Raw genomic sequence first — 135,279 nt, forward strand, 5'->3', positions numbered from 1 at the left:
CATACATACAGAAAGGTGCATATACTGTGAGTATCCAGCATTGACTTCTCAAAGACCCACGTGACCTGAACACATGTCAAGAAGCAGAACATCCACAGCCCTCTCCGGATGTTTCTTTTTCTCTTCAGCCCCGGTCCAATGTAAAGAAAAAGATTCTGACTCAGTTGGCAGTTATTGAGGGCTTGCTCTGTGCTGCCACTATAATAGCTATGGTTTTATTGGATAATTCCAGCAACGCTGAGGGGCAGATGATTATCCCTGTTTTACAATCAGGGAAATTCAGGGTTGAAAGAGTAAATGAGTTGTCAGGGTCAAGTGGTCAACAAATGGTGAGGACTGGTCTCCCAAGTCAATCCATATCACACATCAGTGTCATATTTTTTTAAACTTTTTATTTTGTATTGGAGTATAATGGCACCCCACTCCAGTACTGTTGCCTGGAAAATCCCATGGACGGAGGAGCCTGGTAGGCTGCAGTCCATGGGGTCGCTAAGAGTCAGACACGACTGAGTGACTTCACTTTCACTTTCCACTTTCATGCATTGGAGAAGGAAATGGCAACCCACTCCAGTGTTCTTGCCTGGAGAATCCCAGGGACGGGGGAGCCTGGTGGGCTGCAGTCCATGGGGTCGCACAGAGTTGGACACGACTGAAGCGACTTAGTAGTAGTGGTAGTAGTATAGTCTATTAACAATCCTGTGATAAGCTCAGGGGTTCAGCAGAGGGATTAAGCTGTACATATACATGTATCCATTCTCCCCCAAACTTCCCTCCCATCCAGGTTGCCACATAACATTGAGCAGAGTTCCCTATGCTGTATAGTAGGACCTTGTTGGTTATCCATTTTAAATATAGCACATTCTTAAAAGTGTGCAAAGAGATGAGAGTGAAGAGTTCAAAGCAGGGTCCACAGATCATAAGAAATAATCTGCATGGACATCTGTCTGCCCAGAAACATCCCTTACTTATTCTGGGGACTATTTTTTACACTCTTTAAAAGGCTTCCTGAGGGAGCCACCAAGTTCTTTTACGGCTCTGCCTGCTGACCACAATTGGTTGCTCCAAGAGTAGATATGTGACCCAAGATAGGCTAATCAGAGAGCTTCCCTGGGAATTTTGGTTTCATTCTTTCTCTGGAAATGAAAAACTCATGTGCTGGTGCTCAGTTATTTGGAGAAAGGCAGCCTATAGTGAGAGAGGGAGGGAAAGAGAACGGGGAAAGCAGGAATGAAAAGCAAATATCCTGATAGCATTTGAATCCCAGATTTCAGTTAACCCCAAGGCTCTGCCCCATCCTTCCTCTTCCTGCAGCTGTGTTGCAATATATATGCCTCACCATCCATCCAGTGCATTCCCGTTTCCACCTAAGCCAGATGAGCTAGCTGTTGTCTCTGAGCAAGGGTACATTAATCAATGGACCAGAGAAAAAACAGCCAGTCTATTTCCCATTTCCAGTTGTTTGAGATACAGATGGATAAAATGGACTCCATTATTGAATGGGGATAAGGTAACCTACCTTATGGTGTTGTTGTGAGGTTGCTTGATTAAACAAAATATAAAGTATCATGCCTGGCACAACTTCAATGATGGGATATTTTTGTAGGGGAGGAAGAATCCATTTTAAAATCTTGAACCTAGCTCTTCCTTATGTTAGAGTTCTAATTAATAAACACAGAAGGGATGATGGACATAAAAAAGTACCACCATAATGACTGTTGCAGGTAAGGACCAAAAATGGATGTTAAAATTGGTGGGCAGTGTGATATATATGTGTGTGTGTATATATAGTCACACGATGGAATATAGCTCAACTATAAAAAAGAATGAAATAATGCCATTTGAAGCAAGGCAAGTGGACCTAGAGAGTATCACACTAAGTGAAGTAAGTCAGATAGAGAAAGACAAATATTACATGATATCACTTATATGTGGAATCTAAAAAAGTAATACAAATTCACTTATTTACAAAATAGAAACAGACAGAGAAAATAAATTTATGGTTACCAAAGGGGAAAGGGAGTGGAGGGATAAATTTGGAGTTTGGGATTAAGAGAAACAAACTTCTATATACAGTATAGATAATCAACACAGAAATTACTGTAGAGCATATCGAGCAATATTCAATATTTTATAATCTTTAATGGAAAATAATCTGAATATATATATATATAACTGAATCACTTTGCTGTATACCTGAAATTAACACAACATTGTAAATCAACTATACCCCAATAAAAATTTTTAAAATTAAATTAAAATTTAAAAAAAATTGATGGGCAGAAGAATGATGAAAAACAGAAGGCTTACATAGCCTCAAAGTGTCTCCCCAGAAGATACTTATTAATTTTCAAGGGAAAGATAGTTACTGTTCACTAGAGACATCTGGTACACCTCACCTTAACCAAGTTACTAAGGTTAAACCACCAGTAATGAGACCTTTCCATATCAGGTACCTCCTGATATCATCCACTGAGAAGGGTATATCACCTCTGTGGTTTCTGCAGCCAAATGCATGCCTTCAGTTTCATGAGAAAACATCAGAATAACCCAAACTGAGCGACACTCTTTGAAATAACTGCTCAGCACTTTTTAGAAGTAGCAAGGTCACGAAAGACAAAAACCAAGGAACTTTCATAGATTGGAGAAGACTAAGACATGAAAAACTAAATGTGATGTGGGAACCTAGACTGGAATGCAAATCAGAAAAAGGGCAACAGTGGGAAAACTGGTGAAATTCAACTAAGGCCTATAAATCAGTTAATAGTATTAGGTCAGGGCTAATTTCCTGGCTTTAATCATTGTACTGTGGTTATGATGTCAGATGTTAACTTTAAGAGATTCTGGATGAAAGGTATACGGGTACTCTCTGTACTATGTAACTTTTCTTTACTTCAAAAATTATATTAAAAGGAAAAGGAGGAAAAAAACATGAATCCTTGAACTTGAAAAAAGAAGCCCTCTTTTCCAGTTTGCCCCCAATAAGTTTTATTAAATCAATATAATGGTGTAAATATAAAATGCACAAAACTTAAGGAAAAAACTATAAAAACAAGGTCAACAGCCAAAGCTGTAACTAAAATTCATGTAGACTGCTGCCAAAGATGTCAGGTTTATATAGTAGCTGTCCCTGGACTTGAGGTGAGGTATCTTAGCTCTGTGAGCTTATTTCAGGAGTAAGAACCACACAGAGACAGATTCCCTGGTGCAGTCTCACACCCACTGCAAGAGACCTCTCTTCCAGGATTCCTCAAAAGGTGCTCCTTTAGCCTCTGTGTGGGTGACTCTGGGAAGCCAGTTAGGAACTGGTTAGTTGCTCAGGCCAGAGGTGATGAAGGCTTGGATGAGGCAAAGTTGGTGAAGATGGAAAAACACAAACAGACCACGAATGCCTTTGGGAGGTAGAACCTATGGGATCCACTCAGAATGTGTACTGAGAGTCAGTGATATACCACGCCTGGTTCTAGGCCCTTTGTGTATTCACTCAACAAATGTTAGCCCTGCCTGCTCTCACACGTTCGATCCCTGGGAGGGAAAGACCCTCTGGAGGAGGAAATGGCAACCCACTCCGGTATCTTTGCCTGGAAAATCCCATGGACAGAGGAGCCTGGTGGGCTACAGTCCATGGGGTCGCAAAGAGTCGGACACGACTGAAGCGACTGAGCATGAGCACGTGGGTGACTCTGATAATGAGAAGCTCACAACTCTCCTCCTTTGGTTGGTGTTCGGTTTGTGCCCAAGTGCTATTGATGGGAATGAGAAATTAGAATCAACCCAAATCATAGGGCTAAGTAGTGCCAGCTCCCAAAATGACAGGGCACTGCGTAGCCACCAAGAGTGATAAGAATGTGGCTTATCTCAGTTCACGGAAGTGTGCATATAACAATCTTCAGGAACAAGAACAGAACAGAAATAGCATTCACACTCTGATTACAGCTATGTTAAAATCTCGCTGTGTACATTAAGAGTTAGAGAGAATTTAATAATTTAGAATGGTACAAATCATTGCTGTTCCACGTTGCTTTGATTTTTTTTAAAAAGTGGTTTATGTATAGAATTTAAATTTAGTACACAGAATTTTTTCTTAAATCCTCCATTAAAGGACTTGGGGGTTGTTGTTTCAAAATTGGGAATGGCTGTATGAACACTGGATTGGGAAGGATTCTGAGGTCATGTCTCAGTTCCATGAAAGGGTGTGATCTGTTTGATTAGTGATGTCTGCCATGGGTGAGGATTAGCAGTGGCAGTATGCAGGCTAGTACCTATTCTCTCTTCTTGAGACACTCCCAGCAACCAGTTTCACTTGTGGTCACTCTGAAAGGTGAATGAGCTATTTAAGGAGCCAGGTGAGAGAAATAACCTCTGCTTTTCGTTGAGGATTTGGGGCAAGTCACTGGGATGGATACAAGTTGATATGCAATAGGGACTTCCCTGGTGGTTCAGTGGTTAATATTCTGCACTCCCAATGTAGGTGGCCTGGGTTCAATCCCTAGTCAAGAAAGTAGATTCCACACGCGGCAACTAAAAGTTCGCATGCTGTAACTAAAGATCCCACATACCGCAACTGAAAAAAAAAAAAAAATCCTGCACACTGCAGCTAAGATCCAGCACAGCCAAATAAATAAATAAATATTAAAAAAAAAAAAGAAAAAAAAGGTGGTATGAAATAAATACCATAAGGGTAGGAAAGCAAAGTCCTCTACAATAGAGGCCAATTTGAGGGTAGGTAGACACAGAAGGGAAGGCTTTATGGCCTTTGTACTGGGTCTTGAAGGATGAGGAGGTTTTGCAGGTGGAGATGCCTGCGAAGGGTATTGCATGGAGGCCACAGCATGGATAAAGCATGGAGGCTGGAAAATAACAGGCCTCCTGGGGAGCAAGCAAGAAGATCGCTATGACTGGAGCACAGAGCATGTTTAGGTTAACAGTGGAAGGTGAAGATGGAAACGGAGGCAGGGGCCAGCCAGAGTGTGTCCTGAAGGCTAGGGTAACAAGTCTGGATTTTATTTAAGTCAGTCACAGGGAGGCTTTGGTGAGTTTTGAGGCAGGTGGTACTTAGAGAGGAGACCAGAGAATGAGAAGAAAATGCCTCTTTCCTGGGAGACCATCACTATGAGAGGACCCCAGGCCCTGTATTTTGATACGATCCCTTTGGAGTGTGGGGTGGAAATCAGAGCACTGGGATAGTGAGGTATGGGAGATAAAACCAAACCCCACTGAGAACTGCCCCACGGGCTCCATCCACTGTTTGGGATTTCCTGAGCTCTGGGCCAAGCACAGGGAGGTGGAAGCCACAGCCTCCACTTTTTAGCAGTTTCTGGTCTATGGAGGGAGGAAACATACCCCAGGAAACAACTGGAGACAAATCTTAGACAGTGTGCCATTGGGCACCAAAGGGAGGACACCAGCTGAGGGGCAGCATTTAGGAGTAGACGATAAACTTGGTGGGGAGCCAGTGGATCAGGCTTCCCAGGGCTCCTGTCCTTGGAGGGGGGCAGCCTGGATTACTTCTAAGGGGTCCTCCAACTCTGCACATCCCTGGCTCTAGGAGGAGCTGTCCTGAAGAATGGGCAGAACTTGGACATGTAGAAGGAAGAGAAATGGGCTTCCCAGGAATGGGGAGCTGGGTGGTGGGGGACAGCCAGAGCAGACAAGGACTCAGGACATATAGGGACACCAAGGGGACTGACTGAGCTTTGTCAGGTCAGGTTGGGCAGGCTGAGGCAGCAGAGCCCCAGGGTCCGGCAACCAAATAGATACCCCGGCTCCATGCAGTTGGGCCAGGGATACACATCCCTAGGCCAGGGATACTCAGAAGGGATGTGAGGTGATCAGGGTTTGGGGACAGTTGTTAGCCCACAGTCATCAGACTCCTTGAGATCCACCAGATAAGGAAAGGGTCCCAGGAGGCCCATACTGGGGAGTGTGGTTGGCCTCACAAGACTTAGGGGACCCCATGGATTCTGCTATATTCACAGGATGTGGCAAGACTCTAAGGATTCTATAATTTCCTTTTTAAAAAAATATTTAATTCTGAAAAAAAAAAATTAATTCTGGGCTTCCCTGGTGGCTCAGTGGTAAAGAATCCGCCTGCCAATGCAAGAGACACAAGTTCAATCCCTGATCCAGGAAGATCCCACATGCCTCGGAGTAACTGAGCCTGTGAGCCACAACTATTGAGTCTGTGCTCTAGAGCCCAGAGGTCGCAGCTACCAAGCCTGTGTGCCGGGAGCCCATGCTCTGCAACAAGAGAAGACACTGCAGTGAGAAGCCTGTGCAGCACGACTAGAGAGTAGCCCCCATTTGCTGAAACTAGAGAAAAGTCCAGGCTGCAACGAAGACCAGTTCAGCCAAAAATAAAAATAAATACATAAAATTCAAAAACATGTAATTCTGATAATTGAGAGTAAGTTCCATGCCTCATTATTGTAGTCAGCCCTGCATTTTTGCGTCCTGGTTGCTATACATTCATTTAGAATTTCCCTGACCAGGGATTAAACCCATTTCCCTTCAGTGGAAGCTCAGAATTTTAACCACTGGACTGCCAGGGAAGTCCCTCCTATGACTTTCCTTTGTCTGCTCTCCCAAACTGGACCCCAGGGAAGGCACTGCCTGCTTACCTTGCCTTCCACCCCAGAGTCCAGCGTGTCCCTGGAGACTGTGGGCGGGAATGGGAGCTGACCTGGCCTTGAGACACAGTCAGGCAAGGACCTCCTTCTCTCTGCCAGGCCTGGGCAGACCTCTAGAGCCCTTCCGCCCCTCCTCCATCGAGGGCCAGGGGAGACTCCAGGGCTCTGGCAGGGCAGTGGGTGGCAGTGGCCAGAGTGGAAAGTCCCCACGGGCTGGATTTTATCAGTGTTTGGCAGGCCTGGTTTTGGCCTCCCTCCTGGGGTCAAGGGCCTGACAATCTCTTTGGAGCATTGAGTGAGGGGTATGAGGTGGCAGAGGGGGTACAGGGTGGGGACTTTTTCCACTCACCCTAAAATGGAGAGTTCTCTAGTGCCAGGTTGGTGGGCACCAGGCCAGCTTTAGGTCACCTCAGGCAGTGAGAAGCTTGTTGCCGGGAAGCCGGCAGGACCTGGAGATGAGGGACAGAAGAGGACATGGGAGATCAGGCTCAGAGCAGGAAGGAGGACAGACGAGGGCTGGGGAAGAGGGTAATGGAGGACACAGGTGTTTTAGGAGAACTAAAGACATGGGCAGAGTTGCAACAGGACAGAAGAAGAGAGACAGAAGAAGCAGGGCCTGGGACGGCCCCCTGTTCCCATGCCCCTGCCCAGGCCTCCTGCTGCTGCAGACCAGTGTCTGGACAACCAGAAGCCAGTGTGGCTTACAGGTGGGTGTCCTGAGCGCTTGCTGAACTACGATGAGAATTTCCCCAAATGCCCCGTTTGACCAGGAAGTCCTCTAGAGCTACCCCCGGTCGCTCTGACTTCAGTCACTGGCGACCCAGCTCCATCACCTGCATCCATGCTAATAATGCCGCCATCATTCCCACCATCATCATTACCTTTATCCTAGCTACTGACCCCATCATGCCCCAGACACCCTAACTGCATCCCTCAAGGGCTTGGGAGTACTTGAACCCTGACTCAAGCCAGAATCTTTGAGTGTATCACCTCTAGACCAGTGACACTCAACTATTTGGCTCCCGAAAGGGAAGCTGGGCTGTGCCTGCAGACATTGTTGGTTGTCACACCTGGGGGACTGCTACTGGCATCTAGTGAGTAGAGGCCAAGGGTGCTGCTCAACATCCTACAATGCCCAGGACAGCCCCACAACAAAGAGTTTTTTTGTTCCGAAGTTTTGGAATTACGGACTTCTCTGTAGACCTGCCTATAGACCCTACAGCCCTCATTCTGCCCTCCTCTGGCCCTCACCCCAAAATGCCCAGCTCACACCTCTGGTTCCTGGGCAAAGAAGTCATTTTGCCACTCCATCTTTCGGCAAGTTTGATCTCATCGCTCACACCTCCTGGCCTCCACTGCTTGTTCTCAAAAGTCAATAGGATGAAAAGTCCTTTGATGCCACCCTCACAAAGGAAAACACACAGAGACGACTGATACAGGGAGCCCAGGGTACACCCAGGGTTGAGATCATGCTTGTCCAGGGCAGGGAGGCAGGGACTGGGCTGGGTCCCAGAGGTATAAAGCAGGAAGGACTATTCAGGCTTTCACTCCACTGCAACAGCTCAACTCAGAGTTGCCTCTGCTGCAGCCAGCTGGAAATCAGCATCATGAAGTGGATGGTACTGGCCTTGGTCTGCCTCCAGGCCTTGGAGGCAGCGGCATTGGTCAAGTGAGTCTGGGGCCTGAATGCTGGGATAGGAGCCCTGGCAGCTTTTTTAAAAAATAAACTTATTTACAAAACAGATACAGATTCACAGACTTAGAGAACAAACTTATGGTTGCCAGGAGGGAAGAACTGGGGAAAGAGATAGTTAAGGAGTTTGGGATCTATGTGTACACTCTGCTACATTTAAAATGGATAACCAACAGGGACCTACCTTATAGCACAGAGAACTCTGCTCAGTATTATGTGTCAACCTGGATGGGAGGGGAGTTTGGGAGAGAATGGATACATGTACATGCCTGGCTGAGTCCCTTTGCTGTCTACCTGAGACTCTCACAAATTGTTAATCAGCTATGTGCTGTGTTGTGCTTAGCTGCTCAGCCATGTCCAACTCTTTGCGATCCAATGGACCGCAGCCTGCCAGGCTCCTCTGTCCATGAGACTCTCCAGGCAAGAATACTGGAGTGGGTTGCTATGCCCTCCTCCAGGGGATCTTCCTAACCCAGAAATTGAACCCAGGTTTCCCATATTGCAAGGAGATCCAACCAGTCCATCCTAAAGGAGATCAGTCCTGGCTATTCATTGGAAGGACTGATGTTGAGACTGAAACTCCAATACTTTGGCCACCTGATGCGAAGAGCTGACTCATTGGAAAAGACCCTGATGCTGGGAAAGATTGAGGGCAGGAGGAGAAGGGGACGACAGAGCATGAGATGGTTGGATGGCATCACCAACTCAATGGACATGGGTTTGGGTGGACTCTGGGAGTTGGTGATGGACAGGGGGGCCTGGCGTGCTGCAGTTCATTGGGTCGCAAAGAGTCGGACATGACTGAGCGACTGAACTGACTTCTCATATTGCAGGTGAATTCTTTACCGTCTGAGTCACCAGGGAAGCCCAAGAATACTGGATTCGGTAGCCTATCCCTTCTCCAAGGGAACTTCCCCACCCAGGAACTGAACCAGGATCTCCTGCATTGCAGGCAGATTCTTTACCAGTTGAGCTACCCACGAAGCCCTAATCAGCTATACCCCAATAGAAAATAACAAGTAAAAAAAAAAAAAACCCAAAACTACTATAGACTGGATGACTTATAAATAACAGTAATTTTTTTCTCAAAGTTTTGGAGGCTGGGAAGTCCAAGATCAAGGTGCCAGTAGATTTGGTGTCTGGTTGAGAATCTGCTTCCTAGTTCATATACATACCCCCCATCGTTCTGCTGTCCTCACGTGTTGGAAGGGACACGGAAGCTCTCTGGCTGACCTCCTTCTGCTCTGAGGCAGGGAAGGCTCCCTGAGTAGGCACTGGACAGATCTCAGGATGGGAAGAGATATGGCCTCTGCCTTCAGGGAGCTTCCAGTAGGAGGGAGAAGCACCATCTGTTCCCCCACTGATGATAAAGCATAGACCAGAAACAGAGAGAGTAGGGGCAACTTCTGCCTGAAAAAAAAAAAAAAAAAGACCTTGAAAGGCTGGTACAATTATTTCTAGATAGGGAGATGTTTGCTAGAAGTTTTCTTAAGGGCCCCAAATTTATTTGACAGATGCCAAATCATCTAAGCAGAAACACCAGTCATGTAATCTCTATACGCTGAGGTGCCAGGGGAAAGGGGATAAGGCAGCCAAGCTCACAGGACATCAAAAGGGCGCCCAGCCTGCCTCATTGCCTGCGATTGCACCATTAAAAGGGCATTTTATTTGGTGGAAAGTTGGCTTCTCTCAGAAACTTCTTTGAGTTGCAAATTCTGGAGTCGTGTTGGTGTGAAGCAATCATCAGCCTTCATATCTCAAGGTGAAGGGGTTTAGCAGAGAATTTCTGGAGAATGCAGGGTCTTGAGGGAATGGGGAAGAGATGGGGAAGGAAGCAGGAATCCAGAAGCCTGGAGCAAGGCCTGGGGACACTGGCAGAGACCCCTGGGCAATGGAAGCAGGCAGGTCTGGGAAGGCACGGGCAGAAACCCATAATTCAGGAGCTCCAGTTCCAGAGGCTGATCTGGGCTCTGGACCAGTCCAGCCAACCTCCCCATGGTCCCTGCCTCCTGTGAGGAGCATGACTGACCCAGGCCAGACCCGGAGCAGCAGAACTAGGACCCTGTCTTCTGAGTCCCCAGTCTAGTACGGCTCCCTGGGGCCCGTGCTCTGTCACATCCAGCCGGTGCCAGTTGCCTGAGGGCCACCAATCCGGGGGACTCCCTTTGGGGTTAACTTTGCCATCTCTGAAGCCTTTTTATTTTTTGAATTATGTATTGCTTTTTAATTTATTATTTTTCTGTGTTGTGCAGCATGTGGGATCTTAGTTTCTCAAACAGAGATTGAACCTGTGCCTTATGCATTGAGTGCAGAGTCTTAACCACTGAACCACCAAGGAAGTCCCTCTGAAACCTTTTTTTAAAAATGCACAAATTGGGGATTCCTTTGTGGTCCACTGGTTAAGGGCTCTGCGCTTTCACTGCCAGAGCGTGGGTTCAATTCCTGGTCAGGGAACAAAGATCCAGCAAACACAGCCAAAACAAACAAACCAACCACACAAATCCTCCAAAGAGTAATGTCTAAAGTTCCTCTCCCCTTCCTGGGAAAGAGTTTATGGGGTATTTGAGAGTGGAGGACCAGGGTGGGATGACAACCCATGGGATGAGGTCGGGGCAGGCCTGGGTGAAGGTAGCTGTCTTCTGAATCTTGGAGCAAGTCCTGAGAAGAGTTTTCCAAGAGAAAAAGAGAGGCAGAGGGAGAAAGAGCCAGAGAGAGCCAGAGATCGAGACAGAAATGGAGAAAGAGGGAGACAGACACATACAAGCAACGGACCCCGGGGACAGAGCGACGGGGAGCCTGAGGCAGTTAGGGATGGAGAGAGAGATTGGGATATTAGAGGCGCAGTAGGAAAGAGGGAGGCCCTGCCCTGACCCCAGCCCTTCTGCAGAATCCCCTTGAAGAAATTTAAGTCCATCCGTGAGACCATGAAGGAGAAGGGCCTCCTGGAGGACTTCTGAGGACCTACAAGCACGACCCGGCCCAGAAGTACCGCTTTGGTGACTTCAGTGTGGCCACCGAGACCATGGACTACATGGACGTGAGTCTTGACCCTCCCCTGCGGCTCCCCCTTCTCCTGCTGCCAAAGGCTGAGGGCCAGGCCTGGGCTGTGAGCCGCACTCTCCCTCTCTGCACCCTCCCACTCGCCCCCTGGAGGCTGCCCCTGTCTCTCAGACCTGCCTGCCAACCCGGAGACTTCATTGCCTGAGAAAGCACGAAGGGACCCCTGATGAGCTGGCAGCTGAGTCCACGCAGACTTTTGCTGCTGCCCCAGGCGGGCTCACACTGAGGGCCTGTGGGTTCTGGGCAAGTGTGGAGGGCAGGCTCGAGCCCCTGCTTGTGGTGTGGGCTGTGGGGCTGGCCACTCTGCTGCTCTGGCCATGGAGAAGGCTGGGCCTGATGGGAAGAGCACTAGAGTGACTCCAATGCCCCCACCACAAGCAGGACCCACCCCCGACCCCCACCCAGAGCTAAGAGCCTGCCCCATGTCCCTTCCTCCCCACCCAGGCTGCTTACTTTGGCGAGATCAGCATTGGGACGCCACCACAGAACTTCTTGGTCCTTTTTGATACCGGCTCATCCAACCTGTGGGTGCCCTCTGTCTACTGCCAGAGCCAGGCCTGCAGTGAGTGCTGGGCTGCGGAAGGGAGGGCACTGACACCTGCTGGGGAAAGGCTGCACTTTCCTAAAGATTGCTGGGGGGCGGGGAGGTGGGGTGGGCAGGGAGCTCCAGTCCTGGAAAGGTCCAGGGATTTGTCCAGTGTCACACAGCACATGTCCCAGCCAGAGGGAAGGAACTGGCCATGAGCGTGGGTGGCCCCTCTCTGATTACCAGGACATATTCCTTCACCTACTCCAGCCTAGCCCAGCTCACTCCACCTCGTTCTGTTCACTCTGGGCAATGCCATTCCGGCCCACTCCACTCTACAACACTCTTTCTATGCTACTCCCCCACCACGATTTACTAAGTTCTTACTGAACTCTCCCAAGGACCCGGGAGAAGGACATAGACGTGGTCCTCCTCCTGTCACTGTCTTTGGAGATGCACACTTCCTAGGGCGGGCCTGGCCCCTGCCAAAGCCTTGGGGTTTGGGTCTTGACACCTCTAGTCCAGAAGGTCCCTCGCTGGCCCCATCCTAGGCTGTCTCAGGATCCTGGTGTGGCCAGCTTCTTCCCTGGGGTGAGGGAAGTTTCAGAGAATACCCTGGAGGTCCATGCACTCCTTCATCTGATGAGTAATTTCTCGACACTTGCCATGTATCAGGAGATCTGCTGGGGGCCAGGAAGATGGAGATAGATACTATACAACCTGCCCACACTACAATCCTAGGGAGGTCATCATCCTAGGGCATCTGGCGATTCTGTGATTATGTTAGGTTGGGGGGGTGGGTGCTTTGGGGTCAAAGCTGTCCAGTTCTTAAGGGTCTTCCAATGCCAGGAATGTCAGTTGGCTACCATCTGACTCCTTGGCTGGCAGGGGGAGGGGTGTGTGTGTGTGTGTGTGTGTGTGTGTGTGCTGAGGCTATAGGATGTGAGTACAGGCTGGGAGACAAGTGGGCAGCCTTGCAGACCTTAGAGGGGGCCAGCATGACTTCCCGAATTTTCCCTTCCCGGCAGCCAGCCACACCCGCTTCAACCACAGCCTATCCTCCACCTACTCCACCAATGAGCAGACCTTCTCCCTGCAGTATGGCAGCGGCAGCCTCACTGGCATCTTAGGCTATGATACTCTGACGGTGAGTGATGCTGCCGGCTGAGCCCTCACCTCTTCCTAGGATATAGGCAAGGTAATTTGGGGCTGTGAACTCGATTCTAACCTCATAGTTCTGAGTCTGATGGGGAGACTTAGACGGAGGCCTTTGAAAAACATGGGAAACACCCAGTGCTCTGCCATTGTTTGTTGTTGAGTTGCTCTGTTGTGTCTGATTCTTTTGCAACCCCATGGACTGTATAGCTCACCAGGCTCCTCTGTTCATGGGATTTCTCAGGCAAAAATACCGGAGTGGGTTGCCATTTCCTTCTCTAGGGAGTCTTCCTGACCCAGGGATTGAATCCATGCCTCCTGCATTGGCAGGCAGATTCTTTACCACTGAGCCACCAGGGAAGCCCATACTCTACCATACAGGCCAGAAAATCATAACACTAGAGACTCATCCAGGAACTGCCTTGGTGGTCCAGTGGTTAAGACACTGAGCTTCCAATGCAGGGGGCTGATCCCTGGTCAGGGAACTAAGGTCCTGCATGCTGTGAGGTGCAGCCAAAAAAACCAGAAAAGGCTCATCCATTCACTCATCGACCCCTCACTGTGGGCCACAACGTGCCAGGTAGTGAGGACACAGAGTGACTGGGATGACCTGCTTCTTTTCCTTAAGGAGCTTAAAGCCTCAGGGAGAAGCAGGTTGGGGTGGGCGGTGCTGCAGCAGGTGAGGGTGGCTCCTTGGAAGAGAAAGTGGCTTTCACAAACCTGTCAAGAAGCGAGGTGGCAGAAGTGAGGGAGGGATGAAGAACAGACAGATGGGTCTCAGGAGGGGGATCCAGAGGGAGGTGTGTGGAGTTACATTCATCACTTCCCATCCTCTGCGTCCCCTCCAGGTCCAAGGCATCAAGGTCCCCAACCAGGAGTTCGGCTTGAGTAAGACTGAGCCGGGTACCAATTTCCTCTATGCGAAGTTTGATGGCATCATGGGCATGGCCTACCCCTCCCTGTCCGTGGATGGGGCCACCACCGTCCTTCAGGGCATGCTGCAGGAGGGTGCCCTCACCAGCCCCATCTTCAGCTTCTACCTCAGCAGGTAAGGAACTACCTGCAGTCCCTGGCTCCCAGCCCACTAGCTTCCACGGGCCTGGACGGCTGAGGTTCAAACACTTTGGAGTTTGGAGGCAGGCATTCCCAGCAGGCATTTGGCAGGACCTTTCCTCCTGGGCTTCTGACTCTTCCTTTTCCGTGCTCCCCATCCCTGCATCTGTCCCCAGCCCACTCAGTCTCTTCTTTGCGTTTCTTGGCCAAGACAGAATCTCCCCTTCCTCCGGCAGAACTCTGCCTGGAGCATTGTTGCAGCTTCTCCTACCACTATGGGACTTCCCTGGTGGCTCAGATGGTGAAGAATCTGCCTGCAATGAGGGAGACCGGGGTTCAATCCCTGGGTGGGTAAGATCCCCTGGAGAAGGGAATGGCAACCCACTCGAGTATTCTTGCCTGGAGAATTCCATGGACAGAGGAGCCTGGTGGGCTACAGTCCACGGGGTCGCCGTGAGTCAGACACGACTGAGCAGCTAACACTTTCACTATTCTCCTACCTCTAGGGCTAAATGCCTGCCCAGAGCTGCAGTGAGTTCACTTCCTTCTGACCAAATGTTTTCTACCTGGACACCTCTTTTGTGTAATAATCCATTGCTTCATCTCCTTTGATCTATTGTTCTAGCCAGGTCTTCTGGCCTCAGTCCACCATGAACTCAAACAAATTGTTGTTCTTACCACAAACACAAGCAAAAGTGGTCATTTACGTGGACGGGCCCTGGAGCCAAGCGGTGGGAAGGGGTGGGTGGCCTGGAGGGGACTTTCCATCTTTCCTCTGTAGAATTAGACAACCACCTTCTAGAGATAGTCAACATCTACTCTCTGGGGCTTAGTCATTTGAACCCGAATTTCAACAATATTATCCTGTTACTAAGGTTGCTGACCTCTGTTTACAAGTACTCTTGAGTTTAGCCCAGAGGATCGCTGCCCAGTGCTACTCTCCTGCTCGTCTACTGTCTAACAGGGAGGTCGTGCCCTCCACTCCCCCTGGGCCCCTCCTCCCTCCGATTCCAGTAAACAACAAACTGGGCCCCGGTCAGGCTCCTGCTGACACGCTCCACCAGCAGCATTAAGTGAAAGGCAGAGGAGAGAGGTGGGACAGGGCTGCAGGCCAGATGACCAGAGGCTTTCCCAGAGGAAGCACTTGGTGGAGCGGCCTCATTTGAGAGCCGGAGGCACTGGGAATTCCCAGCCTTGGTCAGAGGTGGGGGACACAATGTCTGCCCTTAGGGAGCTCCAGTCTGAGGGGACACAGCCCTGCCCTCAGGGAGCCCCAGTCTGAGGGGAGACACAGCCCTGCCTGAGGGAGCCCCAGTCTGAGGGGAGACACAGCCCTGCCTGAGGGGTTCCCAGTCTGAGGGGAGACACAGCCCTGCTCTCAGGGAGCCCCAGTCTGAGGGGAGACACAGCCCTGCCGCAGGGAGCCCCAGTCTGGAGCCAGGGCAGGACTTCTATTTTCTTGCCTTTCCCACAGCCACTTCCTAACTTACCTTTCACTTTACATTCTGCAGCCAACAGGGCTCTCAGGACGGGGGAGCAGTCATCTTTGGGGGTGTGGACAGTTGCCTGTACACAGGGCAGATCTACTGGGCCCCCGTCACTCAGGAGCTGTACCGGCAGATTGGCTTTGAGGAGTGAGTCTGCGGTGGGCCCCAGGGGTGTGAGCATTTCATTCGGGCAGGATGTTGCACACACACATCCAGGTCTTGGGGTTTCAAGACCCTGGTTGGCCTGGAGAAGGTGGGTGTGATGGGGACAACACAGGAAGAGGCAGGGTCTGGAATCCCAGACATTTCAGACCCTGTCATCCAACCCTAGGGCCTTAGAGATTAGAAACTGGGGTGTGTGGGGGGAGGGACTAATTTACTCAAAGTATTTACAACGAATCAATAGCCCTGGCCATCAGTCTTTCTAGAACTATTTGTGGAACTTTTTAGAAACAGAATACATGGCCATTCAGGCGGACTTGGACAGACTGTTATGAGGCTGGGGGGTGGTTGGATTGACCTCTGTAGAATCTTTATCTTCCTGAGGCGTACCTTGATTCGGTGGCTGTGGCCCAGCCCCTAGCTGCCCTGAGCTGGGAGGTGCTGAGACTGCCCATCTTCTCACCATTCAGGTTCCTCATTGGTAACCAGGCCACGGGCTGGTGCTCCGCAGGCTGCCAGGCCATCGTGGACACCGGCACATCTCTGCTCACGGTGCCCCAGCAGTTCCTGAGTGCCCTTCTGCAGGCCACAGGAGCCCAGGAGGACCAGTATGGACAGGTGCATGCAGCAGAGGCGTGCCCTTTCCCGGGGAGCGGCCAGGGGGCATTTATGGTTTTTCCTGGGAGCACAGGAATAGCCTGATTCTTGGCCTCCGTGCTTCTCGCTGCCTCCTGGCACTGGAGGTGGGGGCCCCGGGATGACTGGGGCGGGGGCTGGCTGGGGGCCGAAGGCTGATTCAGGGGGGCCAGATGCCTGTGCTGGTATGGGAGGTCACTAATAGGCAGAATTTCCTCTGAGCTTCAACCTCTTAGAGGAAACAGTTTAAACACCTGCTGGGCTTTGCAGTAAGAGCTGTGGGACTAAGCCCGAGAGCGACAAGGAATAACTCTTGAATCCAGAGCTCCCTCACCTCCACCTTGGGAGGTGGATGGGGCAGGGCCCTGCCCCATCCTTACCCGCTCCTGAACCTACCAAAGGGTTTGCATAATTAAGGTATTCTCACTAACTGGTGGGCTGATGAGATATACTTTCTACACACCTGTGTATTTTATTTATGTATTATTTTAATTTTTATTGGGGTATAGTTGCTTTACAACGCTGTGTAAAGCTGTCCAACGAAGAGAATCAGTTAGAGGCATGCATATATCCATCCCCTCCCTCTTTGACCTCCCACCCGGCCACTGCCATTCCACCCGTCTAGTCACCACAGAGCGCCCAGCTGAACACCTTGTGCTATACAGCAGCTTCCCATCAGCCATCTATTTTACACAGAGTAGTGCATCAGACCTATTTTAAAAGGACACTTGCAGGGAAGAGGTGTAGATTTAAACTTTCATGGGGGAAATTCAAGAAAGAGGCATGTTTTGAGAAAGATGACTCAGGTCCCCCCACAACCCACCCTCTGTACAGCAGCTTCTACAACTTGGAGGTTCTGTACACGAGTCCTCATGGGTAACACCAGCAGTATTGGTATTGCAGCCTCCAATCCAAGAGCAGACTTGGGGCTCGGGCCCAGGACCCCAGGGGCTGCAGCGATGGGGCTGGCAGGTCCTCTTGGCGGGGAGATGAGGCGACCCGGGCGCTGTTCCTCTCTGCAGTTTCCTGTGGACTGTAACAACATCCAGAACCTGCCCACCCTCACCTTTGTCATCAATGGCGTGCAGTTCCCTCTGCCACCCGCCTCCTACATCCTCAATGTAAGTCCTGGTTCCTGCAGGCTGAACCGCTGGGCAGAAGGTCAGGGATGGAGGTGGGTGAGGGGTGGGAGGAAGCTGTGAGGAGCCAGAAACACTCGGTCCCCTTAACTGTGCCATTTCCTTGAAGCATTGATTTCTCTTCCCCTCTCATGGATTTTAAACCCCCTTCTCTGGAACCAGGCTGTGAAAGAGCAGAACAATCATCTATTAATAATAATTATTATTAATTAAGGGGGAGAGGCACTGGCTCTCTATTGAGCACTTACAAGAGTCAGCCACCAAGTGAAGCACTTTATCTACATTTTCCTGATGACTCGTCATAACATTTAGTGAGGGAGATATGAATTTTTATTTTACAAGTAAAAACTTGGAGGTTCGAGAGGTTAACTCATGGGCCTAAAGCTACATTGTTAGTCAGGGTGAAGCTAAGGTTTGAACCTAGGTTGATCTAGCTCCAAGGCTTTACTACCAGGAGTTGAGGAGATCCTGCAGAGGGAGGGCCCTTGCAACCTGCCCTCAGCCACAGTTGGCCTGTGAGGCCTCAAGGGTAGAAACTCGGGCTCATCCGTTTCTGTATCTGTGCTGCTGGCCTGGGGCTCTGGGCTGAGCAGTGCCCGGTCCACCTGTGAGCTGATGAATGAGTGTTGCCCTTGTGTGTTGTGCAGAACGACGACAGCTACTGCATCCTGGGCGTGGAGGTCACCTACCTACCCTCCCAGAATGGCCAGCCCCTGTGGATCCTTGGGGACGTCTTTCTCAGGTCATACTATTCCGTCTATGACCTGGGCAACAACAGGGTGGGCTTTGCCACGGCCGCCTAGACTCAGTGCCTGGACTCCCGGGCTTCCTTCTCCCTCTGGACACTCCACCCTACAGGGGGTTCTCTCTGCACTTCCTCTCTGCATTTAGCCTCCCTTCTCTGGACTCTGGACTTTCTCTAATAATAAACAGCTCTTCTCCACGTTGGCCATCCTGTTGTTTTTAGAGGGCAGTCGCAGCCTGTAAGGCTCAGGGAACGGGACAATAAGAATCAGAGGCAACTTTGTCTCTATTGGACCATGTTGTCCCTGAGTTTCTAGGAGGTTCGTCGTGGGTCACTGAGTTTCTAAGAGAAATAGGGCATGAGGTAGGCTTGGGGGTGGGCCCTGTACCCCTCAAAGTTTGGAGTCTCTTCACATCTTCTCTCTGGAGAGGGAAGACCGTGGTAGTGGCATGCAGGCAGGGCATTCCTTTGTAAGGCACAGTCCAAAATGCTCTGCTGACCTAATTTACCAAACTACCACCAGAGTTACCCCACACATATCACTAGCAGTGTGACTAGGGGTCCCATGTGTCTTAAATCTAGGCTTCTTCCTCCTTATCTGTGATCAAGTTTGCCCTAGGAGCTTTCAGAAGAAGGCTGGAGGACAATGAGCATTGTAACAGATGTGGGTCCTTTAGGGAGACATCACCTGATGCCACCAGAGGATCTTGTGATGTCCGTCCATCAGGGGAGGGTGACATGAAAAGGTCAGGAAGTTTCTCTTTTCAGCAACATGGTGGTGGTGTACCTGCAAGCTCCAGGTAATGAGGTCTAGGTGGGGAGGGCCCCCACCTAGATAAATGAAGAACTCATGATGGGAGAGGAGGTGGGCTCCATTTTATAGTCATATTTCCTTCACCACGCTGATCAACCTTGTTCCTTATGCTCAAGACCCAGGTCTGGTACCCCATTCCAAACCAGGAGGATGAGGGTTGACACAGAGGGGTTTCTATGGCAACAACACACCATCTGGGACCCCACCTCTTTCCTAGACTCCAGGAAAGCCAGAGCACTGCACACCTCTCACTGGGGTCAAATAGGCCACAGGGCATATTGTGATGATCTGTGGTTCGTGACATTACTTCCTGAAAAGAGAAAACTTGCAAAAGGGGTAGAAACCAAATGGATCCAAGTTTCCAAATTAAACGCCAAGTCCCAGCACAGGCCTGAGCCCGCAGGCTGGGACTACAAATCCCGACGTGCCTAGCAGAGCTGTCGCCCAGCAGGGAGGACTACGTTTCCCTGCGGGCTCTGCAGCAGGCAGACGGGCGGTAGGGCGGGGAGGGGCGGAGCCGGGAGGGGCGGGGCCGCGGGGTAGGGTGCTGCCCTCTGCCGGGCGCGGCGGGAAGTGAGTGCCGAGTGACAGCAGGAGCCCCGGCGCCGGGCGCGGGGCTCGGTGACAGCGGAGGCGGCGGCCGCGGGCTGGACGTAGGGAGCGGCGGCGGCGCCGACGGCAGAGGGCAGGGCGGACGGGGGCGGGCCTCCCCGGTGGCGCGGAGCCTGAGGAGCCCGGGAGGGGGCGGCCGGCGCAGCTCTCGGGCCCGACACCTGAACTTGGGACAAGTTGCCGGAGTCGCGGGGCGCGGGCGGCGGACGGATTGACCTTCATAGCTAGGTGAGCGGGACCGGGGGGCAAGGGGTACGCGGAGGGCCCGGAACTCCCGACCCAGGCTCCGCTGCTCCGATCCCGTGGGTCCGCGAGACAGGTGGGTGGCTGGGTAGGGGTGTCGACTGGAAAGGGGAGCTAGACCGTGTGCGCCGCACTGCCACCCGCCCCGCCGTCCGTCTAGCCGGCCCGGCTCGTCCGGCGCATGGCTGGGGCGGCGCTGCCCGCGGAGCCTGGGAGCCCCTCCAGCCCCTCCCTTCGGGCCCTGGCCGGGGGGCGGCTTCTCCGCGACCTTATGTAACCAGGCGGGAGGGGCCGTGGCAGGCATGGGCCTTCCCGGCCCGGGAGCTGGAAGTCGAAGGGGCGGGAGGCGTGGGAGTGAACTTGCAAGAAGTTTTGAGGGCGTGTGGGCCCTGCGCCCGCTTCTTCTCCACCGGACGCGGCTGGGGCGGCGGGTGGCACGGGGGAGGGCGCCGGAGGTAGGGGAGTGTGCGGGGGCCGAGTCCGGCAGGGCCAGGCCCTGCCTGGATGGTCCCGGGGAGTGGGCGGGCCGGAGCGGCGCCACGCCCCGGGGGCCGGGCTGCTGGGGGCGGGAGGGGGGGGCGGGTGGAAGTACCATCCTTCTCTCCCTTCCCGCCCCTTCCTCCCCCTCCGTCTCTTGAAGAAGCCGCTCCAACCCGGTCCCCCGATGTGCCCGAGAGCAGTCTTTTTCTCCCCCTTGCATTATTCCACGACGTTAGGGAACCCCAACGCCAAAGCACACCACTCCTGCCTTCCCTGCAGCTCCCAGCCATCTACCCGCCCCCAGAGTATCCCCCCTCCTTCCTGGTCCCGAATCCCGGAAAACACGCCCCCTTCCCCCGATTCCTTGAGTCTGCACCTCCCAACCCCAGGCTGTCCCACCCCCAAGTCAGCACTTCTCCGCCGTCCCCGCCCGCCCCCGGTACCCCGATCAGCTATTCGGCCGAAGCGGCGAGTGCGCTCGCCTTCTCGAAGGGAGCGGGCTGATGCCAGCTCGGCTCCCCGCCCCTCGGCTCCCTCCCGCCCGGAGTCCGGGCTTCACGCACGGCTGCCCAGAGCTGCTCAGGGTTGCGCGAGCAGGTTCGCGCCGCAGCCGCCCGGCGCTCCCCGGCCCGGCTCGCAGGGGGAGGGAGGGAGGGAGGCGGGGGTTGGGGGTGGAGGGAGGGCGCCCGGGGCGGGGCTCGTCCGCCCTGGGCTCCGCCACCCCCTCTTCGTCGGGCCAACCCCTCACCGCTGAGTCCTTCTCCGATGCCGCGCCCACCCCTGCCGTCGACCTCACGCGCGTGTGTTCTGGGGGTGGTTATGCGCTAACAGTTCCTGGACCAAACTCGAGCGCTTTGGCTTAGCGTTCTCCGGAGAAGTGATAGTTAATCCTTGTGATAGTGATAGTTAACCCTTGAGTGGGGAGGGGGTACTTAGTTGAGCTGGGAATGGGGACAAGACTGGTGTAGGTCCCCAGTGACGCCTCTGGGATGTGGGTTCAGAACCCTGATGGCTGAGATTCTACCCGCCCAAGACCTTGCACTCTTGGGCAACTGGGGGTGGAGGGGACGATGGGGGACTGGTCGGTGTGGGTGTCTTCAGAGCAGAACGCAGTTCTTGGTTCGTAGACTTGCCTTCTCTATGCCCAGCCTGAGAGACGGGCCCCCAGGCCCTGCCCTCAGGGAGATCACAAGTCTGGGAGAGAAAGGCGGGCCAGAGAGGCAGGCGGGGGAAGGGCTGGCTGCCTCGGGAGCCCTACCTGGTAGTCTGAGGTGTGCCTGGATCTTGCCTCAGTTTCCCCAGCCATGGGGAAAAATAGCAGTTCACACCGACCCCTTCATTCTGCCTGCCTCCTGGCTTAGGCAGAAGAGTCGGAAACCAGGCAATGGAAACGAAGAGCTGTTGAGGGTGACTCTGTGCTCTGCTCGTCTGGGAGCACAGCCAACGTTGCTTACAGTTTACGAGGCCTGTTACGGCTGCAGTGCTGTTTTGCCCTCAGCTCAGCTCTGAGGTGCAGCCAAGTGGGAGCCCAGGTTTCCTGATTCTGTGCTCTGTGGAAAGGGTGCAATGGTTGGCGACATCTCCTCAGGTGAGCACTCAATCCCGAGAGAGCCCCTGGGCTTCTGAGGGCTGATGGCCTGGTAACTCACAGTCGGAGGTGGGTAGGAGGGTGGGCTGGGGCACGCAGGAACCCATCCAGTGCTCGGGGATGATGGGGGTCCCCAGCACTCACCCCACAGCCAGTGAGGCCTCCCTCCTGCATCTCAGCTGGAAAGCAGGTGGGAGGGGCTTCCCACCCCTCAAGCCTGGCTGCCCTTTGAGGGTCTGGCTTCTGGCCCCATCCCGCCTGGGGCTCTGTTTATGGCTGTAATTGCATCATTAGCCAGAGTTTATAGAGTTACTTAGCACCTGCCCCCACAGGGAGTGGCCTAGCCACCCCCTGGCTTCTGTCTCTTCCTTTTCAAAGTCGACTTGGTTTCTGCCGGCAACTGGGGTTTCCCCAACCGCAGCTGGCATGCAAGCCAGGTTGGGCCTTTGTCCTAGGGATGGAGGGCAGTCAGCACTTGGGGCCCAGCTTGGGGCTGCCCTGGAGATGACCGTGGAAACTGGGTTGGCCTCTTCTGATACAGAGGGGGAGGGGGGGTTCAGGGCTCCCGGAGCTGCCAGCGGTGTCCACATCCCAGGACACAGTGGGTGTTTTTGCATATGATGTATGTATCCACGTCTGAAAAGAGAGGTAAAAATGCACACACTTCACAGGCAGCTGTGGGGAGTCAGGTGCCTGGCGCATGGTGAGTCCAGATGCTGCTCTGTATCTCAGTGTGGGGTGTGTGTGATTGATGGGAGTTTGTGTGTGTGGTTATGAGATCGTGGGCATCTAGATACATGTATGTAGATGAATTGTGTACACGCATGTCTATGAGCATGTAAAAATAACATGAATAGAATATGCATCTACTCTCTCTATGCTATAATAGAGCAGTATTGTAATAAAACTTAGTCATAAACTATCAGATCAGATCAGATCAGTCGCTCAGTCGTGTCCGACTCTTTGCGACCCCGTGAATCGCAGCACGCCAGGCCTCCCTGTCCATCACCAACTCCCGGAGTTCACCCAGACTCACGTCCATCGAGTCAATGATGCCATCCAGCCATCTCATCCTCTGTTGTCCCCTTCTCCTCCTGCCCCCAATCCCTCCCAGCATCAGAGTCTTTTCCAATGAGTCAACTCTTCACATGAGGTGGCCAAAGTACTGGAGTTTCAGCTTTAGCATCATTCCTTCCAAAGAAATCCCAGGGCTGATCTCCTTCAGAATGGACTGGTTGGATCTCCTTGCAGTCCAAGGGACTCTCAAGAGTCTTCTCCAACACCACAGTTCAAAAGCATCAATTCTTCGGCGCTCAGCCTTCTTCACAGTCCAACTCTCACATCCATACATGACCGCAGGAAAAACCATAGCTTTGACTAGACGAACCTTTGTTGGCAAAGTCATGTCTCTGCTTTTGAATATGCTATCTAGGTTGGTCATAACTTTATAGTTGCCAACATTTATTGTGTATTTACTCTTCAGAATGAGGTAGAAATTAGTATTTTCATTATACTGATTCAGAGAAGTTAAGCAGATTGCCTGAAGTCACGCAGCCTGGAAGTAGTAGGGATTCTAACCCAGGCCCAGCTGAGTCCAAAATCCATGTTCTCAGTCCCTGCAGAAGACCACTTCAGGGTTCCCAGGAGTTCTCCCTTACAAGGCTGGGACATGGTGTGACACGAACCTTCTTTTCCCCATTGGGGTCTCCTGCTCTGAGCAGTGATGGGACTTGCTGAAGCCCCTTCTCCAGGGCACACATGTCTCCTGACTGCTCTTCTGAGCTGCTGACCCAGGTGACTGAAGGGCCCCCGGTGAGAACTCTCCTGACTGGCTGGGGGAGGAGATGGGTTCAGACAAGGCTTCCTGGGTCTCCTTGGGTCCCTCAAACATGCCCTTACAGTGCAGCCCTCAGTAGGCACTTGTTTAATCAGATGAGGAGAAAAAGCCAGGAAAGTACTTGGATGAGAGCCGGATGGCAGCAAAAGTGCTAAGAACCCAGGAGACCCCGTTTGACAGGCCATGTGGCTGGGCCAGTCCCTGTCTCCCTTAGCTTCCATTTCCATATCTGTGAGCCTCCATCACCGGTGGGGTCCCCTCCAGTGTGAGCCTTCTATTCATCTTTGGCCAAAGCACCCAGACAAGAGACGCTTCAGAAAGGGTGGAGTGTGGGGTGCGGGGGAGGTGGGGGGCAGCCCAAGTCCACCCCGTAGAGCTTTTGCTAAAGGCTGGACCCCGTGGACCCATCAGCCAGTTTTTCTTGGGACAGAGCCATTGCCACTCGGTACTGAGCGCTGGGCTAAGTGCCCCCGAGTCGGGGGTGGTTGAGAGCACGGGCTCTGGGGCCAGGCCGCCTGGTGTGGTTCTCAGCTCTGCCACTTGCTGGCTGTGTGGCCCTGGGCCAGCTGCCCTCCCGCACTGCGCCTCTGTTTCCACACCCAGGCCGCGAGGAGCATGGTAGTGCCTGCAAACAGTGCTGTCAGGAGGGCTGAGTGTGTTGCTGCTCGCTGCCTTTACAGCACTTAGAACACTGCTGTGCTCCAAAAAATGTCATCATAATTAACTCCTTTAACTTCTTTATTTCTCATTTCCAGGTGAGGAAATAGAAGCATAGAGAGCTCTAGGGGAGAAATAAAGACCTCTGGGTTGCAAACAGGCCTCCATCATGGGCCTAAGATCCTCAAGCAAAATGCCTTCAGTGGGGCTTTGCAGACTCCGTGGCCACAGTCCCCAGCATTCCCTGTTGTACCACACAGCCTGGTCTCCACAGTTGACAACAGAGCAGATGGTCAGGCCTGCAGCATTTCTACCACCCCTGCCCTGCCCTGCCCTGGCCCCTGGGACTGGCTTGGAGTGCATTGGGCCCGGTCACTTACTACTGACTCCTGACCAGAGGCCCTCCCTTGCCCTCATGTTGCCTGGCCCTCCTGCACTCTGCACCAGAGATACATATGGATCTCATGGTCTGCAGTGTCACCAAGGCAGAGATAAGATCTCAGCCATAAGGCTGGATCTGGGACTTATCATCATGCCCACAGGAAGTGCTTTGTTGCCTGTGGAGCAATGGGTGAGAGCAGGTGGCAACCAAGACGGGGAGAAGCAAGAGGCAGAGTCATCATCAGCTTGCTTTACTGTCTCTTAAGGAGGAAGAAAAGTGAGCTCCGGCCATCCCCACCCTTGTCCATCTTCCTGGGGGCCAGACTGCCTTCTTAGCTCCTGTCCACACAGCGGGGTCCCACAGTCAAATGGGATGACATGAGATTAATGCAGGAATTCCAACAGGCTCTCTGGAAACCCAAAGACCATATTCCCTCATCCTAGCCCTTGTTCATGCTGGTCCCTTCTCCTGACAGTCCCTCCTCTGCTTCCCTCCCTATAGGCAAATCCTCTGTCCCTGTAGGCTTACCCTTCCAGGGAACTGCTCCATCTGACTGCACTTCTGGCTGGATATTAGGATGACCTGAGGAGCTCTTAAAAAATACCATTGCACCTAGTCTTTGGGGAAAGGCTTGGGCATCAGTATTTTTTTTTAATATGTGTGATGACTTTGATGCCGTGTTTCTCAGACAGTGGTTCTTAGGTCAGATGGGCGTCAGCATCAGGATTGGTAGAATGTCTACTGTCCCCCAGCCCTGCCCACGGTTTCTGAGTGGATCTGCAAATTCCTATAGGTCTAGAATTTACAATTCTGGCACTTTCCGGTGATGCTAATGCTTTTGGTCCTGGGACCCCATTTTAATAACCTACTCCTTTGTGATTACCCAGGCCAGAGCTTTCTGTTTCCTGGGCCTCTGATTGCCCAGGATCTCTTAGGCCCATCTGCTTTTCGAAGCCAGGTCCCCAGGGGCAGGGACCACTGGGAGATCATTTGGTGACTGCTAGTCTTTGGTATCGGAGAAAGCAATGGCACCCCACTCCAGTACTCTTGCCTGGAAAGTCCCATGGATGGAGAAGCCTGGCGGGCTGCAGTCCATGGGGTCACTAAGAGTCGGACATGACTGAGCAACTTCACTTTGACTTTTCACTTTCATGCATTGGAGAAGGAAATGGCAACCCACTCCAGTGCTCTTGCCTGGAGAATCCCAGGGATGGGGGAGCCTGGTGGGCTGCTGTCTATGGGATTGCACAGAGTCAGACACGACTGAAGCGACTTAGCAGCAGCAGCAGCAGCAGTTTCTGGTATGGCCATCCTTCCCTCCTCCATCCTGACTCTCTGCCCCTACGTCCCATTAAACTGACCAGTGTCCAGTCTTGACCCCACCCTTGGGGATGGGCGCTCAGGAAATAGTGATTGCTTCAGGCTAGGTGAAGTGGATAGCACCAGTCCCCAGAGTCTTCAGTACTGGGGGCACGTCCTTGGAGCCAGAATAGCATTTCTGGCTTCAGGGGGTGGGTGTCCAGAACAGCCCCTCACTCTCCCTAAGTGAGGCTGTCGAAAGATCCATCATGTTATTTGACTTTCCCAGCCCATAAAGGGTATTTGATCACTGTTTGAACTGCATTTTTGGTGAATAATAAAAATGATAAAACACATGCAAGAAACAGCCATTCCCTTCTGCTTTCCTCACCCTGGAGACACCAGGCAGGCAGATGGGGGGGTCATTGTTGGGGGTCGAGATGTGTCCATCATCTTTTAGGGGGTCCTGGGCTTTGAGGGCAGCAGATAGCTGGGGTGACTCTGTGGGCTTGCCCCAAAGCCTGTAGTAGTAGAATCTTCCTTGGAAGCCAGGGGAAGCTAGCTATGTACTGGGTGCTCAGCACAGCTTCCTGGAGGGAGTAGGTGAGTGTGAAATGGGCCCAGACCCAAGGATGCACATATGACTTACCCATGGTCTCTGCCCTGCAAGAGCATCACCACCTAAGACCCAGGGATGGGACCCAGGGACATGACCAAGAGGAACTCCCTGCAGGCTCACAGCCTGTCTCTCCCTGCAGAGTTTGCAGCAGCCCTGCCCATTGCCTGCCCCCTGCCACTCCCCAGTTCCACCAGTGGGTCTGTGGGGTGGGGCTCTGGTTTGTTTTCCCCTGTTTGCTTAGGGAAGTCACAGCCTGTCCTCTGCCTTGTTTATAACTGGTTTGGGGACAACAGCTGCCCCAGCCCCCTACAGTCCCTGAGGGGTGCAGGGTGGCCAGGAGGTGATACACTATCCTGTCCCCCCCGCCCCCCCGCCGCCTCTGTCCCAGCCCCCCTCGCCCTGGCCAGGTGTTGTCTCTCTCAGCTGCCCCTGCCAGCGCGGGGCCAGCTGACTGGGGCTGCAGGGCTGTGGGCCTCGGAAGCCAGCTGACACTGCCCCCGTGTTTTCAAGAGGAGAGGACTGGGACCCAGGGAGGTTGGGGGACCCACTCCAGCATCCACTAGGGTCAGCAGTCATGGACTGACTGGGTGCCTAGCACTGTGCAAACCAAGCAGGATGGGTGGCAATAAAGACATAGCTCCTTTCCCAAAGCTGATGGCCTGGGAGCGGGGACGGGGAGAATTTCAGTATCTGCAGAGGACAGAGAAAGGCAGAGCGGTGTGTTATCATACAGAGCCATGGACTAAATGACCACAAACGTGCCAGCACCTGGCCCTTTGGTCTGAAGAACATTCTTCCTTTTTTTTTTTTTAAATTAATTTTTATTGGAGTATGGCTGCTTTACAATCTTGTGTTAGTTTCAGATGTACAGTAAAGTGAATCAGTTAGGTACGCGTGCATGCTAAGTCGCTTCAGTCGTGCTCGACTCCTTGAGACATTATGAACTGTAACCCGCCAGGCTATATGTCCACTGTTTTTTAGACTCTGTGGGGCTTTCCAGGTGGCTCAGTGGTAAAGAATCCACCTCCCAGTGCTAGAGACACAATAGACTCGGGTTCCATCCTTAGCTCTGGAAGATCCTCTGGAGGAGGAAACGGCAACCCACTCCAGTATTCTTGCCTGGAAAATCCCATGGACAGAGGAGCCTGGTGGGCTACAGTCCATAGGGTTGCAAAGAGTCAGACGTGACTGAGTGAGCACACACACATTCCCACACAGGGCATTACAGAGTGTTGATTGGAGTTCCCGGTGCTATCCAGTAACCTACTGCTATATAGTAGATTCTTATTACTATCCATTTTACATATGTTAATATATAGTAGTGTATATATGTTAATCCCAGGCTCCCAATTTATTCCCCCTGCTCACCCTTGAAGAGCCTTCTTCCCTGGCCAAGGGAAAGTTTCTACAAAAGGGCTTGGGCCCGTGCCTAGAACTTGGCTCAGCGCTTCTCACCTGCTGAGAAGGCTCCAGGAAGGACTGTTCTCCCCCAGGAAGGACCACCTGGGGGGTCGCCTCTACAGGCCCAGGGGCCTCTCCCCCTGGACCATGCCCTCCCCTCCAGGAGACCTGGAGTCTGCTGAGCGCCAGGTGGGGCCACGGGGAGGCTGTTGGCCCCTGAGCCCCTCACCTTTCGCTGAGGCCCTGGGCCCTGGGGCACATGGTGCTAATCGGGCCTAACACTCAAGCCTCTCTGGACCTGCTTGTGCTGAGCCCTGAGACTTGGGCTTATAACTGCGGGCGGTGCGTCTGCTCTCCTGCCCCAAGCACTCTTCTCCTTTCCCTCTTTCCTTTGCCCCTCCCACCCGCATCCCTCTGACTCTCTCTCTATTTCCCCACAACTGGAACTTCAGCCCCCGATGCGGGTGTGTCTCCCTGTCCTGCTCTCTGTCCCTCTCCTCTCCATCTTCTTCATTTCATTTTCCTGCCTCCCTCCTTCTTTCGGTGTATTTATAGGATGAGCGAGGCCTGCCCAGTTCCTCCAGTGCCTTCCCAGCATGGGCCTCTGAACTCTGCTGTCAGGGACCCGGAGGAGCAGACCAGGGCAGGGTGAGGTGGGCATGAGAGAGCCTAGCTTCATGCAACTCTCTCCCCTTGCCCACCAGGGGCAAATGGTGGCTGGGATGCTCCAGGGTTCGGGCGGAGATGAAAAGGACTGTGGTGCCCAGGTCCTATGGGCTGAGGGGCAGCTGGAAGAGCCCTCTACAAACACCCCGGGTGTCACTGGCTCCTCCAGACCCATGGCCAGATATAGGGTCTCATCCGCTTTGGCCGAATCATAATGGTTTGCAAAGCCAGGTGGGGGAAGAGACTATTAGAACTTCTATTTCGATGTATTTATATCTCATCCTTTTCTCCCCCCTTTTATTGTGAAATATAGCCTAAGTGCCAAAAAGAGCATAAACCTATAGGGATAATATAACAAATAATTATAAATGTGAACACCCAGGTTACCACCACCTCAGTGAAGAAACAAATGTAACCTGCATTTGAAATCAACTTGTGTGCTCCACCTTGGTCATAAGCCCCTTCCCAAAGTGAACCACTATCCTGACTTTTTTTTTTTTGCCTTAGTGTGGGCATGCAGTAGCCTAGTTCCCTAAACAGGGATTGAACCTCTGCCTCCTGCTTTGGTAGCCTGGAGTCCCAACTATTGGACCATCAGAGAAGTCCCTCTACTGACTTTTAAGATAATCAGTTCCTTGCTCGCCTTGATCATGTTACCACCTCTACCTGTGGCCTTTAGCAATAGAGCTTAGTTTCGCCCGATTTTAAATTTATGCAGCTGGAGTAACACTGGACATGTTCTTTGGCCAGTGGAGAGATCTGGCTACACTGTTGTGAGTGGCTGCGTTCACGTATCAGCATCCACTGTATGAACTTGATACCATATCTGCATCCATCCCACCACTCATGGACATTTGGGTTGCTTGCCTTTTTTGGCTGCTGTGAACAATGCTGAAAGAACATCCTGGAATGTGCTTCCTGGTGTGCTGGTGTGTATACTTCTTCAGAGTCCGTATAGAGCGAAATTGCTAGAGTATTGCTGCAGTGTATACGATACATATTTCAATTTTAGCAAATTCTGTGTGAAGTGGTTACACCAATTTGCTCCTCACTGCTGACCCCTAAGAGTTCCTATTGCTCTGTGTCTTCACTGATACTTGGTATCAGTAGACTGTTTTGTTTCTGTCCTGGTGAGCTGCTGAAACTGTAACAGTATCTCATCCTGAGTGTAATTTATATTTCCCTCCTTGTCTTTTTTATAGATCTATTTTTGTGTATGTTTGCTCATACGCATGACGTATTTATACACTGGCATTTATTAACACTTCCTGAGAAAAGAAGCTTATATTGGGGGTGCTCAAAATTTGTTACTCACAGGGGTGTGTGATTATTGAAAGACCACTGAAATATTGAATGCCAGGGAGGAGGCTGATTTGTAGGCTGGGGTTGGGGAGGTGGTCTTGGGGTGAGAGTCCCAAGTGGTACCACCTGCCGGGGGGCAGCTCTGCCCAGAGGGTACTGAGCTCACGGGGTACTCACCAGCACCTCCAGGCCCTCCTGCCTGGCACATCTACAGCTCTCACAGCAGATACCCTTCAAGTTAGAATTGGCAGGCGCCTGGCTTTCAGGTCCTTTTAGGGCAGCAGTTCTCTTTGTCTCCCAGGGGACATTTGGTGATGTCTGATGACATTTTTGGTTGTCACAACTCAGGGAATGCTACTGGCATCTAGCGGGTAGAGGCCAGAGATGCTGCTAAAGGTTCTAAAGTGCTCAAACAGCCCCTCAAGAAAGAGTTACTCTGGCCCCAAGTGTCAGTCGTGTTGAGGTTGAGAAACTGTGACCTAGGAAGGGAGCCAGGAACCTGAGATTTGCTGTGAACTTGCTGAGTGGCCTTCGGGACGTCCCTGAGTGCTGTGAGTCTCGGTCTCCTCATCAAAAAGGAGGGTGCCAGTGTTGCTGCCCCTCCCCGCCGTGGGTTGTCGTTGGGACTGGGGAGAGGGGGGCTGGGTGTGTGGGCATCTTGGAAGGTATCCCTGCAAAGGGGCCCTTGGCCATTGTTTCCAAGGGGTGAGGGGTTTCTAGAACCAGCCCTTCCCCTTGTCTGTCCACAGAGCTGGAGGCGCGTGAGCCTGGCCCTGGTTCCTGCCACTCCAGGCCTCAGCGGGCTGTGGCAGAACGGCCCTGAGGGCCCCTGCCTTTGATGAGGGCTGCAGAAATGAGGGGCACTCAGGAGAGCCCTGGGGCCCCAGGAATACCATTCCTGACTTTGTCTTCAGCTGGGTGGGAGTCCAAGGTTGTGTGGGATGATAAGAGGTGCTTATCATATTCCTTATCTGAGGCTCTGTTGCAAGTCCAGCGGTGAAGGGTGGGAGCCAGAGATCATCCTTAGGGGCTTTGTACACCCAGGCCAGGCTCTGCGTCCTTCTGGAGTGCGCTCTCCCAGGGAAAGCCCAGGATCGGGCCAGACTCTGGGTCAGTGCTCTCAGGGCTCCTCTGACCTCCCAGTCCTGGGGTTCACTCCCCCCATGCATCTTGAGGTCCCTCGGCCTGCCTGGTCTCCCCTCTGCTATGTTGTCCCTTCCTGAGATATACTCGTGAACGGACCTAGTAAACTCATCCACCCTGAGGTGCAGACAACTAATAACAGCTCAGCGACTTCCAGCCTTTCTTGACAAGCGGTATCTACCTACCAATGTTGAGAATCCCTTAGCTCCGAGAAGGAAGCACTAGCGAAACGTCAAGTGTCTTGGGCTATTAGAGAAGTGCGCTGGGGGCTGAGGAACCTCCAAAATCTCATGTAGTGAGAGCCTTTTCCCACAAGCTCGTGTGGTGGCTCAGAGCTTCACAGGATCGTTCTGGGTCCCAGGGTCCATTTTGAGGTGGGCCAGAGTGAGGCTGTGAACTGGGTGTCTGGAGACCCTGGGAAGGCCCGGGGCTGAGGTCACAGACATGTGGTCAGTCAGGAAGGAGGTGAACTGCAGGGCTTCTGACTAAGGAGGGACGGGGAGGCTGTGCAGGTTAGGGTTTGGCCCATTGGGGACCCAGCAGGAGTCCTGCAAATTCTTGCCCCTCTGCCTTGGTGCAGGGGCAGCTTGGCCTGGGGCCCTGTGAGGCCAGGCTGTGTGAGGGGTGGAGGCTGTCAGAGACTCAGTCTGGGAGCAGGGAGGGGCCGGGTCAGTGGCCTGGAGCCCTGGGTCAGTGAGACGGGAGCTGGGAGCCCGTCTGCCTCGGACGGGGTTGTGGGTGTGCGAGGCCTTCCGGGCGTGTGGTTCCCCCTGCGCTGTGAGTAGTCCTCAGCAGAGTTTGCAGCTCCCAGGGGATTGTGTAACTTCCTCTCAGGCCAAGGTGCAGGGGGCTGGGTGAGAAACAGCCCTGGGGAAAATGAGGAAACTGGGGCTGGCGCTGGGGCAGGGGCCTGGCCCTGGGCTCTGGCCCCCGGAGGAGCTGAGCGTTCCTGGGGGCCTCCTTCCAGGGGGCTGCCCTCGCCCAGGTACGTGGGCATGTGTGCGTGTGTGTGTGTTGCTGGGGGGTGTCTCTGGGGAGCTGGGTGAGTGGGGATGAGGTCCCGCAGGCTGTGCTGGCCTGGGGCTATCTTTCGAGCAGAGTCAGAGAAGCAGGTGATGCAGGGGAGGGGCGGGAGGGGGCCTGTGGAGTCAGGAGTCCCCAGAGCCGACTGCCAGCCCCACCTCTGAGGAGCCGCTCCTGGCCTCCTCTGCTGTCTCCCAGATGCATGTGAGGCTCGGGTGAGAAGGGGATAGGTGTTAAGCGCTTAGTGGGCTGCGGCCAGGCTGCCAGACCTCCTCGCTGACGTCAGAATTGGGAGCAGACGCCGCCGGTCAATCTGGGCTCGATTCCTGCCCTTGCTGCTTTTGCAGCTGCGTGATGCTGGTGCCTCAGTCTCCTCTTCCGTCAAATGGAGATGAGAGTCACAGGGCCCAGCGTGTGTATTCATTCTGAGGATTAAAAGACGTAATGCACGTAGAGTGCTTGGACCAGCACGTGGCGCAAGTATACATCATAGGGTATGTGAGCACGTTTGTGTGCAAACAGCAAAACACCAGATTCGCGCTGATTCTTTCTGATGGCACAGATTGGCATGTGGACTGCAGATAATAATAAGAGATCCTGTTTCCAGGGCTCTCTCCATGACAGCTGTTGTTGTTTAGTTGCTAAGTCATATCTGACTCTTTGAGACCCTATGAACTGCAGCATGCCAGGCTTCCCTGTTCTTCACTATCTTCCGGAATTTGCTCAAACTCATGTCCATTGAGTCAGTGATGCCATCCAACCATCTCATCCTCTGTCATCCCCTTCTCCTCCTGCCTTCAATCTTTCCCAGCATCAGAGTCTTTTCCAGTGAGTCAGCCCTTGGCATCAGGGCCATAGTATTGGAGCTTCAGCTTTATCGTCAGTCCCTCCAATGAATAGTCAGGGTTGATTTCCATTAAGATTGACTGGTTTGATCTCCTTGCAGTCCAAGGGACTCGCAAGAGTCTTCTCCAGCACCACAATTAGAAAGCATCAATTCTTTGGCCCTCAACCTTCTTTATGGTCCAGTTCTCACTACTGTACATGACAACATAGCTTTGACTATATGGATCTCTGTAGGCAAAAGGTCTCTGCTGTTTTAATACGCTGTCTAGGTTTGCCATTGCTTTTCTTCCAAGGAGCAGGGTGTACTGAGAGGAAGATGGGGGGCTGGGCTTGCTGCCCGTCAGCTCCAGCTGGGAGCGCTGTCTTCTCTCTGTACCATCTCCAATCTCACAGTCAACAAATATAAAGAATGACATTGATATAGGAAATGGCTTTTTTTATAGTTGGAGGGAGTAGACTTCCTTAGGTGGAGCTCTCTGGGTTTAAAGGCCACTCACCCAGGGGACAGGATGGGGCAGGATGGTTAAGAACGTGGCTCCAGATTCAGGCGGCCCTGGCTTTGACTCCTGCCTGAGCCTGTGACCTTGGCCTCAGTTTCCTCACATGTAAAATTCCTTACAGTCCCTTCCTCCTAAGATGATGGGGAGAATGAAATGAGATACCATAATAAAATGCTTAGCACAGGCCTGGCCAGAGTCAGTGTCCGCCAAATGGATGCCTCTCTTAGGCACCTGTTACATGGAGGGTTGTGTGCCAGGCTGGGAGCGGGGCTACGTGGATTTCCTTGGAGGGCTGTTCTCTAAATTGTGGATCAGGGCCACTGTTTGGACCCTAGTCAGGCCATGAAATCAGCTTACTGGGTCTCAATGAAAATGAAATGAAAAGGAAGTAATAAATTAAATGAAAAAGAATGATAGGAAACGTCTAAGTGTAATGCACAGTGCTGGTGAGTGTTGTTTTGTACAACTTCGGGGGGTTTCATGTGCGTGTGAATACGCACTCCGGGCTGTGTGCATGTGTGTGTATACTGGGTCAAATGAAATATACTTTTCTGTGAGTCATGGTCAAAATATTTGGAGTCACTGCCTGAGAGATGATCTCCCTCCACGTAGTGACGTTTATGGAGCATCTACTCAGTGTGAGACCGAGTTCCACATGTGGGAGCCAGAATGCGGGGAGGGGGGTTCAGGGCCCAGTTCTTAGCAAAGTGGCTGGATGAGCCGGCCCTGTGGGGTCAGCAGAGACAGAGGGCTGGGGGTGGTCAGGTAGGGGATCCTGGGTGATGACATGTACTCGTGGGGACAGTGAGAGGAAGCAGTGCCTGGGGTGAGTGGTTGACTTGGGATCTGGAGATAGAGAGCACCGCCCCCCGCCCGCCCCAATGAAGGCTCCCTGTCAGTGGAGGGTACAGAGCCAGACCTCGCCAGAGGTGAGGGTGAGGGTTGTCTGAAGTCAGGCTGGGCACATTTTTCCTGGCTAGGGTTGGGCAGAGGAGGACTCAGGTTTATGGATGCTCCCGGATCTCAGGACTTGCAGGGTCTGCAGTGACTGGTGGGTCTCAGAGCTCAGACCTCTCCCTCTTCCCCTTGGCCCCCTGGAAGCCTTCTGAGCCTTCATCTCCTCCTTTTTGCTGCCCCTACTGGCTCTGGTGGGCCTGCCTGGCCGGAGACCTGACTCAGCCCTGAGTCCTGGTCCAGGAGCCAGAAGCCTTTCTATGACTTAGATTTCTGCCCAGGGTAAGTTGGGGCCTCCGTTTCTTTGTCTGTCAAGTGGGCATACAAATCCCTGAGCAGCCAGCTGACTGGGTGGTGATGCCCATCTTGTGACCTCATGGGGATAAGCAGCTACAGGAAGTGTGGCGAATTCTGGGTGGGTTGTAACTCTTGTCTCTAAGGCTGGGAAAGCTTGGGCAGGTCATGAGGGTATCATCTGCCTGGCTGGAGAGCCCCTACCTTCCTATCCCGTGACCTGGGGCGAGGGTGGGGAGAGGCCTGTGACCCATGGTGAACTGGGGATATCCCCGGATCTGAGGGGGAGGTGGCGCATTAGGGGCCGCAGAGGATGAGACCCAGGCTGGGAAACCCAGCCTCTAGAGCCCCCACCTACATAGGGTACCCAAGGAACCCCAGCTTGAAGCCTGTGAGGCCACGTGGAGGGGCGCACCCTGGGACATGTTGGCAGAAGTCAATTTCCAGGAAGCTATGGGTGGCTTCGAGCCTGCGGAGCCCAGAGCCCTGAGGCTCAGGCATGTGCTCCCATAGGAGGATGTGGTATTTGATGAGAGGTCATGCATATTGAGTACCTACTGTATGCCAGACACTGTGCTAAGCGCTTTTGTGTATTTGGAGATTTCATCCTCACAATAACCTAACGCCCACGTCTTTTTATACATCCCATTTTATGGGTGAGGAAACGGAGGCTCAGAATGGTGAAATCTCTCTTGCTAACTAGTGAGTGGCAGGGCTGGGCTGAGGGCTTGAGTTCTGGATTCAGGCTGCCAGGGTTGAAACCCAGGCAGCAGCACTTGTCAGCTGTGCAACCTTCCTCGGACGTGAGCCTGAACCTCTTTGCCCATTCATTTCTTGCTCGATGAAATGGGCAGAACCCCATTGCCCTCCTCAAAGGGTTGTTGGGAGAATTACGTGAGATCATGGAGGTCAAGTGCTTAGTACCTAGGACGCCGTTTCTCCTGTCTGCACCCAGGACCAACTGTGTGGCCCTGGGCGAGTTCTCTGGTCTCTTGGGTCCCAATCTCTTCAGCTGTGTGACATGGAATACTAACCCCTTCTCTACCCTTCTCAACAGGATTGCTGAGGATCAGATGGAACCAAAACCCTGGATGGGTCCTGAGGGAGGCCTCCAGAGAACAGAGATCCTAGACTCTTGAGCACCCAGAGCTACCAGGAATTTTTCAGGGCTTGGGGCTGCCTGCAGGTCCTGATGTATTTTGTCTGGGCTGGCTTCAAGCTTTTGTTTCCTGCTGGTTTGTGCAGACCTTTGAAGTGCTGACCCCAGATCCAACTCCAGAGTTTCTCAAGATGCATTCTGTGGAAGGGTTTGGTGATCAAGCAGGTTTGGGAGAGTGTGAGTTAAAAAAAAAGCGGGGGGAGGGGGGAGATGGATTTCTTCGCTACAGGACTTGTTAGAGCCTTTGATATGCTAATATTCATTATGCAACCCCTATGTGAGGTCATGATATACTTCCGGATATCTCAATGGCCTGCTGTTCCAAGCTCCATTTTCCAGATGGAGAAACTGAGTCCTGGAGGGAAGGCTAGGAAATGGTTTTCCCAGATCATGGGAAATTTCCCATGTTATTTCCATTTCCCAGTTATCTATAACTGAGCTGTGTGACTAGATGCCAGGGCTCCTGACTCCATGGCCAGGACACCCGTTTCTTTCCCTCCTTCCTCTGTTCTGCTTTCTTCCTGAAGGCGCCTCACCTTTTTCTGGCCCCTTCCCTCTCTCTCCCAGCAGCAATAGAGGGTATCCTGTTCCTTCTGGGCCTTGCTGGACGATGGGGCTGTGCCCAGCACCCGGCCTCCTGGGTGATGCTTCCGGGCTGGCAGATGGCAGTAAGGCGTCATCCCAGCTGAGAAGCTCCTCGCAAGTTAATTCTGTTTTCTGAGCCTCAGTCTCCTCAACTGCAGAGTGATGCTCGTCACTTTGCCTCTTACCTACAGGCGAGAGCTTTGGCTCTGACATTGTGCGAATGTGCTCTGTTCACCTGCAATTCATGTCCAGATGTCCATGAGTCTAGCAATTCTGATCATTTTGGGGAAGAACAGGGAAGAAATGAGGGGGCCCCTGGTCATGGGATCTGATGTGGTTCTGACTCCCCAGGTCCAATTCGTCCCCCATGTTTGACATCTGCCCGTTAGGATGATGCTGGTCCTCTCTGGTCCCAGTTCCGCTGGTGACCTAGGAAGTAAGCCGGTCTGAGTGGTGCTAGAGACCCGTTTTACAGAGGAGGCATGAGGGGAGCAGAGGGGAGTTGGGAGTGTCCTGTGAGGGGTTGTTGTTAGAATTGGGAAAGACACTCAAGTGTCTCCATGCTTCGGCTCAGTTCCGCCTTGAGAGGGTGGGTCTCTGGAGTCAGCCTACTCGTTTGACGCCCCTTCCCCTTCAGTCAGGGAGTGTGTGTGTGCGTGCCCGCATCTCTGTCCACTCAGCAGAGGGGGTGTAAACATCCCAGGCTCTCTGCTGGCTGTGGTGGGCGCTGAGGGAAAGGCTGGGGGGTGGACCAGGCTGGCTGGGGAGGTGGGAGGAGGTGGTGCCTCCCTGGCAGCATGTCCTCACCCAGAGGGCTGTTTGCCCAGGTTATTCTTAGCACTGACTCATTAGAGAGACTATTTTTAGCCCTGTTTCTAAGTGTTGCCAACATCTGGTACAGCCAGTGCTGAAGGGGGTTGGGGTGGCAGGGGCGACCCCTTTGGGCATGGCTGGGGACCTGAGCCTCTGGCCAGACAACGAGGACACTGCTTTCTGCACCTGCCCGTTGCTTGAAGCTGGGCACGCACTAGGCATCCTATTCATGCTTGAACGTTGCGGGCGGGCCCACGACTCTCAGGGATGGGGGTTGGAAGGTGGGATGAGGGTTACCATCCAGCCGGAGAGCGAGTGAGCTGATGGTGCTCCTCAGGTAGGCGTTCCCCTGTCCATCCCTCAGGGGTGCCAGTTGGCCTCTGACCCCTGAAGAAAAGGGCCTGGGGGGAGGAGGGCTAGCCCCCAGCTGGGGCACTTGTTACAGCGACCACTGCGGAGGAACCGCAGACATTGTAGGGAACGACAATGCCCAGGGGTGAGGTGTGCAGGCTCAGGGGCCAGACTGCATGGGCTCGAGCCCTGGCTTTGCGACTTCCTTAGCTGTGTGACCTTGGGCAAGTCATCAACCTTTCTGTGCCTCAGTTTCCTCCTCTGTGAGATGGGAGTGGGAGTAGAGTGTTGTAAGGATGAAGTAGAATAATGGACGAAGAGCCTACCTAGTGAGCGCTATGGTGTAGGGAGCTGGTGGCTTTGTCATTGTTGCTAAGGTTACTGTTACTAGCAAGAAGCTCTGCCTGTGCCTTGAGCTGGGGAAGGAGGCCTGTCAGCTGAGTGAGGTGAAGCTTGGGATGGGGCTCAGAGGGAGGGGTCGTACCTGGGCATCACGATGGGGTGGTTTCTGCCAGGCTGCCCTGAGGGATTAAGGGCACACAGGTGAGTTGGAATGTGGGCTTTGCCCTTCACACGTTGTGTGAGTCACTTAACTTCTCTGAATGTCCTTTTTTTTTTTTTTTTTACCTACAAGACAAAGATGATACTATGTAGGCTATAGAGTTATTATGAAAAATAAAGCATTTGATGTTTGTGGGGGCATTTTGCCCAGTGCTGGGCACACGGGAGGATCTGAATCCATGAAACTTTTCTTCCTTTCTGTCCCTTTTCCCATGTGAGGGATGGGTGCCCTGAGGGTCGTGGAGGAGAGCTTGGCCTGGAGGTTTGGAGTGTGGGGGCTGGGGTCCCAGCTCTTTGTGAGCCTGGGTAATCCACACACATAACTTCCCCCTGGGTTTCTGTAACACAGTGGCTGGAGAAAACTGAGTTTTAGACTCTTTCTCAGAATCCCTGGGGGTGCCTTGGGGAAGGACTAGGCGGAGGGGCGCTGCGGAAGGGGAAGCCCCCCGTTGGAGGCCAGGTAGTCTGGCCCTTCCCACTCCCCACAGAACCGCTTCATTCTCATGTTTAGCTGTCAGAGTTCCAGGTAAATTTTGTCTGAAAAGGGGGTTCTGCTGTTGACATCAGCCTGGGAGTCTCTGAGAGGGGTGACCTCCTAGGCTCCTTGTTGTGTGACTTGGCACTGACTCTGGAGGTGACCTGGACTGTGGGCCCTGATGTCCAGAGGATGCTGGCGCTCCCTGTGAGGCGTGGGGGCAGGGCGGGGGCTGCCAGGCTGTGCCTGGGGGGAGAGGTTTGAGTGCTGCCCGGCCTCGCTATCTGTGGGACGTGGGGCCCTGAAGACAATACTCAGCCTCACCAGCAAACTCTCCCGGGGGGAGCTCAGGCTGAGACTAGGCAGAAGGGCCCTGGCCACAGTGCAGTCATGTTCCTGGTAAACACTTGAGAATATCTGAAAGGAATGAATGAAGAGGCACCACAGCGTCCCCGGACAGCTGCACCTCTGAGAGGGTGGCGGATCCCCCCTTCCTCTTCTTCTTTTTTTTAAATTAATTTTTATTTATTTATTTTTGGCTGTGCTGGGTCTTCGTTGCTGTACACGGACTTTCTCTAGTTGTGGTGAGCGGGGGCTGTTCTTCGTTGCCGTGCGTAGGCTGCTCACTGTGGTGGCTTCTCTGGTTGCAGAGCATGAGTTTCTAGGCGCAGGGCCTCAGCAGTTCTGGCCCACGGGCTTAATTTCTCTGTGGCATGTGTGGGATCTTCCCGGACCAGGGATCGAACCTGTGTCCCCTGCATTGGCAGGTGGACTCTTATCCACTATGCCACTAGGGAAGTCCATACCCTTCCTCTTCTTCACTCTGCCTTCCCTGTTCTCTGCTTTTGTTCCACCAGCCTTAAGCTCCCCCAGCCCTGCCCATAACCTTGAACAAAGACACTTCCCCAACCTGAGCCTCAGTTTGTTCATGGGTGAAATGAGGATGGTGGGCTCAACTTGGGAGGCCCCTTCCGGCGTCTCAGCCTCTGTTCGCAGGGCAGGTCACACATGCCCAGAAGGTCCAGTCCCTCTAACCAGTGGCATGGGGAGAGGTGGTCCTCAGGGTCTGAGGCGAGGGTAGGGCGGCCACAGTGCTCTGATGGGGCCTTCAGGGTGTGATGGGCCTGGGCGGGGGCTTGGGCAGGGAGGCAGGGACCCGTGGGTGTGAGAGGAAGGGTGGGCATCCAAGTGTGTCCGCTGGGCTGGGGCCGCCACCGTGACTTTTGTGTGTGACCCTCTGCTGGTGTGGGCGGCAGCCCGTAGGGACACATTTGTGTCGTTATGACTGGATGTGAGAGGGTGTGTGGGTCTGGCTGGCCTCAGGCTAGGGCGGTTATCTCCTGTTGCTGGGAGCTTCCTGAGTTCTGAGGAGAATGGAAAGTGACTTCATGCAAGGGCGCCCCTCCCCAGATCCCCACTTTAGGCACAGCCTGAGGTAGAGAGTGGCCTGGCTTTCCTCCCCTCTTCCCCACACACCAGAGGCCCGTGTCCCCCTCCTCCCTCACCTCAGACCCTGTGTCTCACTCAGGCTTTTGGGGGGTCTGCCTTGACCTGCATTCTGACTCTTCTCTCCATGGCATCTCGTGGGGCGGGGGGGGAGGTGAGTGGTCCGTGCCTGCAGCTCTAGGAGTCGGTGCACCCCCAGGCCTAGTACAGCTAATCCTCTGAGCCAGAGGAAGTGTCCTCCGGAGGCCCAGCCTGGGACGCTGTGGTCAGCACCCTGCACCGGCCGAGTGGTTTTCTAGCTGGAGGAGACCCACGGGGAGGGGTGAGGAGAGGCTCCACCTGCCCACCGGCTCCCGCTCTGGCAGTCTTGGCTGCAGCCACTGCCGGTGACTCATTCCCCCAGGGAACTAGCCGGCTCCTGTCCTGAGGCTCTGGGCCCTGGGCTCAGCCAGCCAGGGAGGAGCAGGGAGGCCCTTCTTCCATATGATGGGGAGGGGTCCCAGCTGACCGCTCTCGTGTCCTCCGGCCCCCGCAGACTTCACCTTCCTAGTAGCCGCAGCCCCAGATCACCATAATGGGTCCCGGATGCCTCACAAGTAGGCAGCCCCGTCTGGCAGCTGGACTCAGTCCCTCTTCCCCAGCGCCTGCCACCAGGCATGTCCCCATTCCAGTGCCTGGGCTCGGTGGGGGCATGGGTGGTGCCTGTCCCCACCCCGGGGGAGGGAGGTGACTGGGCAGCCTGGGAGGGGGTGGGGAGGCCCTCTCCAGGGAAATGAATTCTTGGCTGGACCCCAGATGCTGGCCTGCCCAGCTCTGCTCCGGGGTAACACTGGGTGCACACACAGCCCCATTGTACGCCTGGGCCCTGTGCCCGCCGTGGGCCTGGCACCAGCTCCGTCCACAGCAGTGGCTCCGTCAGCTCCTCAGCAGCCCCTGCCAGGGCTCAAGCCACTGGGCCCCCGGTGAGGAGGAGGAGGGAGGGCCGGTGATGAGGCTGTGAGTGGGGGTGCCCTGAGCCCGGGAGCGGGGACCATGCAGATGCTTGAGGAGTCACGTGTATGCGTTGGTTTCTCATCAACTGTGGATACAGGGTGGGGAGCACTGTCTCCCTTTCACATGAGGAAATTGAGGTGTCGAGACCCCGAGAGGCTGCAGTAACTCGCCCAAGGGCACAGAACTAGCAAGTGATGGAGCTGGGGTTCAAGCTCAGGCAGCCTTGGTCCATAGCCTCTCAGCACCACTTACTGTGCTGCACACCCAGCCTCAGGTCGGGGCTCAGGGAAAGGCCCGGTTCCTTCTTCTCCCAGCCCAACTTAGAGGAGCCAGGTAGGCTACTTTCTAGAAAGTACAAGTCCCCACGGTGGAAGGGGATCCCAGAACAGTAGGGTCTGGAGTCCCCATGTGCTTGTGAGAAGCGTGGAGGTTAGATTTCAAGGATGGTATTGGTGGCTGGGCAGGCAGAACAAGTCCGCAGGATCGGAAGGCGGCTCCTTGCCTCAGTTCCCCTGCTGCGGTGGCACTGAATGCCCCGTGCTTCTCGGGAGGACACAGGAGTGTGGAGGAGAGGTGTGGCCAGGGCTGAACTTGGAGCCTCACCCCCTTTTCCTGTGCTCCATAGGCTGGCCCGGAGGCTCCGCATCCCCAGCCTAGAGCAGGGCCTCCTGTTGCTTCTATTCTGAGAATCCGTCCTGAGCTGCCCCATCTCCTCAGGTTTCCCAGCCTGAAGGGGCCTCTGAGGCCGGAGAGCCTGCCAAGAGGGCAGCCCAGCTCTCAGCTTTGAGGGGTCCCATCTCTGCCTAGCGTCCGGGCCCTCAGGCCAGACTGGAGGGTGCCTGGAACCAACGTCTATGGGGCTCAACTTATCTGCTCATGAGCCCTGACCCCCCCATAGGATCAGGCAGAGCTAAAGCTTCTCCCTTATCCCGGCCCAACCTCCTTGTTTCCATCCATCCTGGCCATGGGGCCTGGCTCCCCTTTGGTGCCACCTCAACCCTCTCACCAAATGGACGGGGCAGTCTGCGGGGACCGCAAGGTTGCACAATGCCAAGGCTGGGCCGCCGGGACAGGTGGGTAAAAGGGAGGCTGGAAGGGAACACCGAGGCTGGCTCCCCTCTCACCCCACCCGGGAGCCCTGTCATGCCCAGCCTGCTCAGGCTCAGCTTTCTCTGATTACACTGTCCCCCTACAAAGCCAGAACACCATCCCAGGCCAGAACTACAATCCCAGGCCACAGGAAGGCACGTCAAGCCCAGAAGGGCCAGCTTTGAGTGCCTTCTCCCTGGGAGATGCCAAGAAAGAGAAAACCTGGGGACAGCCCTCGGTTCTACTACAGCTGAGAAAACTCAACAGAGTAACTCCTCTGTGCCTCAGTTTCTCATTTATAAAATGGATACACTAATATTTCCTACTTCCCAGTGTTGTTGAGAATGGCAAATGAATTAAGACACAGTAAAGCCTTAGGAAGATTTCCTGACAAACAGGAAGTGCTCAGTTCAGGTTTATTGGTAGTAGGCATAGTAAGGGCTTCCCTGGTGGCTCAGATGGTAAAGAATCCTCCTGCAATGTGGGAGACCTGTGTTTGATCCCTGGGTTGGGAAGATCCCTTGGAGGAGGGCATGGCAACCCACTCCAGTATTCTTGCCTGAAGAATCCCATGGACAGAGGAGCCTGGCGGGCTGCATTCCATAGGATTGCAAAGAATCGGACACATATACATACATATAGTAAGGTAGTCATTCTAAATAGAAGTACAATACAATATATGTTATCAAGTAATGTTGTTTTTTCAAAATAGATTGTGAGTACTAGTGAGGACAGGGACTGTCTTACTTATATCTGGATCTTGGTGTCAGGCACAGAGCCTGGCATGGAGCCAATTAAGTAATTGTTTCCAAATGGTGATCAGAGGAGGGTGGAGTCAGGGTAGGCTGCCTGGAAGAGGTGGCTCTGGAGCAGGCCTTCCAGAGACACACAGGCATTATTAGACAATCTGTGGAAGGAGGATGGGGCAGGAGGAACATCTGGAGGTCTGGATTGTGTCAGGGAAAAAGTGATGGGACCCCCTACACTGAGCCCAGGTTAGGACAGGGGGATCCTGAGTTCCTTGAATATCCACCTGGGGAGTTTGGACTTTATCTGGTGGACAGCGGGGGTGATGGAACAGGGAGATGACCTTTCTTTGTTGCTCAGTCTGTTTTGTTTCTGCTCCCTTGTTCTGTTAGGACTGATTCCTTTCTCCACTTCTCCAAAGACAGTGAACCCTCTCTTTGCTCTTCGGTTCCTTTTCTCTGATCCCTGCTCACTCCCAGCCCACGTATCCATACTCTGTTCTTGGTCTTCTGCTTAGCTGCCTTGGCCTGTTCTCCCTGCCTACTCTTGTTCAGCATCCGCTTCCTCTCCCTGGCCCAGACCCACGTTCCCTGGGATTGGGGTCGGCTGGACTTGAACTTGAGGGGAGTGGGATACGAGCGTGGTGCTATCACACAGTGGGAACGCGGGTGCTGGTGACCAAGCCAGGAGGACACCCTCTCTCCTGACCTAGCCCGCTACCCTCTTCAGGGAATGACCCCACGGTAATGTGGCTAAGGCCCATTAGGAAGATTGCATTTGTCAAGCTGATAAATGAGAACAGATTTCTCTAACGGAAAAATTAGAGAGTGATAGGCCTTCATTTTCTTGCTATTAAATTTAGCCTAAAAGGGTATTGAACCAGGTGGGGACCAGACTGAAGAAAACTACTCTCTTCTGTCTCCTTGTAAACATTCAGCCATCTATCTGTCCATGATCTCCATCCATCACTTCATGCACTGTATCCATCCATGCATCCATCTGTCCATCATATCTATCCACCCATTATATCCATCCATCTGTCCCTTAATCCTTTATGTCCATCTGGGCATCCATTACATCTGTACATCCAACTATGCATCTACCAAATATTTCCTGAGCGCCAAATCAGTTGCTTTACATTTAATCCTTACAGAAACTCTTCAAGATAGACATTATCTTCCTTTTGCACATGAGGACACCAGGCTCCTGTGAAGTGAAGTTGCTGGAGGTCACGCAGCCAATAAGCAACAGATCTGGACTTCAGCTCTCTCTGCTTCAAAACTCATGCTCATGGTGTGGGGTCAAATGGCCTCCCTGGGTGTCCCCAGTGCCTCTTTCTGAATGCAAAATATGACAGCCTTGCTTCTGAAGGCATGGACAGGCATGCTCAGGTTCTGGAATGCTGGAGTTCCGGAGTTCTATCCGAGGAGCAGCCCCGGGGGCCAGAAGTCACGCTGGACTTACAGTCCTATTGGCATTTGGTACTGGTAACAATGTCACCAGCCCCACGCCTGCAGTGGAGGCTTCCTGATCATGTAACTTGCAACCCAGCATGTCCTTGTTTCTTCTCTTCATCAGGCCAACTCTGCTTCTGAGGGCACTCTTGTCTGCCACAGGTAGGAAAGTTCTAGGTAGATGCTTGGCCACTGCATCCGACCCCACCAGTCTCTCTGCAGCAACTGGGCTCTTGCACGCGTGCCTCTGCTTCTCCCTAGGACACCCAGCCCACATTTTACTCTGGCACTTTTAATAATAGCTTTCTAAGCTGTAGAGTTAGCTGCACAATTTCAGGTCAAAGCTCCCTCCTCGGACCTCTTTGGTTGAGACAGGGCTGTGAGTGCAGACAGTTTACTTGGGTGATGACCCCAGGAAGTCCCCTTAGTGAATTAGGTGGAGTGAGGCGGGGAAGGGAAGGAAGCCACTGAGATGTGTGTTCAGAGCAGGTGATCACTGTGGGCTCTGGAGAAACTGCTTTAGATTCCCAGCCTCGGGACCCCTCAGCTGGTAAAGAATCCACCTGCAATGCGGGAGACCTGAGTTCGATCCCTGGGTTGGGAAGGGGAAGGCTCCCCACTCTGGCCTGGAGAATTTCATGGACTGTATAGTCCATAGGGTCGCAGAGTCGGACACGACCAAGCGACTTTCACTTCATTCGGGACAAGGGGCTGGTATTGGGGGTTTGTTACCAGTTCCCCTCTGTCTTTGGCTGGGGCAAGGCGGGTGCTACCTCTGTTGGCTCTGGTGCAGCTGTGTGCAGATGCTGGCTGATGGAGGTGCTCAGGTGGGCAGGTTGGGACTGGGAGTGGCCAGGGGCCATGGCCAGGGCCCTGACAGCCTCTGCCGTTCTCACTGGACACAGGCATGGTGGCCGACCAGTCCCTAGGAGTGTGCCTCCTGCCAAGCCCTCTTGTCGCCGCTCACTTCTCTCCAGGCCCACGAAGCTGCCACCACCCTCTCCTGCTGCCCCTGGGGAGACCCTTCCCACTGGGACCAGTCATGGGCACCACATTCGCTGCATTCAGCAGATGCTTAAGGAGAACCTGCTCCATACCCGGTGTCACTGTAAGAGGAGAAGCTGCCAGGGCCCCTCTAGACGCTCCGAGCAGAGGGAAGGGATTCGGCGGCGTGCAGGGGGTCCTTACCAGAGGCCACACGCGGCGGCCCCTTCTGGCCCTTTCTCTCTTTCTCTGAGCTCGACATCCGCTCCTAGAGGGTGTGGGCGACGCACTGGGTGGCCACAGAGCCTGAGCCACTCTGAGTCCCCTTCCGGCAGAGCTCTGCGGAGGCTGTGATTGTAGCGGTTTTTCTGACTTCCTTTTCCTTTCTCTCGCGCCCCTGCCTCTTCCCCCTCCTGAGGCCGCCAGACCCACGGCTGCCACGTGGCTGCCTTTTCGTCAGTGGGGAACTGAGCCTTCCAGTGCCCTCTCGCTGAGTCTCTATGGGGAACAGGATGCAATTCACGGTGCAATAAGGGTGGGGGGTCAGTTTATTCGTGGGTGCCCTTCTTTGTCCCTGGGGAAAGCCCTGCCTGGTACCGCTTCCTGGAGAGGGGCCTTCTCCTTCTAGACTCCTGCCCCCATCCCTCAGATTCACACTAGACTCACTCCCATCTTGGGGGGCCCAGGGAAGGAGCGGAGTTAAGGAGGGAGGGGCATGTAGGTAAGGCCACCTGGTATAGGGGCAGGGCGGGCAGGTGCCGGGCTGGCGGGCACACACACAACGCACACTCCAGACTCTGTATGGGCCGCCGGCAGACCTGCCAAGTCCCGCTCCCTTTTGACTCATCTCTCCGGCTGCCACCCACAGACTTTCCCCTTGATGTTTTCACTTCCAAACCAGGTTTGGTCAGCGTGCGTGTGCCAGGGTGGCGAGTTGGGTGGGGGAGGGGGGGAGGAGCATGTTGGCCTGGGCTGGCCAGCCCCATGCCCTCTGACATTCTCCCCCTACTTGCCCGTGGCATCTATTTCCCACCTCGAGGAGGGCAGGGCCGGCTTTGGCAGAGTGAACCGGGCCTTGAAGTTGTACCCGCCCCACTTGGATAGAAAGGTGGCTGTGCCTATTCGGGCGGGCGTGTGTCAGTGTGAGGGCTGGGAGGGCGTGGGAGAGGTTAGCACGCGGGACGTAGGATGTGGCTTTCGGTTTGTCTCAGGTGGGAGCTTAAGCATCTTTGATCAAGTCTCACCCCGTGGGGGAAACGGGGCGGGGGGTCGGGGGCACAGGTGGGGGGAGGGGTGGATGGGGAGCGCAGAATGAGCAAAGCTCCGCCCCGACCCGATGAGCTCAAAAGCCAGGGCGCTGGGTTCCTCCGTCTGCCTGGCAAAGGGCAAGTGTTCCTTGTGGCAATTCAGGACAGAAAATGGGGTGGGGGGCCTGCTGTGTGCGTGTTGAGCATGAGATCTCTGCAGAGTGCATCTCATACCTGGGAACTGATGGCAGGCGGGGGTGGGACGGGTGAAGGCGGCTGCCTCCCTCTGCTCCCTTGGCTGGGAGGGGGTAACGCTGTGGTACAAGGTCATTTCAAGTGTTGGGGAGAGAGTTCTCCTCTGGCTTCCAGATGGATAGGTTAGAGGTGCCAGCCGGGCACCTGGGCCGGGCAGCAGAGAAGCCACGCCATGCTCTGGGTCTGGGGCAGCTGCCATTCAGGAAGCCCTAGGCCGCGTGCGGGCTGGCTGGGCGAGGACCCGGGCAGGGGACCCCTGGATTTTGTGGCCCGGTTGAATGTTCCCAGTTCCCAGAAGTGCAGCTCACACTGGGGCGGGGCCGGGGAGAAGGCCCAGCCACAGGGTTGGGGGCGGTAGCTAGGGGAGAAGAGCCCGTGGTCATCCGGCGGCCCCTGCCTGCTCCAGCCGCCCTGTCCCGCCCCCACCAGGCATGAGTCAGACCGAAAGCAGAAGCTGCCAGACATTGCGCAGGGTGAAGCGGGGCAGAACTAGCAGTGCTATTTTGGAGCCTGGTTAATTCCCCCTCCTGTCCCCCAGCGCGCATCACTCAGGGCACCCCACCCGGCCCCCCGCCCCGTTCCTGGCTTCCTGATCGCCAGCTCTTTGCCTTCCCTGTAGAGACTGCCGGGGCAGGACCCCATGTCCCCTGGCGTGTGTGGAGATGGGGTTGCTTAAAGCCCCTCCATTTGAGGGACCCCTCCTTCTCCCTGGCTGAGAGGTGCTGTCTTCTCTGGAACCAGCCTTCCGGGGTGTCAGGGGGTGCCCCCTCCCGGCGGGAGCTGGTGCTGCCGGTCTGGCACTGCACCCTCCCTCTGCCCCTCCTCTGCCACTCAGGCCAGCTGTCGGCCGCCTCTCACCGGGGCTGTGAGCTGACCAGGCTTCAGGTGGGAGCCTCTCCCGGCAGTGACTCTTAGAGGTTTGGGAGGGATTTCCGGACGCGGAGGGGGGATATTTGGGGGCCAAGGGCCTTTCCAGGACCCATGACATCATGCACCTTGCAGCAGCCCCAAGTCACCCCCTAGTCAAGGGTTCTCTCTTGGGCATCCCAGGCCTGCTTGAGGGCCCACATGTTAGAATTTTTTGGAGCCCTATGAGCCTGGGGACCCCTGGCCATCCAGTCTGCGGAGGTGAAAGAGGTCAGTGGGTGTGTGTTTCTGAGCTGAAGTTGAGGGTGTTTGGGTGAGAGTGTTGCTACCCACCCGTGGGTCCGGGGGTGGAGGTCCCTGCCGCTCCTGAAGCTATGTGGCTGGGGGAGAGGGTGGGCTTTGCTGTTACTCGTGTATGCATGGGAGACGGCCGTGGGCTCCGTCCACTGGGTGTTGCCGCCTCCTGGGGAAACCCTGAGGTCAGTGCTCCATCCTGCTATCTACCATCCAGCAACCTGGGGTGGGGGCCCATCAGCGGGCACGTTGCAAGGGAACCAGTTAGAATGTGGGGTCCCTTTGAAGCTCAGGGGAGCCAATCTTGGGTCTCTCGGTGCTCGGCTACGTTTGGACTCGGGCAGGTGAAAAGGAGGGGCCAAGCAGTGGGGGTGTGTAGAATGGTCATCCAGGCCGGCTATAGGGGCCCCCGCAGCCCGCACACCTCACGCACCGCTTACAGGCACAGACTGTCCTCAGAGTTGTCCGCTCCCTGCTGGGGCTGTTCTCTGGGCAGCCAAGTTCTGGGGCAGGGTGTGTGTGTGTGTGTGTGCACATGCGCACGTGTGCAATGGTTTGTGTAGGAGATGCTGTGTATGTGTGTGAGTAGGCCTGTCTGGGTTGCTTCCCCCCACAGGGAACCTTACCAGCTTCCCTTTGGTTCCTGTAGGCTGTTCACCTCCTGCCCCGACCAGAGGCCCGGCACTGGGTAATGGGGAGTCCAGCCGGCCTGGAGCCCTCATTCCCAGCTCCACCTTGGCCCCGGGGCCTGAGAGTTTGGGCTGTTTGCTCAGGTTCACTGTGGGGCTCTGAAGGCCTGTGCCTGTCCCTTTAAGCATCTCTTTCCACCTCGCGGCTCCCTCTCCCACCTGTCGCATTTGAAACCCGCAAGTGATCAAGCCCCAGCAAGCTGCAAGTGAAGTGACCTTAATGTGCCCACCAATCTCCTGGGATGCCGTGTTAAAGTGCTAATGTAGAGTGTCTGACTCCATAGGTCTGGGCTGGGGCCTGAAAATCTGCATTTCTAACCAGCTCTCGGGGATGTGATGGCCTGTGGGTCATGCTTTCAGTGGTGAAGTCAGCCAGGTGGACACTGCTCCCCCTGCCAGGGAACTGACCTTCATGGGCCACCCCCTAGGTGCCAGGCACCTCACACATTCCAGCTCCTTTGATTCCCCTCACCTCCTCTGAAGGAGGTGGCATGACTGCCATCCTATTTTACAGATGGGGAAACTGAGCCTCCAAGAGGTTAAGTACCTGTTCTGGGTCACACAGCAGAAGAGTGTCACAAAGCCAGACGAGCTCTTGGTCTGTTGGGTCCACAGCATATGAGCATTTTACTGAACCCAGCCATCTTCCCGGGAGCAGACTCAGAAGGCAGAGATGTATCTGAGGGGATGCCAGAGGGGTTGGACCGCAGGGAGCAGCGTCCAGCCCTACCTGCCTAGCCCAGAGCCGTATGACTCCCTCCCTGCCTCCTCAGGCCCTTTCCAGGCTGAATCCCAGCCTGGGCACCCAGCATGCGGCCAGGCTCCGGGCACTCATGAGGCTCTGCAGGCGGAGGTTGGGTGTGCAGACCAGGGGCCCCAGCTCCACTGCCTACTGTCATGCAACCTTGGGCAAGCTGTCAGCCTCTTTGCCTCAGTTGCTCCCTCTGTGAAATGGGGAGTATATTACTGCATCCTCAGTGGTGTATAGTTTGAGGATGACATCAGTACCATGTATCAGCTTAGAACTGCACAAAGGAAGCAGGGCAAATAGTAATGAATGCCTGGTGGTTTGTTCCCAGACGCCACGGGCCACCTTCTGTGAATTTAACGCAGTTGTCAGGGCTCATAGGTGTCTTTCTTCCTTCCTTTGCCCCTCCTCTCTTCCAAAGTCTTCTTGTATTAGGCAAAGCCTGGATGCTTCAGTTTTAAAGATGTTGTCTTCGATGTCCTCAGAGGCAGATTAAATTCTGAAAGCAGAAGCCAAACAGTAGGAGTTCATTGCAGTGGATGGTGGGCAGGGAGGCTGGAGACCGGAGAGGTGGCTGCAGCCGCGAGGAAGCAGAGGAAGCCCCCAAGGGCAGGGGAAGGAGCCGGGCGCCCCTGGGGCGGAGAAGGCTGGGTTTGGAGCGAGGCCCCTGGTCTGGAGCCAGAGGCCGCTCCGCAGGCCAGCTGTGTGCTCCTCGCAGCGGCGGGCTGTGTCCTCTCACACTGGGGTCAGCGGGCCTGCCCTGCCCAAGAGGCCGGCACTGGGGCTGGGGAGCGGTTGCTGTCTCCTAAGGAGACAGACAAGTGAAGACTGGGTCCCCCGAGGCTGCTGCAGCTCTAGAGAGTTCCCGAGACAGCGCCCCAGACGGCTCTCCCTGTCCCCTGCCTGCAGGGCGGCTCGGCGGGCATCCAGCCCCGGACCATCTGTGTGGCCTGAGCCCTGCACCTGCCCGGAAAGAGCGGGAAGGGAGCCCACCACCAGACCCCCTGCCCCCTCACATGAGCAACCAGGGGTCCAACTGGGAGAGGTACCCCAAGGGGGCTCACACAGCTGAGCGGTGGGACAGGTAAACACAGCTTTTCAATCCTACTCGGCCCTTTGGGAACAGACTCATTCCAGAGGCTCCAAACTCTTGGGCCCCAAATCCATGATGGCACGCAGTGACCAACCAGGTGGAGTCTTGGGCCTCAGCTTCCCTGGTGGGGGCATTGATGACCTTACAGGCTGACCTACCACCCACAGAACTTAGCACGGGGAGGGGATTGGGTGGGCTTGGGGGGGGCGGGGCTTGAAGCCCTTGGAGACCCAGCCTTGACACCCCTGCTCTTCAGGCCCCGTTCCTGTCTGGGGCGCCACCTGTGGGCTGTCCTTCCCTCCCAGCCCCTCCCTCTGCACGCACACACACACCACTGCCGTCCAGTGTCAGGACTTCAGGCCATGCAATCGCATTTCTGTCCAGCCTGTTTGATATGATTTCCCCCTGAGGCCCTTGCGTGGCCCACATTAACTGCCTCAGGGAGATCCCGATGTATGGTCGGTCTCCTGAGCCCTGGGCCTGGATCCGTCTTGGCTGTGTAGCAGCAGAGAGCCTGTAGGTGGGCCGGGCCCGGCCTGTGTCCTGGGGCCTCTCGGGGCTGAGGCCTGGGTGTGCAGGCCTCGGGGCCCTCCATAGGATTCACTGAGGACAGCAAAGGGTGAGGGGTGAGGCAGGGCTGGGAGTTTACGGGGACAATAATCCATCTCCAGGCTTCTTCCCTCTGCACCCCTGGTTTCCTTCTGATACTGGAGCTGGTGGTGGCCATACACCTGCAGGAGAGAGCTGGGCTGGTCTGCCCGCTTCACCGCGTCCTTGTAGTGTGACCTTGCCCAGGGCCCGGAACCCCTCTGTGAGTCTTGGTTTTCTCATCTGCAGAAGCTGTTTGTCCTGGGAAGTGTCCATGGGGACGGGTGAGGTCTGATCTAGGTCATGTGCTCAGCACTCTGCCTGGTCTACGGAGGGGACTCGGGCTGTTTGCTGAATGAGTGAACAGGTGGTAAATGAGCACGTGATGGGTGGTTGGACGAGCAGCCTCCCAGGGCCCCGAGTCTCGTTCTGGGAAGTCTGCCGGCTGGGATGGGGCGGAGGTTCTGGGGAAGAAAGCTGATTTCTCTGGGAGCTTCCTTGTAGCTGGGGAGACTGGCGGTAACCAGGAAACAACCGGAGAACAAAACCATGTGAACCATAGGCAGGCTGTTCAAGGGGATGGGGTGGCCGGCATGGGCTGCAGGGGAGAAGGGGAAGATGGGGGTTTCGGCCCCCTCACCCTGCTCCAACCCAGGAGGGGGGCAGCTCCCCGCTGAGCGGCAGGGTGAGGGGTTCTGCACTGTGTGTGTCTGGGTGTGAGACAGACGGCAGAGTGTTTGTGCGTGTGGCCTGCCTGAATCTATGCAAGGGCAGACGCCTCCCAGGACTGTTCTGGTTTCTCCTCTCCCTGCTTCTTTCAGCCACGTGTCCCCCTGCCCACCCGAGGCCCCCATCCTTCAAAGCGCAGTGACAGTCCTCCTGGGGCCGGCCTCCTGCCAGGGACCAGCTGGTCCCTCGGGGACAAGACGGGCGCCTCTCTGGTCTGGGATTGCCTTTGAAGCTGCCCCCCTTGTCCTGCCCGGGGCCAACCAGGAGGCGCCAGCTCCCACCCTTTCCTGCGGGATGTGAGCCGGGATGTGGGGCTGATGGCCTGAGCCGTGGACCCTGGAGGCCACTCAGCGGCCCGGGAGCTCCGGTGTCTGCCCTTCACATCCCCTCTCCTTCCTCTCCAACCTCTCCACCTCCTGCCTGTGTTCAGTCAGTCAGTCAGTCAGTTCAGTCGCTCAGTCGTGTCCGACTCTTTGCGACCCCATGGACTGCAGCACACCAGGCCTCCCTGTCCATCACCAGCTCCCAGAGTTTACTCAAACTCGTGTCCATTGAGTCGGTGATGCCATCCAACCATCTCATCCTCTGTCATCCCCTTCTCCTCCTGCCTTCAATCTTTCCTAGCATCAGGGTCTTTTCAAATCAGTCAGTTCTTCACATCAGGTGGCCAAAGTATTGGAGTTTCAGCTTCAACATCAGTCTTTCTGATGAATATTCAGGACTGATCTCCTTTAGGATGGACTGGTTGGATCTCTTTGCTGTCCAAGGGACTCTCAAAAGTCTTCTCCAACACCAGAGTTCAAAAGCATCAGTTCTTCACCGCTCAGCTTTCTTTATAGTCCAACTTTCACATCCATACATGACCACTGGAAAAACCATAGCCTTGACCAGACGGACCTTTGTTGGCAAAATAATGTCCCTGCTTTTTAATATGCTGTCTAGGTTGCTCAGGTTGTCTAAAGCCCCTGGGACTTCCCCGGTGGTCGAGTGGTTAAGACTCCACACTTCCAGTGCAGGGCATGCGGGTTCGATCTCTGGGTGGGGAACTAGGATCCTGCATGTCACATGGTATGGCCCCCTCCCCAAAAAAACAACAAGCCCCTGACTGTGCTCTCCCTGCCCCCAGCCCTGCAGTGTCCTGCGGGTCACACCTACCAGAGCAAGTGTGACTCCCAGTTGCTTTCTTTCAATGTTGGAGGCAGCCAGAGGGCTCACTGTTGCTTTTCATGACTCCCAAGGGAGCTTGGGCCAGCTAAGATGATAACAAGCCACCCACCCAAGTGTCTCCAGCACAGGCACTACTCTGCCTGCTCTTGATCTCTTTAGAACCCAGGGAGGTAGGCTTCCTTGCTTCCCACCCGCCTCTCCCATAGCACTGCAGTGAATTACGTATCATAGACAAACTTTGGAAAGAAAATCTTTTAAAACCCAAGGCTTCTGGGCAGGAAACAAAGAGGGTGTCTGGGAAAAGCTGGCCAAAGCCTTGCTTCTTCTGGCCAGTCTGTAACGAGAGATAGAAGCTAGGTGACCACTAGCCAGGGCTCCCCCTACCTGGGGCCCTGATAGGTAAATGGATGGAGGAATGGAGGGGACCCTTTCCTCAAAAGAAAATAAATAACAGAAAGAGGAGACTGGCCCAGGGATGCCCCCGGTGGGCATGGATGAAGCGATGGTTAACAGTGACCCAGTGGTGACATCACCCCCCCGTGCCCATGATTTCACACTTGCAGAGGCCTCCACGCAGCATCCCAGCTTAGGTCACAGCAGCTCTGTGGGAGATGTTCCCCAGCTGGTAAGTCCCACTTGGCTGATGGAAAGACTGAGGCTAGGCTCGGACCCTGAGTCAGGCCCACGTCTGGAATTCATCCCCAGACATCCTGCTGCCACTTCCCCACATCATCTTATAGGCAGGTATGCTGGCTCCTGGGGACCGATCTTATGACACCTCCCTACCCTTAGCTCTCTTTGGGTGCCACCCAGGTGATGCCCCCCCAGGCCCCCTGGGGACCTGTGACCGCCTTGATAATTAGGAACAGCCTTGTCCTAAGGCGTGGGGGTTCTGTGGACACTCTTGTCCATTTCCTAGTTCATCAGCCCTTCCTTTGCCAGGCCCTCTGCCAGAAGGGGCTCCGAGAAGTTAAAACAACCCCCAGTCCTGGAATCTTCCCCTCTCTTCCCTTCCCAAGGCTGAAAGGTTACCCAGGAGGTTGTGGGGTCCATCCCCCTGCCTCCGGGAGCCTCAGCACCTGTTCAGGAGGCCTTCCTTTAGTGATTGGTTTGATTTCCCCTCCGTCTCAGCTGGGCAGCTCCCACACAGCTGGTGGTTTGTAACAGACTGGATCAGAAGAAAACTTCTTCCGACCGCAGAGGCGTAGAATGCAATAAATGGCTTAACCAGGCACCCTGGCCTCTGAGCTGGGTCCACACTTTGTTGTTTCAGCCGCCAGACATAATGTTTTTTCCTAGGAATACAGGAAATTATCTCTGCCCTTTGAGGAAGGGCAGAATTTTTTTCTGCTTGTGTTTGAGGATTCCAGACCATTCCCTTGTCCCAGGACCCTCTGGCCCCTGAGCTAGATGAAAGAGATCAGCTACTGAAACCCTTTAATTGGAGGGGGGCTTCTTCAGTGGGAATCCCTAAAATAAAATGTGACCACCTTGCCCCAAGTGCCGGACCAGGGCCAAACTCTAAGCCCCAGGATTAGGGTGGTGGAGTCAGACTGCCAGCATCCAGCCTAGCCGCTCATTAGCTCTGCGACCTTTGGCAGGTGACAAACTCTCTGTACAAAATTCTTCATCTATAAAGGGGGGTGGGGCGGGGAGGATAGTACTGGTACTCATATCATAAAGTGATTGTGATAATTATTAATAAATAAGATGTATTTAAGCATACCTGGTGCATAAACAGGTCCATACCTGGTCCATAAGCATTAGTTTATTCTTCCTCATTAGAAAGATATACATGTTCATTACAGAAAAAGAACATTCCAAAAGGTAAAAAGAAAGAAAAAATTGTTCATGATTTCATCATCCAAAGAAGTCAGTGATATTTTAGTTTATTTCCTCCCAAGAGGTTTTTTCACACATATTTTACACAATGATGATCAGATTTTATATATAACTTTGCATACTACTTTTTGTCACTTGACATATCCGTGTGTTACTTATTATAAACACAACATTCCACGAGGAGGAACGCAACCTTTTTTTTTTTTTGGACCCTGTGTCTGGTGGGATGTTAGTTCCCCAACCAGGGATTGAACGTGGGAACCTGGGTCCTCAGCAGTGAAAGTGCAGAGTCCTAACCAGTGGGACCCCCAGAGAATTCCAGAACGCAACATAATTTAACCATCCTATTGCTGGACATTGAGATTATTTTTTATTTTTCTCTATAGAATGTGATGGACATCTTTATGCATAAAAGCCTTTTTTGTATTTGAGACTTCTTCCTCGAGCTAGTGGATATTTTTAAAGGCTTTGATATTTTTAAAGGCTTTGATACCAAGCTACCCTTGGGCGGTGGTGTTGAAGCTGCCTGGTACCAAAGGCATTTTAAAGTCATAGCCACACTTGGGTGGGGGAGGGGAAGGGTAATTTGTTCAACTCTTCTTTTACATTCTTTAAGGTCTGCCCTCATTCTTCTGTAAAATTTTAATGAAAGTACGACACACTTAGAGAAAAGTGTGCAAATTGTTGAGTGAGCATCTGGATGCATTTTCATAAACTCGATACTCCCATGTCACCAATACCCGCATCAAATTACAGAACATTCCTAGTCCTCCCAGCCCCCACCCCAAGCTGTCCTGTGTCACCTCCCCTTCACTGCCCCCAAGGGTAACCAGGATCCTGAATTCTAACATAAAAGATTTGTTTTACCCGTTTCTAAACCGTGTGTATATCAATCACTCTGTACGCCCGTTTGGCTTCTTTTGCTCACCGTTAACGTCTGTGAGAGTCATCTGAGTTGTGTTTAGCAATAGTTGGTTCATTCCCATCGCTAAGCAGCATTCCAGGGCATGGAGATATCACCTCTTTATCCATCTTCCTGTTGATGGACATTTGAGTGGTGTCCAGTTTTGGCCACTATCTATAGCGCTGCTGTGAACATTCTAGTCCGTGTCCTCTGGTGCCCACAGGGATGCTTTTCTGCTGGGCAGACACTTAAGAATGGAGTTGCTGGCTCTTGAGGCTCTATGTGTTTTCTGCTTCCTGCTCGTATTTTTTAAAAGATCACCTGGAAGGAAGAAAAGTCGCCAAGGCAGTTCAGGCCCCGCACGCAATTGAAGGGACGCGCCTCAGCTCAGGGCTGTTTGGGGGGCCCTCCATGAAGATCACATCCCCTCCAAAGGCTGGCGTCTGGGGCTGTAGGGGAACCTGAGTTGGGCCCTGGGTGCTGGCATGTGGCTTCTGACCCTGACCTGTGCTTCCAGAGGCCACTTAGTGTCTCCACCCAGCGTCCTTGGCTGGCCTAATAACCACTGCACTGAGCAAGGCAGGGCTTGGGCCAGATTCCAGGTGGACCTGGGGGATCCCACCTTTGGACATGACTGGGAGCCAGTTGGGCCCCTCACAAACCTCTAGAAAATGCCTTACTTCCGTTCCCCTTGTTTTTAAAGAACAACAGAGACTTCCTTGGTGGTCCACTGGTTAGGAATCTGTGCTTCCGTGGCTAAGAGTGCGAGTTTGACCCCTGGTCAGGGAATTGGGATCCTGCATGCCTCATGGTGCGACCACACACACACACACACGCACACACACACAAGAATTGTACGAATAGCATGTCTTCATAATCCTAAGAGTTAACTGCTTCGAAAGTGGGATGAGAAACTCTAAGAACCCTTCTTTGCCCCTCCCAGCCCACCGCTCTTTCCCAGAAGTAGCCACAGTGAACAGTTTGAATGTCGGGGGCCCAGATGAGTGCATAACGAGCGGCGGCTGTGAATCAGGCCGCCTGGCTCAAATCGCCATCTTGCTACTTATCAGATATGTGACTTTGGACCAATGACTTCACCTTTCTGCACCTCAGTTTCTCCCTGGAAATTGAGGGCAATACTAGCAGTCACTGGCTCGGGTTGTTGTGAAGAACAGATGAGTTAATATTTGAAAACCATCTAGCGCAGCCCTGACCATTGGTAAGCATTCAGGAAGCATCCTGATTCTTCCAGTCTTTGCACATTTATTTATTTCCTGCCTCAGCGGGCTCTGGCTGTACATTTTATCCTGCAGTTTGATTTGTCCACTCAATGCTGTGTCTCTGAGATCTTCTTCCTGATACCTGAGACCTTCCTGTCCTGGGACCCTCTTTCTACTTGCCTTTCCTCCCTGATTTCTCCCCATCTTTCCCCTCCCTCTGTCCGCATCTTTCCTTGGGAAAGGTTCTGACCAGCTGTTCATACTAAGGTGTAAATGACTGACAAGGGAGGCCCCCACACAGGCTGGTGTGAAACCAGCTCTGGCCCCTGACCAGAGAAGGGCACTGCTTCAGAGAGGAGGCAGGATCTACCCATTATCGAACGCCTAAGGGCTGTTAGCCTGAAGAAGGCAATGGCAACCCACTCTGGTATTCTTGCCTGGAGAATCCCATGGACGGAGGAGCCCATCTTGGTCACAACTAAACTAGAACCCAGACTCAGCTTAGAGGCAGGCTCCCAGTGTTACTGAGTTATGCATGGTGGACCCTTTCCAGGCCTGGCAGGTCTGAGGTCAGATGTTGGGGAGGGTCTGGGACGTTTTGGATTTCCCATGTCCCTCCTCTCAGCCCCTCCTGACCACACTGGGCACGGGGGAGGCTGTGCGTGGCCCTCAGGCGCTGCGTGAGCACATGTGCTTTGGGGCTTGGTGGGGAGGGGAGCCTCGAGGCAAGGAGAGCCACTACCATCTGCCCCCTCTCCGGGACCACCCCGTCTGCCCTTGGATCCCCTCACCCCTCAAGCCCCACCCTAAACTCCACACGCATCCCACCGAGCCACACCACACCCGGAGCAACCCAGGTGGAGAGGTGGGGTGGGCAGAGGATGGGGCTGCGACTCAGTGGGTGGCAGCAACTCTGTGGGGGGTGACAGCTTTGGCAATGGGGGTGCAGGTGGGAGAGCCACCCTCTGTTAGAGGACAGGGGACAGGCTAAGGTGTCTGACACCCTCTGAAACACAGTTACCTCGCGGTTTGCAATTCAGCATCCTCTCCCCAAGGCTCTCCTAGACCCCACGTGGGATTCCTGCATCCATTTTACAAATGAGCAAACTGAGGCTGGCACAGCCAGTGAGAGGCTTAGCCGGGGCCCGAGCCCAGGTTCTCGCCCAGCCCTTTGTCAAAGAAACAAGGGGCTCGTTCTCCCCGAGTCCCCCCGGGGCCGGCTGGCACTGCCAGGCCCAGTGTCTGCATCGCCTCGCCGCCCGCTTGGGCCAACTGAAGTCAGATTGTTCCTGCTCACTGCTTGTGTGAGGAGGCAGGGGGTGCAGCTGTGAGGGCAGTGGGCCGGGGTCAGAGCCCTGAGGTTTGCAAGGCTGCAGTTGGGGAGGAGGGCCAAAGACAGGCCACCCCTCTGTGGGAGCACAGGACGGCTGTGTCCCTGCCACAGGACAGAGGAGGGCAGGGAAGGGGGGTGTCTGCCCCTTTCTCCATGGCGACTGTCCTGTTGGGAGCCAGCCAGAGACCCCTGGGGCTGAAGCAGCCTCTTCAGGAATTCCTAGCCTAAGGGGGCAGGAAGCGAGGAAGGGAGATGAGGTAATGGCCACTGACTACTCAGCCCTCAAGGTGGACGGAGCCGCTCCACTTTATAGGGCAGGCTGCAGGGTGGTTAGAGGGAGCCCTGGCCTGGGGTCAGGTGGCTGGGGCTCCATTCCTGGCCCTGGATCAACCAGACGTGCAACCTGGGACAAACGCCTTCCCAGCTCTACACGGAGACATGACGGTCTGCAGAACCCCCACCCCCGCCCACGACGGGCCGGGGAGCCAGACTGGCATTGCGTCCCGGCTCTATTCCCGCTGCAGCATACTTAACCTCCCTGTGCCACTGTCTCTCCTTATCTGTAGGAGGAGAATAATAACCAAAGCTACCAGAGGGGGCTGTTTGAGGTGAAAGTGTCTGGAACCCTGCCCAGCACACAGTGAATGCTCAAATAGGACGCAGATTATTATTAGTTCCACGATCTGGTGATTTGCACTGAATATCTGCCAATGTGTGTTCAGTCACTCAGTTGTCTCTGACTCTTTGCGGCCCCATGGGCTGCAGCCCGCCAGGCTCCTCTGCCTAAGGAATTTTCCAGGCAAGAATACCGGAGTGGGTTGCCATTTCCTTCTCCAGGGAATCTTCCCAACACAGGGATTGAACCCATGTCTCCTGCATTAGCAGGTGGGTTCTTTACCACTAGCACCACCCAGGAAGCTCGTATTTACCAGTACCTTCCTCTAGTGCCAACATAGTCTGATGTCTGGCACTCGGCAGAACATGTCAGCCTGTACTGCTTTCCTTTGTCACCCCCCAGATGTATGGGTCTCATTCTTAGGATGTTGGTGTGCAGCCCTGGCCTCTGGTCTACACTGCGGCTGACCTGCCAGTCCTGTGCTGATCCACCACTTACCTACTCAGTTTACCAAGTGCCCTCACTGCACCCAGGGAGGATGAGGTGCCCTGAAGCGACCCTCTCTGTGCGGGGTTAGTGACCCAGGGACTTGCCTTTCTTACTTACTGGACTGTAGATGCCACGAGCTCAGGGCCTACAGCTGGCTCAGTGCTGGATGGCCAGTTCTGGTTCATAAATAGTAAACATTCCCTGTATACATTTGTAGAGGCCTGAGGCACAGCAGTGAACAAGACAGACAAAATGCCTGCCCTGGGGGGAGTTTGCATTCCTGCTGAGAGAGAGATAGAGGATGAATTGAAATAACTGAGCAAAAATGCATAATATTTAAGATGGTGATAAGTGACAGGGAGAAACATAAAACAGGGAAGGGGCATAGAGTTGGGGGTTGGGGTGCTGGTTTTGCAATCTTAAACAGGGTAGGAGGTGACACACTTGAGCAGTGGGGGTGAAGGAGTGGGCCATGGTGGTGTCCGGGGGATGGGCAGCCCGGGCAGCGGGAAGTGCAGGTGCAAAGGCCCTGAGGCAGGAAACATGCCTGGTGTGTTTGAGGCATTAGGTGTGGCTGGAACAGGTGGAACAGGGAGGAGAGTAGGAGGTGATGGGGTCACAAGAGACCATCAGGTGGGGACAGATCAGAGAGGGCTTTTTATGGGAAGGACTTCAGCTTTTACACGGAAAGAAATGGGAACCATGGAGAGGTCTGCACCGAAAGAGAGACAGTCTCTAACTTAGGTTGTAACAGGATCCCTCTAATTATCGAGTTGCAAGTAGAATGTTGTGGGGCCAGCTGGAGGTTAGGAGGCGCCATCAGGAAGCCGGGTAAGGCATGGCAGAGGCTTGGCCCTCCCTGGGGGCAGCGAGGCGGTAGCAGAGGAGGATGTATTTGGGGTCATATCTGGCAGGCTTACCAGGTGGCATGAGAGAGAGAAAGGGGTCAAGACTAACTCCAAGTTTGGGGCGCTGACCTACTAGAACAAATGAAGGGAGCATGAACGAATCTCTGGCCCAAGAAACCAGCAGACTTGGATTTAAGTCTCGGCTTTGCCATCCACTTACTCAGTGACCTTGAGCAAATCTCCCGCGCCCTCCCTTCTCCCGTGAAATGCGGTCACCTTTGTCCTGGTCTCTTCCCCAAGAGTCCATGCACTTTGTTTTGCTTATTTTTGCTGTTGTTTTGTGTTTGTGTTTGGCTGCACCATGTGGGTTGCAGGATCTTAGTTCCCAGACCAGGGATTGAACCCGGGACCCCTGTGGTGGAAGCATGGAGTCCTAAGCACTGGACTACCAGGGAAGTCACAGGAGACATTAGAGACGTGGGTTCAATCCCTGGGTCAGAAAGATCCCCTGGAGGAGGGCATGGCAACCCACTCCAGTATTCTTGCCTGGAGAATCCCCATGGACAGAGGAGCCTGGTGGGGTACAGACCATGGGATCGTCACAGAGTCAGACATGACTGAAGCGACTGAACACAGTTCCCAGACCAGGGATTGAACCCGGGCCCCTGCAGTAGAAGCTTGGAGTCCTCACCACTGGACCGCCAGGGAAGTCCTGAGACCCCGTGCAAGTTGCAGGGCCCCCTGCCTCACTGCCCTGCCCTCTCCTGTCCCCAGGGAGCCGGCAGCCGCCATGGCGTCGCGAATCGGGCTCCGCATGCAGCTCATGCGGGAGCAGGCGCAGCAGGAGGAGCAGCGGGAGCGCATGCAGCAGCAGGCCGTCATGCATTACATGCAGCAGCAGCAGCAGCAGCAGCAGCTGGGGGGGCCGCCCACTCCAGCCATCAACACCCCCATCCACTTCCAATCTCCGCCACCAGTGCCCGGGGAGGTGCTGAAGGTGAGGCCTGGGGCTCGGGCCGTCCCCCTCCACCCCCTGCCCTGGTCCCTCGGAGCTCCGGCCTGAAACCTTTTGCCTCCTCCGCCTTTTCCCAGGTGCAGTCCTACCTGGAGAACCCCACCTCCTACCACCTGCAGCAGTCCCGGGACCAGAAGGTGCGGGAGTACTTGTCTGAGACCTACGGGAACAAGTTTGCTGCTCACATCAGCCCCGCCCAGGGCTCCCCAAAGCCCCTGCCAGCCGCCTCCCCAGGCGTGCGGCCCGCACACGTGTTGTCGTCCTCAGCCGGCAACAGTGCTCCCAACAGCCCCATGGCCATGCTGCACATCGGCTCCAACCCCGAGCGGGAGGTGAGTGAGGAGCTGGCCCGTGCCTGCCACCAGTGGAGCTGGGGCCCCGTGCTGTGCTCCTGCCGCTCCTAGTCTAATGGCAGAGGCAAGGCACTGCCCTCAGGGAGCCCCGGTCTGAGGGGAGACACAGCCCTGCCCTCGGGGAACCCCATTCTCCCAGGAGAAACATCATCCCTAGTTCGGAAAGCTCTGCTAGGAAGAAACAAGAGATTCATACCAGAATGCCCAGCACACCTGCAAAGCCATGTCCTGACAGAGGGTATAAAGCAATCTCCCCAGGCAACTTGGCTCCTTAGGAAGAGCCCTAACCTGGGCCTTGGGGCCTGGGGAACCCGGACAGCTCTGGTCTCTCTGGGCCTGTTCCCTTATCCCCAGATGAGCGGGTGGGGTGAGGTGGGCTCCAAGGTCCCTGAGGTCCGTGGCTGTCCAGTACCCCTTTCCCTCTGCCTTTTTCCAAGTGCCTTCTCCCACAAAGGGACTGTTTTGTTTTTTTTTTCTGTTTCAGTTTGATGTCATTGACAACATTATGTGTCTGGACGATGTCCTGGGCTTCATCAATCCTGAAACTCAGATGCCCAACACGGTACTGCTGGCCAGGGCAGGGCGGGTATGTTAGGGGGAGGGGCAGAGGCCCCCCAAGAGCCGTGACCCAGAAGAGAACTAGAGACAGGGTCCTCACCTGGGCGGAGATGGTGTCTTGCTGCAGAGATGAGAGTCGCCTCCATCCAACCATGTGACGAGGGCCCGGGCCCGGGAGAATTGTGCATCCAGAGACATGTCCCTTAGCCTGTGTGCGTGCTGGGGCTTCAGCGGGGAGGGGTGTCTGGGGAGGGCTGCCCGAGTTGGGATGGGGCGGGTGGGGGGCACTGGTGCTGAGGGGAGCAGTGTGGCTCCAGGAAGGCCTGGAGCAGATGAGTTCCTTTGGGATATGGGGCTCTTCTCCTCTACCTGGTAAACAATCCGCCTGCAATGCGGGAGACCTGGGTTCGATTCCTGGGTTGGGAAGATCCCCTGGAGAAGGGAATGGCGACCCAGTCCAGTATTCTTGCCTGGAGAATCCCATGGACAGAGGAACCTGGTGGGCTACAGTCCATGGGTTCCCAAAGAGTCGGACACGACTGAGCCACTCACACACATGCACACGCCTCTACTAATCCCGGGGCCCAGCTGAGCACAGGCTTGTGCCCCTCCCTCTGAGGGGGAAGCGCTATCTGGCCTGCTGGTCCCCTGCCTCCAGCAGCCTCTTAGCAGCATTCATGGTCCAGGCTCTCCCTACAGGTTCCTGGGTGGGTGGGAAGGGGCCAGGCTTAGAATCTAGATGCCTATCTTCAGCTGTGACCCTGGGAAGTCCCTTAACTGTTCTGAACCCCTAGGGATGGTGCCTTCTACCCAGAGGATGGTGGGCAAATTAGATAAGGCAAGACATGGGGGCGAGTTCTGTGCAACGGGGGACAGGTATTTACATTGAGCAGCTGAAACTGGGGCATCTTCTCCCCTTTTCTTGGAGCTCCATGAGCCTTCGCTGCTCACTCCTGCCCTTGGGGCCCCAGCCCTTGACGCTGTGGGAGGTCAGGGAGTCAGTTCTCCAGGACCGCCACCCTGGTGCCAATGTGGCTCAGCAGGATGGGAAGCCTGCTGCTGCCAGCAGGGCCGTGGAGGGCTGGAGAGGGGAGAGGGCAGGGCACAGCGGCTGGCCCTGTCGGTGGTTCCCCCTGTACCCTGCAGGGTTCTGGGCCTGTGATTTTGCTTTTCGTGAATGTGTGGTGGGAGATCTTTCCAGAGCTCAGATATTTTCCTGTGGGGTGGGGCCCCCATTTAACCCCTCAATGGCTGCCTTTCACCAAGCGCCAGAGTCTCTGCAAGTGGAACCTGCCCTCCCAGGTCCCCCAGCATCGCCTGCATCACGCTCTGCGCTCTGGCAGCTACTTCCGGTCTGCTTCTCTGCTCAGCCACCCCCTGCCTCTAGTGCCCTTCCTCACCATGCCCTCTGGAAACCTTCTAGAAACTCCAGATTAGGTGCCCCTCCCCCGGGCTTCTACAGGCCCTATCTCCCCTCCCGCCGCTGCTTCTGGCAGCACTAGGTGGCTGCTCGCTGAGGGCAGGGGCTGCCTCTTCAGCTCTGGACTCTGCCCGGACTCTGACCCCAGCGCGGCCTCCCCAGCTGTTCCCGGGGAATCGCTGTTCCTGGGGCAATGGGCCCTGGGGAGAGGCCCCTACGGAACGGGGCCGCTCACTGAGTCTTCTTCCCGCCTCTTCCTGCAGCTGCCTCTGTCCAGCAGTCACCTGAATGTGTACAGTGGAGACCCCCAGGTCACCGCCTCCCTGGTGGGCGTCACCAGCAGCTCCTGCCCAGCCGACCTGACGCAGAAGCGTGAGCTCACAGGTACCGCCCCGCTGTCTCCCGGAGCGCCCCCCATCCCGGCTGTGTCTCCCCAGCGCCTCCCCTCCCAGCTCTCCTCTTTTGTTTTCCAGATGCTGAGAGCCGGGCCCTGGCCAAGGAGCGGCAGAAGAAAGACAATCACAACCTCAGTGAGTCTCCCCTGCCTCTCTTCCTCCTCTCACCTGGGCTGGCTCCAAAGCTACCCTCTGACCTGCAGCTTCTAGGAAGGATTCCTTACAGGAGGCTATAAAATCCTGGCATTGGCATGACTGGATTCAGCCTCTTTCCACCAGTCCTTGCTAGAAGGCGGGGGAGAGGTGCTCCAGGGAAGAGATATTCATAAAATTCCCAGAACTTCAGAGGGAATGAGTTTATCAGATTGTTTTCTTTAGGGCGTGGAGCCTTCTGAGCAGTGGAGGGAGGCCTCTCCAGACAGCTTTGTCTGCTACAGTCTTCCCCTCCTTAATCATGTCTGGCCTGCCCCCAACCCCCTTAACCCCACAGCCACCCCGTTTGGTGGTGGTGGTGGTTATTCAGTTGCTCAGTCGTGTCCGACTCTTTGAGACCCCACAGGCTGCAGCGTGCCAGGCTTCCCTGTCCTTCACCATCACCCAGAGCTTGCTCAAACTCATGTCCATTGAGTCAGAGATGCCATCCAAACATCTTGTCCTCTGCCATCCCCTTCTCCTTCTGCCCTCAGTCTTTCCCAGGGTCTTTGCAATGAGTTGGCTCTTCGCCCATGTAGTTGGTCACCAGTTCCTTCCCAGAAGGACTAAGGCGTCCCTCCTTGGGCTGGACCCTTCTTCCCAGGTAGGGTCCTCATCTCCCTAATTGTTTCCCCCGATATTTGTTACTTCTAGTTGAAAGGCGACGGAGGTTCAACATCAATGACCGCATCAAGGAGCTGGGCATGCTGATCCCCAAGGCCAATGATTTGTGAGTGGATTTCCTGGAGGAAGGGGAGGGGAGGGCAGCAGCTCACAGGTATTATCTGCTGGTTGCCAGGGGGAAGGGATGGGAAGAGAATCCCCTTTAGCTTCTTTAAGATCTTATCATCTGTTGGGGAAAGAAGAACCTTCCATCCCCCAACTAAGAAAGGCTCAAGACAGGAAGGAGGAGTCCAGGTCCCAGAAGTAAGGGTAGGGTCAGGGGGTGCTTCCTGGAGGAGGAGTCATGCTAGGAAAGTTTGCTGAGGCACCAGACTGGTGCAGAGGTGGTCTGGGATCAGGAGTCGTGAGGGTGGAGAACAGGTGTGGGTTTTGGTGGCAGGAATGGGAGGCCTGGGGAAGGAGGCTGCTCCGAATTGCCTGGTTCCTGGGATTGCAATGCAGGAGACCTGAGTTTCCTCCCTGGGTCGGGAAGATCACCTGGAGAAGGGAACAACTACCCACTCCAGTGTTCTTGTCTGGGAAATCCCATGGACAGAGATGCCTGGTGGGCTATAGTCCAACGGGCTCGCGAAGAGTCGGACACAACCGAGCGACTAAGCCTTTCTCTTGGGATGAACGAGGTGGGTGGCGGCACCACAGTCACTTGCTCATTTGCAGATGGACATTGGCCTCCTCCATAAATAGGGGTTGGTCAGCTCTGGGGTTTGGGGCAAAGTTGGGATAGGCGACATCAACTCTGAAGCCACAGCAGGGTTTTACGCCCACCCACGAAGCTCCTGGCCGGTCCTAGCCCCCTCCTCTGAGCATGAGCCTCTGATTCTGCCTGGCCTGCAGGGACGTGCGCTGGAACAAGGGCACCATCCTCAAGGCCTCTGTTGACTACATCCGGAGGATGCAGAAGGACCTGCAGAAGTCCCGGGAGCTGGAGAACCATTCTCGGCGCCTGGAGATGACCAACAAGCAGCTCTGGCTCCGTATCCAGGTCTGGGTCTTGAACCTGGTCCTCTTGGGTGGCTCTGACTCCTGACCCCTGGCCTGAGTCCTGAGCCCTGTAAGGGGCGGTGCTTACACTTCTGCAGTTGGAGATGGAGGGATGATCCCCATGGGGAAGGAAGACTTATCAGTCAGGATGTTATCGTTGGGTAACAGAGAGTGCCCGCCAAGTGAGCAAGAGAAAGAACAAAGGCTTGGGAAAGTCCATGCTACCACCTAGAGCCACCTAGTCCTGGCTCTGTTGTTGAAGCCCTTTTGTCCTCTTTGGGCCTGACACTGGTCGCCTATATAAAGGGCGATTGGCCTGCAGCTTCAAAGATTTTCTATTTCTTATGGTAGATAATACAATTCACATTGCAATCCAGCCCACATAGTCAGCTCAAAGTGAAAAAAAATCAAAGTTTCATGAAAGAACCCTCATCCTTAATAGATGCAATGCATTCTGATAATTTCTAGTCTGGTCTAGTCTAGGCAAGTCTATTTCAATTAAAAGAAAAAATAGAAAGAGAGCTGGTCAAGGCTCAACTGTAGTGGTTTCCCAACCCACTAATGAGTTGTGACTTGTAGCTGGAAAACACGTTGGTGAAGACTCTAGAGCTGCCCTGCGCTTGCTCCCAGCTGAGATATTTTGTGGTCTTGGGTGCCACAAAGGGAGGGTCAAGGGCGGCAGCGGGGGTTGGGGTGGGCAGCAGGGGGTTGCCAGGGGTGGGCGCCTCCAACCTCTGTCTGTCCCACCTGCAGGAGCTGGAGATGCAGGCTCGGGTGCACGGCCTGCCCACCACCTCGCCCTCCGGCATGAACATGGCCGAGCTGGCCCAGCAGGTGGTGAAGCAGGAGCTGCCCAGCGAGGAGGGCCCAGGGGAGGCCCTGCTATTGGGGGCCGAGGTCCCCGACCCTGAGCCACTGCCGGCTCTGCCGCCCCAGGCCCCGCTGCCCCCTCCAGCCCAGCCACCCCAGCCACCATCCCCATTCCACCACCTGGACTTCAGCCACAACCTGAGCTTTGGGGGCGGGGGCAACGAAGGGCCCCCGGGCTACCCCGAACCTCTGGGGCCAGAGCATGCCTCCCCGTTCCCTGACCTGTCCAAGAAAGATCTGGACCTCATGCTCCTAGACGACTCCCTGCTCCCGCTGGCCTCCGACCCCCTCTTCTCCACCATGTCCCCTGAGGCCTCCAAGGCCAGCAGCCGCAGGAGCAGCTTCAGCATGGAGGAGGGCGACGTGCTGTGACCTGGGCGACAGGGGCGGGCCTGGGGGCTGGGAGGGCCAGGGCCACCGCCCCCCACCCTTCAGGCTGCACTTGTGTGTGAAGTAGCCCCTGCCCGGCCTCACTCCTCCTGTCGGCCCCCGCACCCTGTGTGGACTTAGTGCCCGCTTGGCAGCCCGTGGGTTGGAAGCCCCCCACCCAGGGGCAGCCCTCTTCATGGGGCTGGGCAGGAAGAGGCCTTCAGCCCGGCTCCTCCCAGAGGTGACATCGTGAGGGCAAGGCGAGGGGGCGCCGCAGAGGGGGGACAGGATGTGCTGGAGTTAAGAAGACATCTTACCTTCGAGCCTGGTCCCCCCATCAGTGAAGGAGGACTCATTGGAACCAGGGGTCCAGAAGTTCCTTCTTGGAGGCATGGACTGGTCCAGGGGTGCCCAGGCTTGCCTTTCTGGCACTCTCCCCACCCACAGGTGGGGCCCCCACCCCCGCTTTGGTGCTAACAGCTCTCCTCCAGGTGGTGTGAGGGCGGGGGTGGCCAGAAGAGGGGGTGCTGGGTTCAAGTTAGAACGTGGGGTCACTGCTGGAAGAGCAGCTCCCCTCAAGGCTCCCCACTTTGTGCCTTTAGTAAACACTGTGCTTTGTACCCGCTTGTCCTGTCTCTTTGGAGGGGGTCTGGGGGCCAACAGATGCCGGGGAGGAGTCAACCCAATGGACTCACAGTTCAAATGCCCCCGAAGGGGATCAGGGATGGGGGATACAGACAGAAGGGACTGAGTCCATCGCCTGGTTCCCCCAGCTCCCTAGCAGGGCCCCATGGAAGCTGGAGATGTAGCCTTACTTAGGGGTCTTGGGTGCTTCTGGGGGCTGTGTCCCTCCCCATGGCCACAAGGTGGCGCTGCCGCCCCGCTGGTCTCACACCTCCTGCTGAGGCCTGAGTTGGCTGGGCCAGGTGACTGGGAGACCCTGTTGCTTGGAAACCAAGTCTACAGCTCCTGGGCACTGTGGTCCCAGACTACCCAGGCCGGGGACGGTGGGCATGTTTCTCCTGTCCCCAGCCCCAGTTCTTTCCTCTCCATAAGGTGGGCTGCCTGCTCTGGGGGCAAGGCCCAGGACCAGCTGCCTAGGTTATGAGGGGCTCTGCCCTGCGGGTTGAGGGAAGGAGAGACCCATGTAAACTACAGTTGCAAGGACGTGGCACCAGGGCGAAGGTTCTGCTCCAGCACCTCAGGCATTGAGACCCCCCCCGCCCCCCGCCACCGCCCCCACCAAACCCTTTCCTTTCTGGGCTAAAGGCTCCCTCAACCCACAGTAGTTCCCGGGGGGCCTCTGCTCCAAGATCCTGGGGCTTTATGACCTCACTCAGGGTGGGGAAAATGGGCTTGGGGCAGAGAGGGGTGAGGGGGTGTGCCTCTTGAGCCGGGGTGTCTGGGGGAAGGGAGGAGAGTATCTTTGCCAGCTTTGCCCGCCTCTCCCTCGACTTGCCACAGTCTCTTCAGGCAAAGATCAAAATGGCTTTCCCCTTTTGGGGCCCTGTGAGGACAACGGGGCCTAATTAAAAAAAAAAAAATCCCAGGATGAAAATGGCTAAGAGGGCAATTTCCTCCTTGCAGAACGGGAGATCAAATCAACGTTGGAGCAATTAACGTGTGAGGGAGAGGTGGAAAGGGCCGGGCGTGTGGGTGCTGATGACAGCCGGGCAGGGGATTAATCTCAAGGTCAGATGGAGCCGTGGATGACTTTGTGAGTTGGAGCTCGCACAAGCATCGGCACCTCCTTCCCGTTCCAGGCCCCACCCCACAGCCGGGACCTGCCCATGGCTTGGGAGCCTTTCTTCTCCTGAGGCAGGTCCTGAGCTCTGGCTGGGGGAGGTGTGGGGGTGTGGAAATCTTCCGAGGCCCTCCTTCAGGCCACTGAGGCTCTCTCCTCCCCCAATCTGTTCGTTCTTTTCACCCTGGGGACTGACTCTGAGGAAGCAGAGCGCTGCCCTCCCGCTTCTTCAAGCAGCCCCTCAAGACCATGGTATCTTCACCTGCCTGCTGGCTTCCTGTCCCGAGGTTCCTTCCGCCTGGCCAGCACCTGCAGCTTGGGAAGCAGGGTCTGGACGGCCCAGCAGGGAGTACTGAGGGTGTGGGTGGGGGTTCTGCCCACAAGAGGGCGCTCAGAGCCAGGCGTGGGCCGTCGCCAGAAGGTGAGCAGTCTCCGCTTGCTTGTGCTTTTCAAGCTGCAATCCTACCGTTTGATTTCAGCATAAACAGAGTACCTCCAGAATTTCAGCAAGCCACCAGAAAGTGTTCACGTGTCTGAGACTGGTCTGTGCAACCCTTAGCTAGTAGCTGGAATGGAGTCGGTCAACAGTTTCTGACTGCAGGGTATGAACATCTCTGATTAAATAAGAAGAGAATGCTGTCTTCATCCACACTCTTTATGTGGTACACAACACCTTTCCAGACATCAAGTCCATGAGGGAGGGAACTGTAAACAGGTAGAGTGGGCGAGGACTGGTGTAAAAGCAGAGATGGACCTGTTGAACCCCCTCATTTCCCAGAGGAAGCCCCCAGCGACTGGAGAGCAAGCAAAAATGTAAAAAGGCAGTGGGGTCTGGGAAGGGCTCCAAGCCAGGTCAGGGAAGGACGAGCAGCTGCAGCTCCCATGGATCCGCCAAGGAGCCCCAAAGTCAAGCAGGTGCACTGGGCGAGGGTCCTGCCATCCTCCGCTCCACTCCCTCCATCTGCCCATCCCCTGCCAGCTGCCGGCTTCTCATCTCCTGTACCGGGAGGGAGCTGGGATCTGAGGACAAGAAGCAGGACAGACACACTCATCACGGTGTACACAGAGGAAGGTGGCTTTCCACCCCTGCCGTCCGCGGAGTATCTCCCTACTCATTCAGATGGGAAGCTCCGGGCCCTGCTGAGAATGGGCAAGGGCTGGTGCTGGCTCTCGGCTCCTTAGTACCCACCTCCTCAGCGTTAGGAAGTCTTGGACATCCCACAGCATCTCTCCTTTGAGGCCTGGCCCACCATCTGCAAAACAGGGCCATCTGGAAGTGGAGGGAAGCCTGGGGCAGGAGGGAGGGGGGATCCTGAGAGGGGGAAGAAGATGGAGCTCAGAATGTTCTTTGGAATTTCTCTTTCCATCACCCACTGGTCCTTTAAATCAGAGATTCTTCACTGTTTGGAGCCACTGGCTTGGATGAGAGTCTGATATACACTATGGATCTTCCCTGCCCCAGCCTCCTAAAAAATGAACCCTAAAATCAACCCTCCTGTTCCCAACCCATGCCTTCCTCCCCATCTCAAAGCCTGGGCCCCCTCCACACCACCTGAAGCAGACAGAAAGAGCCCCTTCAATTCACCCCCTGCCCCTCACTTCCTGAGACCTTTGCCTCTTGGGGTCCAGCCCCCATCCACCTCTTGGGCTCCTCCATTCTCATCTTTTTTCTTTGCTCTCTCTTTTCCGAGGGGGGCAGTGGAATTTATACAATATTTAAGCAGCCAGAGCCAAGTCCGGGAAGATATTATTAATGTAAAAGGGACGGGCTGCAAATGCTTTTGGACCTGGTTACAATTAGAGGGTGATTTTTCTAAAGGTCAATGAATTCAGATAATATCCACAGGGGGGAGAGAAATTTAATACCTTTTTAGTGAATTAATTAATTATAATATTATATCAGCTTGGGGTTCTTTTCCAGAGTGATTAAGGGAGCGATCTGTCTTCTGTGAGGCCGGGGAGCAGCGCCTGCTGCCAGCGAGGACCCGGTCTCTGGGCTTAGGATGGGGGCCCTTCCCTCTCCTCTCGCTCCAGCTCTGTACAGGGAGCTGGAGGGCTGAAGGCAGCAGGAGAGGCAGGCAGGACTGGGTCTGACTAGGGCATGTGGGGTGATTGGCGGTGCCCTGTGATCTCAGCCCGGCTGTATTCCTGCTGGCTTGTCACTGAGCCTCACACCATGGCCTGAGAAGCTGAGGCATGGGTTACAGCCTCTTTCTTTACGCTTGGGAGAAACCAAGGCCCAGTGGGTTCAGAGACTGGGCCTAAACCTCACCATGGGTTAAGACAGACTGGGGTGGTGGAGCCAGCTGGAAATAACAAGAAGGTTCCCCCACCTCCCACACCAAGCCTTCTGGAAAATCTCCCCTGGCCCGTGTAGTTCCCCTTTTAGAAGAAAGAGGCCCTTTCAGGGCATCACATGTGCCCAGGCTCAGTTTATAAAATGAAAATATCCCAGCAGTGCTGATAAGTCAAGTGGCTGTGAGGTCCGCAGAGGAAATAACTACGATTTCTGTCCCCGGAGGGACCCAGAAGCGCCCCAGGGAGAGCTGCTCCTCACCCGCTTGTGCATTCATCCATGTGTTCAATCAGTCACTCAACAAACATTTGGGGCATACCCACTCTTTTTTTTTTTTCCTTTCATTTTTGGGGGCAAAAATGACAGACTGAAATAGTCCTTCTCCAGGCCAAGCCTGCCCCATCTTGAGCCCCAGGTGCTCATCTGAGCGATGGAGGGTGGGCTGGGGAGATCTCCGTGGTCCCCTTCCACCAGACAGCTCTGGCCTCCAGACTCCACCTGAGGGCAGGAAGGCTGGGAGACAGCGACTCCACCTGAGGGCAGGAAGGCTGGGAGACAGCGATTGTTCATTCCCTCGGCAAACCCTGAGCACTCCTCACAGCCGGCTCTGTGCTGGGTACCGGGGATGCCCCAGGGGGATAAGGGACAGTCCCTACTCCCTGGTAGCCAGTCCCTAGACAGGTGGGGGTGACGAGACAGACACGTGAACAGCCAAGATGATTCAGTGAGGGGGTGACAGGAAGACAGGGGTGATATTAAACTGAATCACGAGGGACTTGGCTGACAAGGAGAGGGAGGGGGCATTCCCGGCACAAACAGCAAAGGCCACCTGCAGACTAGACGGGCTGGGGGGCCCGGGCACTGACCGGAAGACCGTTCCACGAGCACGGGTTCTGGGTCCAGGGCAGAGCGCATCGGAACCAAATGGGCCCATGCTGAAATGCAGTCTCTGCCACGGCTTGCTGTGTTAAGGCAGTTTGGGGAGCGGGGGTACTTTCTCTGTCTCCTTTCCCCTTCAGTAAAGGGACTGACATCACTAACACCCAAGGTCGTGTGGGAATTAAAGGAATTGTCCTTCAGTCGCCCAGTCGTGTCCGACTCTGCGAACACACGGACTGCAGCCCACCCCGGAGTTTTCCCATGTTCCTTCAAGGAAGAACCGAAAGGAAACGCCAGGCACAGCATCTGTCTGGCTCCTGACTTAACTTCCAGGCGGCCCTTGAGGGATGAGTGGGCCCTGGTTGTGTCCACAATCCTGTTTCCTCCCCAGGGGGCGCCCCTGGCGGCCCTAGCCTGGGGACCTCTCGGGGCCAGGGGAGACCAGCGCCTCCCTTCCCGCCTCGCTGCGCCCCGCGCCCCCTCCGCCCTCCCCCCACCTTGGCCCTGGCTGCCCCCGCCCTTCCCCCGCCCTCTCTCAGCTTTCCGTGCGCGGCTGGCCGGGAGGGCCTTCCCATTGTACTATCTTTGGGCCCTAAATTAAAATTGATGACATCTTGAAATGAGCAGTGAGGGTAATTTTGCTTCTGAGCCGGGATGCTAATGAGGCCCCTTAATGGTGCAAACGCCGAGCTGACGGGTCGTGTGTCACGCGCGGCGGCGAGGGGGGTAATGGCCGCGGTAAGTGCCGGTAATTACACCCTGTCTCGCTGTATTTTGGCAGGCCTGGCGGGAGAGCTGGGGCTCCATCACCGCCGCCTGGGGCGCCCCCACCCACCGCGGGCCTGACAGCCGGAGATACCCGCCTCTGCCCCGCCAGGCCCCCCAACTCCATCCCCTCCCCAAACCAGGGGCCTGGGGCCCAGCCACCCCCCTACCCCCATGCACGCACTGTGCAACAGCGTGCACACACACTTCCACGACTTTGTCCCCTACAGCCTGGGGACACACCCGCAGTGTGAACAGCACCTGCATACACACCCGTGTTCACCCACTGCCACCCCCACACGCCACACTGGGGGAACACACACGGCTCCATGTACACACCCTCGTGGTGCACACGTATGTGTGCTCACGAATAGTGCGTCCTCAAGTAGTGCGCACGTGCTGGGCAGCTGCGGTGCTGCAGCTCTATGCTCTCTCACCCTCCTCACTCGCCCCATTTTGTGGTGCAGACACTGAGCCTAGGGAGATGCAGCAGCCCAGCCAGGGTGACGCAGCAGACGGAGGCGGAGGCAGGAGTGGAAGTCTGGTCTCACTATGCCATCCTGGCGCCCACCACATGTCCTCTTATGTGTACCTGCCTGTACAGCTCTCTGCCCATGAACACGTACACGCCTGTACTTGCACGTGTGTTTATCACACACAGGTCACATGTAACCTCCATGCACCCAAATACCGCTACCAATGCACTGTGTGGGCATTCACCCAGACACACAGGCGTGTGGGTGTACTTAGCACATGCACACACACACAGTTACACACATGTGCGTATGTGCTTGGATCATATACTGTTCACACTCCACAGACCTGTAGGCTGCCAGTCATAAAGCTACTCCAGGTTCTGGCACCTCACTTTCTAATGAAGGGAAAATAAGTCCTACTTCCCTCCAGAATAGTTGGCTCTTGTCTAGGCATAATGACAGCTACACAAAGGTGTGTGACGTGTGCTCCTACAACCCCCTGCAGAAACACACACTGGGTGCACACACAGACATTGTACACAGGCACACACATTCTGAACATATGGTATCTGAGTTCTTCGAGCATGTGGCACACGACCTTTAGACACATTTCTGTGCAGATGTGATCCACATGCAGTGACCACACAGGCACAGCCCTGAAGTAGACCACAGGTACGCAGCAGTGAAATTGGAACCCCACAAAGCCTGTGGTTTCGTGTCGTGTATATCCTAGCCCCCCACACCCCACCCTGGGCGAATGGCTATCAACCTGTTTATGGTAGAGGGTGAATGCATGGACTATGGACTTTGACTGCCGGGGTTCTTGGTCTGGGTCCATCACTTTCCTTGCTGTGTGACATTGGGTAAGTTACTTAACCTCTCTGTGTCTTGTTTTCCGCCTCTGTAAAATGGGATAGGGGTGTTGTGAGGGCTAAATGAGTTAACAGATGTAAAGGTCTTAGTGCCTGGAACATGGAAGCCCCCACATTTATTGGGGTGTGAAGGAAATGGCAACCCACTCCAGTGTTCTTGCCTGGAGAATCCCAGGGACAGCGGACTCTGGTGGGCTGCCGTCTGTGGGGTCACACAGAGTTGGACACGACTGAAGCGACTTAGCAGCAGTAGCAGCAGCAACAAAGGATGCATGTCTGGATGTGAGAGGTACTGAGGGGTGGGCAGTGGAAGGCAGAAGACAGAGATCCCCCTTAAGCCTGAAGTGGTCAAGGAGGGCTTCCTGGAGGAATAGAGCTTTGAACTGGCCCTTGAGAAGAACTGTAGCCACCGTTCATTGAGCACCTGCTCTGTGCTGGGTCCTGCACTAAACCCTTGGTGTGAATTAACCCCTTGAGTCTTCAGTGACCCCCAGGAGGTGGGTACGGTCATGTCCACATTACGAATGAGGAGAAAAGGGCCCAGAGAGACTAAGTAACTTGTCCAAAGTCAGGAAGGGGTGAGGCAAGAGGAGAGGAGGGCCTGGGAATTCCAGGTGGGGAGCAGCATGTGTCAGAAATAGAGCAACAGATGGGAAAACACCCTAGGGGCTTTCCTTGATACACTGTAACAGTTTCCAGATAATGAGGGAGGGGAGAAGCATCTGGAGGGGGTTTCTGACCCAATTGCTGCGTTTCTTGTGGGGACACCAGGGACCTGGTGGGGGTGGGGTGACTGGCACTGCCCAAAGATGCTGGAGCATCTTCACCTTTTCCTCCTCCCCCCACCAAGGACCAGATAGGGAAGGGGCGGGTCATCCTGAGTATCCCCTCCCTAGAAACCAGGCCTGGCTCCCTGGAAAGGGACCAGAGGGAGACCGAGGAGGGCAAGAAGGCACAGGAGGAGGCTGTGAGCGGCAGTGAGCAAATCTCTACCCCTGGTCCTGAAGCCAGCATGGCCTCACCCCAGGGGCTGGTTCCCCTGGACTCCTCCATAAGGAATAAATGCTCACCAGGGGGACTTCCCTGGCTGTCCAGTGGTTAAAACTTTGTCTTCCAATGCAGGGGATGTGGGTTCGATCCCTGGCAGGGGAGCTAAGATCCTGCATGTCTTGCAGACAAAAACAAAACAACGCCCCTCCAAAAAAAAAAGAAACAATATTTTAACCAATTCAATAAGGACTTAAAAAATGGTCCACATTAAAAAAAAAAGATATTTAAAAAAGTTAAAAAGAAATAAAGTATGCTGTATAAAAAAAAGGGATGGGGTGCTTTCCAGGTGGCGCTAGTGGAAAAGAACTCGCCTGCCAAGGCAGGAGACACAAGAGACATGGGTTTGAGCCCTGGTTCGGGAAGATCCCCTGGAGTAGGAAGTAGCAACCACTCCAGTATTCTTGCCTGCAAAATTCCATGGACAGAGGAGCCTAGAGGGCTGCAGTCCATGGGGCTGCAAAGAGTCAGACACAACTGAGCACATATATTAAAAGAAAAATGTTCCCCAAGGCCCCCAAGTTTCTCCCCAGATGGGCCACAACATCCCTTTTGGCCTCACGTCTATAAAAGCATCCCAGGGCCTGGCAGGCTGGTCCACTCATCATCCTTGAAGAGACCAGAGATGTATTTTTCAGTGTTTGCACAAGCTCTTGCCATATGCGGTACCTTTTTTGATACCCAGCCAACGCAAGTGCTCCGTCCTCCACAAAGATCTCAGTTCAGGCACTTTGGGGCCTGCCCACCCTGGCTCTGTGTCTCAAGTCCCTAAGCCAATGGCAGAAGATGAATAAGGGGATACGTATGCCTCATCCACTAGAGCAGCTCTCTGGATAGTTGAACTAAGCCCCTGACCCTCTGCAGGGTCCTCCCTCGCCCCTGATCCCAGTCCCCTCAGTCACCTGCCCCCTGCCCTCCGATGCCTGCCCCCAGCAGCCTTTACTCCAGACACTGTGTTGCTTTCACCCCTTTCCCTAAATCCCAGCGTGCCCAGCCACACTCCCTACGTGTACCCCTGGCCCTCCACATCACATATGAGCCTTCCTGCATTGTGTCCCCTTGCCAACGCTGGGAAGGAGCATGGCAGTGGCCCCTCAACTGTGGGTTAGCATCTCAACTCCTCCCCTTTCCGGTGGTAAGAATTTGGGGAAGCCCTCCACCTATATCGTTTTTTTCCTTGTGTCAGAGGAGAGGATGGTCACAGTCCAACCCCCTAGTTTGGGGATTCCCTGGGGTGGGTGAGCACTGTCTCCCGCCTACTGGTGTGGACAGAGCCTGGCCCATGCAGGCACAGGAGGGTGCGTACCTTGTGGGACCATGTCTTCTATTGTCCAAGTCAGCACCATTTAAGAGTGAGAGGTGGGGGACTTCCCTGGTGGCCCAGTGGTTAAGAATTTGCCTACCAATGCAGGGGACACAGGTTTGATCCCTGATCTGGGAAGATCCCACATGCCAGCGCACCACAACTGGAGAAAGCCCACGTGCAGCGATGAAGACCCAGTGCAACCCCAAACAAACAAATTAAAAAAAAAAGAGCGGAAAGGGGTCCTGTGAATAATGACATCAGTGCAATTGGAGAAAAGTAGGCCTGTCTTGGGAGAAGCAGGATGTGTGGTCACTGGATCTGCAGGCCATGTTGGTCCCCTTCCTGCCCACACCTCTGGTGGGATGCGCCAGGGGTCTGTGCACCCATCAGCCCGCAGGCCTGACCACCTCTTCGCCCTCCCCTGCCCAGCCCCTGCCAGGGGAGACATATAGAGAGGGTCCCAGGTTGGGGCAGACTCTCAGGAGGGAGAGGTGACTTCCGAGCTATTGGAAGTGGTTTCTGAGGCTCGACAGTGGAGAGGAAATCTGAGAGGTGGGAAGGAGGGGTAGTGGACCCCAAATCCCAAGATGCTTTCCTGGAGGTACCACCAACTTCCATTATAGAAGGTAGTAACTGTAACCCTTATAAAGCACTGGCTTTGCAAGGCAGACACTCTTCTGGGCACTTTTCATGCACTAGCTCTCCTAATCCTCTAGGAAGCCTTGGGGGTTGGGGTGGTACTGTTATCCCTGTTTTATGGAGGAGAAAGCTGAGACACAGAGCGGTCCAGGGAAACTCACCCAAGGCCACACAGCTTAGGAAGAACTGGGATCTGAACCAAGGCGGCCCCTCCCTGTCCTCTGAGGCCCTGCTCCTGGCTTATAGAGAAGTTAAGCTGTGTCGCTGGAGGCAAATGGCTCCTCGGGGAGGAGCAAGTCCCCTTCCTTCCAGATTCTGATTCTGCATGTCGTGAAATCTGAAAATTCTGCAGGAGGCAGCTGGACTAGTAGAAAGAAGCTTGGCTCTGGAGGTAGACCCGGGTTTGACTCTGGTTCTGTCCCTTACTTGCTGTGTGAACCCCCGGTACGTTTCTCACTCTCATGGTGCCTCAGTCTCTCCGTCTGGAAAGTACCTGTCCTCTTTGGTGTCAGAGACTGGCTCCCTGCCCTCTTGTCCTTCAACCTGGGCCTGCCCTGGGCTCCCTTCACGCCAAGAAGGCTGAAATTCAGGCCTCTGGAACCCACAGTTCTATCCTGATTCAGGCCAGGGGTTTGAAAGTGGAAGGCTACAGGCTCCTGAATCTGAGATCCTCAAAATGATAAAAGTTGTTATATTTAGATTATTATCATGAGAGGGCACGTGACTTCAGGCCAGGGCAGCATGAACTCATCCAGCTGCACCCCTTGCCTTCCCCGCCACCATCAGGATGGACTCAGAGGCTGGGCTGGGCTGGGGTCAAGGGGCACCAACTACTATGAGCCCATCAGGTGCCTTAGCTGGTAGGTTCTAGAAAAGGGAAGGGGGAGAGGGAGACTGCTTCCTAATGAACAATTAGTGTCTGCTGAGTGGCTAATCATGTGGTTCCGTGTAATTAAGAAGCTAATTAGTGCTATGTCAATTAAGGTTTAATTAGTCCCTTCTTCAGAGAAGCTGGTAAGACCCTCATGCTGGAAGCTTCTGGAATGGAAAGTGGGAGTAGGGGTGGGGGAATGAATGCAAGGCGAGACCTCGGGTTGAGCCCCTCTTCCTCTTGTTCTTCCTCAAGTTCTGGGATCAGAGATTTTATCGACCCCTGGCCCCACCTTCGCTGGCTGTGGTCATGGAGATTTGGGGGCTCCATGAGGCTCCCCCATCACCAGCGTTTGTTCCCCCTGGTGAGTGATGATGTCCCTGCACAGCTCCTTAAGGCATGGAACCCCATTCTTCACACCTGCTAAAGCCAGTAACGTTAACTGCTCTCCCTTGAGAAAGGTGAAGAAACTGGGACCCAGAGAGGTGAAGAAACTTGCTCAAGGTCACACAGTCAATTAAGTGGAGGATCTGGGATTGAACCCCAGGACTGTCAGGCTCTTTTCTTCTTGCTTTTTTCTCCTCTGCCCTCTTCCTGAACATCCCACCTTCCTCTGTTTCTCAGCCAGGACCTGGCCTGGTGGCTGGGTGCAGAGCAACCCTGGGTGCCCTCCTGCAGGCAGGCAGAGGCTGTAGGTAGAGCCTGGTGGCGGGGCCCCAGCTGCTTGGCTGTCCACAAGGGATGGACTTGAGACCACAGTTGTCTTTGGAGCATCACATTCAGCGAGTCCTCTTACCCTCAGCTCCCAGCCAGCTGTTTCCCTGGGTCTTCCTCATCCCCTGCCACCTCATCCCACTCTCTTCCAAAGGGGTACCACTCCTAAGGTTCAGTTCAGTCCCTCAGTCGTGTCCGACTCTTTGCGACCCCATGAATTGCAGCATGCCAGTCCTCCCTGTCCATCACCAACTCCTGGAGTTCACTCAAACTCACATCCATCAAGTTGGGGTAGGGCAGCCTTATTTTCTGTTGGGGTCCAGAGCTGACCACAGCTTCAGGCAGAAACTGCTTTCCTTATAGCACACAGCACACCCCTGCCCTGTTTAAGAGTTTGATCAGCTTTATTGAGGTAAATTTACAAACTATAAAGTTCATTCATTTTAAATGTACAACGCAATGGCTTTTAGTGCAGATGATCGGAGTTGTCTGATCATCACTGTAATGTAATTTTAGAATATTTATATCTCCCCAAAACAGAGCCCGGAGAAGGCAATGGCACCCCACTCCAGTACTCTTGCCTGGAAAATCCCATGGGCGGAGGAGCCTGGTAGGCTGCAGCCCATGGGGTTGGGAAGAGTCGGACACGACTGAGTGACTTCACTTTCACTTTTCACTTTCATGCATTGGAGAAGGCAATGGCAACCCACTCCAGTGTTCTTGCCCGGAGAATCCCAGGGACGGGGGAGCCTGGTGGGCTGCCATCGTCTATGGGGTCACACAAAGTCGGACACGACTGAAGCGACTTAGTAGCAGCAGCACCAGCAAAACAGAGCCCCTGTACCCATTAGTGGTCACCCCCTAATCCACCCTCCACCCCCAAGCCTAGCCCTAGGCAACAACTAATCTGCTTTCTGTCTCTCCAGATATGCCAACTTGGACATTTCATATAAATGAGGCCAGACAAGACGTGGTCTTCGACTGGCTTCTCTTATATAGCATAATATTTCCCCTTCTCTTGTTAATACTATTTTAAATAATACTGTGATAGACATCGTGAAGCACAAGATCTTCATGTTTATGCTGAATAATCTCTTTAGGGTAAATTCCTAAAAGGAAAATTGCTAGGACACAATTTGAGGCACTTAGTCTGACTGACCGCTGACTCCCTCTTGCCTCCACTGTCTGATCGCAGTTGTTGGGGTCATCCCTGCCCGGGATAGGCGCCTTCCTCTCGTGTCTGTACTATCCCCCCTGCCCCACTCAGGCCTCCCCCTCATCTTTCTCCTTTTGGTTCCCTCGTGAGCATCAACTCTGGACTCAACTTCGGGGAACGTCATTGCTGGATCGTTTCCCAAGGCTTGTGGGATGAAGCCCACACTCCCTCGTAGTCTTTCAAGGTTTCTTGCAACCCCAGCTGCCTTCCTCTCTCCCTCTCTCCCTTCCTTCCTTCTTGCAAACTTCCAATAATTCAGCCAGACCAAACTCCGCACCTGTGTGCTGCTTCTGTTGGCTTTTCCTCTTAACTCCAAATCCCCCCAAACTAAACACGAGATGCCCCATGAAGCTTTCTCTGATCCCTCAACCCAAAGTGATGTCTCCAACTGCAGAGCCACGAAGGACTCGAGAGCCTGGCTGACATCACTCACCTCCAGCCAGGCTTCCTCTGCAGAATATGGGTGGGGTGGTGTTTCTAGGCTACGGCCAGGCAAGTGAGGTGGTGCAATGAGCCCTCTCCGCTGTGCTCAGATGGTGATGCTCAGCACTATCACTCTGGGGCCCAGAGTCCTCATTTCATTTCAACCACCTCTTCTGTGTCTTCTCTGGAAAGCCAGGCCCTGGGCTAGATCTGGAGATGGGGAGATAATTAAAACAAACCCGTGCCTGCAGGGAGCCTATAGTTTAGTGGGAAAAGAAACATGTGAACAGGACAAGGTGGTGAGGGCACGGCTGGGAACACAGGGCAGGGCTCTGGTACAACCTCCTGAGCTGGCACTAGCGGCCGTGATAGATGGGAGCTTCTGCCTCCCCCACCCGTCTCCCAACCCCCAACAGCAAGAGCAGACAGAAGTCCCAATGGGGGAGGTGAGGACGAGAGATCTGGCTCGGGGAGGGGAGGAAATGAAACAGAACAGAGATAATTGTTCCCAATTGACAACTTTTTCTAATTAGGGACCACTTATGTCCTCAGGTACCTAACTGGGGTCCTGGTAGATTCTCTAATTTGCTAGGTAATTACTGGCCAGTAATTCTACCAGGATGAAATTTGGAGAAGAAATATGTTATCACAACATTTTGGTTTTCTTTGTCCTGGCGGTTTTGCCAGAAAACAAGCTGGTTGATCCATGCTCTCTCTTCTGCCTCTAACCCCGCACCCCCCTTATCCCCTGGAGGCCTGGTCCTCCGCATGCCTCCCACTGGTCTGTGTCCCCTTCCTGCTGCCTGAGCTCCAGGAGCTGGCAACTGAGTTGAAAAGCATCAGCCAACACCACAAAATATGGGGTCATGTGTATTGTTGCCTTTGCCTCAAACCAGCTTTTGGTGACAATGAATTACTGTATGTCAGGAACTAGGAAGGGGACACTTTTGAAATTTGAATTGCCTTGACATCTTTGTTGAAAATAAATTGATCATATATGCATGTGTCTATTTCTGGACTTTCTGTTCTATTCCATCGATTTATTTGTCCATCTGTCAATTCCATCAATTTGTCCTGTAGATTTGTAAAATCAAGAGCATAAGTTCTTTAAATTCTTGCTCTTTTAAAAAAGTTGTTTTGATCATCCTATGCCATTTGTCTCTTTTATGGATTTGAGAACCAACTTGTCAATTTCCACTTAAAAGCTTACTGGAGGGACTTCCCTGGTGGTCCAGTGGTTAAGAATCTGCCTTGCCACACAGGAGATGTGTGTTCCATCCCTGGTTGGGGAACTACGATCGCACAGGCTGTACAGCAACTAAGCCTGACACACCCCAACTAGAGAGTCCATGTACCACAGTGAAGGCTCCTATGTGATGCCAGCAAGACCTGATGCAGCTAAATAAATAAATGTTTTTTAAAATCTACTGTAATTTTGATTGAGATTGCACTGAATCTATAGATCAGTTGGTGGGGAAAATGATATTCTAACAATATTGAGTTTTCTGATCCATGTACATAATCTATCTTTCCATTCCATTTCTCTCAACAATGTATTTTAATTCTTCAGTGTAAAGTCTTATACATTTTTGGTCAGATTTATCACTAAGTGTTTCATAGTTTTCAATGCTTCCTTCATGGCCCAGCCACCCAGCCCTGGTCCAGCCAGGCATGATCAAGTTCAGGGCTGCCACACACTGTTGGGCTTCAAGGGGCACCATTCACAGAAGTCAGTGTGAACAGTGGCCTCTGGAGTCTTTCAATGGGAAGCACTTCTCTGACCAGTGGGCTTCACTCAATATACCAGCAAGATGCATGCCAGATTTTAATAGAAAGAACCACTTAAGGTGGAGGGCTCTCTCCTTGGGGAAGTGGGGGTGTGTCTTAAGCATTTGTTTTTCTTTTGTCTCCCCAGCAACCTTTTTCCTCCTTCTAAAACAATGTCTCTGCTTTGGGGAACTGCTCCTCTTCCCCTCCATGTGGTTCTGATGAGGCTCTTAATTACCAAAGCCCCCTCCCCAACAGGAGTAAACAGATGATCCAGACCACCAATTAGTGCGATCACAGTCCAAGCGGCTGCAAAGAGTCGGACACGACGGAGCAACTAGCACTTGCACTTTTCATAGTCATGTTAGCTTGATTGGCTCAAAGATTCAAATGCTCCTGGCAGCCGCGATCCATCCAGAGCATGGCCACGGGATCCTAGAGAGCCATCCTGAGTCCTCTCCGAGGGTGAGAGTCCTTTCCCCACTGGGGTTGTTGGCGTCTCTGGCTTCAATCTGCCCTGTTCGCTCCCCTTCCACCAGAATGGAGATGTATCTGCAACGGGAGACTCTAAGGCCAACACACAGGGAGTTGCAGAGCTGAGACAGAAAGGAGAGAGAATCCTGGAGACACTGGGTCTCCAGCTCCCACGGATGGCTGAAGATCTTTCTTTAATTTTTCAAATACCAAAGTGTTCCTTCCAGCTATGAGAGCCAATTAATTCCTTTTTTTGTTTAAGTTGGTTTGCATAGGATTTCTGTCACCAGCATGGTAGACACAGAGCTCTCTGGATTCCTCTCCCGGAAAGTGAGACTTTGGGGGCAAACTCTTCATTCCTCTTGCAGAGCAACTAATGTCATGAAAAGCGAAATAAATCAGCCAATATGTTTTCTTATTCATTTCCAGTTTTATCAAGAAATCATTGACATACATCACTGTATAAGTTTAACATGTACGGCATGATGGTTTGATTTATATATATTGTGAAATGATTATCGTAATAGGTTCAGTTAGCGTCCATCGGCGTATCTTATTTACTGAATCTCATACAGATACAGTAAACAGAGAAGGAAGAAACAATGGGAAAGGGTAATTGACTTCCAATACTGTAGATTGATTCTGACGTCTTTGTACTTTATGCGAAAAGAATCCATAGTCTCTTCTTTTGTGTCTGGCTTGCTTCTCACTGTTGGGTTGGTTCATTCTCACGGTTGTGTAGAATTACACTGAGTGACTACACCGCAATCTATTTCTCCAATCCACCATGAATGCACAAGGGAGTTCCCACTTGGCGGCCATTATGAATATAGTGTTTCAGCAGACACTCTAGTTCTTGGGACTTCTCTGGTGTTTCAGTGGCTAAGACTCTGTGTTTCCAATAAAGGGGGCCTGGGTTTGATACCTGGTCGTTGAACTAGACCCCATATACTGCAACTGAGAGGTCACATTCCTCAACTAAAGATCCTGCATGCCACAGCTAAGACCCAATGCAGTCAAATAATCAAATAAATCTTTTTAAAATGACTTAAATCTAAAACAAATGAACAAAACACAAAAAGCCCACATTCTGGTCCTTGGCTTTGGGAGGACGTGTGTACCTAGGTATGTTTCATATACAACCAGAAGGGAATTGCTGGGTTGTATGGTTGATATAGGGCTCCGCTGCTGGCTCAGTGGTAAAGAATCTGCCTGCCAATGCAGGAGACTCGGGTTTGATCCCTGGGTCAGGAAGATCCCCTGGAGAAGAAATTGGCAGTCTACTCCAGTATTCTTGTCTGGGAAATCCCATGGACAGAGGAGCCTGGCAGGCTACAGTCCATGAGATCACAAAAGAGTCAGACATGACTTAGCAACAAAACAACAATGGTTGACAGATGGCCATTTTGCCAAAGCAGAGGCACTGATTTATTCTCCTAGTGGTGGTGCAGAAGGGTTCTAGGTTCTGAAACGTGAAGTAGACAGTCTCTACCTACAGCAAAATGGGGGGTGTAGGGAGCTGGCACCTGGATGGAAAAAGCTGGACTTCTCCATCTCAAGAGTGGGTGGTGGTGGGAAGGCAGGGGCAGTGACACCCAGGAGTGGGGATGGAGGAGGAGTAATAGCCTGTAGCCGCAGGAAGAGCTGGAAGGCCATCTCTTGCTCTCCTCTCGAGCTAAGCAGGTAGAGGAGGCTGGGGTGACTCCAAGAGCGCTCGGCCTGAAACTCGCCTTCTCTCTCTGTGAATTGTCCTCACGTTCCTTTGGGCTAATGTAGAAATTGCTCTGCGCCTGTGATCAGCCCCTGGTGACAGAGTCGCACCCCTGGAGAGTAGGGGGAAGGCTGAGGCAGACCTGTGGTAGCCTCCCCAGCAGCGGGTCCCTTCTCCCTGCCCAGCAGTGGACCAGGTGGGCCCGTCCGCCAGTCCCTGCACACCCACTGATGGTGATGGGACTGCCTGTCCCCTCAGGCTTTACCAGTGAAGCGCTCTCTGACCAACCCCTGCCTCTTAGCATCCCCACCCCTTTGCTCGAGGGTTTCCTCCAGCAGCCCAAGCAGGCAGCAAGCTCCAGAAAACTGATGCTTTTTTGGGAACAGCCGTCAACCAGTGTTGGTGGGTTTGGTGTATAAATACTTCAGCTCCCTCAGAGGCAGGATTGAGCACCAGCGACATGCGGTGGTAACCGATTTGATAACACACCCTTTATTGGACGCTTCCCCTCCCAGTCTCACTCCTCTTCTCCTGATGGTTCCTGGAATCCCCTCCTGAACAAACCTACTTGCACTCGAAGCTTTGTCTAGGGCTTCTTTCTGGAGAAGTCAACCTTAGACCACTTGTAACCCAATCTGGACAAAGATGTAAGTGGGCCTGTCGCAAGCTTCTGGAAATGCTTTTGCCCCTCTCCTGAAAGGTTTCGGGGGAGAAGGTCTCTCTCCCCGTCTCTGCTTCTTTTTGTTCTGTGTGGATGCTGTGTGAGCTTGCTGCCTCGGGCTGCAGTAGCTACTTTGTGATGAGGAGGGGAGCCCTGGACCGCATGCTGAGGATAACAGAGCCAAAGGATGGGAGCCAGGCTCCTTGAGAGCACCTCCGAGTCTCCAGATCAACTCGGGATGACCGACCTCTGCACCTCCATTAAGGAGACAGGGCATGTCCTTACAGGTTACAATGAGCTGCTTGCAGCCGAGCTCATTGATTACTGATACAGGTCTTGAGCTGGAGGCATTGCCGTTGGACTGGACACTCCAGCTACTGCCTTGAAGCTCCTGGTCAGTGGCACCAGAGAAGAGCTAAAAGACAGGCTTGGGGTGGAGTGGGGCGGAGGAGGGCTTGAACTCCACAGGTGGCCGAGGACCTGGAGCTAAGCGCCAGGGGTCCCAGAAGCAAGAGGGACACACGGGGCAGCAGGTAGCTGGGGTCCCAAGGACAGGGGGCGGGGAGGGCAAGGACCTATTAATCTGCCCAGGGTGAGTGTTGTTATTGTTATTATTATGAAGCATCTCAAGGCTCACACTCGTCCTGGCCTGGCCAGGCCCCATTAATGGCCCCATAAATCCCAGCCATAAAGAGTAATGGGGGGAGACAAATGAGATAATTAGGAATAAATCTCACCGAGGTCTCTATCCAGCAGCGTCCCTGGAACGGGCCAATCTTCCGAGCCATTAGCTAGGCCCCTAATTAATGCCGCTGCCTGACGGTGTGGCGGCTCCGGGCGTGGGAGGGACCCGGGACCTGGGAGGGGCACCGTTGCACCCACAGCCCTGGCGGGCGACCTTGGGCACAGCCGAGGGACGTGCCTGCAGCCTGCCTGCCTCTGTCTCCAGAGCCTTGGGGACGCTTTGTCTGCACTTTCCCCTCTGCCTTGCTGTCTCTTCCCCTCCTTTTCAGCATCTTACTCCATCTCTGGTTTGTCTAGCTTCACTCTCTGCTTCGCTCCTATCAGATAGTCACTGGCTGCTGAGCCAGTGTGATTTAGCAGGAATTGTGGGGGCCACCTGTAACCACCCTCCTCCATCTGTCCTTCCTTCTATGGGGACCCCTCAACAACCCCTCCCCCAGGGCAGTCCTGGGAACAGGGAGGACCCCTCTCCCCCATACCGCCACTGCAAAGCTCCCTGCGGGGCGGCTCTCTCTCCTGCCCAGGGCAGGCATCTGCCTCTGGGTCTTACCTCTGCTGCTGGAGCCTGAGACAGCCTCTCTCTCTTCCCAGGCTTCAGATATTTGAAGGCTTTTGTCCTTTTTCTTGTTTTTTTTGGTCAAGCCTTGTATCTTAGTCCTCAGACCCGGGATCGAACTTGGACTCTCCCAACAGTGAAAGCTTGGAGTCCTAACCACTGGACCGCCACGGAATTCCCTGAAGGCCTTTGTCCTTGGCTTTCCTTCTCCAGCCAGATGCCCTGTGCAGCTCAAGGTTTCCAGCCTGGCATCCCCCACCCAGGTGCTTCCTCTAGACTCACCTATGGTGACTTCCGTTGTTTTAATCTGCCAGCCTGTCTCCCCCTTTTTCAGCCATAGCACTCCCATTTCTATGGGAAATGTGCTCACCTGGTCCTGGAGGGGCAGCCATGTAACCCATCAGAGGCCTGGCTCTTTGGGGCCCTCTGTCCCCTGATGTGGTGGGCTTATCGCCTTCCCTGGGCCCCCCGAGAAAGGCCTGACAGACACAGAACATGAACACACCTCTCTTTCCCACCTCTGAGCCCTGCTACCTGTCTGCCTCCTGAGGGAGCCAGACTGTCACCCAGAGACCCAGAGATGGCAGGAACCATGGGGCAGAGGCCACTGCAGGGTCTGGAAAGGTAGGAAAACCAGGTGCAGGGCAAGGAAGGCTGGGAGAGGGCTTTTCTCCAGAGGAGGTGGGAGGGAAGGGGATGGCCGGGCAGCGGGGGGCCTCTGGCCACAGGTTCCATTCCATGACTGTCTCCCTAGCGTCCTAGGAAAGCTGGACTGTAGGAAGGAGCATAAACATGGATGCGACAGCCAGATCTGTGACCTCTGTTTCCTCTGCTGCCCCTGCATATGCCCTGAGGCTCCCACCCCTCCCTGCATATGCCGGCCAGTCCTGAGAGTATGTGTGTACTCAGTTATGTCCAGCTCTCTGTGACCCTATAGACCCTATAGACAGTAGCCCGCCAGGCTCCTCTGTCCATGGAGTTTCCCAGGCAAGAATACTGGAGTTGATTGCCATTTCCTACTCCAGTGGATCTTCCGATCCAGGGATCAAAGCCCCGTCACTTGTGTCTCCTGGATTGGCAGGTGGGTTCTTTGCCACTACGCCACCTGAAAATCCTCTCCTCTTTCCTGCTGCTCAGCAATGGGGAGTGTCTGAAGCAATCCTCCTGAGCCTCGGGGATCACCCCTTTGCCCCCCAGACTACCCCATCTTCCCAGGGAACTGGAGAAGTCCCTAGGGCATGACTACAGGCAATTTAGCATCACTGATGCTGCTTAAAGGTGTCCCCTCCTTGCTCTGGAGCCATGAGGGGTTCAAGGCCTGAAGTCAAGTTGGCCCAGCTCTGAGTTCAAGTACAGGAAATGCCAATTAAATGTGCCAAAGAAGTGGGAGAAGCTGGTGGATGCTCTGGAAGCAGACGGGGTCTGGCTGAGCACCTCTCCCCGCACAAGCCAGCCCCTGGCTCAGCTTCTTGCTTGGTTACAGGGCAAACACACGGGATCACCCGGAGGTCATGGGAAGTACTGGCCAGGGACAACTCAACCTGGCCTGACGACCTTGTCCTCACACAAATGTGATCATGCTTGTCTTGGATTAGACAATCCAGGGCAGGAGGGTGCCCCTCAGGAAGTCTCCTGGGCAAATGGGGGGCTGATGTCCTGCTCCACGGGTGAAAGAAAACCAGAGAGGCAGGCCACTTCCCCGGACACTGGGACTGTCATTAGATTTCCAGAGCCTCACCACTGTTCCATCATGCACACAAGGAAACTGAGGTCCAAAGAGTGGCAGGGCCTCTTCCCGGGGCCCACAGCAGAACCTGGCTGAGATCATTTGGTCAGAGAGCAGTGACTGGGAGCCAACAGAGAAGGGCCACAGTGTGGATGGGAAGGGTCTAGAACCAGGGCTTGCCCTGGAAGGATGTGTGGACAGAGCTGGGTGGGTGGGTGGCCTCTAAGATAAATGTCATTTCAGTTCAGTCACTCATTCGTGTCTGACTCTTTGTGACCCCGTGGACTGCAGTATGCCAGGCTTCCCTGTCCATCAGCAACTCCCGGAGCTTATTCAAACTCATGTCCATCGAGTCGGTGATGCCATCCTACCATCTCATCCTCTGTCACCCCCTTCTCCTCCTGCCCTCAATCTTTCCCTGCATCAGGATCTTTTGCAATGAGTCAGTTCTTCACATCAGGTGGCCAAAATATTGGAGCTTCAGCTTCAGCATCAGTCCTTTCAATGAATACTCAGGGCTGATTTCCTTTAGGATGGACTGGTTGGATCTCCTTGCAGTCCAAGAGACTCTCAAGAGTCTTCTCCAACACCACAGTTCAAAAGCATCAATTCTTCGGCGCTCAGCTTTCTTTATAGTCCACCTTTCACATCCATACATGACCACTGGAAAAACCATAGCCTTGACTAGACAGACCTTTGTTGGCAAAGTAATGTCTCTGGTTTTTAATATGCTGTCTAAGTTGGTCATAGCTTTTCTTCCAAGGAGCAAGCCTCTTTTAATTTCATGGCTGCAGTCACCATCTGCAGTGATTTTGGAGCCCCCAAAAATGAAGTCTCTCACTGTTTCCATTGTTTTCCCATCTATTTCCTATGAAGTGATGGGACCAGATGCCATGATCTTAGTTTTCTGAATGTTGAGTTTTAAGCCAGCTTTTTCACTCTCCTCTTTCACTTTCATCAAGAGGCTCTTTAGTTCTTCACTTTCTGCCATAAGGGTGGTGTCATCTGCATATCTGAGGTTATTGATATTTCTCCTGGCAATCTTGATTCTAGCTCATGTTTCATCTAGCACAATGCTCCTCATGATGTACTCCAATGTACATGAAATGCTTCTCATGATGTACTCTGCATATAAGTTAAATAAGCAGGGTGACAATATACAGCCTTAACATACTCCTTTCCCAAGTTAGAACCAGTCTGTTGTTCCATATCCAGTTCTAAGTGTTTCTTCTTGACCTGTGTACAGATTTCTCAGGAGGCACGTCAGGTGGTCTGTTCTTTCCATCTTTTTAAGGATTTTCCAGTTTGTTGTGATCCACACAGTCAAAGGCTTTGGCTAAGTCAATAAAGCAGAAGTAGATGTTTTTCTGGAACTCTGCTGATTTTTTGATGATCCAACAGATGCTGGCAATTTGATCTCTGGTTCCTCTGCTTTTTCTAAATCCAGCTTGAACATCTGGAAGTTCACAGTTCACGTGAACCACTGTTGAAGCCTGGTTTGGAGAATTTTGAGCATTAATTTACTAGCGTGTGAGATGAGTCAAATTGTGCGGTAGTTTGAACATTCTTTGGCATTGCCTTTCTTTGGGATTGGAGTGAAAACCGACATTTTCCAGTCCTGTGGCCACTGCTGAGTTTTCCAAACTTGCTGGCATATTGAGTGCGGCACTTTCACAGCATCATCTTTTAGGATTTGAAATAGCTCAACTGGAATTCCATCACCTCCAATGCCATTAAATGCCATCTGCTACTGCTGCTGCTGCTAAGTCGCCATCTACCTCCCAGCAAAGTTGAGACCACTTGGGCAAGGATGCGATGGTGGGGAAGGCAGGGCGGGCCTGGGATGGGGGCATGGGCAGAGGGCAGCAGACACAGAGGTCAGGATGAACAGGGCTGGTGGTGTTGCAGGCTCTGCAACGTGCGGTGTGTGACCGCATGTGTGTATATATCTGGTGTGTGTCTGTGTGTCTGTGTGTGTGGTATGTGTGTGACTTTGTGGAATGTGTGTAAATATGTGGCTAGAAGGAGAGTGTGTGTATGTGTGTGTGAGTGGTATGTGTGTGACTTTGTGGAAGGCACGTGAGTATGTGGCTGTAAGGAGAGGGAGGGGGAGAGAGAGAGAGAGTGTGTGTGTGTGTGTGTGTGTGTGTATGCACGCTGGGGGAGGCTGGCTAAATTCCGCCCCTGTCTTGCTCCCACCCAGCTCAGCCTCTCGGATTTCAGCCACTATCCTGCAGCAGGAAATCGCTATTTGGACTACAGAGGTGCCTCTTCCTGCCTCAGCCCCCGTGGAGGGGAGAGGGCCAGGGAGGGGGCCTTCCTGCCCACCTGGACCAGACCTTGAGTTGGTCGGGAGCACCCCCAACCCCGGTTCTCCCAGCCACCCTCAAGTTCCTTGAACCCCAGCCCTGGTAAGAAACTGGGTTGAGTGGGGACCAAAGAGGAGCCCTCCCACCATCGTCCATCCTCCTGGGGACAGGGAGGCAGCAGTGAGAGAAGTGGACGGGCACTCCCTACATTGAGGTGGGCTAAGTCACAAACACATGCCCTGAGGCCCATCGATCCCACCTTCAAGACTATTCTACAGAAACAGCTCATTTGTTCAAAAGGACATGCTCATGTAACTTGTTTATAACAGAGAAATGAATGGATGGGATTCAGCGGAGCTGGGCACTTGGATCATGGTGGCTTATCCCTGGGGAAGCTCCAGGCTCCTCTTCAATGTGCTGATAAGGAAGAGCCCCCAAGGCAAAATGGTCAAGTGATAAAAACAGTGCAGTGTGAGGGGGATGCGGACATTTTTGTAAATAAAAAGGAAAAGGATCCAGGTAAAAGCTCGTGTATGCACAGATTAGACTCAAAACGCTTGTACTTCAAGCATACAATAACTAAGCAAAAAAAAAAACCAAAAAACACAAAACCCAAAACCTGAGACAAGTGAGCAGATAAATGAACGTTGAGGGGGGGCCAATAAGATGGGGCTTCTCTCTCGACTTTGACCTTGCTGATGGGATCCTGGGGAGGTCAGTTCCTCTCTGTGTTCTGAGTTTCCTACGTGCTCCCAGAAGTCAGAAAACGCTGGTGCTGGTACAGTGAGGTCTGAGTACAGTGTATTCTGAGTACATGTGTATGAGTTTGCAGGGCGGGGTGGGGGGAGCAGTGCAGGGGTGCGGGGGAGGTGTGGTGCTGGGGGCTGTCCTCCTCACCACCTCCTGTCACCTCCTTTTGCTGACTTTGCAGCCCACGCCCAAGGCCGTGGGCTGCTCCTAGCGTGGCATTCCTTCAGAGAGTTCAGATTTCATCTGGCCCTTTTCCTGAGCTCCTTCCTTTCCTCCAGAATCCATCGGGGCCTCTCCACCCTTCGTTCCTGGAAGCGGCGCCCGCCAGTTTCCCAGGAGGTCTCCATCTTTCAAGGGCTTCTTCAGCCACGTCTTCTCCTCAGGACAATCCAAGGCCAACCACGAGACGTCCTCTCACTCACCCTGAACCCGTCCTGGTTTCCCCCAGGTCCAGGACCGGGTGGAGGGGGGCTTGGTCCAGGCAGCCCTCCCCACACTCAGCCTCAGTGCTCAGGTCTTCCCCCTCCAACCCCCAACCCCTACCCCGCACCAAGGGCCCTGGACACGTGGCCTCTGAGGCTCCCACTAGTCCTGACAGCTTTCTTCGATCTCAACCCCCTGGCAATCAGGGGGTCAACTGCAGCTGGGCCACGTGAAACCCACTCAGGCCACAAACGCGTTCCAGAGCCGCGCTGGTTGCCCCCTCCCCAGGCACGGCTCAGCCACTGACACAGCCGTCACCCTATGCCTTCAAGCCATCATGGCTTCGAGAAACTGGAGTCAGCAGGAGATTAATTAATCAAAACCTGAACACATCTGCTGTTAATTAATTCTATGCCAAGGGTTAACTCTTCCCTGTCTGGGCTTCTCCATCCCTTGGGCCAGAAGAGAGAAATAAAGGTGGGGAGTGGGTACCCCTCTTCCTTCCTTCCCTCAGAGGTAGGCATGAAACAAGGGCGGGGGGCCAGAAGCCAGGAAAGCCCTATTCATTTGGGAGGGTCGGGGGAGGGCTGTGGGAGTGTTTGCTTTTGAGAGTCCTGGTCCGAGGCTGTTACTCATGAGTCCTGAGGAAATCTGAGATGGACATACATCTTTATTTACAGCAACAAACAGAACGGACCCACCCTCCATTCCCTCCCTCTCCCCTTCCAGTCTTTTCTATACCGTTGCCCACTCCCACCCCACCCTGGGCCCAAGGCCAGCCCTGCCCTCTGGGGTCACTGTATGGGTCAGGTCCCCCCACCAAGAGCCCAGGAGGGGACGGGGGAGGGGTTTGGCTGAGGTCGGGAGGGATGTTTCTTTTCACATTTTGCTGTCCTCGAAGCCTGGGATGGGGGCAGGGGAGGCAGGCACAGGGGCAGTGAGAGGTAGAGGAGTGCACAGCCCCGCGCCCCAGCCTCCCCCATGCCCCTGCCCCTCCCCCAACTTTCACAGTGTTCGGCAGCCCTGGCAGCTGATCCAGGAGCCGTCCCCCCTCCCGTCGCCCCCCACTAGGTCCTGGGAAACCGGGAAGGAGGACCGGCTCCCCCTCTCACTGGGCTGGGGTTCCAGGAGGGTGCAGGGCGGATGGGAAGGGCCCAGGGGGAGGGGGCGGCGTGGCCTGGGGTGACAGCCAGGGACACGGGGCGGCCTCCGGAGCGTGCAGGGGTCAGGAGGAGAAGCAGAGGCCGCAGCACTCCATGCAGATCTCCAGGCAGTCGGCCGACTCGCAGCAGGCGTCCAGGATGCCGCAGTCCAGGTCGCAGGGCAGGTCACAGTCGGCGCACTCGCCGGAGCCGCAGCAGCAGCAGCAGAGGCATGAGTCCTCGGAGCTGCAGGAGCCACACGTGGCGCAGTCCAGGACCAGGTTGCACAGCGTCAGGAACTCGCAGAACAGGCAGGACAAGATGCAGTGGACGCAGCAGTCTGAGGGCGAGAGGGCCGGGGGCTCACTCGGTGAGGAATGACACTCGTGCAACCCTCCCTGGGTACCGGGAAATGGGGACCCACCTTCCAGGTGACCCCAAGGCACAAGGAAGTCACAGGGAGCGAGGGTCTGAAACCCAGCAGCCTAGATCCCGAGTCCCTGCTTCCGAGGGACCGACTCCCTCGGTCGTTTATCTGTTTCATGAACATACCCAGGATGGGTATGTTCCAGACCCTGTTCTAAGTGTTGCGCAGGAATTAAACTCAAGGAAAGTTATGACCAACCTAGATAGCATATTGAAAAGCAGAGACATTACTTTGCCAACAAAGGTCCGTCTAGTCAAGGCTATGGTTTTTCCAGTGGTCATGTATGGATGTGAGAGTTGGACTGTGAAGAAACCTGAGCGCCGAAGAATTGATGCTTTTGAACTGTGGTGTTGGAGAAGACTCTTGAGAGTCCCCTGGACTGCAAGGAGATCCAACCAGTCCATTCTGAAGGAGATCAGCCCTGGGATTTCTTTGGAAGGAATGATGCTAAAGCTGAAACTCCAGTACTTTGGCCACCTCATGTGAAGAGTTGACTCATTGGAAAAGACTCTGATGCTCGGAGGGATTGGGGGCAGGAGGAGAAGGGGATGACAGAGGATGAGATTGGGGGCAGGAGGAGAAGGGGACGACAGAGGATGAGATGGCTGGATGGCATCATTGACTCGATGGACACGTGTCTGAGTGAACTCCGGGAGTTGGTGATGGACAGGGAGGCCTGGCGTGCTGCAGTTCATGGGGTCGCAAAGAATCAGACACGACTGAGTGACTGAACTGAACTGAACTGAACTGAAGTGAAACTTGTAACAACTCCTTGAGGTGGGGCTGTGTCAACCCCTCGATACAGATGAAGAAACGGAGGCTCTGAGAAGTCTCTTCAAAACTGATCCAGGGACTTCCCTGGTGGTCCAGTGGTCAAGAATTCACCTGCCAATGCAGGGGATACTGGTTGGATCCTTGGTCCAGAAAGATCCCACATGCTGTGGAGCAACTAAGCCCATGGACCACAACTACTGAGCTTGTGCCCTGGAGCCTGGGAATTGCAGCTGCCGAGCCCATGTACCTTAGAGCCCTGCTTCGCAACAAGAGAAGCAATGAGAAGCCTGCAGATTGTGACTAGAGAGCAGACCCCGCTCTCTACAACTAGAGAAAGACCGAGCACAGCAGTGAAGACCCAGCACAGACAAAAGTGAAAGAAAGAAATAATCTATGCGGAATCCTACCACCCTGCTCAGCTCTTGCCCAGTGACAGCATCCTCACTCACTCCCCGCCTTTGGCCACCCCTGCATTCACAAAGAGGCCAGAGGACCCTTGAAAGACTTCTGTTGGATTCCATCCTTCCCGCCCTCAGAACCCTCTAGCGGGTTCCACTTCCCTGGGAGGAAAAGCCCAGGGTGCTCAGTGACCCCTGAGGCCCCTCTCCCATCACTCCGCCGTGGCCACACTGGCTGCTCCCCATCCTGCAGTCACGGCCCCCTTGTTCTCTCAGCGCTCTGGCCCCAGAAACCTGTTCCGCTCACTCTCTCTCTCCTCTTTCAAATGTCTCCCCTCGGTGAAGCCTTCCTCCAGAATCCTCTTCAATACTGCAAGCTGCCCACCTGACCCCCGCATCCCCGTCCCTTCCCGCAGGCCTGCTCTGCCTCCCTGCCTAGAACTCATCACCTTCCACGGCTTCCACAGCTCTGCCACCTACTAGAGTACCAGCATCAAAAGGGAGGGCGCCCAACACTGGCACACTGTGGGTGCTGAGTAAATAAATATAAGGGAGGGAATTAACGCATGCTCCCGCCCTTGGGCATCCAGCTGGACGTGGCGGCGCTGGCTCAGTAGCCCAGGCTCTGAACTGCTCAGCGTGTGGCCAGGGCGCATGGCTGGACTCCTCCCAGGGGCCGGGCCATAGGCTGTGTCCGGTTCCCCTGACCAGGCGGGCCCCTGGTACAGGCTGCTGGTCCAGTGGGAGTCTCACACTGCCACGGAGGCTCTGATGCCCACACCCAGGTCCTGTGTACAGGCAATCTTTTGCGACCCTATGAACTGTAGCCTGCCAGGCTCCTCTGTCCATGGCATTCTCTAGGCAAGAATACTGGAGTGGATTGCCGTGCCATCCTCCAGGGGCTTCTCCCTACCCAGGGATTGAACCCATATCCCTTAGGTCTTTTGAGTTGGCAGGTGGGTTCTTTACCACTAGCACCACCTGGAAGCCCCACTAGGAGTCTTACCTCTCACCATTCCTCCCCTGGAACTTCATCAACTATCATGAGCCAGTTCTCACCTCCGTGCTAACGCACCCTGGCTGGATCCTCCTACTGGTCCTTTAAGGCTTGCTCAGACACCTCCAGGGCCTTCCCAGACTCCCCTCCCGTTTTCGGGGCTGGTGTGGGTATCCCCGTGTTCACTTTATCACTCCTCATTTATCGTATCGCAGAGTGAGATGACCTGTTTGTGCCTCTCATGAAAGCTTTATGAAACCATCTCCTGGGTACCCCGCACACAGCACAGTGCCGGGCTCACAGGTCATGCTCTGTTAACTTTGTTTCATTTTAAAACATATTTATTTATTTGGCTGTGCTGAGTCTTATTTGTGGTATTCCCTGACCAGGAATCAAACCCAGGCCCCTTGCATTGGGAGCGTGGAGTCTTAGCCACTGGACCACGAAGGAATGCCTTCCTGTTCGCTTTAAATGTACGAATATCCCCTTCATAAATAAGGTTCTTGGGCATAATCTGCTCTCGGGGGAAGGGTGAAAGTTATGAACATGTCATGTGCAAAGGTGTACACTGAATTCAGGTGTACACTGAATTCTGTCTGCAGAGGACCAGCCAGAGTCTCCCAACATGGAGAGAAACTACATAAAAGTTCTGGGGTTAAGGTCAAGCATCACTGGGTTACAGGCAGCCATCATCTTGCTGAACTCATGCCTGTGGGGCGGGGGACCTGATTGCCCAGGGCAGCCCCCCAGAGGACCTCTGTGCGGCAGGAACAACCACGGGTGTATCCAGGTGCTCTGACCTCCCACTGTACTTTGCACCCCCCACCTTTCCCCCAGTTAAGCATCTGATGGTGCATCATTTTATTCTGCTATTGTGCTCTCACTAGGCAAATGGTCCATAGCTCAAAGAAAATTTCTTGTTCCAGAAATGGGGTGGCTTTGGTTGGACCAGCCCAGATGGTTCCATTCCCTGTTATAGCAACTCTGAGAGAGGAGGGATGAGAAGGGGTGGTCTTGAGAGCTCAGATGTGTCTCACTTTACCCAAGTGTCCTCTGCAAGGTTCTCTGTCTTGCATCAGATTCCCTGGAGAGCTTGTTAAAATCTAGACTCCTGGGCCCCACCCAGAGGTTTGGACCTTGAGGGCCTGGCGTGGGGACAGGGTGCCGCGCTTCTAAGCAACCTAGTAAAGATGCTGCTGCCGCTCCCTGCATCAGACTTCTGGAGGCTTCTCTATGGGGGACGCAGAGTGGGGTGCTTACCTTCCTGCGCCTGGAGGGGAATCTGGGAGGCAGCGGACTTGGTGCTGCCCTTGCTCTTCTTGCTGCCCTGGCTAGCAAGAGATGGGTGCGTCTGCAACTTCCGGTGGGCCTTGGGGCCACCCAGGGCACCGTTCCCCGTCCGCCTGGTGCCGCCCAGCTCCGAGGGGTGGTCAGAGCCATTCGCCACTAGTGGGGTGCAGTCCAAGGGGTTCCCCTGGGGCTGGCCTAGAGAGACCATGAGAAAAGGGCGATGGAGGAGAAGGTGGGGGGTGGGGTGGCCGGGACAGTGTCCCAGGGCTCTGCTTGACTCCTGCTGGCTTCGTTCCTAGATACACCCCAGTTTACCTAGCTGATCTGCATTTTTGCAGATGAGGAGACCGAGGCCCAGAGAGCAGAACTGACTTGCCCAGAGGTGCATCACAGAATAGCCTCCAAGTGGAGCCTGGCCCCTGACTTCCAGGCCGGGGGTCATTCGAGAATAGACAGAGGTGCGGGCAAGGGGAGAAGCACAGGGGCCTGCACCTCACCTTCTTATCCCATGTGAAATCCACTCTCCTGCTCTTGGCGTCTGGGGATTTTGGCGACAGTGGTAGCGGAGAGGGGAGGAGGGGCAGCACGGAAGTAGTTAACCATCACTTCGGCCCCTGCCAAGCCCCCAGCTGCTTCTGCCCTTCGAGTGCCGGGTGATTCATTGGAAACATCTGTTTGGAGATGAACGCCTGGCCCTGGAATCCAGGGGGGCTCCTCACAGCAGCCCCCCCCACCTCCTGCTCCTTCTGCCCCCAGCTCCCCTGCCCCTGCTGGAAGAAAGTCTGCTGAGCGGCCCTTGGGGTCCAGGTGGGGAGCGGGAGAGGGAAGAGGGAAGCCAGCAGGGAGACCTCGGAAGCCAGGAACCCTGGGTCCCCATCCCAGACTGAGGGACCAAACCAGCTTATCAGTGGGGTGCGGGGAAAATGGTCCTGGAGAGCATGCCAGCACCTGGCTCCTTCCCTCACCTCACTCAGGTTTGCCCACTTGGATGATACAGCTCTGTCGCCCAAAGATGAAGGCAGGTGTGTGCGCGCGTGTATATGTGTCTGTGTGTCAGGGCAGGAGTCTGAGAAGGGGTCACAAGAGTTCAAGGACCCCTCTGCTCAGGGCCCCTGACTCCTGGGTGGGATCCTCTGGCCCTGAGGACCCTCAGTAAATGTATAAATTTGGGGCGCTTCCTTCTCTCTGGCCCTGGGGTCTGGATCCCCAGGTCCCTCCAGGCCAAACCTCTGGGTCTGGATTGTGGCAGGAGATGTTGGGGGGCGGTGGGGGGTGTTGGAGGCTGAGGGGACAGAAGGGGGCCTGACTGGGGGTGCTGGGCCTTCTAGTAATGGTGGGAGCACTTCGCCGGGCACCCACTGCACGCCGGCACTGTTTGGAGCACTCGGGGTGCGAATTGTTCTGTCTATTGCTATGGGGCGGTATCCTTTTACAGATGAGGAAACTGAGTCCCAGAGATGTATAGAAACTTGTTCAAGGTCACACAGATAAGGGTCATAGGTAGGATCAGCCTGGAGGCTAAAAGGTGGGGCTCCAAGGGCAGAGGGGTGAGGAGCGGGGCAGAAGTTGGGAGACAAAGGGCTGAGGAATGAATTGCTACTACCACAACCCTCACTGCTCTTGTAATTAGTAGCCAACATGTTTTGAGCTGTGATGAGGTGCCAGATACACTGCTGAGAGTCCTATGTGTAATAATTTCGTTAAGCGTCAAACAGAACTACTGTTACTAGCCCATTTCACAGATGAAAAAACCAAGGCCCAGAGAGAGTAAAACTTGCCAGGGCTTCCACAGCTAGGCAGTGGAGTGGGAAGGAGATGGCGATTGAAAGAAAGGGGCTGAGGACAAGCTTGGGGGTGGGGGGAGTCAGGGCAAGGATGGGAGACAGAGCCATGCTGGGAACCTTTGGCCCTGAGCAGCGGCTGGTCCCTGCATCTGGGTAAACAGGGGTAAGGCCATGGGAAGTGGCCAGGCCTGAATCATCCTGCCCCGACCTCTGGGCTCCACGGCCGGGCTGGCGGGGTGGGGGGATGACTGTGCTGAGTCCTTGGCCAGCTTTGGTGCCCTCTGCCCTGCTGCCTAAACACAGGCACAGTGACCAGAGGGCGGGGGCGTGTGGTGAGCTGAGGGCCCCGGGAGATTTGGGCAGACACAGAGCTTGCCTGTGGCCATGGCCGTGGGGGCTGAGTCACAGAGCAAACACCCAGGGCCCATGGACATAGGAGCGTCTGTCCCTTCCAGGCCCTCTCCTCCATGGCCACGGCATTTACCTCTTTCTCTCGGTCCTGCTGGTGGGTGTGTCTCGAGGATTTAGTAACCCCGACTTCCAGGGTGTCCAGCTTACCCCAAATGCCCTGCCTGAAAGTGGCTCCACAACTCTGCATTGCCAGCAGGGCAGGCAGGCACAGGACACAGCCCTGGGGCTGGAGACCTGAGCTCCCCAGTCTGTGTCCAGGGTGAGGGAGCCTCAGTTTCCTCATCTGTAAAATGGGCTTGGCAAGAGCTATCTGGCTGCCTCACTACAGGCTGATTTGGAGAGTCTGAGAGCTCATACAGAAAAAGAAAGTTGAAAAGTACCAATGTGTCTCATAGATTTTGCTGATCTTATTGGCAATTACAAAATGATTTTGGAAGCCCCTTCCCCTGTTTTTGAGGGTGATGGTGGTAAATTCTCCCCCTCCAGGACCTCCTCGGAGACATGGAGCCAAACCCAGGAACACAGCTGAGTTTTGCTCCTTTCTAGTTGCTCCCAGAGCAACTAGAAGTGTCTCTCCTGCCATTTTGCTCTTGACACCCTGAAAGCTGGGCTGCCTCGGGCTCCGGTTTCCTGCCCCCGAGCCCCAGCCCCCTTCCGCAGACTGCACGCGCTCTCGTTCTGAACCACAGAATGAGGCTGCCTGCAGCCTGTCCACACTCATTCTGAACTAATTTTATCCAAATCATTTTGTGGATAGAAATGATGTGGATGTCCTCCTAGACAGCAAGGACAGTGACAATATCTTACGCCCTTCCATTGCCCACACCTCAAAGTCCTGGCCCAGGCTAGGCGCCCGTGGGCACACAAAGCCCATCTGTTTTGGATTCCCTAGAGTGACCCCCACGTAACCCGGACCCCTAGGACTCACATGTCACAGCTTCTATGGGGACATCGAGGTCAGTGCTGTCCAGGGTCTGGGGGGCCTCAGGGTCATTGCCTTGGGTCATGGGGGGTGCCGCTGCTTCCTCCAGGGAGCCCTCCTCAAGCGCTGCCTCTGCGGGGTGAGCGGATCCGGTCACTACCTCCAGCCCAGGAAGGAGGGATGGGGTCTGGGCTAGAAAAAAGCAGACGACTGAGGGACATCCTTCTGGTGCCCTCCAGCTGGCCCAGCCCTGGTCCCCTCCCCACAGCCCAGAATGCCCTGAGCCCTCATTCTTGGTCTCTGTACCAGTTACCCAGCGCTTACCCTATCTGGTAACGGTGCCAGCCTCTAAAATAGAAAGTTCTCAAACCACAGCCCATGAGCGAGCAAGGGTGTGTGCACATGGATGTGTGTGTGTGTGTGTGTGTGTGTGGTCAGGGAGGGGGCCAGAGATGCACAGTACAAAGGAAAGTGGGGGAAGGAGGCAGAGACACAGTGCAGGAGCGAACAGATGGTCAGTGATGGGGAGATAGGAACAGGCATCCAGAGTGACGTGGAGAGAGAAAGAATCAAAAGGATGTGAAAGGTAGAAGCGAAGAGAGACAGTGCATCAGAACTCGAGAGACCGGGCACGTAGACGCCCAGTGACAGACAGCCCAGGGCAGGCAAGCAACTAAGAGAAAGTCAGAGGCAGAAGCGATGGAGAGGGAGCAATATACAGATGGAGATACGGTGAGAAACCAGGGCAGAGAGAGAGGACGATAGCACGAGAAAGAGTCTGAGAAGCCTGGGGTGAGGCGGGGGGGCTCCAGGCAGGAAGAGAGACAGGGAGACGGCCCAAGAGGGCTGGAAGAGGCGGCCGGCAGCCACATGTAATTACAGTGAGTGGCTCGGTCCCTCTGTCCAGGGTGGGCGGAAGGCAGACTTGGAGCCACCTTCAAACCCACAGTTCCTGAGGCAGCAGGACCAGGGCCGGCTGGGCCCAGGGGAGGAAAGTTCTGGGGGCTGGGAGGTGGCACCGGGAGGCAGAAAGGTGACCGGGCATGGGAAAGCCTGAGGGTGGACAGGAGAAAGTGAGGCCTGGGGTCACGGGGCCAGGGGCCGAGGTGGGGCAATGGCGGGGTGCAGCCTGGGCCTCCCATCAACCCCCAGGTTGTGCAGTGGGAATGACAGGGGCACCCCTAGAGGGTGCCCCTTCCCCCAAGCCATGATGGGAGCAGGGGAGATGGAAACAGAGACCGAAGGGCTCAGAGAGGGGAGAGCCACACAGGGAGCCACAGAGAAAGATGACAAGAAAAGGTGATGAAATCCAGACAGTAAGAGGTCGGCGCCCACCCATCCACACCACGGAGAGATCACGAGACACACACACCCGCAGGGACAGAGACAAAGACTAGTCTTAGAGACAGCAGTGGAGCCGACCGCAGAAAACAGATGGCCTTAGGGACCGGGTCTTTCTCTGAGCTGTCTTCAAATGAGGGCAGGGGAGGATGGGGCGGGGAGATATAAGAGAGAGCAATTCAGGTTGGGCACGCAGGTCAAGGGGGTGGGAGCATCTGGAGGGGAGGGGACGATCCAGGGGCTCAGAGACCCCTGGACGATCCTTGTTCCAAAGACTCTGGTCTCCCATGGCCAGGCGGTGGGGGCTCCAGGGGCCCCATGGAAATTGCACAGAGAGCAGCAGGTGTGCTCCAACCTGCCCGGGGAAACCACTGGCCCTGCCTGGAGCTGGGAGCTGGGACAGGGAGGAGGGAGCACTGGGGCTGCAGCCACCCCTGAAGTGTGGCAGTTATGTGCTGGGAACCCCTCCTGGTGCCCAGGGAGGCAGGGGGTGGGTTCCTCCAGCCCCATCCATTCCTTAAGCTCCTCTCACCACCTGGCTAATAGGTTAATAGGAGGACAACTGTTTTTTCTGCTGGGCCTAGGGGGAGCAGGGGAGCAGAGATAACCCCCAAGGGGGAGCCAGATTGCCTGCCTAGTGGTGGAGGCTGATCTATAGTGGAGCAGAGGGGACGCTGGAGGCCAAGACCAAGCTGAGAGGGAGGCTCACAGCTTGAGTTCTAGTTCCCAGGAAGGGAGGGGGCTGCCCAGCTCCAGCCTCTGGCCCCAGAGGCGTCCTGCCAGAGCCCGGAAGTGGGAGTGCTGACCCTCCCAAGCCTGTAATGACAGAGGCCCGAGCCAGGAGCTGGAAGACCCAAGTCCTGGTTTTTACCGGATGCCAGCTTGGGCGAGTTACTAGGACTTAGGTCGCTTTGCATGAAAAGGGGACAAGCATGCTTGTCCCTCAGGGTTTCAAAGAGTAAATGAAACCCTCAGTGGTACCTGGCATGCAGGGGGCCACTCCCATAGGCTTCCCCCGCCCGTCCCCTGCCTGGCCTCTCTCCTCTCCCTTCCTTCCTTTCCTCCTTCCTTCCTGTGCTGTTTGCTGTGACAGCGACGACACCCCCCACGCGTCAAGCGCTGGGTGGACCACAGTGAGAAAGACCAGGTCACTGACCCAGGAGCCCTCTGTTGGGGCGGGGGTGGGTGACAGTCTCACAAACTGAAGGGCAGGAGTTACAGCAGGGGCAGCTAAGGACTGTGGAAGCAGAGAAGACGGGCACTCATCCCGGGGTGTGGTGTGGTGTGTGTGTGTGTGTGTGTGTGTGTGTGTGTGTGTGTGCAAGTCTAGGAGGCTTCTTGGAGAAGGCAATGCCCATATCGGGTCTTGAGTAATCAATCAGTCAGCAAAGAAAGGGGAAAGGACGTTCTGAGAGCAGCAGCAGATCCCAGCGTGAACAGCTGCGGTGTGAACGAGGGAAGATAGAGTAACTGCGTGGCGGGCCTTGTGGTCACGTCCCAGGCTTTCTCCTGAGGTCACCAGGGCACACAGAGGTGACACTGTCGCTCTTGGAGTGGAAGGAGCCGACCCTGCAGCTCTCTTGGGCCCCCAGGGTTGGAGAGGGAGGAAATTGAGAAAGCAGGATTAGGAGACGGGTCCCCACCCCGGCCCTCCTCCCCGACATGTTGACTGCCACACTCTGGGCAGTCTCTCCTGACAGTCACCTACAGGGCTGGTGACCTTGAATCTGGTGGGAACAGGAAATTACAGAGAGCCCAGACGAGGTTCTGAGGAGGCCCCTCCTGCAGGAAGCCTGCCATTCTGGGGTGAGCATCAGACCTTGGAAGGAAACCAGGGAGGAAAGTAAATCCAGTCCAGTTATCTTGACCTGGAAACACAGACAGACAGACCTCTTGGAGCCAGAGGGCAGCGGAGGGGACCCAGCAGACGCTGGAGGAGAAACCCTGAGGGCAGAAGAGGAAACTGCAGACGGCACAGAGATGGGGAGCAGGCTGAGGAGCAAGAAGTGCCGGGGAAACCTGTCTGTGGATGATGCATGGACCGGGGGCCGTGACGCCAAGATGCTGGACCAAAAACAGCTCTCACCGCGAGCACACAGGGCAGCAAACCCAGATAAGAGGTGGGGTCCACGGGGTCAACCATCAAGAGGCCGAAAGACCCTAGTTTTCCTTCTTGGGACCAGGAGACCTCTGCTCGGCCCCAGAGGGGAGAACGTCTCTAAGGAGAAACTTCTGGAGGGTGGGGAGGCCAGCAAAGGCCAAGGGCCACCGGGTGGACAAGCAGCTTAAGTTGCTAGGCATGAAGGCACCTGCCCAGGGTGGGGGTGGTGTGAGAATCCCTGGTTGGGGTCCCGCCCTCCCTGGAGGTGCCATCTGCTCCCATCTGATCAAATAGCCACTTTTTTCTAATGTGCACAGGGGTAATTCCCAGGAAATGGCAACCCACTCCAGTATTCTTGCCTGAAGAATTCCATGGACCGAGGAGACTGGTAGGCTGTACTCCATGGGGTTGCAAAGAGTCAGACACGACTGAGCGACTATCACTCACTCATTCCAGTGGTTAGGACTCTGCACCTCCGATATGTCTTGAGATGCAGCCAAAATAATAATAATAATAATAATAAATTAAAAATAAGATAATTGTATACTGGGAGCCAGCCATGCGGTGGGCATCTCTGAACAGAAGCCCCAGTCCTGCACCTCTCTCAAGAGTCTCCAAAGGAGACATGCAGAAAGGCAAGGGCCCCATGCCTCGATATACTCTCATCCTTGGCACAGGACAATGCCTTGAGTTCTGGAAAGACAGCCCCAGAAGAGGGTGGAAAGGTCACATTTAAATCCATAAGCCCTAGAGGGAAGCGGAAAGCCTCAAGCTTCAGCTGGACCCTGTGCGCTCCCTTTGCTTGCCATTCCTGGACCGAGAGGGAGTTGGGGGGACCTCTTCCAGGTGGGATGGGTTCAGCCCATGCCTGGAAAGGGCCCAGAGGACCCATGTCCTTGAGCTCCCATGCCTGCTTCCTCCAGCCGAGCCCGCTCCCCTGTTTTTGTGGACAGTGGGCCCAGCCTCTCCCCTGGAGTTCCGACCATCTCTGCAGAGGCAGCCAGGATCTGATCTGCTCAGAGAGCAGTGACTGGAGACCTTCATCCCAGTCCCTCCTTGACCTGGTATTCAAGGCCTCAGTCTATGCCTTCAACCTAATCAATGGACAGGATCCTGTGTTCCAGGTCGACTGACCTCTCCGTGGTCCCAGGCCACCACTGGGCCTTCTGCCCAATCCATCCCGGCTTCTATTGTCCCTCTGGATCAGAAGGTCTTACCCCTCCCCTCTCCCCAAATCCAATCACCCTTCACCACCCAGCCGGAGGTTCACCTCTTCCTCCAGAAAGACTACCCTGATCCTCGAGCCAACAGTCCCTCCTCGGAGTGGCCACTTCCTGAGGATTCAGCGCCCAGAGCTCCCTGCTGTAAACTGTAACTGGGAGTGAAGCGTGGGTCCTCTACCAGCCCTCCCCAGCTCTCGCCTGGGACGACGTCAGTGTCATCTTTGCGCCCCCAGTGGCACTTAGCCAATGTCTGATGGCGAGGACTGAGTTCTGGAGTCTAGAATGCCCCAGGTTGGGAGGAGGAGAGAGAACCAGAAGGTGAGAATTGGGGTTGGCGCCTGGCACCGCGACATTAAGAACGTGGGCTTGCTTGATACACACTGCGACCCATGAGACACAGGCCCAGGCCACCAGGACAAGGACTGGAAAGGGCCTGAGCTGACCAGTTAGGCTAGGTCCAGCTGGTTTTATTTTAGGTCTAAAAGCTCCAATTCCCCAGGAAATTCACTTCAGAACCAAGAGCAGGAATGTGACGCCCCAGTGCTGGACAGAAATTTGCTGTGGGTTAGGGAGCCAGGCTCCCGGGGCTCTCAGGGCTGGAGGAGGAGGAGGCCACTGGGGGAGCCAAGGGTGTGGGGGCTTGGCCACCAGCCCCCGACCAGAGCTGCCCTGGGCCCCCTTGCTCCCCGTTTGCATCCTGGGCGGCTGAGGGAGGGGCTGACTTGGTCCCTGGTGGTCCTGCCGGAGGCAGGGCCCCCCCGGGGTAGCGCCGTGGCCTTGCTATTCTGTCAGTGCTCAGCAAGGGACGTGGGGGATTCTGGTCTCGGATTCAGGCGTCTGTGGGGTTTTGGCTGGGTCTCCTGCGGTTTGGGCTTCCTGGGCAGCAGGCTCAATCTCCCAAAGTGGCAGAGCCAGGCCTTCTCGTGTTATGAAAGCCACATTGTCTGGCCCTGCCCAGGCTGGGGAGGGGGCTTGCTGAGGCTGGGCCTCAAGTTACAGCCCAGGACTTAGCCCTCCCAGTGGCCCACCCTGGCCCTTGTCCCGGCTCCAGGCTCCAGCACATTCAGCCCCTCCTCCCCCTGCTGGGGCAGAACGGGTCACACAGGAAAGAGGGTCTTGGAAGGAGGGAGTGGAGGAGAGAACAGAGAAGATGGATAAGCCAGGGAAGAAGGCAGGGGAGACAGGGAGAGAGGCGGAGAATCAGGAGGCCGAGAAAGAGAGAAGGGGCAAGAGAGAGAAAGAGCCTTCCCAGGCCCCTGCTCCGCGCTCTCCTCCCAGGCTCCAGGAGCCCAGTTCCTGAAGGTGTTTATACCCCAGAAGTCCCCACTCCAGGGCCCCCACATTCAGCGGGGCAGTCTGAGGGCTGGCGGGATGCAGAGCAGACACGTTGGTTTCATGTATGTGCGGGCCCCTGGCCAGCTGTCTGCCACTTGCCCTCCCACCACTTTAGACACCACCCCCACCTCCACAACCCTGGGTCTCCAAAGGGCCAGCCTCCACACCAGGTAGACTTGGGTCTTTCCAAATGGGCAGACCAGTCCCTATGCGTGGATGTGGAGACTGAGGCCAGAGAAGGGAAGAAACTTGTCCAAGACCATGCAGGAAGTTCATGTCAGAGGTCCAGGATGAGACCTCCATTATTTGGAGACTCAAAGAGGGGCGAAAGGGCTAATAGGGCTGGGTGAGAGGGAGGCAGATGATCAGACTAACCTAGAACTGAGATTAAAGGCATGACATCTGGGCCTGTGCTCCTGCCCGCCACCCTTCCGCCTTCCCCAACAAACCCAAGATGTTCCTGACTTCTCCCTGTCCCTGCTGTCCACTGGGAGCCTCAGCGCACATGTGTATGGTGAGAAGGTGGACAGAGAGCCACATCACCAGGACTCCCCAGGGCCCCTGCCTTCTTACCAGGCCCCCTTAGGGAGTCACAAACCCTGAGAGGGGGTAGGCTGCTGCAGGAATAATTCCAGGGAGGTTACAGATCCTGTGTTTGGGGGAAGGGACAGTTCATTTGAGTGGTGGGCACTTGGTTGGGGTGAGTGCCTGAAATAGAGAAGCGGGGAGAGAGAAGGAGAGGGATGGGGCGGAGAGAAACTCTGTGTATGTGTGTATGCGTGCGTGCGCCTGTGTGTGTGTGTGTGTGTGTGTGTGTGTGTGTGTGTGTGTGCAAGCAGGGTAGGAGTGGCGGGGGCTGGCCAGGCCCGGGTGGGGAGGAAGGCGAAAGAGAGGAGATGGCAAGGAGGGGAGGGGCCGATCCTGCAGCCGCTTGCTGAGGACAAAAGTTTTCGGGAAGCGCTAGGCTCCGGCTAGGATGGGGGAAGGGAAGGAGAGAAAGACTCAGACACCCCCACCTCCGCCTGAGGCCCCCCAAAATATTTACACACTGGGCAGAAACGGTTGGGACACAAATCCCAGACGGACAGACAGACACTGCGGTGTGTGTGTGTCTGGTGTTGGGAGTGGAGAGAGTTGGAGCCAACTTGGCGCGGCCGCTGCCTCCGTTCGGGCCCTGCCCCCATCGTCCCAGCCCTCCACTCTCCTTGGACCCGGTCCCCGATACCCAGATTTCTCGCCCCCACCTCCACTCAGGGTCCCCCGAACCGTCTCCCCACTTCTCAAAGAGGAGAGGGGAGAATTACCAGTCGCCCTCCCCCAGCCGCCTACCCCCGCTCCCGTCCGGTCTTGTTCTGCATCCCTGGTTCCTACCTGGGCCCGGGGCTGCGCTGGGGGCTCCATGGGGCGCGTCGCAGTGAGGGGGGTGCTGGCCACTCACCTGGGACATCGGCCCGGGACCTACGAGAAACAAGGCTCAGCGGGTGGGGCGGGAGGTCCCCGCGCGCGCGCGCGCCCCGGGGAAAAGGGGGCCGGGGCAGGGGGCGATCCGGCGGCAGCCGCGCGCCCACACCCCTCCCGGCTCGGTCCGGGACTGACTTACTCTAGTGAGTTGCGCGCCGCTCTCTCGCCTCGCGGGGATCACCGCGCGGGGCCTGCCATGCGCACCGGCCGTGGGCGCCCCAGCCCAGGGGCCACTCGGCCTCTCCGCGCCCCTCCCCTCTCACTCGCTCCTTTCTCGCATTTCGGCGCCAGCGCGCGTCTCTCGCCCCCTTGCTTCTGCCTCCCCTCCCTGCAGCCCCCTCGCTCCTCCCCGGCTCGCCTCTCCTCTTCCCTCCCCTCCTCTCCGGCCCACCCTCTCCCCGCCCCCTCCTCGCCTTCCCAGGCGTCCCCCACCACCACGTCCCTTCCCCCGCGCCGGGCTAGGCGCTGCCTGGGCCGGACACGTCTGTCCGCGGGGCGCCGCGGCCGGAGCCCCCACAGGAAGCCGGCTCCGCGCGTTTCCTCCGCGCTCTCTGAGCTGGGCCCCAGTCTCCCCAAATCTCCGCCCCCCTCCCAGGCCCAACTCCCCGGGAAGCTTGCAAAGGGGGCCGCGAGTTCCCCTTCGCCTGCTAAACTCTGCAGAAGTTTTGGAAAAAGCAAGAGAACGAGAGAGAGAGAAAAACCACGGTGATCACAACTACCTCGTGCCAATTGTCTGAATATTTGTGGCCCCCAAATCTCGTTGTCCCAAAGGTGGGGAGTGATCAAGTTTCTCAGGCACGCTTCGCCCACCCCATCGGTCCCCGCCCGTGGTCCTAACCTGTGGCACAGACCGGGTGCCCACCCCGCCAGAAGCTACCCCCTTCGGGAAATCCGGTTGGTGACATTCGAGCCTCCCGTGTCCCAAGAGCAGCCCTCAGCATCCCTGATTCCCCCACCCCCACCAGCCACACGTGGGAATTTGGATCAGAAACCCGGCTTTGGAGGCTAAGAGAGGTTCTGGAGTTCAGCCCTTCATTTGGCTCCACACTGGAATCCGAGGCCTTCCAAATTGCGGGGTGCTTGGGAAAGAGGAGAGAGTGAGCCCCTGCGGGGGGGGGGGTGTTTGGGGGAGGGGCAGCAGGGCGACCCATCTGGAATTGAGCTGGATCCCGCCTCAGGGCGGGGGTATGAAGGAGCTGCGACCAGACAGTCGTGGTGGGGGTGGGGGTGGGGGTTAGTTCAGGGACCCTAGCTTGGCACCCGATCCCCAGGAAGGGGGAGGCGTGGAGCCTGCGGCCCACCGGGTGAGGGGTGGGCGGGCTCGGAGACGATCAGGTGGGGCCGCCCGCTGGGGTGACGGCGTCTGGCCGCGCTAGACCGAGGACGCCTGGGAGCCGCGTCTGGGCTCCCCACCACGAGGGCCGGTGAGCAATTAGGGAGGCGGCGGCGGCGCCAGGCCAGTTCTCCCGGTTCCGCCTTCCAAGCCCGGGCTTGAAGCCGGGGCTGGGACGCGGGGGCCGAGCTAGGGACCCAGGGCCTCTTCTCGGTGTTCCCCAGCACCCCTGTAGTCGCTACTTACGATGCTCAAAGGTCCTCGTGGCGCCGTCGCAGCCAGGACCACTGTGGCCCCCAGGGGTCTCGCCACCAAGAGGCAGCGTCCCCGCGATGAGCCCAGGTGCCTACGGCCGGAAGTGGGGGCCCCCCGGGTGGGGAGGAAGGGGTCCCACTCCCGGGGCCGGGCTGCCTGCTGCGGAGCCCGGCCTGGAACCCCGGGAGCCAGCCCGGATCAGGCTGCTGTCTGGAAGTTCTGGGGAGCGGGGCGGATTCCCCTTTCCTGGCAATGGCTGAGTCACCGGGACGCACCCGCGGGGCTTGGCGACTGCAGCATTCTTACCGGTTTACCTGGGCCCTGGAGCTTGGCCTCATCCGCCTCCAAGATTGGAAGTGCAAGGACGTAAGCAGGGGGTGGACATTGTCTCCAGGACAGCCTCCACTGTCGTGCGGCCCCTCCCTAAGCGCAGACCCCAGCCCTGCACCATTAACCACCCCCCCCCCCCACACCCCTCTTCTCAGTCTCTATCCCCAGCCCCTTAACTCTGGATCCGCCCAGTCTCCCAGCCTCTCTGTCTGAAATCACCTGCTTGGGATCAGAAGTCCCCTGACTCTGGCCCAGCACCAAGTAATATGTCTGGTTTGTTGGAAATGTAAAAGCAGGCTTTAAATTTAATCCCACATACTGATTATACAGGTGTGCTCAGTGTGTGAAAACTCAGCAAGCTGAACATTTATAGTGCAGGTACTTTTTTTTTTTTTTTAATATGAGTATTATACTTGAATAAAAAGTTGGGAAAACAAAAACACCCACTAATTAAAATCAGCATTCCAGGACAAAACACAGTATGGGGTGATGACCAGGTGGTGGGCCTTGGCATGGGACTCCAGTTCCAGACCTCAATTCCACCATCTACCTGTTCTCCTAGGAAGTCCCTTTACCTCTCTGAGCTTCAGGAGGAACGCACACTGGGACCCTCCATGTGGACCTTAATAGTTTCAGTGCTATCCAGGATCAGGACTAGGATGGGGAACTGAGAGACTCTGCTGGGGTGCGAAATTTGGGAAGGTGCCAATATAAAAACCATTGTAATTCGATATTAAAAAGCAAATCAGCAAATTACAGCCCTGCCAGCCAGCTGCCTATTTTTATAAATAAAGTTTTATTGGAACCAGGGCTGAGATTAAAGTGAAACGAGTGAGATGGGATCATGAAAATTCAGGTTTAGATCCTGTCTTCATTTAAAATGTTGGCATTTTGTTCATTAGAGATTTTTTGCATTGATTTCAATTTTTAGATATATTGCAAGAAAATATTGTTTTATGTTAATTACCGAGGTTTTTTGTTTTTTGTTTTTTTGCTGCTCCCTTAAAGTTTCACACCCAAGCCTCACTCACTGTAAGCCTTACACACCTCACCCTTGTCCTTGGCCTATTACCCTCTCTTCCCGAAGGACCTGACTAGGACCCCAGAGTAAATGAGTAGAGTAAATGAGTAAATGAGTAAATGGTTCCACCACCTCCAGCCCCCACCCCACAACACCAGGTGGGCTCTGCAGACAAGCCCAGACCTAGCTTTCCTGGGGACCAATAATTAGTTCAGAGTCAAATGCAAAGTGCTCACATTGGCCTTCAGGCTCCCAGAGTTGGGCTCTACCCGCCTTCACTTTCGTCTCCCCTCACTCATTTCTTTCCAGCCTTGCTGCTTCCCGAGTTTGTTTTTTCAGCTTGTCTTGTGTGTTTGCTCAGGGCCTTTGCACTTGCTCTCCCATCTGCCCAGAATGTGCTTCCCCTAGCTATTCACTTGGCCCCCTTCCTTGTCTTCTCTATTTAGGTCATCTTCTCAGAGAGGCCATCCCAGACCCCTTTCTCTCTGTCCCACTTTATTTTTCTTCATAAACCTTTCACCTCTTTTCCTATTTATGTACTTGTTTGTTGACTAGTAGAATGTAAGCTCCAGGGGTGAGGGGACTTTGCTCTGTCTCCTAGGGGACTCCCTAGAACTGGGTCTGACACAGGTAGCTCAATATGTATTTCCAGTTTCGCAGATGGGAATACAAGGGGCCAGAGAGGGAAAGGGGCTAATGCAAGTCACGCAGTGAGCTGGTGGCAAAAGCTAACCAAGTGCCAGGTTTCCAGACTCCCAACTCAGTGCTCTTTCCTGCCTCCTGGTGCTTTTCCTCACCCCCTTACCCCCAAAGCCCTCCAGCCAGTGAAGGGTGACAGTCACCTGCACAGCTCTCCTGTCGGCTCCCTTCCACACACTGTGATTACAGAGCCTGGCCTGGCTCCAGCCCCTGGTGTCCACCCCTCCCCAGTGTCCCGCAGGCGTGCACAGCCCTTCCCGGCTTCCTGTCGCTGGCACGGGACCAGTCGGTGGCTGGGCTGGGCTCCGCAGCTGGACCACAGCTGTGGTCTCCGTGCCCTGGAGAGTGGGGGCGGGCTGCTGTGGCGCAACCTCCCTGCGGAGGCCTTGCGTCCAAGGAGGGCTTGCATCCAAGGGGGGCTTGCGTCCAAGGGGGAGTGCTTGTGTGTCGTCGGGGGGGGGGGGGCTGGGTAGGACGTGAGTGCCCTGCCAGGATTGCTGTCCCTGATAAGCAGAGTAGAGGATGGGCCCCCCCGCCCCTTTCTGGAGGACATGGCATGTGGAAGTGGGAGGGGAGCTCTGGGTCCCAGGCCTGCTTCTGTTCCTCTCTTTATTCTTGGTGATCAGAAGACAGTGGTTCAGTACACATGAGTTGGGTATATTCTGTGTGCCAGCCCCTTGCTGGACGGTTCTAGACTTGTTGCTTCCTTTAATACCCACACAGTCTGGATCGCTATTATCCCCATTTTACAAATGAGGAAACCGAGGCACAGTGAGGTGAGTGACTTGCCCACAGCCGCACAACTAGTATGGAGTGGAGCTGGGACTTGTACCACATTTCTTTTATTTTTTAGCCATGCCACGTGGTATGCAGGATCTTAGTTGCCCAACTAGGGATTGAACTGCTGCCCCCTGCATTGGAAGCATGGAGTCTTAACCACTGGACCACCAGGGAAGTTCCTTGAACCACATTTCTGAAGCCCGGATCATTCTGGTCCCTGACAGGGCCTTTACCACAGAGGGAGAACTGTGATTTTCTCTGGAGGTGTCCCCCACCTCCAAGCTGGCTACCAGAGATGGAGGCGTGGCCCTGCTGCCCTCCTCTGAATCACTGGTGATTGACAGCCTAGAAAGAGTGGGGCTTGGTTTAATGTCCTGGAGACCCAATTTGCACCTCGGCTCAGTCCCTTCTACCTAGCTCTGTGATTTGGGACAAGTCATTTGAATTATTTGAGCTTCCATTTCTGTTGTGTGAACCCAAGAGGACTGTTGCCATCCCACAACTGGGGAGAAATTAAATGACCACCTGGTACAACATCATAGGCTTCAGTAAATGGTAGTTCCTTGGCCCTGCACTGTGCTCCTGGACATTCATCCCCAAAGTGAGGGGAGCCTCACAGGGCACGTACGTGTCCATTGTTCTGAGTTTTGTTGCATGAGTCTTGTTTCAAACCCTTACGTGGTGCTTACTATGCGACAGGCACAGATCACAGCACTTTGCATGAATTAACCAGTTTAATAGTCACAACATTAAATATCAATTTATATTAAATACCAGTATTTCCCTCATTTCGCAGGTGAAGAGACAGAAGCACAGCGAGCTTAAGTAACTTGCCCGAGCACCACAGCCTTCCCTTCAGCTCCATCCTTCCTGGGGGAGTGGGAGGGGCCTCAGGTCATCACTGATCCCCTTGTCTTGTTCAGTCTCCAAGTCGTGTCTGACTCTTTGCGACACCATGGACTGCAGCATGCCAGGCTTTCCTGTCCACTCTCTCCTGGAGTTTGCTCAAATTTATGTCCACTGAGCTGATGATGCTGTTGAACCATCTCATCCTCTGCAACTCCCTTCTCCTTTTGCTTTCAATCTTTCCCAGCCTCAGGGTCTTTTCCATTGAGTCAGCTCTTTGCATCAGGTGGCCACTGGAGCTTCAACTTCAGCATCAGTCCTTCCAATGAATATTCAGGGTTGATTTCCTTTAGGACTGACTCTTCTTGCAGTCCAAGAGTCTTCTCCAGCACCAGGGGGACTTAGGTTATCACTGATCCTCTACTCCTGGATAAATCTTCTTTATCCCCCTGGTAAGTTAATTAACTCTGAGCTGCTGTTCAGTTCAGTTCAGTCGCTCAGTCATGTCCGACTCTTTGTGACCCCATGGCCTGCAGCACACCAGGCCTCCCTGTTCATCACCAACTCCCGGAGTAAGCGGCTGTTAATCATGTGTAAGTGTCTTCATGCACAGGCCTCCAAACTTTTTTTTCTTATTAATTCAACTTTATAACAATTTTAAGTAGACCTGTTAAAATTTTCTGGACAGTGCCAGCATTTGGATTAAAATTTTTAAAAACCTATTTTTTAGAGCAGATTTAAGTTCACAGCAAAATTGAGTGGAAGTATAGTGAGTTCCTGTATATTAGGCTGTATATTGGCACCCTATTTATTTAACTTCTATGCAGAGTACATCGTGTGAAATGCCTGGCTGGATGAATCACAGGATGGAATCAAGACTGCTGAGAGAAATGTCAACAACCTCAGATATGCAAATGATACCACTCGAATGGAAGAAAGTGAAAAAGGAAGTAAAGAACCTCTTGATGAGGGTGAAGGAGGAGAGTGAAAAAGCTGGCTTAAAAGTTAACATTCAAAAAACTAAGATCATGGCATCCAGTCCCACCAGTTCATGTTAAATAGAAGGGAGAAGAGTGGAAGCAGTGACAGAGTTTATTTTCTTGGGTTCTAAAATCACTGTGGACACTGACTGCAGCCATGACGTTAAAAGATGCTTGCTCCTTGGAAGGAAAACTGTGACAAACTAGACAATGTGTTAAAAAGCAGAGACATCAAAAGGTCTGTAGAGTCAAAGCTATGGTTTTTCCAGTAGTCATGTATGGATGTGAGAATTGGACCATAAAAAAGCTGAGCATCGAAGAATTGATCCTTTCAAATTGTGGTCCTAGAGAAGACTCTTGAGAGTCCCTTGGACAGCAAGGCGTTCAAACCAATCAATCCTAAAGGAAATCAACTCTGTTCACTGGAAGTACTGATGCTGAAGCTGAAGCTCCAATACTTTGGCCACCTGATGCAAAGAGCCAATTCACCGGAAAAAATCCTGATGCTGGGAAAGACTGAAGGCAACAGGAGAAGGGGTTGGGCAGCAGAGGATGAGATGGTTAGACAGCATCACCGACTCAATGGACACGAGTTTGAGCAAACTCCAGGAGATAGCCAAGGACAGGGAAGCCTGGTGTGCTGCAGTCCATGAGGTCGCAGAGTCGAACATGACTGAGGGACTGAACGACAGCAACAACATATATCTATTCCTACCACACGCACAGCCTCCCCCACTGTCCACAACGCACACCAGATGCTACATTTTTTACAGCTGATGAATCTACATCGTCACTTCATTATTACTCAGAGCTCATGGTTAACATCAGGGTTCATCCTTGGCATTGTACATTCTGTGGGTTTTGAGAAACATAACGACATGTATCTACCATCGTAGTATCATAGAGAGTATTTTCACTTCCCTTAAAATCCTCCGAGCTCCACTTGTTCATGCTTCCCTCCCCTAACCCCTGACAACCACTGATCTTTTAACTGTCTCCATAATTTTACCTTTTCCAGAATGTCATGTAGTTGGAATCATACATTATGTAGCCTTTCCGATTGGCTTCTTTCATTTAATAATATATACTTAATGTTCCTCCAGGTCTTTTCATGGCTCGATAGCCCATTTCTTTTTATCACTGAATAATATTCCATTGTTTGAATATACCACAGTTTCTTTATCCATTTTTTTTTAAACTGAAGGGCATCTTGGTTTCTTAAAAGTTTTGGCAATTATGAATAAAGCTGCTATAAACATCTGTGTGCAGGTTTCTCTGTGGACATAAGTATCCAACTCATTTGGGTAAATTCCTAGTAGCATGATTACTGGATCATATGGTAAGAGAATGTTTAATTTTCTAAGAAACCTTCAAACTATCTTTCAAGGTGGCTGTACCATTTTGCATTCCTGTCAGCAATGAGAGTTCCTTGTGCTCTACATCCTTAGCAGCATTTGGAGTTGTCAGTGCTTTGCAGTCTCGTTTTTCTGATGGGTGTGTAGTGGTATCTCATTGTTGCTTTAAATTGTGTTTCCCTGGGCTCCAAAATCACTACAGATGGTGACTGCAGCCATGAAATTAAAAGATGCTTACTCCTTGGAAGGAAAGGTATGACCAACCTAGATAGCATATTCAAAACAGAGACATGACTTTGCCAACAAAGGTTCATCTAGTCAAGGCTATGGTTTTTCCTGTGGTCATGTATGGATGTGAGAGTTGGACTGTGAAGAAGGCTGAGCGCCGAAGAATTGATGCTTTTGAACTGTGGTGTTGGAGAAGACTCTTGAGAGTCCCTTGGACTGCAAGGAGATCCAACCAGTCCATTCTGAAGGAGATCAGCCCTGGGTGTTCTTTGGAAGGAATGATGCTAAAGCTGAAACTCCCGTACTTTGGCCACCTCATGCGAAGAGTTGACTCATTGGAAAAGACTCTGATGCTGGGAGGGATTGGGGGCAGGAGGAGAAGGGGATGACAGAGGATGAGATGGCTGGATTGCGTCACTGACTCAATGGACGTGAGTCTGAGTGAACTCCGGGAGTTGGTGATGGGCAGGGAGGCCTGGCGTGCTGCGATTCATGGGGTCGCAAAGAGTCGGACACGACTGAGCGACTGATCTGATCTGACCTGATCTGATCTGATGACATATGAGGTTGAGCTTCTTTGCATCTGTATGTCAACTTCAGTGTCTGTTCAGATCTTTTGTTCATTTTTAAATTAGGTGGTACTTTTTTTTATTGTTGAATTCTTTAGAGTTCTTTGTATATTTCGGGTGAGTCCTTTATCGGATATGTGCTTTGCAAATATTTTCTCCCAGTTTATGGCTTGTCTATTCTTTCTCTTCAAAGTGTTTTTTACAGAGCAGAAGTTTTAAATTTTAAGTCCAGTTTATCAGTTATTTATTTCATCTATTGTGTCTTTTGTATTATATCTAAAGAGTCATGGCCAATCTTGAGGTCATCTGATTTTCTCTTAAGTAATCTTCTGGGAGTTAATAGTTTTGTGTTTACATTTAGGCCTGTGATCCATTCTGAGTTAATTTTTGTGAGGACTGTAAGGTCTGTGTCTAGATTCTTTTTATTTTATCTTTTGTATGTGGATGTCCAATTGTTCCAACACCATTTGTTGAAAAGAGTGTCTTTGCTCTTTTGTGCTGCTCTTTTGTCAAAGATCAGTTGTCTGTATTTATATGAGTCTATTTCTGGGATCTTGATTTTGTTCCAATAATCTATTTGTCTATTCTTTTGCCAATACCACACTGTAGCTTTATAGTGAGTCTTGTAGGTCTTCATAGAACCGTTCAACTTCAGCTTCTTCAGCGTTACTGGTTGAGGCATAGGCTTGGATCACCGTGATATTAAATGGTTTGCCTTGGAAACGAACAGAGATCATTCTGTCATTTTTGAGATTGCATCCAAGTACTGCATTTCGGACTCTTTTGTTGACCATGATGGCTACTCCATTTCTTCTGAGGGATTCCTGCCCACAGTAGTAGATATAATGGTCATCTGAGTTAAATTCACCCATTCCAGTCCATTTTAGTTCACTGATTCCTAGAATGTCGACATTCACTCTTGCCATCTCCTGTTTGACCACTTCCACTTTGCCTTGATTCATGGACCTGACATTCCAGGTTCCTATGCAATATTGCTCTTTACAGCATCGGACCTTGCTTCTATCACCAGCCACATTCACTACTGGGTATTGTTTTTGCTTTGGCTCCATCCCTTCATTCTTTCTGGAGTTATTTCTCCACTGATCTCCAGTAGCATATTAGGCACCTACCAATCAGGAGAGTTCCTCTTTCAGTATCCTATCATTTTGCCTTTTCATACTGTTCATCGGGTTCTCAAGGCAAGAATACTGAAGTGATTCCCTTCTCCAGTGGACCACATTCTGTCAGACCTCTCCACCATGACCCGTCCGTCTTGGGTGGCCCCACACGGCATGGCTTAGTTTCATTGAGTTAGACAATGCTCTGGTCCGTGTGATCAGATTGGCTAGTTTTCTGTGATTATGGTTTCAGTGTGTCTGCCCTCTGATGCCCTCTTGCAACACCTACCATCTTACTTCGGTTTCTCTTACCTTGGACGTGGGGTATCTCTTCACAGCTGCTCCAGCAAAGTGCAGCTGCTGCTCCTTACCTTGGATGAGGTTGCCCCTCCTGACCTTGAACATGGAGTAGCTCCTCTCTACCCTCCTGTGCCTGCGCAGCCGCTGCTCCTTGAACTTGGGGTTGCTCCTCTCAGCCACCGCTCCTGACTTCGGGTGTGGGATAGCTCCTCTCAGGCCACTCCTGCACCATCGCAGCCTGGAGCTCTCTGTCGCTGCCCTAAAAAAGATGTCCTTTTCATTATAGGGGACTGGAATGCAAAAGTAGGAAATCAAGCAACACCTAGAATAACAGGCAAATTTGGCCTTGGAATATGGAATGAAGCAGGGCAAAAGCTAATCGAGTTTTGCCAAGAGAACGCAATGGTCATAGCAAACACCCTCTTCCAACAACACAAGAGAAGACTCTACACATGGACATCACCAGATGGTCAACACCGAAATCAGATTGATTATATTCTTTGCAGCCAAAGATGGAGAAGCTCTATACTGTCAGCAAGACCAGGAGCTGACTGTGGCTCGGATCATGAACTCCTTATTGCCAAATTCAGACTTAGATTGAAGAAAGTAGGGAAAACCACTAGACCATTCAGGTATGACCTAAATCTTCCCTGGTGGCTCAGATGGTAAAGCGTCTGCCTACAGTGCGGGAGACCTGGGTTCAATCCCTGGGTCAGGAAGATCTCCTGGAGAAGGGAATGGCTAACTCACCCCAGTATTCTTGCCTGGAAAATCCCATGGACGGAGGAGACTGGTAGGCTACAGTCCATGGGGTGGCAAAGAGTCGGACATGACTGATCGGCTTCACTTTCACTTTATGATTATACAGTGGAAGTGAGAAATAGATTTAAGGGAGAATAAGATTAAGAGAAATAGATTTAAGAAATAGATCTGATAGAGTACCTGATGAACTATGGATGGAGGTTCGTGACTTTATACAGGAAACGGGATCAAGACCATCCCCATGGAAAAGAAAAGAAATAGATTTAAGAAATAGATCTGATAGAGTACCTGATGAACTATGGATGGAGGTTTGTGACTTTATACAGGAAACGGGATCAAGACCATCCCCATGGAAAAGAAATGCAAAAAAGCAAAATGGCTGTCTGGGGAGGCCTTACAAATAGCTGTGAAAGAAGAGAAGCAAAAAACAAAGGAGAAAAGGAAAGATATTCCCATTTGAATGCAGAGTTCCAAAGAATAGCAAAGAGAGATAAGAAATCCTTCCTCAGTGATCAGTGCAAAGAAATAGAGGAAAACAACAGACTGAGAAAGACTAGAGATTTCTTCAAGAAAATTAGAGATACCAAGGGAACATTTCATGCAAAGACGGGCTCAACAAAGGACAGAAATGGTATGGACCTAACAGAAGCAGAAGATATTAAGAAGAGGTAGCAAGAATACACAGAAGAACTGTACAAAAAGGATCTTCACGACTAAGATAATCATGATGGTGTGATCACTGACCTAGAGCCAGACATCCTGGAATGAGAAGTCAAGTGGGGCCTTAGAAAGCATCACTACGAACAAAGCTAGTGGAGGTGATGGAATTCCAGTTGAACTATTTCAAATCCTGGAAGATGATGCTGTGAAAGTGCTGCACTCAATATGCCAGCAAATTTGGAAAACTCAGCCGTGGCCACAGGACTGGAAAAGGTCAGTTTTCATTCCAATCCCAAAGAAAGGCAATGCCAAAGAATGCTCAAACTACCCGCACAATTGCACTCATCTCACACGCTAGTAAATTAATGCTCAAAATTCTCCAAACCAGGCTTCAGCAATATGTGAACCGAGAAGTTCCAGATGTTCAAACTGGTTTCAGAAAAGGCAGAGGAAGCAGAGATCAAATTGCCAACATCTGCTGGATCATTGAAAAAGCAAGAGAGTTCCAGAAAAACATCTATTTCATTTCTGCTTTATTGACTATGCCAAAGCCTTTGACTGTGTGGATCACAATAAACTGGAAAATTCTGAAAGAGATGGGAATACCAGACCACCTGACCTGCCTCTTGAGAAACCTATATGCAGGTCAGGAAGCAACAGTTAGAACTGGACATGGAAAAACAGACTGGTTCCAAATAGGAAAAGGAGTACGTCAAGGCTGTATATTGTCACCCTGCTTATTTAACTTCTATGCAGAGTACATCATGAGAAACGCTGGGCTGAAAGAAGCACAAGTTGGAATCAAGATTGCCAGGAGAAATATCAATAATCTCAGATATGCAGATGACACCACCCTTATGGCAGAAAGTGAAGAGGAACTAAAAAGCCTCCTGATGAACGTGAAAGAGGAGAGTGAAAAAGCTGGCTTAAAACTCAACATTCAGAAAACGAAGATCACCACATCTGATCCCATCACTTAATGGGAAATAGATGGGGAAACAGTGGAAACAGTGTCAGACTTTATTTTTTGGGGCTCCAAAATCACTGCAGATGGTGACTGCAGCCATGAAATTAAAAGACGCTTACTCCTTGGAAGGAAAGTTATGACCAACCTAGATAGCATATTCAAAAGCAGAGACATTACTTTGCCAACAAAGGTCTGTCTAGTCAAGGCTGTGGTTTTTCTGGTGGTCATGTATGGATGTGAGAGTTGGATTGTGAAGAAAGCTGAGCACCCAAGAATTGATGCTTTTGAACTGTGGTGTTGGAGAAGACTCTTGAGAGTCCCTTGGACTGCAAGGAGATCCAACCAGTCCATCCTAAAGGAGACCAGTCCTGGGTGTTCAGTGGAAGTACTGATGCTGAGGCTGAAACTCCACTACTTTGGCCACCTCATGTGAAGAGTTGACTCACCGGAAAAGACCCTGATGCTGGGAGGGTTTGGGGGCAGGAGGAGAAGGGAACGACAGAGGATGAGATGGCTGGATGGCATCACTGACTCGATGGACATGAGTTTGTGTGAACTCCGGGAGTTGGTGATGGACAGGGAGGCCTGGCGTGCTGCAATTCATGAGGTTGCAAAGAGTCGGACACGACTGAGCAACTGAACTGAACTGAACTGATAGTGAGTCTTAATGTTGGATAATGCCAGTTCTCCAACTTTGTTTTTCTTCAATAATGTGTTTTTTACTCTGAGTCTTTTGCCCCTCCATATACAAACCATTTTTGAATGACTTTATGAAGATATAATTCACAAACCATACAATTTACCCATTTAAATTGTACAATTTAATGGGCTTGGGTATATTACATTATTAATTATTTTAAATTGTGGTAAGACATTTATAATATACTTTTTTCCACTTTAAAAATTTTAAGTGTATTATTCAGTGGCATGAATTACACATTCAAAATGTGCAGCCATCAGTTCAGTTCAGTTCAGTCGCTCAGTTGTGTCCGACTCTTTGTGACCCCATGAATCGCAGCACGCCAGGCCTCCCTGTCCATCACCAACTCCCGGAGTTCACCCAGACTCACGTCCATCGAGTCAGTGATGCCATCCAGCCATCTCATCCTCTGTCGTCCCCTTCTCCTGCTGCCCCCAATCCCTCCCAGCATCAGAGTCTTTTCCAATGAGTCAACTCTTCACATGAGGTGGCCAAAGTACTGGAGTTTCAGCTTTAGCATCATTCCTTCCAAAGAAATTCCAGGGCTGATCTCCTTCAGAATGGACTGGTTGGATCTCCTTGCAGCCATCACCACTATCTAATTCCAAATCTTTTTCTTTATTCCAAACAGCATTTTGGAACTACTAAGCAGTGACTCCCCAGTTTGTTCGGGTGTCCCGGACAAACTACCAAAAACCAGATGGCTTAAGACAATAGCAACTTATTATATGATAAATTATATATTGTTTTCAAGATTCATCTATGCTGCAGAATGTATCAGAACTTCATTTCTTTTTATGGTTGGATAATATTCCATTATATGGATATGTCACATATTTTATCCATTCACGTGTTGTTGGGAACTTGAGTTGTTTCCATCTTTTGGCTACTATGAACCATGCTGCAGTGAACGTTGGTGTTCAAGCCCTGCTTCTTCTAAAGTGTTTGGACAGCACACCAATATCAACTTTTTAAAACTGCCCATCAAGCAAGTTTTTAAAATTGCCTCATATGTGTCATTTACTTGTAAATTATATGCCTATGCTATTTTGTTAATATGTAATGTACATAATAAATATGCTTCAAAGTGAAAAGGTGAGACAAAGAATAAATATGAATAAATCCAATACAAATAGAAGTAAAAATAAGTAAGTGTCTCTTCCTGAATCCCGTCTTGGAGACAGTGAGGTACCACTCTACCCGAAGGAATATATGTGATTGACAGACAGCCTTGCCTTCACTTCCTGATTATTTTTAGGATCCCATATTTCTTTGACAATCTGATGAAAGTTATGGACACTCTCCAAAAAACTTCCCTCAAATACTCATAGCATTTCCAATAGAAGTTTCATGAACTGAAAGAGATTCATGGACTGAGGCTGCAGAAGTGCCCCCTCCAAGTGCCACCTCTGCTGCTGCCACTTGAGAAGTCACCTGCAGAAGCGGAAAATGCTGCGTCTCCCTTCCTTGCGCCTCCTCCCCACCTCTCACTGCTTCCTCCCATTCACAGAACCTAACTGGAGCTTGGGAAATGTAGTTGCAGGCTTCCAGGGCCTGCAGAACACAGAAGGGAGGGCATGAAGCTGGGAGCTGACAGGCAGAGTACCAGCCAGTCTCAGCAGTCACGCAGACCCCACTGGAAGCAGATCCATGTGGACTACTGCATTTTCTGTCTCCCCTCTCCTGGGACACCCTCCTTGACGACGGGTGCTGTTTGTCCACCACACTTTCTCCAGCACCTGGAATCAGGTAACTGAGTCAGTGCTCAATAAAGCTGTTCTCCTGGACCGATAGAGGCACTGAGTGTTCTCTACTTTCAACATACAAAGGAACCAAGGTCCAGAAAGTCATGACTTGCCCAAAGGGCCCCAGCAGCCATGACATGCCTGTCTGGCAAGTCTCGGGAAGGTTTTGGAAGAGGACGGGGCTGACTTGGCAGCTGCCCACGCCCCACTCCCTGCCACGCCTCTGGGTCTGGCTGCAGGGAGCAAGCTGTGAGCCGAGATGTGGATGTAGCTCTTTTATGTCTGCATGTGCTCTAGCAGCTGGGGCCAAGAAGGGCTGACTCAGCCGTGACCTCCTCAGGGCTGAGAACCTCCTCCTGCCCCAGGAAATAGGGCATCCTGGTGCCTCTGCCCAAAGGGCCAGGCTGGAGGTAGGGGAGTCTAGTCAACGGAGGCAGGAGCTAGAAGTGGCAGGGGGGACCCTGCACCAGCCCCTCGCTCCTCTGTTCCCCAGGGTGCAGCGCTTCATCACAGAGACTCTGATACACTGACATATTTTACTAATATGCTAAAAATGGTGACCATATTTCCCAAACCAAAATTGTGGTACACATGGTTAGACACATGTGAATTTCCTTATGTGAACAAAGGGAGACAGTGTTCGAAATAGGGTCTATCTCAGGGTTTCTTGATCTTGGCACTCGTGACAAAAATTTTGGGGCTGGGTGATTCCTTTGTTGTGGGGCTGTTCTGGGCACTGTAGGATGTTTTGCAGCATCCTTGACCTCTACTCATTAGATGACAGTAACATCCCCAAGTTGTGACAACTGGAAATGTCTCCAGACATTGCCAAGTGTCCCTGGGGCAAGGTAGGGAGGAAGCCCTCCAGTTAATGCTGCTGCTGCGTCGCTTCAGTTGTGTCGGACTCTGTGCGACCCCATAGACGGCAGCCCACCAGGCTTCCCATCCCTGGGATTCTCCAGGCAAGAACACTGGAGTGGGTTGCCATTTCCTTCTCCAATGCATGAAAGTGAAAAGTGAAAGTGAAGTCGCTCAGTCGTGTCCGACTCTAGCGACCCCATGGACTGCAGCCCACCAGGCTCCTCCGTCCATGGATTTTCCAGGCAAGAGTACTGGAGTGGGGTGCCATCGCCTTCTCCGCCTCCAGTCAATAGCACTGGCCTATTCCTGTAACTCAGGATATTTCTCTCTACTAAACATGCCTAGTGAGCAGGAGATGGTGCCCAGTCTGGCAGAAATATAGTCCTGCCCCTCAAGGAGAGACGAGCAATCCTAGCCCTAGTCTGAGGGAAGAGACAGATCCTGAACTTGGTGAACTTCTGGACTAATGGGGGAGATTGGACAGCCCCCGGATAAACTGAAAAACATGGTGGCAAGAGCATTGAACTTTGGGGACTTTTCTGGTGGTGCAGTGGTTAAGACTTCACCTTCCACATTCCAAAGGTGTGGATTCGGTCCCTAGTTGGGGAGCTAACGGAGTTTTTTATGCCTCACGGCCAAGAAACCAAAACATGAATAGGAAGCAGTATTATAACAAATTCAATAAAGACTTTTAAAATGGTTCACATCAAAAATCTTAAAAAAAAACAAACAAACAAGGAGCATTGAACCTTGGAGCCAGAATACATAATTAAAATCCTGGCTCCACCATTTATACAAGTTACCTCTTTGTGCCTTAATTACCTATCTGTAAGATGGGGATAATGTTGGTACCAACTATCCTGTAGAGTTCTAATGAGTTAATAATGATGACAGATTTTATTTTTTGAAAGTTTTAGATTTGTGGAAAAGTTGAGAAGCTAGTGCAGAGTTCCCAGTCTTCTCTGTTATTAACATTTGTTATAAGTAATGATTCAATACTGATACGTTATTATTAACTAAAGCCCATGGTTTATTCAGACTTCCTTAGCTTTTCCCTAAAGGTCTTTATTCTGTTCCAGGATCCCATTCAGGACTTCTCATCACATTTACTTGTCATGGCTCCTTAGGCTCCTCTTGGCTGTGACAGCTTTTCAGACTTTCCTTGTCTTTGATGACCTTGACAGTTTTGATGAGTATTAATCAGGTACTGTCTTCCCAGGTTTTGCTAGTGGTAAAGAACCCACCTACCAATGCAGAAGACATAAGAGATGTGGGATTGATCCCTGAGTCAGGAGGATCCCCTGGAGGAGGGGATGGCAACCCACTCCAATATTCTTGCTTGGAGAATCCCATGGACAGAGGAGCCTGGTGGGCTACAACCTGTAAGTTCGCAAAGGGTTGGACACCACTGAAACGACTTAGCACGCAGGCACAGTCGAGTACGAGCCCTGCGAGGTGTCCCTTTATTGGAATTTTTGTATCAGTTTTTAGAGATTTATTCATTTATTTGTTTTTGGCTGTGCTGGATCTTTGCTGCTGTGTGCCGGATTCTCTCTAGTGGTTTGTGGGTTTCTCATTGTGATGGCTTCTCTTGCTGCTGAGCACCGGCTCTAGGGTGTGCAGGTTTCAGTAGTTGTGGCATGTGGGCTCGTAGTTGAGGCTCCCGGGCTCCAGAGTGCAGGCTCAATAGTTGCAGTACACAGGCTTAGCTGCTCTGAGGCATGTGGAGTCTGCCTGGATCAGGGATCAGACCTGTGTCCCCTGCATTGGCAGGTGGATTCTTTACCACTGGACCACCAAGGAAGGCCCCCTTTATTGAAATTTGTCTTGTTTTTTCTCATAATTGAACTGGGATTATAGATTTGGGGAGGGGAGAAGTCACAGGGGTAAAGCACACTTCTCACCATATTGTCTCAATAGTATATCCTATCAGCGTGACTTCGAACTGTGGATGTTGACCTAGATCACCTGGTTGAGATGGCATTTGTCAGGTTTCTCTGCTGTGAACTGATCCCCCCCCACCTCTCTTGGATGTGCTCTTGGGAAGAAAGTGGTTGTACACAGCCCATGCTTCACGAGTGGGGAGCCTCATAATGAATTGGTGAAGATTGAATAAATGCAGAAATGTAGTGTTGGCCAGAAAGTTCATTTGGGGTTTTTTTTTGGTATGATCTTACGACTCATTGGAAAAGACCCTGATGCTGGGAAAGATTGAGGGCAGGAGGAGAAGGGGACAACAGAAGATGAGATGGCTGGATGGCATCACCGACTCGATGGACATGGGTTTGGGTAGACTACGGGAGTTGGTGATGGACAGGGAGGCCTGGCATGCTGCAGTTCATGGGGTCGCAAAGAGTTGGACATGACTGAGTGACTGAACTGAACTATGGAAAAACTCGAACGAACTTTTTGGCCAAGCCAGTATATTCTCCTTAGAACAGCGCCTGGCATGTGGTAACTCTTCTGAATGATTTGCTATTATGATGACGAAGGGGAAACCCTCTGAAGAAGAGATTGGACATTCCCTACACAGAAAACATAACCAGGACAACTTCTAAGACAGTATGCTGTGTTAGGCAGAATAAAGACATCCCCCACTCTACCAAAGATGTCTCAGGGATTTATGAATACATTGCCTTATGTGGCAGAAAGGACTTTGCAGATGTGATAAAGGGTGTGGACCTTGAGATGGGGAGATTACCCTAGATTATATAGGGTGCCAATTGCCAGGCTCCTCTGTTTACCAGGCAAGAATACTGGCATGGGTAGCCATTCCCTTCTCCAGGGGATCTTCCTGACCCAGGGATCAAACCCAGGTCTCCGGCATTGCAGGCAGATTCTTAACCATTTGAGCCACCAGAGAAACGCTAATGTAATCACACAAATTCTTAAAACTGGAGATGCTTTCCTGGCTGAAGGTATGGAGAGAAGGCACACAGTGTCCGCGACTTTCGACACTCACGGCAGAGGGTCAGAGAGATGGCAGCATTATCACTTGACACACATAAGCCAGCTTTGCAGACAGAGGAAAGGCCTCTGGGCCCCAGGAAGCCACATGGCCCTGCCAACCCTGGAGTTCAGCTCCATGAGACCCCATGTGTTGGATCTCTTATCTACAGAACGACGAGGTGATACATCTGCAGTGTTAAAAGCCTCTGGCCTTGGTTAAGGCAGCGATGGGAAGCTAATACGTGTGCTGACAAGCATGGAGCTGGAAGTGGAAATGCAGTCCTCAAGCAGAAATTGCTGTGTACTAACTGCAGATGAATCAGCTGGCCAACCCTCTTGCCCTGCAAACTCAATTCCTCCCAACAATAACAACAATCAGAAAAGATTGGTGCTGATGCTGTCATTCTTGGGGGCCAGCTTCACCCCAGGCACTCGGCTGGGGCTTTCAGAACACTGTGTAGTTTAATCTTCACACCACACCACACTCTCTCCAATTTTACAGAACAGACAGAGGGGAGGATCTTCTGCCCTTCTTCCCTCCTGGGTCAGCTCCCGGCTGATAATTAACTCTCTGCAAGTTGGAAGTTGCTCTTCAGAAAGCCAAAGTCCCTTTAAATCCAAAGAGTCAGATACTTCCCTGGTAGTCGAATGGCTAAGACTCCACGCTTTCAATTTTGGGGACCTGCTTTCCATCCCTGGTCAGGGAACTAGATCCCACATGCCGCAACTAACACCCAGCAGAGCCTAATAAATATATATAAACAAAACAAAGGGTCAGTTTGAGGAGGTGTTTGCTATCTTACAGGCCTTAGTTCAAGGCAGCCTAAAAAATAGTCTTTGCAGATTTATCAGACCTTGCCAGAGCATTTGGAATACCCTGCAAACATTAATTCATTCATTAAGCATCTATTAAGTACCAACTATTGATCCCTGTTCTCAAGAAGCTCCAACCCTATCAGGGAAGAGTAGGGCTTGGACAGGCATAACCATAACCCGGTAGAGTAGGACTGTGACTTTCAGGAAGCATGTCATGAGTGTTTAATTGGGGACGAGGCACCAGGATGTGGGAATCTAGGAAGACTGCAAGGAGGTGGCACATTTAAGTTGGGTCTTGAACGAGTGAACTTCATGTTTCCATTCCCTTTGTCATTAAACAAACACGGATGGAGTGCCCACTGGGCGCCAGCTCTGTGCTCCTGAAGCCGAGGGGACTCTAGGAACTCTGTGTCGAGGAGGTGGCAGAGCTGTAGATGCTGAATTCCCTCACTGCACCGTGAGCGCCCCCTAGAGGCAGGAAGAGGAGTGAGTGTGTGGAGGCCAAAGGCTGGTTCCTGGGAAGCCTTCTCCAGGAGAGTGAGTCTAGACAGAGCAAAGTCAGCAAAGAAGACCAGGCAAAGAGGTCAGAGAGTTAGCAGGAGAACCAAGGGGGCAAGATCAAGCCCATCCCTGACATTTGCAAGGCCTGGGAAATGCAATGGCTTCCAGCTCCTAGCCCGCTCCTTGCCTTTCCTTTTCACATTTTCAGCTTGTCCTGCAGAGTGAGAGTCTCTTTTTAAAAAAAAAAACAAACTTATTTTTATTTATCTCTTTGCCTGTGCTGGGTCTTAGTTGCAGCTTTCAGGATCTTCCATCTGAGGAAGGGATCTCCTAGCTGGGGCATGCTGAATGCTCAGTTGCCGCATGTGGGATCTAGTCCCTTAACCAGGGATGGAACCTGGGCCCCTGCATTGGGGTTTGCAGAGTCTTAGCCATTGGACCACCAGGTCTTCTATTAATGGAATGCACATACATTCCAACCATACACCCCAGCTCTATCCATGCCCCCACCTTCAAACAGCTGCCCCCTCATTGCCCCTCAGACCCAGGACACACACACCAGTCATGCTTCACCCTCAAGAGGACAAACCAAGGGTGGAAGCTTTGGCTTGTAGGCTCTGGAAGGGGGCCTAGGACTGTTTGGGCAAAGATGCTCAAATATTGGGTACCTGGAGTGTGGCCTAGAAAACAGGTCACATCCTGGGGTAGGGGGGCATGTTCTTTGGCCTTGTAAACTCCTTGTTCTGTCTTGGATTCTGGTTGTCTGGGTCTGAAGGTCATTTTGGGGATAATTATGAAAGCAGGAGGAGAAGGGGGCAACAGAGGATGAGTTGGTTGAATGGTATCATCTACTCAATGGGCACGAGTTTGAGCAAACTCTGAGAGATGGTGAAGGACGGGTAAGCCTGGTATGCTACAGTCCCATGGGGTCGCAAAGAGTCAGACACAACTTAGCGACTGAACAACAGTGGAAGCCCTAAGAGCAGGTTTCATCCGATGTCACCTTCTCCAGGGAGATTGAGTGAAACAGGATTAAGCAGGGGCCACTGACCAAGAAAGTGACCCCGGCCTCAGTGAGAGCAGAGTCTGCACAGGGCAGGCTGTGCAGAGATTCGGGGTGAGCCTGAGGTGAGGGATGGGAGGCAGAGAACACAGAGCCCTCTTTCAAGAAATTTGGCAGAGAAAGGAAATAAAGCCCGAGGAAGGGTGTGTGAGCAGGAGGGAGGCGAGAGGGAATGTTTGTGTTTAGAAGGCAGCAGACAGGCGTATGTTCTGGTCTGAGGGAAAAGAGTCTGTGCAAAGAGAGAGAGGCTGAGAAATCAGGGGGGGAAAGGAATGATGAGAAAACATGTCCAGAAAGGATCTTTTAAACTCATCAGCTAGGGGGATATGATGGCCTTAAAAGAAAAAAAAAAAAGAATAGAAGGATTCCTCTTTCTACAAGCCAAGAAGGTGGGAGGAGATTGAGAGATTGCAGGAGCCCTAGTTGGGTGGTCTGGATTGTCCCTGAAATAATCCACATTTATCAAACATCCATTCACTGTGTGTCAGGCACAGTTTTAGGCAATAAGCACGTAAAATCTTACCTGTATCTCACAACAGTCCTTAGGGTCGATACTATTATTGTCCCCTCCATCTGACAGAAATGAAAATGGAGGCACCAGGGACTTCCCTGGGGTGCAGAGGTTAAGACTTCGCCTTCCAGTACAGGAGCTGCAGGTTCAATATCCGGTTGGGAACTAAGATGCCACATGCCTCGCAGCCAAAAAATGTAAAACAGAAGCAAGATTGTAACAAATGCAATAAAGACTTTAAAAATGGCCCGTATCACACACACACACACACACACACACACACACACAATTAAAAAGGAAAAGAGAAAATGGAGGCACCAGAAAGAATAGTAACTAGCCTAAAGTGGCACATCTGTTAGTGACCTGTCTATTAGACTAGGCAAAGTGGCCTCTGACCAGGTATCCACTGTTTAGAAGCCTTGGCATGTCACAGCCACATGCGAAAAGAAATGTACTAACAGGATGAGACTTCAGCTTCTAGCCATAATGAAGTGACAGGGGCTAGGTTTACTCTCCTGCCTTAAAAACACCAGGGCTCCAGACAAAACAGCTGAGACCATGATTTTCAGACTTTGGACAAAGGCAACCTGGAACTGATCCCTGGGAAGAAGGTGAGCCCTGTAATTACCCCAGCTCCCCGCCCCAGGCTGTTTCCAGACTTCAGGGTTGGGAGGAGGGAATCCAAACAGAGCTTGAATGTCTTGCTGATTTAGAAGACAGATTTAGAAAGGTGCTAGAAATTCACAGGCCAGAGTCCCAGCGAGGGGAAGCTGAACACACATCCAAGATCCGCAGAGGTGTCTCCTCGCATCTGGCTGAGCACTGATTTGCACGTACATGAAAGAAAAGGCTGGGGAAAAAGAGGCTGAAGGCAGAGCAATGCCTGGAGCTCACGTGGGGCAGGAATTAGTTTGTGCTCCCGTCAGGCAGAGTAGAAAGACCTCATAATACACGGGGTATTGAGTACCGTCCTCAGAAGGGTAAGGCCTTAGCAGAGGTCTACATTAACCTTGGACTAACAGCTACTCTGTATGTCTTAAGAATCTTAAAAGCAAGCCTCACAAGTATACATCTTACTCCAAGTATGTTAGCTATGTGCCAGAACAAAGTCCAACATTACTTAAAGGAATGCAACAAACTCCTACACCAAACAATGGAAAATTCACAATGCCTAGCTTCTAATCAAAGTACAGACAGATGTCCCTCCTGAACACACAAGCAAAAATTTTAAGCAAAGTTTTAGCAAATCAAATTCAACAATATATAAAAAGGATAATATATTATGATCAAGTGGGATTTATCTCAGGAATGCAAAGTTGGTTTAATGTTTGCAAACCAATCAATTGAATTCACCATATTAACATACGAAAAAAAAAAAGGAAACCATAGGATCATTTGAATAGATGTAGAAAAACTGTTTGACAAAATCCAACAACCATTCCTGATAAAAAGAACTTTCAGAAAATTAGGAATAGAAGAAAAGTTTCTCTGTCTGATGAAGAATGTCTATAAGCAGGGAATTCCCTGGTGGTCTAATGGTTAGGACTCATTGCTTTCACTGCCCTGGGCCTGTGTTCAATCCCTTGTTGGAGAATTAAGATCCTGCAAGCCTTGAGAAGTACAGCCAAAAAAAATCTAGGAGCAAACAAACAACAACAAAAGGGCATGCAAAGTAGAAAAATATGACCCACAATCAGGAGAAAAATCAATCAGTAGAAAGACTCAGAAATGAAGAGATGAAATAACTAGCAGAGGAAGACACTGAAGAGATAATATAAATGTGCTTCACTCATGTGCCTCATGTATTCAAGAAGGTAGAGAAACATACAAACATGAAAAAGAGAGAAACAGAGGTTATAAAAAAATCCAACTGTCGTGTCCAAAAATGAAAAATCAGTTCAGTTCAGTCACTCAGTTGGGTCTGACTCTTTGTGACCCCGTGGACTGTAGCATGCCAGGCTTCCCTGTCCATCACCAGCTCCCGGAGCTTGCTCAAGTTCACGCCAGGCTTCCCTGTCCATCACCAGCTCCTGGAGCTTGCTCAAGTTCATGTCCATCGAGTCGGTGCTGTCATCCAGTCATCTCATCCTCTGTCGTCCCTTCTCCTCCTGCCTTCAGCTTCAGGGTCTTTCCAATCAGCCAGTTCTTCGCATCAGGTGGCCAAAGTATTGGAGTTTCAGCTTTAACATCAGTCCTTCTAATGAACACCCAGGACTGATCTCCTTTAGGATGGACTGGTTGGATCTCCTTGCAGTCCAAGAGACTCTTGAGAGTCTTCTCCGACACCACAGTTCAAAAGCATCAATTATTTGGCTCTCAGCTTTCTTTATAGTCCAACTCTCACATCCATACATGACTACTAGAAAAACCATAACTTTGACTAGACGGACCTTTGTTGGCAAAGTAATGTCTCTGCTTTTGAATATGCTGTATAGGCTGGTCATAGCTTTTCTTTCAAGGAGAAGCATCTTTTAATTTCATGGTTGCAGTCACCGTCTGCAGTGATTTTGGAGCCCCAAAAAATAAAGTCTGACACTGTTTCCCCTTCTATTTCCTATGAAGTGATGGGACCAGATGCCATGATCTTAGTTTTCTGAATGTTGAGCTTTAAGCCAACTTTTTCACTCTCCTCTCACTTTCATCAAGAGGCTCTTTAGTTCTTCTTCACTTTCTGCCATAATGGTGGTATCATCTGCATATCTGAGGTTATTGATATTTCTCCCAGCTATCTTGATTCCAGCTTGTGCTTCATCATTTTAAATGAAAAATATAAAAAAAAAGAAAAATATAATATCTTAAATAAAAAAAATACACTGAATGTGACTAAGAACAGTTTAGACACTATAGAAGAAATTATCAGTGAATATTCAGATATACCAGTTAAAAAAAATCTAAACTGCCACTCAGAGGAAAAATAAGAGGTAAAAAAACATAAATAGAACATCAGCGACATTTGAATACTGTCAAGTCATCTAACACTGAGAAATTGAAGACTCAGCTTGGGACAGGGAAATAAAAATATATATAGTTGGAGAAATAATTATAACTTTCTTTTCAAAGTTTGATGAAAGCTAGAAACAACAGACAATAAATAAATATTTTTTAAAAGACATTATAAAATGACACAAAATTCAGTGACTTTTATATTTTTCTGTCATCATAGAAAAAGCATAGCTCAGCCTACACACACAGACATGTTTTTGGTTTTAAGGAAGATATATTTTGTCAGCCTAGGAAGCTGGAACTTATTTTACATAATGGATTGTTGGCTTTATTTGCAGCTTTTAACTATCCGGATATGGAAGTGGGAGGGGGTGTCCTTTGCACTCTTGCCTTGGCTGCAAATATGAAGGGTAGGGCTGTGTCTGGTACAGGATAGACCCCAGACCAAAGTGGTCTGGCCCCAGAACCCAAGTGCTCCCCACTGCCCCACACTGCCTGCTTGCAGAGAATGGGGAGGGTATTGGGGAAGAGTAAAGCCTAACTCCATAGCACAGGGAACTCTACTCCATCCTCCATAATGACCTATGTGGGAAAAGAATCTAAAAAAGAGTGGATATTTGTATATGTATGTCTGGGTCACTCTAGTGTACAGCAGAAACCAACACAACATTGTAAAGCAACTAAGCTCCAGTAAAAATTAATTTTAAAAAATAAACAAAATACTGTATCAAAAAAAATAAAATGACTCCTACCACATTTCAATAGGGATAAAAGAATAAAGCACAGAGGAGTTTCTGGAAGAGGCCAGTTAAGATGAAAAGGAACGTCTGTGGGAGTGGAATTTAATGTTAAGGAGGAAAGCTTGAGGGGTGAAGGACGTAAGAGTGATGAGGGTGCTGGGGGCTTTTCTTCTGGGGGGGGGGGTGGACAACAGACTCACCAGTAGTAGGGCTGCTGCTGCTGCTGCTGCTGCTGCTGCTAAGTCTCTTCAGTCGTGTCCGACTCTGTGACCCCATAGACGGCAGCCCACCAGGCTTCCCCGTCCCTGGGATTCTTCAGGCAGTAACACTGGAGTGGGTTGCCATTTCCTTCTCCAAAGCATGAAAATGAAAAGTGAAAATGAAAAGTGAAAGTGAAGTCGCTCAGTCATATCCGACTCTTAGCGACCCCATGGACTGCAGCCCACCAGGCTCCTCCATCCATGGGATTTTCCAGGCAAGAGTACTAGAGTGGAGTGCCATTGCCTTCTCCGAGTAGTAGGGTTATCAGGTAGTAGGGTTTTCAGGTGAGAAATTGTAGCCTGAGCTGGGAAGCCCTTGGGCTCTGATCTCTCCATTGAGAAGACTCTCTTTACTTCAGCCAATGCCCTATTACCCTCAGGAATGGAAAGCCAGCCCACTTGACAATTGTAAAAATAAATGCAGGAGGAAACAAAGCAATGTATATACTACGTTCTGTCGAGATATTGTGCCTGCCAGATACCGCTAATGCTGGGCCAGAGATAGCTAGTCTGATAGAGACGTTATTAGACATAGGCTAGCACTAAGCTGACATCTTTCTCTTTGATGGTATCAAAAGGATTAAAAAGGACTCAAAATGCAATTACTTTTTGCCATCAAGTCATCTCTGGGACACCAGTGATACAGCCCCCATTGTCTGCGAAGCATTGCCCTGGGCCAGACTCCAGACAGTGCTAATCCGTGTGGTCAAACCGAACTTCCCCCACCTGCCACTGACCTACTGTTATGTGCTGGTACCCTGTCTCCAAAGACATCCCCCAACAATCTCCCCCATCCCTGTGCCATGTCCCTCCTCCTACCAGGAGACGGAGGCCATCTCCCCTCCCTGTGGGTCTGGGCTGGCCGTGGGAACTCACCTTGACCAATAGCATGCACCAGAAGTGAAGGTGTGCCAATTTCAGCCTAAGCGTTAACTGATCGCTTCTGCCTGGACTCCTTGGAGCTCTGGACTGCCAGGTAAGAAACCCACCCAACTGGAGGAGGTCCAGCCACCCCAGTGAAACTGCTAGCTGAATGCAGCCCGCCATCACCATGAGGCACACAGGTCACCCCAGCTGAGCCCCCAGCATCGTGACAGATAGAAAATAGCTGCTGCTTTAAGTCACCACATTTTAGAGCAGTTTTTACACAGCAACAGGCACCTGATTGTGTGCCAAGCACCACCAACAGCCTTACACGTGTTATTTGTTTAATCCTCACAACGTTCCTAGGAGAATGGTACCTTTCACTCCATTTTACAGATGGGAGAACGCAGGCTCAGAAAGGTGATGTCACCATGCCCGTGGTTTCATAGCTATTAATAGAAAAGTACTGGAGTGTAGACTGGACCTAGCGTGTCTGATTTCAAGATGGGTGAGGCAAAGAGATGGTGGGGAGACCAGTAGGGATCCCGCATTCCCATGCCAGCGGGGAGAGAGAGATGCTGTCCAACTTGCCCCAGTCCAGGACCCTCCTGGTCCCCCAGCTAGAGTGCAGCAGACTGAGGAGGGCAGTACAAGTTGGAACAGGAGGCCAGGTTCTGCACTGAGAGCTAATGCTGGGAGAAAGGGGTTCCTTGGCCACCAACTTTTTAAAAAAATTTTTTATTAATTTGGCTGAGCCAGGTCTTTTATATATATATATATATATATAAAATTGTATTTATGTATATATGTATGTATTTTGGCTGTGCTGGGTCTTTGCTGCTGCACAGGCTTTTTCTAGTTGTGGAGAGTGGGGGCTGCTCTTCGTTGCCGTGCACAGACTTCTCATAACGGTGGCTTCTCTTGTCGTGGAACATGGATTCTAGGGCACATGGGCTCAGTAGTTGTGCTTCCCGGGCTCTAGAGCAGAGGCTCAACAGTTACGGTGCTCGGGCTTTGCTGCTCTGAGGCTTGTGGGACCTTCCTGGATCAGGGATCAGACCCCTGTCCCCTGCAAGGCCAGGCGGATTCTTTTACCACTGGGCCACCAGGGATGCCCTGCATCAGGTCTTGGTTGTGGCAGGCAAACTGCTAGTTGTGGCATGTGGGATTTACCTCCTTGACCAGGGATGGAACTGGGCCTCCTGTGTTGAGAGTTTGGAGTCTTAGCCATTGGACCACCAGAGAAGTCCTGAGCCAGCCTTTGACCCAGATTCCCAGCCCCTTACCCTGCCTGGGCCGCCACTAGACTTCACATGATCCCAACTGGATCTTATCTCTGGAAAAGGTCACCTGGCTTGTCCAGCTTGCTCACCTGGGGACCCATGTGGCCAGCCTCCTGATACCCAGTGCCTGCTCTGTGATGGATACGGGGCTGCCCACAGTGGGCATTTCCCTGGCACAGGACTCCCTCCTGCCTGCTTACCAGCATCCTGCTGAATAGTCTTCCTGCGTCACAAGCTAAACCTGAAGTTTCCCTCCCCTCTTGATCCTCGATGCTTAGATGCTTAGATTGACAAGATTAGTATCTCCTCAGGCCTGTAGAGCCCACACCAGGATTCAGAGCTGGGTAGCCAGGGGACCCTTCAGGCATCAGTTTGTGTGAATTTACCAACAGACAGGCATTCACTGGAGCCCTGGGAAGAGAAGGGACACTTCTGGCGCTACAGTAGCCTGGGGCAGAGGGAGAGGGGAGAGGGATGACGTGAAATCACCAGAGGGCACC

At 53.2% G+C, this 135,279-nt stretch overlaps 3 protein-coding genes across 5 annotated transcripts; 2 read left to right on the forward strand and 1 right to left on the reverse strand.

The window, feature by feature from the left end:
* Nucleotides 1-8,233: 8,233 nt before the first annotated feature.
* On the forward strand, nt 8,234-18,340 carry PGC (progastricsin). The gene is given in 10 exon segments (XM_055574683.1): nt 8,234-8,295; nt 11,207-11,271; nt 11,274-11,356; nt 11,824-11,941; nt 12,934-13,052; nt 13,909-14,108; nt 15,625-15,747; nt 16,233-16,380; nt 17,421-17,519; nt 18,185-18,340. Coding segments are annotated over 10 exon segments (1,173 nt in total).
* Nucleotides 18,341-19,676: 1,336 nt separating this feature from the next.
* Nucleotides 19,677-68,502, forward strand: TFEB (transcription factor EB). 3 transcript variants are annotated; one of them, XM_055571433.1, is made up of 9 exons: nt 19,677-19,936; nt 61,303-61,525; nt 61,621-61,875; nt 62,381-62,458; nt 64,138-64,258; nt 64,348-64,404; nt 65,116-65,191; nt 65,980-66,127; nt 66,880-68,497. In XM_055571433.1, the coding sequence occupies exons 2-9, from the start codon at nt 61,319-61,321 to the stop codon at nt 67,366-67,368; spliced, it is 1,431 nt and encodes a 476-aa protein (XP_055427408.1). In that variant the 5' UTR covers nt 19,677-19,936; nt 61,303-61,318; the 3' UTR covers nt 67,369-68,497. The 3 variants fall into 3 exon arrangements, with proteins under 3 accessions (XP_055427408.1, XP_055427409.1, XP_055427407.1); XM_055571434.1 differs by lacking the exon at nt 19,677-19,936 and adding an exon at nt 34,476-36,278 and having other exon boundaries at nt 66,880-68,502; XM_055571432.1 differs by lacking the exon at nt 19,677-19,936 and adding an exon at nt 36,321-37,836 and having other exon boundaries at nt 66,880-68,502.
* A 23,906-nt stretch (nt 68,503-92,408) lies between these two features.
* On the reverse strand, nt 92,409-107,580 carry MDFI (MyoD family inhibitor). Its single transcript, XM_055574684.1, has 5 exons — nt 107,480-107,580; nt 107,251-107,337; nt 99,886-100,011; nt 96,733-96,957; nt 92,409-93,216 (listed from the first exon to the last, which is right to left on the reverse strand). Exons 2-5 carry the CDS (start codon nt 107,324-107,326, stop codon nt 92,960-92,962), a joined length of 684 nt encoding a protein of 227 aa, XP_055430659.1. The 5' UTR covers nt 107,327-107,337; nt 107,480-107,580; the 3' UTR covers nt 92,409-92,959.
* Between the last annotated feature and the right edge of the window lie 27,699 nt (nt 107,581-135,279).

This window comes from Bubalus kerabau, chromosome 3 (assembly GCF_029407905.1).
Source record: "Bubalus kerabau isolate K-KA32 ecotype Philippines breed swamp buffalo chromosome 3, PCC_UOA_SB_1v2, whole genome shotgun sequence".
NCBI classification, from domain to species: Eukaryota; Metazoa; Chordata; class Mammalia; order Artiodactyla; family Bovidae; genus Bubalus; species Bubalus kerabau.

Excerpts from the sequence above, each read along its gene's own strand:
- MDFI (XM_055574684.1), bottom strand. The coding sequence starts at position 107,326 with ATGTCCCAGGTGAGTGGCCAGCACCCCCCTCACTGCGACGCGCCCCAT. Across the intron at positions 100,012-107,250 it reads CAGCGCAGCCCCGGGCCCAG|AGGCAGCGCTTGAGGAGGGC; the intron begins GTAGGAACCAGG and ends CTCACCCCGCAG. Across the intron at positions 96,958-99,885 it reads CCCCATAGAAGCTGTGACAT|GCCAGCCCCAGGGGAACCCC; the intron begins GTGAGTCCTAGG and ends TGGTCTCTCTAG.
- TFEB (XM_055571432.1), top strand. Across the intron at positions 64,405-65,115 it reads GAAAGACAATCACAACCTCA|TTGAAAGGCGACGGAGGTTC; the intron begins GTGAGTCTCCCC and ends TGTTACTTCTAG. Across the intron at positions 66,128-66,879 it reads AGCTCTGGCTCCGTATCCAG|GAGCTGGAGATGCAGGCTCG; the intron begins GTCTGGGTCTTG and ends TCCCACCTGCAG.